At 41.4% G+C, this 144,179-nt stretch overlaps 1 protein-coding gene across 2 annotated transcripts; it reads right to left on the bottom strand.

Moving 5' to 3' along the window:
• Positions 1–41,312: 41,312 nt before the first annotated feature.
• vps9d1 (VPS9 domain containing 1) lies at positions 41,313–128,900 on the bottom strand. Of its 2 annotated transcripts, none has more exons than XM_059993125.1 (15): positions 128,740–128,900; positions 121,800–121,872; positions 120,016–120,108; positions 116,251–116,410; positions 114,824–114,935; positions 93,252–93,314; positions 92,271–92,323; positions 88,898–88,985; positions 88,405–88,490; positions 85,741–86,330; positions 82,462–82,591; positions 74,746–74,951; positions 73,127–73,211; positions 57,716–57,820; positions 41,313–47,313 (listed from the first exon to the last, which is right to left on the bottom strand). In XM_059993125.1, the coding sequence occupies exons 1-15, from the start codon at positions 128,830–128,832 to the stop codon at positions 47,232–47,234; spliced, it is 2,019 nt and encodes a 672-aa protein (XP_059849108.1). In that variant the 5' UTR covers positions 128,833–128,900; the 3' UTR covers positions 41,313–47,231. The 2 variants fall into 2 exon arrangements, with proteins under 2 accessions (XP_059849108.1, XP_059849109.1); XM_059993126.1 differs by lacking the exon at positions 41,313–47,313 and adding an exon at positions 52,805–53,001.
• Between the last annotated feature and the right edge of the window lie 15,279 nt (positions 128,901–144,179).

Below are 144,179 nucleotides of genomic sequence, written 5' to 3'. Positions count from 1 at the left end.
GGCTGAGATCTTCATCAGGATTTGAAAGGAAGGGGGGAGAAGACAGAATAAGAAGATGGGAGAGGGAGGGAAAGGAGTGCAAGCTAGAAGGTGATAGGTGAAGCTAGGTGGGTAGGAAAGCTAAAGGGCTGGATTGGAAGGAATATGGAAAGTGAGAAGGGTGGACCATAGGAAGCGGGGACCCTGAAGGAAGTGATAGACAGCTGAGAAGAGGTAAGAGGCCCAAGAGGGGACTAGAAGAAGAGGAGAAGGGGAAGGAATCTTTTTTACTGGAAGAAGAAATTGATATTCATGCCATCAGGTTGGAGACTACCTAGATGGATTACAACGAGTTTCCCCACCATCCTGATGGTGGCCACGTAACGGGACAAGAGGAGGTCATGGACTGACATTCCGGAATGGAAATGGGAGTCGGAAATACAATGTTTGGTAACTGGGAAGTCCCACTTGTGGCAGATGGAGTGAGGTGCTCAACGAAGCGGTCCCCAGTTTACGCCGAGTCTCTCCAATGCAGTGAATGCCGCTTCGGAAGTACCAGACACAGGGTTCGTAGTTGTGAGGCAACGCGGCAGCGAGGTTGTGCACCCTAAACTGATTACAGACAAGGAGGTGTTTGCTGCCTTGAGTCAAATTAAGATAGACAAATCCTCAGGGCCTGACAAGTTCCCTCTGACCCTATGGGAGGCTATCGCAGAAATTGTACACGCCCCAGTAGAGATATTTAAAACATTATTAGAATAAGCCCTGTTGCTTAATTTTTGTATTCATTGTTTCATTATAAATAAATGTATAACAGAGACAAATTATTTTAGAAAACCTGCTCAGAATTTATTAATATTAATCTTTAAAAGACAATAGATAAATAAATATACATGGCGGCGCTGTCATTTTCACTGCCTATCCAGTGTTCACTCACAAACAACAGAAGAACAAATGTAAGCAGAGCAAAGCCTTTGGCAACTGGCTCAGCTCTTCACCATCCAAATACTGATGTGTACATAGGTCTGTGAGGATTTCAAAACATATCATCCAACGTCATGGAGTCACACTACCATTTAGCTGCCGGCAAACCAGCACGAGACATTCCCTGTGAAAACATCTCACTGCCCTAAGTTCATAAAAAATCACTTGCTGCTTCATTTGGCAGTAGAGATAATTACAATGTATCTGTTTTTTTTTATTATGGGTAGGGTGTTAAGAATCAAGGGTGGCTCTGCACACTATATACCAACAATTTTTTTTTTGTGTGTGCAGTGCTATTGGTTTTTCCATCCCTGAAAAGGTATAGATTTACTATATATTCTTGTGGTAAAATGCTATTGCTAATCTTTTTGTGCAAGGTAGAGAATCGTATACATATATCATTCTGTATACTAAAAAGGGTTCACAGTTTGTATACTTGTAGAACGTTATAACTCATCAGATTGAAGATTTAGTTTAAGTTTAGCTTGTATTAGTCAAAACTACTCTTCTTCAGCACTCTCATCAAACTCATCTGCCTCCCCCTTCAGTTAGGAACTTCTACCTACCAAGCTTTGACATTTTCCCAGAATTTCAATTATTTAGTTGTTAAGTCAAAGGAAGTCCTTGTTCCAAATCTCTTTGGAATCTTCAGCAAATGTAGAACCTATTTTTTCTGTTGGGAAATTAACATGTTACCATGAAACCCAAACTGATTATATATACTTCTGAAAACAGAGTGCAGTCTGTTGCTGCCGACTCGCAAATGTAAGGATTTAATGAATAGCTTCTAAGTAAACTACCGTAAGTTGGGTCCTCTGTCTTCAGTCCCTGAGGAGAACACAAACATTATTTCAGCATCCTTGATTAACTAGGTCAGTCACGATCTGACAGCTGCATCCTACCCCTCCTCAAGTAGGCACCCATTGCCTTCCACCTTACCCATTTAAGTCAAGTCATATCAAATTTATTGTCACTTAACTATATGCATGTATACCGTCAAATGAGACAACGTTTCTCCGGACTAGGGTGTAAAGCACAGCAGTACACATAACACACAATAACTTAGCAAAGTAAGGATAAAATCTACAGATAAATAATGTGCATAAATTAAATATTGTAACGTACAGAACAGATTAACTGGTGACACGTTGCATGCAATGAGGCAGGGAGTTCAGAAGCCTAATGGCCTGAGGGAAGAAACTGTTTCTCATCCTGACTGTACTTGTTGATTTCAGCTTGGCATTTGATTTTCGCCTGTTTCCATTGATCTGCTGAATTTTAAAGTGTACTGTCGCTTAACATGCAACATCACAATTACTGACAGTACTGTCAAAAGCTTGTGAAAACATCTGACCATGTTTGCCTTTCCACCCCTGCTGTGCCTACCATGGTTATTCTGGCTGACATCTATTTGTCTATTTGTCTATTCAGATCTTGCTTGATTTTTGTTTTATATTTGTGACTGGATTGAACTTACTTTTTCTTTCCTATTATGCCTGAAATGGTTATTCTTATTACAAAATCGAAATTTAAACTGATCCGACCATTCTCCTCTGACACACATTAACAAGGCATTTTCACCCACAGAACTGTTGCTCGCTGCATGTTTTATTTTTGTTTTTCACACTATTCCCTATAAACTCTAGAGCTGCACGTGAAAATCCCAGGATATCAGTAGTTTCTGAGATACTCAAGCTACCCCCTCTGGCACCTACAATCATTCTGCGATCAAAGTCACTTAAATCACGTTTCTTCCCCATCCTGATGTTTGGTCTGAACAACAACTGAACCTCTTGACCTTGTCTGCATGGTTTTATGCTTTGAGTTGCTGCCCCATGATTGGTTGATTAGATATTTGCATTAAAGAAGTGGCCACTGAATATATGTTAGCATATACTACCCAGAGATTCAGTTTCTTGTAGGCATTTACAGGAAAATAAAGAAATGCAAACAGAATTTACATAAAACAATACACAAAGCCTGACAAACAACTAATGTGCAAAAGAGGACTGATGCACCATCAATAACTATGAGACCTGGGTTAAGGTAGGCTTTTATTGGCTGGAAGAAAGCACAAGCAGCAAATGACCATCACACAACATCCTGGAGACTGAGGAAGGGGCAGTGCCTCCAATAGCCTTTATACCGGGGTCTGTGGGAGGAGCCACAGGAACAGTCAGCAGGGGGCGTGTCCTGTCAGGTATATGTAGTTGACCACAAGGACAAATTGTGCAAATATAAAAATAAATAATTAAGACTCCTTGAAAATTAATCTGTAGGTTGGGGAAATAGTTCAGAGTTGAGTGAAGTTATCCTTGCCTGTTCAGGAGCCTGATTGTTATCGAGCAATAACAGGCTTCAATGAATACCGGCAATACTCAGGTTATATATCTAACCTGATCTTGACTCTGTGAGTGAAAAACATCCGTTTCCTATGGTAACCTATATAACACAGGTGTATATACACCTGCCATTTTCGTCTAATTGCTCTAAAGCCATCTACAGTACAATCAAACTAATGGAATATATATACTGAAGCCAAACATTAGTAAATAACATGAAACGTTATTATTACTTGGTTGAAAATTGCTTTAAAATGCATGGGGGAATTTGCAATGCAATGACCTGACTTATTTGCACTCATGTCAGGCCAGTTGTAACCCGGGAGATCCTGCAAGTGTATGGGCCGGGTTTATTGTCAGCTTACTCTAAGTCAGAGTGATTTGAGTTCAAACCGCCTTCTGCACTTAACAGTAATCTATGCTGACACATCTATTCAATGTTATGAGTGCTGCACTGTTGGAAGTCCTGTTTTGAAGAGGGGCTATTTAGGTCACGTCTGCCTGGAAGAATTAAACTGCAAAATATTCACGGAATGAGAACGTTTATTTCCCTTTGGGTCTTAGTTAGTATTTTTTTTAATCCCAACATTTAAAGCAGTTATTTATTTCAGTATTGTTGGTGGGATATAACTAAATGGCTATTTTCTTACATTACAGCAGTCGCTGGAGGTAAAGCATGTCCTGAAGATTTAAAGTCTGCTCTGCAGCTGCAAGTCTTTCTGTCTGTGGTTTAAACTCATTTACTTGTAAATTCTGCAGCTTTTTACTAAGTCATTTATCTTTCAGGATTGTACAAGATGGAGTGAATGTTATGATGAAGGATCTCAGCCCAAACCATCAACTGTTTATTCCCCTCCATAGATGCTACCTGACCTGCAGAGTTGCTCCAGCGTATGGAGCATTGCTCTGAAAGGTATGAAGCTGTTACTAAAGTGATAAATTTACAAGTTCAAAACATCCCTGAAGTCCTCCAGTTTCAAAGAATGTCTTACATTCTAAGACAATAAGACAACTGCGCTACTACAAAGTCATTCTTACACTTGGCTTCAGGCTCTATAAGGAGTCAATGTATAGCCAGGGAAGTGATGACCCCCTCCTGTTAGATTGTTGTTAAGTCTGTTTACCAGACCCTGCTAAAGCAGACACCCTGTGCAACACTACCATCACTTCTTATCTGGATGGTGCGAATGTGCACCCATTGCTGTATAATGTTACAGTAATTCTTGCACTACCGTCTTATCTGTGTGAACTTGGAAATCTTGTAATCTATGATTTGTAAATCTTGGACATCTTATTTTTAAGTTAACTTATTTTTTATTCTTTCTTACTTCTCTTCTAATATTTGTATATTTGTTTATCTGTGCACTTGTAATGCTACTGTGACACTGCAATTTCCTTTGGGATCAATAAAGTATCTGTCTACCTTACTCTGAGGGGGTTAACATATCACACGCAGAATAACATTTGCAATAATATTTCATTTTATATGTTGATAATATCCTTAACTGGCTTAATGTAAGAAAATGCAAGAACTTGGATAAGTTTATGTGGTGGTAAAAGTTAGTAGCATTGTAGGCGGCATATCCAAAACCTGAAAAAGAGTCTTAACCCAAAACAGACCGTTTATTCATTTCCATAAACTCTGCCTGTCCTGCTGAGTTCCTCCAGCAGTTTTTGTGTGTGTTGCTTTGGAATTCTAATATTCGCAGAATTTCCCCTGTTTATCTCAAAATCCTTAATGTTTTACAGATGCTCTATCTTTCATGTGTGCAATGGACATTTTACAACTATTTTAACAACCACAGAAGTTTTATAACAGAATAATTAACATCAGCTTTAATCTAAAATTCAGTGCTTAATGTGGAGTTTAATCCAAGATATGTAAGCAATGATTTCCATGAGTTCAAGACGCTATGTGAACAGGAAAAAAAGCAGTGTGACTTTTATCTTGCCACCATAACTTGAAATTATTGCTAATTAAGTTGAGTGTGTGACTTTAAGCCCTTGTACTTCCTCCTTGATGCTATTAATGAGAAGAGAGAATTTCTTGAAAATGGTCCTTGAGGGATTAGGCAAGGAGATGGCCAGTTCACTTCGTCAACTTGAGAAACAGGCTATGACTGGTGTGTGAGAGTATGTTGGTGAAATAAATAAATTCCCAATGAAATGAGAACCATGGACATTCAGTTCATAAAAGGAAATGTCAGTGTGACTGCATTCTCAGTGAAGTAACCATAATTTCCTTCCGCTTGCATCAAACATTCTCTGGATTAAAAAAAAAGTGCTCCATTCTTTTTAACCAACACCATCCCACTAATTATTGTTCAGAGGAATTATTCATAAAAATTGTGCAGAAGATACAGAAGGTCTGCAGAGAGATACGGAAGTGAATGGGCAAGGCTCCGGTAGATGGAGTACAATATTGGTAAATGAAAGGTCATCCACTTTGGAAGGAAAAATGGAAGATAAGATTATTATTATTTAAATAATAAAATGTTACAGCATGCTGCTGTACAGTGGGACTTGGGAGTGCTTGTGCATGAATCACAAAAGGTTGGTTTCCAGGTGCCGCAGGCACTCAAGAAGGCAAATGGAATGTTGGCCTTCAATGCTGAAGGGATTGAATTTAAGAGCAGGGAGGTTATGCTACAACTGTACAGGGTACTGGTGAGGCTGCACCCGGAGTACTGTGTGCAGTTCTGGTCTCCTTACTTGAGGAAGGATATACTGGCTTTGGAGGCAGTGCAGAGAAGGTTTACCATGTTGATTCCGGAGATGAGCAGATTAAAATTATAAAATTATGTTTATATTACATATAAAATTATGAAAGTGATAGATAAGATAGAGGCAGGAAAATTGTTTCCACTGGTAGGTGAGACTATAACTAGGGGACACAACTCCAGATTCAGGGAATAGATTTAGGATGGAGCTGAGGAGTGACTGCTTTTCTCAGAGGGTGGTGTATCTGTGGAATTCTCTGCCCAATGAAGAAGTGGAGGCTACCTCAGTAAATATATTTAAGACAAGGTTGGATAGATTTTTACATTATAGGAGAATTAAGGGTTATGGGGAAAAGGTAGGTAGGTGGAGATGAGTCCATGGCCAGATCAGCCATGATCTTGTTGAACGGAGGAGCAGGCTTGACGGGCCAGATGGCCGACTCCTGCTCCTATTTCTTATATTCTTATGTAACTGCCAAATGATTATTTGGTTATATGAAGAATATTGTGAATTTATTAGCAATAGTTTTGAGTAGCTGCATGGATGTAATTTAGATATTAATCTAGGTAGGCTGGTCAGAGACCCACAGTGGACCCCTACAATTCGTCTACTGGCACAATCGATCGACGAATGACACAATAGCCATGGTTCTGCACACCATCTTTACACATCAGGAGAAGAAGGATGCCATGTGAGAATGTTGTTCTTGGACTACGGTTCTGCATTCAATACCAGGAATTCTGGATCCAAGAACAGCATTCTCATATCCCTCCACACTTGACAAGAAGCACGATCCTGGACTTCCTGTTAGATCGCTGGCAGGTGATAAGAGTGGGCTCCTTCATCTCTGCCCTTCAACACAGGTGCCCCTCAAGGCTGTATCCCAAGCCCCCTCTACTCTCTGTATACCCATGACTGTGTCGCCACCCGCAGCTCCAATCTGTTAATTAAATTTGCTGACAACACTACATTGATTGGCCTTATCTCAAATAATAATGAGGCAGCCGACAGAGAAGAAGTCATCACTCTGACACAGTGGTGTCAATAAAACAACCTCTCCCTCCATATCACAAAAACAAAGGAGCTGGTCAGGGACTCCAGGAGGAAAGAGGAGAGGCTCATCCCTATTGACATCAATGGATCTAGGGTTCAACTGCTTTAAGTTCCTTGGTTTACACATCACCGAGGATCTCACATGGTCTGCACATACTGATTGTGTGGTGAAAAAGTGCCTCTTTCACCTCAGACAGTTGAAGAAGTTTAGCATGAGTCTCAAATCCTAAGGATTTCCTACAGAGGCACAATTGAGAACATCCTGACTGGCTGCATCACTGCTCAGGGCATCTGTAGATGTGAGCTTCCTACTATTCAGGACATTTACAGAGACAGGTGTGTAAAATTGAATTGACTTTCTTTCTTACATCCTTCACATACATGAGGAGTAACAATCTTAATGTTACGTCTCCATCTAAATGTGCAATGTGCAATCATAGTTCATCAGTCTGATGGCCTGGTGGAAGAAGCTGTCCCGGAGCCTGTTAGTCCTGGCTTTTATGCTGTGGTACCGTTTTCCAGATGGCAGCAGCTGGAATAGATTGTGGTTGGGATGACTTGGGTCCCCAATGATCCTATGGGCCCTTTTTACACACCTGTCCTTGTAAATGTCCTGAATCATGGGAAGTTCACAACTACAGATGTGCTGGGCTGTCCACACCACTCTCTGCAGAGTCCTGTGATTAAGGGAGGTACAGTTCCCAAACCAGGCAGTGATGCAGCTAGTTAGGATGCTCTCAATTGGAGGTGAGGGAGCCCACTCTTACAACCTGCTGGAGATCTGACAGGAAGTCCAGGATCCAGCTGCACAAGGCAGAGTGAACACTGAGGTCTCTGATCTTCCTGTTGAGCCTGCATGGAACTATGGTGTTGAATGCTGAACTGTAACCTGAAAACAGCATTCTCACATAAGCATCCTTCTCCAGATGTGTGAGGACGGTATGTAGAGCAGTGGCTATTGCGTCATCTGCCAATCAGTTGTGTCGGTAGGTGAACTGTAGGGGGTCCAGTTTGGGCGGTAGTAGGCTGCAGATGTAATCCTTGACCAGACTCTCAAAGCATTTGCTTATTATTGAGGTGAGTGTGACAGGATGCCAGTCGTTCAGGCATGTTATGTTGGTCTTTTTAGATACAGGGACAACAGTGGATAATTTGAAGCAGGAGAGCACTCTACACTGGGAGAGGGAGAGATTAAAAATGTCTGTAAACACACCTGCTAGTTGTGCTGCACACCTCTGAAGTACTTGCCCTGGGATGCTATCCAGTCCTGCAGCCTTGTGACTGTCAAAAGGGCCCGAAGGGTCATTGGGGACCTGAGTCACCTCAACCACAAACTGTTCCAGCTGCTACCATCCAGAGAACCATACCGCAGCACTAAAACCGAGCCCAACAGGCTCCAGCACAGCTTCTTCCACCAGGCCATCAGACTGACTAATTCACGCTGATACAATTATATTTCTATGCTATATTGACTGTCCTGTTTTACATACTATTTACAGTATTATAAATTACTATAAATTGCATATCGCACATTTAAACGGCGAGGTACTGCAAAGATTTTTACTCCTCATGTATATGAAGGATTTAAGAAATAAAGTCAATTAAATTCAATTTAGATTTAATGTAATCTATCAATTAGCTATTTCATATAAACTCTTAAGTTATTTAAAATATGGGAGAATGTCAATTGACTTGCATTTAGCAATCTGCAGCGAATAGAATTGCAAGATCTTCAGCCTGATGATGGCACAGAGAAGTTAATTCCCCATCCAGAGGAAGATGATTAAGATCATTGCAGACGATGGAATGAAGATCAAAGATCAGGAGTCTCCAATACCTAAGAGATAACATAGCAGAGCACGTTACTCTCCCATTGTGGACAGAGTCTCATAGCACAAATGGAATGAAGTTTGAAAGAGCATTGCTCTGGAAATGTAGAGTTGGCGTTGGAATGCAGGCATATTTAGCAAAGCGATAGAACAGTAACTGTAAACAAACATTAGGAACTAACTGTAAACAAACTGCGCAAATGCAGATATAAATAAATAGCAATAAATAATGAGCATGAAGTAACAATATAACAGACTCCTTAATTGAGTGTAGCTATCCCCTTTTGTTCAAAAGTCTGATAGTTGAGGGGTAATAGCTGTTCTTGAACCTGGTGCTGTAAGTCCTGAGGCACCTGTACCTTCTACCTGATGGCAGCAATGAGAAAAGAGCATGGCCTGGATGGTGAGGATCTTTGATGATGGATGCTGCTTTTCTACAGCTTTTCAAGTAGATGTGCTCTATGGTTGGGAGGGCTTTACCTGTGACATACTGGGCTTAATCCACTACCTTTTGGAAGATTTTCTGCTCAGAGGTGTCGGTATTCCCATATCAGGCCATAATGCATCCAGTCAGCACACGTCTGCCACGCACCTATAGAAGTTTGGAAGGTTTTTGATGACATGCTGAATCTCCGCAAACTCCTGAGGAAGTAGAAGTGCTGTCGTGCTTTGTTTGTAATTATATTTATATGATGGGTCCAGGATAGGTCCTCTGAGATAGTGACATCCAGGAATTTAAATCTACTAACTCTCCCCAACCTCTGATCCTCCGATCAGAACTGACTCATGGACCTCTGGTTTCCCTCTCCCGAAGTCCACAATCAGTTATTTGGTCTTGCTGTCATTGAGAGAGAAGTTGTTGTTATGACACCACTCAGACAAATGTTCAGTCTCCCTCCTGTATGCTGATTCATCACCACCTTTGATACAGCTCACCACAGTGGTGTCATCAGCAAACTTGTAAATGGCATTGGAGCTGTACTTAGCCACACAGTCATGGTGTAAAGTGAGTAGAGCAGAGGGCTAAGTACACTTTCCTGTGGTGCTTCTGTGCTAATGGAGATGTTTTTGCCAATCTGAATTGACTGGGGTCTACAAGATCCAGTTGCACAGGTCCAGGTCTTGGAGTTTACTGATTAGTTTTGAGGGGATGATGGTGTTAAATGTTGAGTTGTAATTGATAATGACCATCCTGATGGATGCATCTTTGCTGTCCAGATTTTCCAGGGTTGAGTGAAGAACCAATGAGATGGCAGCTGCTGTAGATCTATTGGTTCAGTAGGCAAATTGGAGTAGATCAAAGTTGCCATGCAGAAAGGAGCTGATATGCTTCAACACCAGCCTCTCAAAACACTTCATCACTGTGGATGTAAATGCCACTGGGCGATAGTCATTTAAACAGGTTACCACACTCTTTTTGGGCACCGGTATGACTGAAGTCTGCTTGAAGCAATTGGGTACCACACACCGGCAGAGCGTGAAGTTGAAGATATGCATGAAAACACCAGCCAGTTGGTCGGCACAGGTCTTCAGCACTCAGCCAGGTACTCCGTTAGGACCAAGTGCTTTCCTTGGATTCACTCCCTTGAAAGCAGCCTGCACTCTACCTTCAGATACTGAGACCAAAGGATCTTCAGGAGACATGGGGGTGTGCGACGGTTCCTCCCTGTTCTGGTTGTCAAAGCAGCAGAGAAAGCATTGAGCGGTCTTCTGTCCCCTATGTTGCACGATTTAACTTTGTAGGAGGTTATGGCATTCAAACTCTGCCACAGCTATCGAGCATCTCTTGTTGCTTCCATTCTAGTCCGGAACGTTCACTTCACCCCAGAACTGGCTTTCCAGAGATCTGCACCTTTTCTAGCATTCTTGATCTCCAGACTTGAATGCCTCTGACCCAGCTCTCAGCAGGTTCTGGACTTCCTCATTCATCTGATCGGGGAAAACCCCGGAATGATTTTGTGGGAATACACTCTTCAACAGCTGTTTACTAAAGTCTGTAATGAGCTTGCTGAAGTCATTCAGGTCCTCCTTGAAGACAGCCCAGTCCAGTGACTCAAGGCAATCCTGTAAACTTACTCTGTCTCCTGCGACCACCTCTTAGTTGTCTCCCATCTCTGGAGCCTTGCTCTTTAGCTTTGACTGTATACAGGTAGCAGGAGTACAATCAAATGATCCGATTTGTCAAAATGCGGTCTTGGGAGGGAATGAAAGGCATTCCATATCGTAATGTAGCAGAAGTCCAGTGTGTTGTGACCTCTGGTGCAATAGGTTACATGCCGGTGACAATTGGCAAAGGTTTTCTTCAAACAGGCCTGGTTAAAGCCACTGAAATTTAAGCTGAAATGCATTGGGATGGGCCATTACTTGTTTACAGACAGTATCGTGCATGTTCGCGAGTGCTTGCTTATCATCGGCCGCTGCTGGTATGTAAACTGCGGACAGGATCACGGATGAGAACTCTCGAGCCAAGTAGAATGGTCTACATTTAATTGTTAGCTATTCTCATTCAGGGAAACAAGAAATTGGCATGACCCCAACGTCCAGGTAGGAGAAACAGAAGCCTGAAGGCACACACTCAGCGAATCAGAAACAGCTTCATCCCCTCTGCCATGCAACTTCTAAATGGACATTGAATCCTTGGACACTACCACACCTTTTTTTAAATATACAGTATTTCTGTTTTGCACATTTTTAATAATCTATTCAATATATGTAATTGATTTAATTGTTAATTTATTATTATGTTTTATTTTATTTATTATTACTGTATTACTATTTTTCTCTCTCTGCTATATTATGTATTGCATTGAACTGCTGCTGCTAAGTTAACAAATTTCACGTCACATGCCGGTGATAATAAACCTGATTTGATTCTGATTCTGATTCTGATACGCTGCCACCTCTTTCCTGACCAGAATTCGAAGGTCGATCCGTTCTGAAAATTCTGGTTGGATAGCTATGTCCAGACATGTTCGCTGTTAGCCAAGTTTCAATGCAACAAAGAATTGAGAACTGCCTCATCTGCCTCTGATACAGCAGCCTTGCCTTGAGATCGTCAATCTTATTTTTCAAGTGACTGTACATTCTCCAACAAGGGCTCGGAAGAGGAGGACTCCGCCCCTTGCGCTTCAGCCTGGTTTGAATTCCACCTCTTCTGCTGCGTCTTCAACCATGGCCGCGGTGTTGATCCCTAAAGAAGCTGAGCTTAATTAACTGTTCCACTCTTAACCGTCAAACGTGAGGTCTGAAGATCATTGATGTAGTTTCGTAGTCCATTGTTAAGAGGAAATCTACATGTTGCAGATTGCAGTGGAAGTAGTTCAAAAGGAATATAAGGGGAAAACAGAACAAAAAAAAGAGAGCAAAATAGTGAGGTGGTTTTCATGGACCATTCAGAAATCTAATAATGGAGGGGAAATTTATATCTAAAACTTTGAGTGTTGATCCTCAGGCTCCTGTATCTCCATTCTGATGGCAGTAATGAGAAGAGTGCATGTCCTGGATGGATGGTTAATTTGTTGGGAGTTCAAGGGGCATTCTGGTAGGATAGGGAAGTTTGGTGTGAAACTCCTAGATCCACCAGCTTTGTTCATCATTTGCCTTTCTCACTAAATCCTGGCATGACATTCGTACATTTTGACTGCGGTTTGGATGTTGTAGGATGCTAGTCCCCTCCATTGTTCAGGGTCGACCATGGATGTTGCGCCCCAGGCTGTGAAATGTGATATGCAAGCCTGGGCAGTACAATATGGGGAACGAGCTGTTGCCCATGTAGCAGGTTTTCCCTCCCCACGCAGCCGATGAACCCAAAGGAACTGCAGAGACTGATACAGTTTGGCACCAGTGGCATTGCAGGAATTGCCACCCAGCCTTGAACTCAATGTAGGACTGCCTTAGGGACTCCAGCTCCTGATTTTTTTCCTCGGAGTTTACTCCCAAAGCTTTCCCCATGAGTGGGTACAGCTGCAAGGGAGCAGAGGTTTGAGATCAGAGCTTTTCTTTTCCTAGATGAGCTACCAGCCATGGCCAATGAGTCCCATCTGCCTGAAGTGACAGGTTTTAAGGTGCCAGTAACCTGCCTTTGCCCCTTCTCCTGTTGGTAGAAACCATTCCGCTAGGCTTAGTAGCTAAGCCACACATGAAGGCCAGGAGCTGGACTTGATTATCAGAGGCTATTTGAGATGCACACCAGTTTTGGATGCACGCAAGAATTACACCCAAACATCTGGTACACCCAGCATGTACCTCATTTGTTAAGAACCAGTGCATATCCTAAATTGATGAATATTTCAAGAGCATTGAGAATATGATTTGTTCTCATTTAATATGGTTTTGTTCCCACGATGTAATTGAAACACTTAACCTAATCTAGGTACCTATTGAGGTGAAGAGGTTTTCAGTGTTAATACATAATGGAGCCCCAGCTGTGCCACAGGAAGTGCTGATTTTATCTCCTTTTATTTACTTATCTTTCATATTTTCTTAGCAAAATTTTCATCGGATAGAAGTCCACACCTTGCATTTCCAGAGGCAAAGTAGACTTGGTTGCTCTTGGAATAAAGGGATGTGTGGCAGTCATCCCTTAACTATGTGTTGTGATGAATGAATGTTCTCTCGGGCTGCAAGCACTTAAGCCTTTGAATTGCAACCATTTCCAATCCACGCAAGGGAAATTACATTAAAAATATAATTAATGAATGATGCAAACTGCTCTGGAAGAAACTGACAGCAATTAAGACAATGTTGTTACTGAAACAAAATACACTTGCTGAAGTGCAATAGCTGATTTATGCGAGGTAGAATGGCATAAATTACAAGGAAGAGGCAATTCTGCATACTAAAGCAGTGTTAATGCTGCATTGTCATTTACAACTCACTCTACAGGAACCTTGAATTTTTCCCTTTGCTGATGTGTTTCAATTTCAAGTTTTTATTTAATTCCATTTGAATGTCATTAAAGCTGTTCACTGTCAACTTTCCGTTTGGTAAGGTTTCTTTTAACTCCCAACTTTGTTTTTTCTGGAAGTGTTCAACATTCTGTGGCTCCTGCCATTTGATACATCACATATGACAAATACGTCCTGCCCTGCTGCACAGCTCTCTAACCACTGAATTTCACTTTCTGAAGATAATGCCCTGTAAAAAGGCACAATATTCCATCAAGTTTAGTGAGGGAACTATTTTCTATTGTGCATAGATATGGGCATCATTTCATTTTTTTCCATTTCTTCGAACTTCATCTGTCTTGACAGGATTAACTGTGCTATGCAGTTGCTATGGGACAGAAGGAATAAAAGCCAAACTATTTTGGACAAGATTCAGAAATGCTACTTAAAGCTGTATTGGTTACTGTTTGTACTCAGCTGAACTGTAGTGGTGGCTCCAAAAGTATGAGGAAGTTACCATTGTGTAAATATAATGTTGTCCACAGTGAAAGTTAGTCACTGAAGGCTATTTAAGTCTGGCTAATGCACGAATACATAGTGTACAGCACAGGAATGAAGCAAAGCAGAAATCAGGAATGAAGTCTCGAAGCCAAGCTAGACTTCAATAATTGTTTGGTGATATTGCAGCAAAAGTCTGACGAAAATATTAATGCCCATGAAAGAATAAACACATAAACAAATTAGCAGAGCATTTATGTCAATAAAATGATGACACCACAGTCTCTCATTCTTTGACTCATACTAAACCCATGAAGTAAGATGTAGCTGAGGCAACAATAATAAAACATGAATTATTTTAAAACATGAATCAAGGGATACTGGCCTTTGCGTAAAGCAAAGAATTGGAGAAATCAAGCTGAAATTTATCGCTGACTTACATTACTATGATGTTGACAACACAAGTGCCTACTGTGGGACTTGGGGAGGGGGCTCTGTGGATGATAGTGTGCTTGCAGCCCTTTATTCTTCCCAGCAGTAGAGATAGTGGGTTTGGGAGATGCCGTTAAAGAAACTCAGACAATTTGATTTCCAAGTTGTCTGAGACCACACCCAGTCGAATGAAGAGAGATTCCTGCCCATTTGGGAGGGGTAGCTTTTTGAACAGATACTAAAGAGGTCTGGTTCTCTAGAGGATAAACTTTGCACTTCCAGGATCTGCTCTAGTGATTCACTGTCCAATGTTATTTGGGAGTGGGTGATCTCACAACTTTCTCGGTAGAACAGACAAAATACACTCAGTGTCCACGTGTTTTAGGTACATGTGCTTGTTAATGCAAATATCTAATCAGCCAACCATGTGGTAGCAACTCAATGCATAAAAACATGCAGACGTGATCAAGAAGTTCAGTTATTCTTCAGACCACACATAAGAATGGGGAAGAAATGTGATCTAAGTGAATTTTATCATGGAATGGCTGTTGGTGCCAGATGTGGTGGTTTGAGTATTTCAGAAAATGCTGATCTCCTAGGACTTTAGTGCACAACAGTTTCTAGTGCTTTTAGAAACACTAAAAAGCATCCCGTGAGTGGGCAAAAATACTTGTTAGTCAGCAGTGCACACAAAATGTTGGATGAACTCAACAGATCAGACAACAAACATGAAATGAACAAACAGTCGGTGTTTTGGGCTGAGACCCTTCTTCAATGACTGGAAAGGAAGGGAGAGGATGCCTGAATAAAAAGGTAGGGGGAAGGCAAGGGGGATATCTAGAAGGCTTGTTAATGAGAGAGGTCAGAGGAGAATGGCAGATTGGTTCAAGCTGACAGGAAAGCGACAATAACTCAAATAGCCATGCACTACAACAGTGGAGTGCAGAGGACGATGAACATACACCCGGTGGCCACTTTATTAGGTAGTGGAGGTAAGAAAGTGGTCACTGGGTATATTTCTTAATTCTAAAAGAAAGCTAATGTTGATTTTCAGAGAGATTTATTTGTCCTTGCAGATGAATCTTGGAATTATTGAAGGCTGATAAGCAGATTGGGTGGCAGGGTGGAGATATGTCTCTACCAAAGCAGGCATAAGATGCTCCTTCTCTCCATTAGCCTATAGGTCACCTTTGGGCAAGGGTGAGTGCAAATTCCTTTAGCCTCTTGAGGAGGTAGAGTAAATGTTAAAGAACAGCAAATTAAGTAATGATTGAATTCTTTGATGCAATAACAAAGATGGTTTGGAGCAGACATTGCATTTGAGATGAGCCATTTGACAAGGCAGTTCAATCCACTGGCAGGTTTAGTACAAAATGCACTTAGCAAAAGAAAGCAAAGACAATTGTCACAGAGGTTTTAGTATCTGGAGTGCTCTGTTCAGTGGAATTTAAGTGCTAGATCCCTCGGTCTTTATGATTTATCTGTGTTTGATGTGTAAATGTAGACACTGGGATTATGAAGTCTGTCATTGACACCAAAACTTGCTGTATGGCCACAGAGTTGGTAGTAATGGAAAACCACGGTGAGCAGAAAATGGGAACAACCAATAAGGCAAGAGAATGCAGATAAGGTGATGGATTCTGAACAGTGTAGAGGGTTGTTGTGGTAAACTACGTATACCTGTCTGGACACGCCCCTCTGCTGACTGCTCCTGTGGCTCCTCCCACAGACCCCTGTATAAATGCAATTGGGGCACTGCTCCTCCCTCAGTCTTGATGTGGTCGTGCTTTCTTTTCGCTGTTAATAAAAGCCTATTGTTCACTTCCAGTCTCCTAGAGTTATTGATGGTGCATCAGTTGTCTACTAGACGTGGGCTCTGGCCCCTACATTACAGAAGATTCAAGATCCAAGATTGTTTATTGTCATTTCCGGTACACAAGTGTAAAGGAGAATGAAATAATAGTTACTCTGGATCCTATGCAGCCCAAAATACACAATAATGAAAAAACACAATAAATATAAATACATAAGATAATCTAGGTACATAGATTAACTGTATGTCTATAAAGTGAAGCCAGGCACAGGAGTATCTATACATAAGGAAACTCTGACAGGAAATGGGAAAGTAGTGGTATTGAGGGGTATGGTGGGGTAGGTTAGTGGTTGGAGGTTTTGATCATCCTCAGACTTGAGGAAAATAACTGCTTTTGAGTCTGGTAGTCCTGGCATGGACACTACAGAGCCTCTTCCCTAATGGGAGTGGGACAAACATTCCATGAGCAGGGTGGGTGGGATCCTTAATGATGTTGCTGGCTCTTTCCGGACATGTTTTTCTTGATGGTGGGTAGTCTGGTGCCATTGATGCACTGGGCAGTTTTGATTACCGTTGTAGACCCCTCTAGCCTGCTGCAGTGCAGTTTCCGTACCACACAGTGATGCAACTTGCTAGGATGCTCTCCACTGCACATCTGTAGAAAGATGTGAGTATAGATGGGTCCAGCTCTCATCAGCCTCCACAGAAAGTAGGGGAATTGATAAAATTTCCTGGTTGACTAGAATGTGTTCTGGGACCATAAGAGTTTGTGTGAAATGGGCGCTCCCAGGAGTGTGAAACTACTCTCAGTTTTCACTGCTGTGCTGCTGATGTAAAGAGGGGTGTGAGCGGTGTGAGTTCTCCTGAATTTGAGAACCATCTCCTTTGTCTTGTTGACATTGAGGAAGATATTATTTATCTAGAACCAGGCCTCAAGCTCTTCTACCTCCTCTCTGTAGGCCATTCTTGTTGGCGATGAGCTCCGCCTATGCTCTGTTATCAGCAAACACGATAACGTGATTACTTGAGTACTTGGCTGTGCAGTCATGTGTGAGCAGAGAGTACAGCAGTGGACTCAGCACACAGTCCTCATTGTTACCTACAGAATGAAACAATGGGATGAGAGAGAAGACTTAATAGGATGCTGCCAACGCTGGAGAGGGGAGAGGGGAGAAAATGCAAGTGAGGTTATTTGGTATGGGAGGATCAATGAAGGCTGAGGAACTTGGGGATGGAAATGGGAGTATCTAATTCCTTAAACTAGACATAGATGAAATGATTAATGGGATAATGTGGGAAGATTCTTTCACTCAGTGAGCAGTGGGATCTGGAAATCTCATGATAGAAGGAGGAGCATTTAGTAAGTAACAGCTGAATGACTGATTATGAACGTATAACTGCAGTATGGGAGTATCCTGAATAGTTTTCTTTATTTAACATACATGATGGTCAGGTGATCTCTTTCTGTTCTGTAAGTGTCTATGAGTAACTCTGGATGTTCGGTGGTTGAATGGGATTTTCCAACACACTGTAATGAAGGAATATATTGATAAGATGAGGCATTGCAGTAGAGATAGTTGATCACGCATAATCTTACTGAATAGTTCAAGAGGTCATAAGTGCAAATTCTCTTCTTATTTACAGTATGTCACAATGAACTCTGTAAGTTGCTTTTTAACTCATGAATGCTGCTTGACAACTTCAACCTGTTTGGTTTGTAAGTGAAAATTTTTAGGGTTATTTCAGACACAGCTTCCCTTGGAGAATTTTTGTATGTATGTATTTCTGAGATACGAGTTTTCGGCTGTTGATATATTTTTGGCCTTGACTTCGTCCTTTTCTTTTGAAAAAAAATCCTTGTTGAATACAGACTGAAGTTTAATTTCTCAGGCATTTAAAACACCTATGGCTTTGGTCTGAACATGCAGTTCTTCATTTGCATACGTACATAATGCATTCCACACAATTAGAGCATGGGAAATATCACAGCCTTTGCCAATGGTGCTCTTACTAATGAGGCAGGAACTGTTGTGGAAGGTGCTTGATAGTAGGCATGGACTTGCAGAGCCAAGGACCCTATTTCTATGACCAAAACACCTGAGAGTAATAAGCAACCAAACATGGCAACCTGATTCATCCTGTGTTCTCTGGTTTATGATTATGATGACTAACTAAAGGTCAGGGTTGTGAGGACATGCCACGGGGAACAACAAAACAACTACTATGAATATATTAGAAAGAAAATTGGCAGTAACCACCTCAACTAATGTCATTACTGATGTAAGGACTCTCATGAGAAGGATAATAGAAGTGCTTTGTTTTCAGCCTAGCCAATTGCTTCGGAATGAATCTGAAGTTCTTGTTTATGAAACAGGTGTCCTTTAACCCCATAAGCTAATCAAGAGACAATTTACAATGACTAATTAACCTACCCCATGCATCTTTGGACTGTCGGAGGAAACTGGAACCCGGGGACCACCCACACATTCCATGGAGAACACTTATACAGACTCCTAACAGAATGGTGCCGGAATCGGAATGTCCCGAGCTGTAATAATGTTGTGCTAACCGCTATGCTTCAGGGTGCCCTTGTGGGAAAAGACTATTGAAATAAGGAGTGGGCAACTGACTAGTTGTTGCTTTTCTGGAAGAAAAATATAGGTTTTCTCCAAAAGTCCACATTACAATAATTTTAGTTTTGAGAATGTATGAAGAGGTCATAAACACAAGAAGTTCTGCAGATGTTGGACATCTAAAGTAACATGTGAAAGGAATAGGGATTGCAACAACAAGTTTCTGGGGAGGTCAGGAAAAGTTGAATTGAAATGAATTGACTTTACTAATTACATCCTTCATATACATGAGGAGTAAAAATCTTTAAGTTACGTTTTCATTCAAATGTGCAATGTGCAATTGTATTAAGTTATAATAAATATTACATACAACAGGACAGTCAATATAACACAGAAATACAGTTGTGTGCATGAATTAAGCATTCTGATGGCTGGGTGGAAGAAGCTGTTCTGGAGCCTGTTGGTCTGGGCTTTTATGCTGTTATACCGTTTCCCGGATGATAGCAGCAGGAACAGTTTGTGGTTGGGGTGACTCAGATCCCCAATGATCCTTCGGGCCCTTTTTACACACCTGTCTTTGTAAACATCCTGAATAGTGGGAAGTTCACAACTACAGATGCGCTGGGCTGTCTGCACCAGTCTCTGCAGAGTCCTGCGATTGAGGGAGGTACAGTTCCCATACCAGGCAGTGACACAGCCAGTCAGGATGCTTTCAATCGTGCACCTATAGAAAGTTATTAGAATTTGGGGGGCCATACCAAGCTTTTTCAACTGCCTGAGGTGAAAGAGGCACTGCTGTGCCTTTCTTGCCACACAGACAGTGTGTACAGACCATGTGAGGTCCTCGGTGATGTTTATGCTGAGGAATTTAAAGCTGTTCACCCTCTCCATCCCAGATCCATTGATGTCTATAGGGGTTAGCCTGTCTCCATTCCTGCTGTAGTCCACAACCAGCTCCTTTGTTTTTGTGACATTGAGAGAGAGATCGTGTATTAACGCCTTACTTGGTTACCACCCTTACCCAAGCACAGATGTGAACAAACTTGTCACGCTTCTTATGAGATTCTTTATCTCAATCATAAGTTAAAGTGGTTACTGCCAATATTTTTCTGTGCAGTAATGTTAGTAATTGTGTGAGTTGCATTTGGAGGATTATTGTTGTAGAGTAATACCACAGAGAAGCTGGCTTTCTGGCTTGCCTGTCCATGTTAACCACATTTACCCTCATTCATTCCATATTCCTCTCCCCTTTGCTTCTTCAAGTTCCTGTAATTATGTTTCTTACGTATTCCTTCCTCCTTTGAGAGCTTATTACAAATAACAACTACTCTTTGTATGAAAAGTTTACCCCTTATATCTCCTTTAAACCACCTTCCTCTGCAGAAACTATGCCCTCTACTATCCCTTACTGGTTCTTGCCCCTGTCATCCACCTCAAATCCTTATACTGGCAATAATGCCTCTACTTTTTTATTTCATTCGAACGTGTTTGACCTGAAAGGTCATTTGCCTATTTTCTTCCACAAGTTCTGCCTGACCATTGAGTTCCTTCAGAAGCTCATTTATTGTTCCAAATTCCAGTGTCTGTAGTCTTTTATCAACATCCTTGTGAATCTCTTCTGCATCTCCATTATCTTATGCCCTTCCTATAGCTTAGCAAGATCTGCTCATAACACTCCAAATACTGTCCACCCAACATTTTGTACAACTGCAGCACGAAAGGACATCCTGACACATTTCCGTTGAAATTGCCTCTTTCCAATCATAGAGTTTAAGGAAGTGATTCACCCTAGAACACACTATTGACAATTTTTCATAAATTTCTAGTTTTACACATTCTCTAAAAAGTTGGAAATTCATTAAGTGGAGTCAAGAAGTAGAGGTAATGGATGAACTGTATTATTTTCTTTGATCAACAGGATATGACCACTGGTGTCTCCCACAGGTCTCAGCTTTTCAATATATTTACAAAGTTACTAGAAATGGTATATATTCTCAGATAACCAAGTAGCATCGTTTAAAAAAAAATATATATATATAGTACAGCTGGATGTAAAATGTTGCAGAGCAATAGGTGAGTTTGTGGAGTACAGATTGGAGATGTATTAGGTCAACCACATTGAACGCTAGATGCATCATGTTTTCAACATGGCAAGAAGCTAAGGATCATGGAGGAGCAGGGACACCTAAATGCAAGCATGGATTCACTATGTCAGAATCAGAATCAGGTTTATTATCACCAGCATGTGTTGTGAAACTTATTAACTTAGGAGCAGCACTTCAACGCAATACATAACATAGAAGGAAGGAAGGAAGGAAGTGACACACCATCAATAACTCTCTCTGAGACGCGAAGGCGAGATATCGGCTTTAATTGACTGGAAGAAAGAACGAGCAGTAGTTGACCACCATACTACATCCTGGAGACTGAGGGCTGGGCTCAGGTCTGTGGGAGAAGCCACGGTCAGTGGAAGGGGCCACAGGAGCAGTCAGCAGGGGGCGTGTCCAGATAGGTATAGGTAGTTCACCACATTCACCCCCCCCTTTGTTTTAAAAGAGAGTCCCCATGGGGCGAAGTTTCTTACAAGTATATTTACAGGTTAAGTCTATCAGGTGGTCGAATCTGTCGCTGCGATCTACGTAGCACCGGCTGTGATTGCACAGGAGCCGGTGGTGATTGCACCAGAGACGGTGGTTGTGCTGGTTCCGGCCTGACTGGAGGTGTCAGCCCACTAGGCATCAGTGATCCCTCATGCGTGTGCGAGGCGCCTGGTATATGCGTGTGCGAGACGCCTGGTATAGGAGTGTCGTGAGGAGTCAGTGTAGGGCTTGGTGTGCGCGGTGTCACCTCGAGTACAGGGTTCATAGTTACCGTGGAGTGTTCGGGGTAGTGGTCTGCTGCTCCTGCAGGCGCCAGGTCGCGGACGGAGACCGTGTCCTCCCACCCATCAGGTAAGACCACATAAGCATACTGGGGGTTCGCATGTAGAAGATGAACCCTCTCGACCAGCGGGGAGTATTTATTGCTCCTCACATGTTTCTGGAGCAGCACTGGCCCTGGGGATGTCAGCCAAACCGGTAGGGTGGTCCCAGTGGCAGACTTCCTGGGAAAAGAGAATAGGCGTTCATGAGGGGTGGCATTGGCGGACGTACATAACAGGAAGCGGATAGAGTGGAGTGCCTCAGGGAGGATCTCCTGCCGTCGAGAGACCGGCAACCCTTTTGACTTAAGGGCTAAAAGTGTGGCCTTCCACACTGTGGCATTCTCCCTCTCCACCTGTCCATTCCCCTGGGGATTATAGCTTGTGGTCCAACTAGTAGCGATGCCCCTAGCCAGCAGGTACTGGCGCAGCTGTTCACTCATAAAGGAGGACCCTCTATCACTGTGGATATAGCAGGGATATCCGAACAGAGTGAAGAGCTGGCACAGGGCTTTTATGATGGACGTGGCAGTGGTATTGGGGCAGGGGATGGCAAAGGGGAACTGCGAGTACTCATCGATAATGTTGAGAAAGTAGACATTGCAGTCGGTGGAGGGAAGGGGGCCCTTAAAGTCAACACTCAGTCACTCAAAGGGGCGGGTGGCCTTGATAAGTTGCGCCTTTTCAGGATGATAGAAGTGCGGTTTGCACTCAGCGCAGACTTGGCAGTCCCTGGTCATCGTCCTGATGTCCTCCAGGGAGTATGGCAGGTTCTGGGTTTTCACGAAATGGTAAAATCGGGTAACCCCCGGATGGCAAAGATGTGCATGGAGGGTGTATAGCTGGTCGAGCTGTGCGCTAGCACACGCTCCCCGGGATAGGGCATCAGGGGGCTCATTGAGCCTTCCAGGCCGGTACAGGATGTCATGGCTGTAGGTGGAGAGTTCTATTCTCCACCGCAAAATTTTATCATTTTTGATTTTGCCCCGCTGTTGGTTGCTGAACATGAACGCAACTGAGCGCTGGTCGGTCAGCAAGGTGAACCTTTTGCCGGCGAGATAGTGCCTCCAGTGCCTAATAGCTTCCACTATGGCCTGGGCTTCTTTCTCCAACGCGGAGTGCCGAATTTCAGAGCCTTGAAGGGTACGAGAAAAGAATGCTACTGGCCTGCCTGCCTGATTGAGGGTAGCAGCAAGCGCGAAATCGGAGACGTCACTCTCTACTTGGAAGGGAATGGTCTCGTCCACCGCATGCATCGTTGCTTTGGCAATGTCCCCTTTAATGCAGTTGAAGGCCACGCAGGCCTCAGCAGAGAGGGGAAAAGTGGTAGACTTGACCGGGGGCGGGCCTTGTCTGCATAATAGGGGGCCCATTGGGTGTAATAGGAATAAAACCCAGGCACCGTCTGAGGACTTTGAGAGTGGTGGGAAGAGGGAGTTCTAACAGGGGGCGCATATGGTCGGGATCAGGGCCAATGACCCCGTTTTCCACGACATACCCAAGGACAGTGAGTCAGGAGGTTCCGAACACACACTTGTCCCTATTATAAGTAAGGTTCAGAGCTTCGGCCACTTGGAAAAATCGTTGGAGGTTGGCGTTGTGATCCGGCCAGTCATGATCACAGATGGTGATGTTATCCAGATAGGGAAATGTGGCCTTCAGTTGGTACTGGTCCACCTTCCGGTCCATTTCCCTCTGGAAGACAGAGACACCATTTGTGACACCGAATGGGACGCGCAGGAAGTGATAGAGCCTGCCGCCCGCCTCGAAGCTGGTGTAGGGGCAGTCCTCTGGGCGGATGGGGAGCTGGTGATAAGCGGATTTCAGATCTATTGTTGAGTACATCTTGTACTGAGCTACCTGGTTGACCATATCCGCGATGCGGGGTAGGGGGTACGCGTCAAGCTGCGTGAACCTATTGATGGTTTGACTATAGTCCACGACCATCCTATTTTTCTGCCCGGTCCGAACAACAACCACCTGGGCCCTCCAAGGGCTTGTGCTCGGCTCAATGATCCCCTCCCTGAGCAGCCGCTGCACATCCGACTGAATGAAGGCCCTGTCCCCCGCGCTGAACCTCCTGCTTTTAGTTGCCACAGGTTTACAGTCAGGGGTCAGGTTGGCGAACAGCGGTGGGGGAGGGATCTTGAGGGTGGAGAGGCTGCAAGTGGTGTCAGTAGTGCAGCTGTCGGCATGGTGCTGGATGGGATGTGTGGTTCGGTGTGTGTGTGTGGTCAGTAGCGGGGTATATGGCGAAGTCCCAGAAAACTGAGGATTCCTGACAGTGAGTGGTGGGAGGGGCCCGTCATACTCCATTGTCACGCTTTTCAGGTGGCTCTGGAAGTCCAGCCCCAATAGCACAGGTGTGCACAGTTGAGGCATGACCAGTAGCGCAAAGTTCTGATATTCTGTGCCCTGCACCACCAATGTCGCTACACAACCCACCCGGATGTCTATGGAATACGACTCAGAAGCCAAGGTGACCCTTTGGCTTACCGGTCGTGTCACGAGTCCGCAGCGTTGCACTGTGTCCGGGTCAATAAAACTCTCAGTGCTGCCCATGTCAAACAGGCAGCTAGTCCTGTGCCCCTCCACCAGGATGTCCATCATTGACCTTGCAAGCTGGTATGGGGCGCTTTGGTCGAGGGTTATGGAGGCCAGAGTTGAACAGCCATCTTGGTGCCCAGTAAGCACCGGTGGGTAGGGGGCGGGGCATGTTGGCGCCGACAAAGATGGCTGCTGGCATCCCGGCATGCAAGATGGCGGCCCCCATGCCTCACACATAGCGCTGCCCGACCCCGCTCATGGTTTAGACTTACAGACCTTGGCGCATCTGGAGCAGGTCACTTCTCGGGCCGGGCAGCGTTTTTGGGGGTGCTTTTTGAGTCAGTAGAAGTAACACTGCGCGGGCTTGCAACTGGCAGCAGCTGTGGTCGGGTTCGGGAAGTTCATGGAATCGCGACTGGCAGCGGCGTTGGCGAATTCGCTCGCGGGAACCGGCGGCGGCGGGGTCTGAAGTGTCCACGGAACTGGCGGGGGATCGCGCAGCTGGACAGCGTCAGCGTTGTGCAGAGCAGCCTCCAGTGTGTCGGCCGTCTCGATCGCCGATCGTAAGGTAAGATCGGCATTTTCCAGCAGCCGCTGGCGCTATTACAGTGACCTGATCCCTGTAACAAAGGTGTCTCGTACGAGGAGCTCCGCATGCTGTTCTGCTGTGAGAGTTTTGCAGTCGCAAGTTTGCACGAATGTCTGTAGGGCTCGGAAAAACTCGGTGCTCGACTCTGCAGGCCGCTGTTGTTGCGTAGCTAAGCGATGTCTTGCGTAGACGGTGTTCACCGGACGCAGGTACTGTCTTTTGAGGGTGTCCAGAGCCCCTTGGTAGGTCGACAGGTCTCTGATAAGTGAGTAAACTTTCAGGGTGACCCTCGAGAGGAGAATTCTGTGCATAACAGCAGGTTCAGTCGCACGAATCACTCCAAGTATGATTGGAAGCATGCAAGCCAGAGTTCAAAGGCAAGAGCTGCTTCAGGGGCTTGGAGGTCGAAATCCAATTTTTCCGGACGTAAAATACTTTCCATGTTTTGAAACTTCCAGTCAATAAAATTGATGCACCATCAGTAACTCTCTCTGAGATATGAAGGCGAGATATCGGCTTTTATTGACTGGAAGAAAGAACAAGCAGTAGTTGACCACCATACTACATCCTGGAGAATGAGCGCCGGGCTCAGGCCTCAATCACCTTTATACCGAGGTCTGTGGGAGGAGCCACAGGAGCAGTCAGCAGGGGGCGTGTCCAGACAGGTATATGTAGTTCATGGAAGGAAGGAAGGAATGAAAAGATTACAGTATATGTATATTGAATAGATTAAAATCGTGCAAAACCAGAAATAATATATATTAAAAATTAGGTAGTGTTCATGGTTTAACATCAATTTAGGAATTGGATAGCAGAGGGGAGGAAGCTGTTCCTGAATCATTGAGTGTGTGCCTTTAGGCTTCTGTACCTTATACCTGATGGTAACAATGAGAAAAGGGCATGCCCCGGGTGCTGGGGGTCCTTAATAATGGACACTGCCTTTCTGAGACACCGCTCCTTGAAGATGTCCTGGGTATTTTGTAGGCTAGTACCCCAGATGGAACGGAGTAAAATTATGACCCTCTGCGGCTTCTTTTGGTCCAATGCAGTAGCCCCTATACCAGACAGCAATGCAGCCTGCCAGAATGCTCTCCACAGTACATCTATTGAAGTTTTTGAGTGTTTTGGTTGACATACCAAATCTCTTCAAACTCCTAATGACATATACTCACTCTCTTACCTTTTTTATAGCTGCATTGATATGTTGGGACCAGGTTAGGTCCTCAAAGTCTTGACACCCAGAAACTTGAAAATGCTCACTATCTCCACTTCTGATCCCTCAGTGAGCATTGGTATGTGTTTCTTTCTCTTACCCTTCCTGAAGTCCACAATCAGCTCTTTTATCTTGCTGATGCTGAGTGCCAGGTTGTTACTCTGACACCACTCCACTAGTTGGCATATCTCGCTCCTGTACAGCCTCTTATCTCCATCTGAGATTCTACCAACAATGGTTATGTCATCAACAAATTTATAGATGGTATTTGAGCTATGGCTAGCCACACAGTCATGGGTATACAGATAGCAGAGCAGTGGGCAAGGCACACACCCCTGAGGTGCACCAGTGTTGATCATCTGGGAGGTGGAGATATTATCACCAATCTACACAGATTATCGTCTTCCAGATAGGAAGTCAAGGATTCAGTTGCAGAGGGAGGTACAGAGGCCCCGGTTCTGTAACTTATCAATCAGGACTGTGGGAATGACGGTGTTAAATGCTGAACTAGAGTCGATGAACAGCATCCTGACATAGGTGTTTGTATATTCCAAGTAGCCCAAGGCCGTGTGAAGAGCATTAACCTATTGAGGCGATAGGCAAATTGCGGTAGGTCCAGGTCCTTGCTGATGCAGGAGTTCAGTCTAGTCATGACCAACCTCTCAAAGCATTTTATAACTGTAGATGTGAGTGCTACTGGGTAGTAATCATTAAGACAGCCCACATTACTCTTCCTAGGCACTGGTATAATTGTTGCCTTTTTGATGCAAGTGGGAATTTCCGCCCATATCAGTTGGTTGGCACAGGTTTTCAGAGACTTACCAGGTACTCAGTTGGGGCTTTCTGCCTTGCGAGGGTTCACTCCCTTTAAAGACAGACTAACATTGGCCTCTGAGACAGAGATCACAGGGTCACTGGGTGCAGCAGGGATCTTCACAGCTGTAGTTATATTCTCCCTTTCAAAGTGTGCATAGAAGCCGTTGAATTCATCTGGTAGTGAAGCATCACTGCCATTCATGCTATTGGGTTTCGCTTTGTAGGAAGTAATGTCTTGCAAACCCTGCCAGAGTTGTCAACCATTTGATGTTGCCTCCAGCCTTGTTCAGAATTGTCTCATTGCCCTTTAAATAGCCCTCCATAAGTCATACCTTGTTTTCTGGTAAAGACCTGGGTTGCCAGACTTGAATGCCACAGATCTATCCTTCAGCAGATGATGTAGCTCTTGGTTCATCCATGATTTTTGGTTTGGAAATGTACAACAAGTCTTTTAAGGCACAGACTCATCCACACAGGTTTTAATTAATTTGAGAACTCATCCTCAAATACTGCAGCATACTCATCCAGATTTGAAGGTGAATCCCTGAACACAGTCCAGTCCACTGATTCAAAGCAGTCTGGAAGGCACTCCTGTGCTTCCCTTGTCCATACCTCTTGGTTTTCACTACTGGTGCTGCAGTCTTTAGTCTTTGCCTCTAGAAACACAGAAAACCTACAACACAATACAGGCCCTTCAGCCCACAAAGCTGTGCTGAACATGTCCTTACCTTAGAAATTACCTAGGGTTACCCATTTCCCTCTATTTTTCTGAGTTCCATGTATCTGTCCAGGAGTCTCTTAAAAGACCCTATTGTACCTGCCTCCACCACCATCACTGGCAGCCCATTCACAGACTCACCACTCTCTGCGTAAAAAACCTACCCTTGACATGTCCTCTGTACCTACTTCCAAGCACCTTAAAACTATGCCCTCTCGTGCTAGCCATTCCAGCCCTACGAAAAAGCCTCTGACTATCCACAATATCAACGCCTCTCAATCCACAATATCAACGCCTCTCATCATCTTATACACCTCTATCAGGTCACCTCTCATCCTCCGTCGCTCCAAGGGGAAAAGGCCAAGTTCACTCAAGCTATTCTCATAAGGCATGCTCCCCAATCCAGGCAACATCCTTGTAATTCTCCTGTGCACCCTTTCTATGGCTTCCACATCCTTCCTGTAGTGAGGCAAAGAGAACTGAGCACAGTACTCCAAGTGGGGTCTGACCAGGGTCCTGTATAGTTGCTATACTCAAGGAGTAGAAGTACAGCCAGGTGATCAGACTTCCCTAAGTGAGGGCATGGAGTAGCACAGTACGTGTTCTTGATGGTGGTGTAGCAATGGTCCAGTCTGTTGTTTCTCTGGTATTGCAATTGAACTGTTAATGTTTAGTAATTTAGTAATTTTTTCAGACTTGCTTGGTTAAAATCCCTCAAAACTATGATGAAGGTGTTAGGATGCGCAATTACGTGCATGTTGATCCCATTGCTCAAACCATCTAAAGACTGAAGGTAGCACCATAGATGAAAAAATGAATTAAAAAGTAGTTTTTTGGAACTTTGCTATTTCTCAATTTTTGAGGTTGCATTAACTTCAAGAATCCACACCTAATGGAGGATCCATTCTCCTTGAAGGAATACTAGAAAAATAATCAAATTATAAACTACGTAGATCAATTTTGTTTTCCTTTGAGTTTACAAGATTTAGGTGGTAATGTAAGTGAAACGTCTAAGGTAATGAAAGGAGCTGACAGTATGGGTAAAGAGAAACTATTACCAGTGGATACAATCTTAAAGTAAAATAAGATTATTATGAAGCTATCAGAAAATCATTCTACACACAAGTACTGGAAATCAGGATCAGTCTTTCTTGGGTCAACTAAAAGTTCTAAACTGAGAGTTATAAATCTAAAACAGATTATAGAGCTAATATTCTTGTTGGCTATGATCTTTAAAAAAAGCACGTTGAATAAACTCAACAACTGAATGGCCTACTCTGATTCAATTTGACATTTCATAGACTCACCAGGATTTATTGTTGATTAGAAGTTTAGTTATTATGATAGCATAGTGGTTAGCGTGACTTTATTATACCTCGTGACGTGAGAGTTTGGAGTTCAATTCTTATGTCCTCCCGGTGGAGTGTGTGGGTTTTCTCCAGGTGTTCTGGTTCCCTCCCACAGTCCAAAGAAGTACCAGTTAGTAGTTTAATTGATCATTGTAAATGATTAGGCTAGGGTTAATCAAGGGTTGCTAGGCGCTGTGCTAGGCAAAGGGCCAAGAGGGACTATTCTGTGCTGCATCTCAAAGTGTCAATAAATAAATAATCTTTGTTAGTTTGTTTAATGAAGTTGTTTCCTATTGCCTTCATATATACAATCATTTATGTTTTAATTTATTTCCGTTGACATAGCAGCTGTCTCATAAATGTGATTATTATACATTATAAGACATTTAACAACAGACATTATCTAACTTTTAACAGTACAGAACAGTATAAGCCCTTTCGCTCCTGACATTGTATTGACCCTTTAACCTCTTCAAGGTCAATCTAACCATTCCATCCCACATAGACCTCCATTTTGCTTTCATCAATGTGTGTATCTAAGAGTGACTTAAATGTCCCTGTTGTATCTGCCTCTACCACCAACCCTGGAAGTGTGTTCCACACATCTACATTTCACCACTGTGTTCAAAACCCACCTCTGACAGTCATCTTCAAACTTTCCTCCAAACACCTTAAACTGATGCTCCTCAAATTAGCTACTTCCACCCTGAGAAGAAGGTGTTGACTATCGACTTTATCTATACCCCTTATCAACTTGTACATCTCTATTAAGTCATGGGCAATCATTGGCTGCTAGTTGCAGCCAAGACAATGCAGCCAGATAAATCTTCCAGAGAAGAAAAATTGTTTATAAAGAGCAGAGGATAAAAGTAGATCCACAAAGTTTGTAGCTTGGACATCAAGTTGTATGATTATGCTTGGCTTGTATTTTAAGCACAAGACAAAAGTTAAAATGTAACCAAGAATCTTTTTATGACATTAAGTTTCAAAGATTCATGTTAGAGTAAGAAGTTCAGTGAGATGATGTAAGTGTATTGGCAAATTACAATTTTAATTTGTAATGTAAAAGTTTTTTTAGCATCTGGTACTTTATGAAATAGACAGATATCATTAACAATACTTTATAATTAACACATTCATAATGCTCTCCAACAAAGACATAGATTCAGCATCACATAACAAAATAAGTAGGAAATCTGACTGTTTAAGTTTCTAATACTTCCATTCAAAAATAGTAACCATCTCCACAATCTAAGATCTTACAATTAGGATTATACAGTCATATTGGCACCTACAGACATTTGGTGATGTTACTCGGATTTATTCCATTCTTGCAATGGGGAAAGAAAATATTTTTACATTTTGAAGGTGATGAGAATTCCAAATTTGCTTGCAATAACCAAATAACTAATGATCTAATTAAATCAGCGTATGTTGGACTGTGGTATAAATAGTGAAGAGGATGGAATGTCTGTATTAAATTACTTTGTGAATTTAGTTTTCAATTCAGTCTTCTGGACATGATGCAGTGTGGCATGTTTACTACATTCTTGATGACATTTTGAGGGATCCAGCTGGGTGCACTGTCCATCTGCAATGTTCACAGTGTTCACTTGCCATGTTTGCAATTATCATGGGTACTCCACGTTTTCATGGACATCAGATCTGGTCAGCGTCCCAGCTTAATTTAGGTTTCAAGCTAAGACCCTGAGGTAAATAAAACTGTTCAGCTACGTCTAATTTCAGTAATGTCATAAGAACTTAATTTTACCGCAATACACAATTTTAAAACATCAATTTTGTTTATGCTTTTATTCTTGGATGCTTAAGGAAAAAAGACAAATTCACTCTGTATTTGAGGAAAATCACGTGCTAGTCCATACCAGTTTTACTTAAGAAGATGTACACATTTCAATTCAAAGCAAAATGTGAAAAAGTGAAGGATTTTTTGATATAAATTATCTATGAAAAAACACTTTAAGACCATCAGTGCTTACAATGAGCAAAATGCATTTCAGTTGGGATGTTTTTAATGTTATTTAAACAATATTCAGTTTGATCTGTGAACAAGTAACATGTTAAAAGCTGTATGTGGATATGATATTTTTTGTAAACAATTATCAACGATAACCCATTACCATCAGACCGGTCAATGGCCGAGTGGCTGAGGCGTTGGTCTAGTGATCTGAGGCAACGTGTCCAAGGCAACGTGACCAAGGCAATTAACTACACATTGCTCTGCGTCGACCCCGGTGCCAAGCTGTATGGGTCCTAATGCCCTTCCCTTGGACAACATTGGTGGTGTGGAGAGGGGAGACTCGCAGAATGGGCAACTTCCACACAACCTTGCCCAAGCCTCAGTCATCATCAAAGTCAATGACAGCCAAAGAAGATGGATATGATTGGTAGAAGACCTCTCAAAGGTAAAGCAGATACAAATAAGCTTTGAAATCCAAACATCAAAAATAAATATTAATGCATTTTGGTTCAACTCAATGATTTGAAAAGGAATATCTTTAATTTATATATAATTTTAATTTAATACCATTTTGTTTTAATTGTATTCATTCATAGGACCTGGGTATCACTTAGCAGGCCAACATTAGCTTCCTGTTCTAAATGCCCTGAATTCAATGACTTGTTGGTCTTCTTAAGGTACTCACAAAGCTGTGAGTTCTGGCTAATATATAAGTGAAACAGATTGTTTTTATGACATCCTAATAGCTTTGTAATGACTATCACTGAGACCAACTTTTAACTTCCAATGTGTAGAATTTTTTCACATTTAAATTTCACATGGTTTGTTATCGGCTATGGTCATGTGCGAGGAAGTAAACAAGCAGACAGCTATAAATATATTTCTAACTAAGTTAACTTGTACTGAAAAAATTCTATATTTTGCTTTAAGTTTGCATTATTATTATTACACTGCTTACATCTCCAGACCAACAATTAAGAGGCATGCACTAATAATCTAATTATGATGAAGTGATGGAAATATGGCAGGAAGTGGACTCAAAAAATTAAACTGGAGAAGTATTTCTTAGGAAACTTCTGGATCAAATTAAAAATTCCAACCCTCTTGGATGGGGTTTGAGAAGCAAGTGGTCCAGTAGATTATTATCCAGTAATTGTACACTTCTGTCTAACAAAGCTGCACTTCAGGAACATGAAATACCTTCTGAAATTTACAGAATTAAAACTGAAAGGTGAGAGGACATTGACAATCTACCCATTAGTATGGAAAATCTAACAGAGCACAGAACAGGTCAACTATTTACCTGTACTATGTCTATAGTTAAATTTTGTTTCTAGGTTAGTCTATTTTGGTAGAAGAAATAGTCAAGTTAACTTACCCTATTGTTGTTGTAATTGCAACTGCTTGGAAAAGGAGACCGTGCCACGGTCTGCTCTTTATCAGATTACGGTATTGCTTTGCACTGTTGGAACTATATGTTAAATTATGTAATTTTTGTCAGTCTTTTAGCAATTATGGTATAGTCTTCACTGTTGCAACTAAATGTTAACTATAACTATGTGGTTTTGTGTAGGTTTTTGGTTTGTTGGGTGGTAGTGCTGGCCTCTTGACTTGGTGTGTCTGGGTAGTCTTGTTTTGTCTGATGGATTTGGAGCTCCTTTCTGGGGAATGTGCTAAGATGGTAGCACAATATTGATACGCAGCGGCCTCTCCGGACTCTGGATTGGGGATTACCAAACGTTATGTGGTTTTTCTTGTGTGGTCTGTTTGGTCGTGTGCTTTTTTGTAATATCATTCTGGAGAACGTTGTCTCATTTTTTAACTGCATTGCATTTGTGGTTTCTAAATGACAATAAACTGAATCTGAATCTGAGATCCAAATTGTTGCCATCAAAGTATTATAATGGTGTCTCATGAATGGGCAGGTACAGAAAGCTGTTCATTGAATACAGTAAGTCCCCAGGTTAAGAATGTCTGAGTTACTGACAACTTGTACTTATGAACGGACTGCCATAAAGCCTATTATGTTAAAAATGTGAGTTAAATACAACGGTTCATAATAACGAACGCACGCACTACTTTGTGACGCTCAGGAAAACTTTGCGTGGCTTCAGCAGTTCGTCAGCTTGAGGAAGGAGAACACCGTGGGCCATTTTAAGTCAGATCATGTTGCCGTTAACACAGTGTTGTGTTTGTAACTTTGTACATGCCGTAGAACTGACCAGTGAAGACCTTATGGAACTAGAGCAGCAGATGATAGCATTTGAGGAAGAAGTCTGGAACCTAAAAACTCCAGAACCAAAGAAGTTTTTGACAGAAGAGTTAGCTGAAGCCCTTTGCCTCATTGCAGCAGGAATGGCAAAGTTAGAGGAGCAAGATCCTAATACAGAGAGGTTCACTGGAGTTTACTGTACAGTTACTGAGGGCCTCAGCTGCTACGACGAGAAAAAGAAAAGCTCTGTATAAACCTCCCTTGATGACTACTTCAAGAAATTGACTGCAGTTGTGAACACCTCCTCTCCAGCAGCAGAATCAAACCCTGACTCTCTAGCACCAGGTCTATCCTCTCCAACAGCAGGCCCATCATCTTCAACAGTAGCCATCTTTTCATCATCTTCTCCTGCATCATCCAATTATTAATGTTATCATAATGTTACCTCACGAAAGCCCCTTCCAATATGCAAGACATCGATGGAATGAAAGAAAGTGTTAACCTTTAATCATGATCTTTTTTCTTCTTTCTCTATCTAAACCATTTTAAGAACTGTTTCTTTAATGTTTTTTACAGTACACACATACACACACACACACACACACACACACACACACATACAGATTCTCTCTCTCTTTTCAGTACTTTATGTAGTCACTTTTATTATTACTGTATTATTATTAGGTACTGTATTATCATGGTTAAGATGTTTTAGTGTATTTGGAAGTGTTTCTTAAGTGTTTTATATGCATAGAAAAGTAAAATATATTCTATATACTAAGACAAACATTTGACCAACTGACGCTAAATAAGAACAGTATGTGCCTGTTCCGACCTACCTGCAAGTTCGATTTAAAATCAGGTACAGAAGCCTGAAGGCACACACTCAGTGATTCAGGAACAGCTTCTTCCCCTCTGCCATCCAATTCCTAAATGGACATTGAAACCTTGAACACGACTTCACTTTTGTTAATATATATCATTTTTGTTTTTGCACAAATTTTAAGCTATTCTATATCCATATACTGTAATTGATTTTCTTATTTACAAGGGGTGATTGATAAGTTCATGGCCTAAGCTAGAAGGAGTAAATTTTAGAAAACCTAGCACATTTTCTTTTCAACATAGTCCCCCTCCTACATATACACACTTAGTCCAGCGGTCATGGAGCATACAGATCTAGGACCTCCAGAAAGTGTCCACAAATGGGTGATTGATAAGTTCGTGGCCTAAGGTGGAAGGAGAGTTATACAGCTCTCATTACATGCACATACAGTTCAACTCTTTGAGTGATTATGCAGAAAGTTTGAAGTTAATAACTCATCTCCTTCTACCTTAGGCCATGAACTTAACGATCACTCCTGATGAGTTTATTAACTTCAACTGCAGGGAATGAGAGCCAGTCTGTGGAATGCTATGCTCTGAATTCTACTTTCACCTGCTTCAAGCTGTGCTGCATATTGTTTCATGTTGAGATGCCCTTCAACCTACATTCCACTCTTTCCACCGCCATTGTATCAGTGGCATGGCCTGGATGAACTGAGTTCAGACTTGGTCCGGTGCTGTTGAGAAGCATTTGCAAGTTCTCCCTGTGACAGTGTAGCAAGCTTATATCAGATGCGCAGGTTTCCTCTCACAAGGCCATGTGGCACAGGAGGGTAAATTTGTCATTAAAATTAGCCCTAGTTTTGGGAACATGTGATAAAAAGTTACAAGGAAATAGAGCATGGAAACAGGGCAAACACGAGGAAATATGCAGATGCTGGAAGGTCAAGCAACACACACAAACTGCTGATGGAACACAGCAGGCCAGGCAGCATCTATAAGAAGAAGTACAGTTGATGTTTCGGGCCAAGACCCTTCGTCAGGACTAACTGAAAGAAAAGTTAGTAAGAGATTTGAAAGTAGGAGGGGGAGGGGGAAATCTGAAGTGATTGTAGAAGACAGGAGGGGGTGGGATGAAGCTAAGAGCTGGAAAGGTGATTGGCAAAAGGGATACACAGCTGGAGAAGGGAAAGGATCATGGGACGGGAGGCCTAGGGAGAAAGAAAGGGGGAGGGGAGCACCAGAGGGAGATGGAGAACAGGCAAGGTGTGATCGTGAGAGGGGCAGAGAGAGAAAAAAAGGGGAATAATAAATAAACAAACAAATAAATAAGGGTTGGGGTAAGAAAGGGAGGAGGGGCATTAACAGAAGTTAGAGAAATCAATGTTCATGCCATTAGGTTGGAGGCTACACGGACTGGGAGACCGTATCGCTGAACACCTATGCTCTGTCCACCAGAGAAAGCAGGGTCTCCCAGTGGCCATACGTTTTAATTCCACGTCCCATTCCCATTCTGATATGTCTATCCATGGCTTCCTCTACTGTCAAGATGAAGCCACACTCAAGTTGGAGGAACAACACCTTATATCCCATCTGGGTAGCCTCCAACCTGATGGCATGAACATTGATTTCTCTAACTTCTGTTAATGTCCCTCCTGCCCTTCTTACCCAATCCCTTGTTTATTTATTTATTTTATTCATTCATTCATTCATTCATTCTCCCCCCACCCTTTTCTCTCTCTCTGCCCCTCTTACAATCACTCCTTGGCTGTTCTCCATCTCCCTCTGGTGCTCTTCTAAATTCCAGTGAGTACAGCCCCAAAGCTGCCAAATATTCCTCCACTGGACTCTCTCCAATGACAACACATCCTTTTTGAGATATGAGGCCCCAAATTGTTGACAATACTCCAAGTGCAGCCTGACTTGAGTCTGAAGAAGGCTCAGTATTATCTCCTTGCTTTTATATTCGATTCCCCTTGAAATAAATGCCAACATTGTACTTGCCTTCTTTACCACAAACTCAACCTGTAAATGAACTATCTGGGAATCTTGCACGAAGACTCTAAATCCCTTTGCACCTCTGATGTTTGAACCTTCTCCCCATTTAGATAATAGTCTGCATCATTGTTCTTTTTCCCAAAATGCATTATCATACATTTCCCAACATGTATTCTATCTGCCACTTTTTTGCCCATTCTTCCAACTTGTTTAAGTCCTGCTGCAATCACATTGTTTCCTCAGCACTAAATATGCCCCCCACTTATCTTTGTATCATCTGCAAACTTTGCCACAAAGCCATCAATTCCATTAACTAAATCATTGACAAACAATGTGAAAAGTAACAGTCCCAATACTGACCCCTGAGGAACAGCACTAGTAACTGGCAGCCAACAAGAAAAAGCCCTTTCTGTTCTCACTCGCTGCCTCCTGCCTGTCAGTCATTCTGCTGTCCATCTTTCCTGTAACACCATAGAATTTTATCCTGTTAAGCACCTCATCTGTGGCACTTTATAAAATATCTTCTGAAAATCCAAGTAAAAATCCCTGTTTCTCCTTTGTTCACGCTGCATGTTACTTCCTCGAAGAACTCTAACAGATTTGTCAGGCAAGATTTCCCTTTACAGAAACCATGCTGAATTTGACTTATTTTATCATTAGTTTCCAAGTACCTCGAAACCTCATCCTTAATAATAGACTCCAACACTTTCCCAACCGCTCAGGTTAGGCTAACTGGTCTATAATTTCCTCTATTTTGCCTTCCTCCCTTCTTAAAGAGTGGAGGGACATTTGCAATCTTCCAGTCCTCTGGGACCATGACAGAATCAAGTGATTCTTGGAAGATCATGACCAATACATCCGTTATCTCTTCAGCAACCTCTCTCAGAACTCTAGGATGTGCTCCATCTGGCCCAGGTGACTTATCCACCATAAGACCTTTGAGTTTGCCTAGCACTTTTTCCTTTGTAATAGCAATAGAACTCACTCCTGCTCCCTGACACTTACAGACCTGCGGCATACAGGTAGTGTCTGCCACTGGCCATCATGTGGTTAGTTGTGTCTCTTGAACTAGCTAGGTTGCGAGGCCATTTTGGAGGTGAGGACACATCTTTAAACAGATATATTGAATTGAATTGACTTTATTACTTACATCCTTCATATACATGAGTAAAAAATCTTTTTCACGTCTCTGTCCAAATGTGCAATTTATAGTAATTTGTAATAATTAGTATGTACAACAGGACAGTCAATATAGCATAGAAATATAATTGTATCAGCGTGAATTAACCAGTCTGATGGCCTGGTGGAAGAAGCTGTTCCAGAGCCTGTTGGTCCTGGCTTTAATGCTGAAGTACCATTTACCAGATGGTAGCAGCTGGAACAGTTTGTGGTTGGGGTGACTTGGGTCCCCAATGATCCTTCCGGCCTTTTTTACACACCTGTCTCTGTAAATGTCCTGGATAGTGGTAAGTTCACATCTACAGATGCTCTGGGCTCTCCACACCGTTTTCTGTAGAGACCTGTAATTGAGGGAATTACAGTCCCCATTCCAGGCAGTGATGCAGCCAGTCAGAATGCTCTCACTTGTGCCCCTGTAGGAAGTCCTTCAGATTTGGGGACTCATGCCAAACTCCTTCAACTGTCTGAGATGAAAGAGGTGCTTTTTCACCACACAACCAGTACGTACAGACCATGTGAGATCCTCAGTGATGTGAATGCTGAGGAACTTAGAGCTGTTCACCATCTCAGCCCCCGATCCATTTATGTCAATAGGGGTTTGCTTGTCTCCATTCCTCCTGTAATCCACAACCAGCTCCCTTGTTTTTGTGACATTGAGGGAAAGGTTGTTGTCTTGACACCACTGTGTCAGGATGATGACTTCCTCTCTGTTAGGTTGCCTTGTTATTATTTGAGATGGTCAGCAAATTCAATTATGGAGCTGCTAACTTCCCATTCACCTTTGCTACCTTATATGCCATTTGGGAAGGTCTTCCTCTGTGGGACATAACTATACTACGCCTTGTGAACTATTCCCAGAAACTTCAGCTATCTCTGCTCTGCCATCATCTCTGCCAGTATCGTCCTCCAGTTCACCTGGGCAAGCTCCTCTTTCATGCCTCTACAATTTCCCTTATTCCATTGTGATACTGATACATGTGACTTATGCTTCTCCCTCTCAAACTGCAGTATGAATTCAATCACATTATGATCACTGTGTCCGAAAGGTTCCTTTACTTCAAGCTCCCTAGTAAGATCTGGGAGTTATTACACAACCCCCAATCTACGACAGCCTTTCCCTGAGTAGGCTCAAGCACAAGCTGCTCTAAAAAGCTATCCCATAGGCATTCAACAAATTCCCTCTCTTGCGATCGGACACCAACCTGATTTTCCCAATCCTCTTGCATATTGAAGACCCAATTACAATTGTGTCACTACCCTTACTACATGCCTTTTCCAGCTCCCTTTGCAATCTCAACCCCGCATCTTGACCTCTATAGAAGAGTAAAACTGTAAACAAACTGCGCAAATGCAGATATAAATAAATAGTATAAAATAACAAACATGGAATAACAATATAACAGAGTCCTTAAATGAGTATATCTATTCCCTTTTGTTCAAGATGGTTAAGGGGTAGTAACTGTTCTTGAACGTGATGGTGCGAGTCCTGAGGCACTTGTACCTTCTACCTGATGCCAGCAGCGAGAAAAGTGCATGGCCTGGGTGGTGAGGATCTTTGATGATGGATGCTGCTTTTCTACGGCAGTGTTTCATGTAGATGTGCCCAATGGTTGGGAGGGCTTCACCCGTGATGTACTGGGCTGAAACCACTTACCTTTTGTTGGATTTTCCGCTCGAAGGCATTGATGTTCCCATACCAGGTTGCAATGCAGCCAGTCAGCACACTTTCCACCAAGCATCTACAGAAGTTTGTCAAGGTTTTTGATGACATGTCAGATCTCCTACTGCCTGAGGAAGTAGAGGCGCTCTTGTGCTTTCTTCACAATAATATTTATATGATGAGTCAGACAGGCCCTCTGAGATAGTGACACCCAGGAATTTATGTACTGACCCTCTGATGTAGTGGCTCGTGGTCCTCTGGTTTCCCTGTCCTGGTCTACAATCAGTTCCTTGGTCTTATTGACATTGAGTGAGAGGTTGCAGTTATTACACCACTCAGCCAAACGTTCAGTCTCCCTCCTGTATGCTGATTCATCACCTCCTCTGATACAGCCTACAACAGTGGTGTCATCAGCATACATATATGGCATTGGAGCTGTGTTTAGCCACACAGTCATGGGTGTAAAGCAAGTAGAGCAATTTTTGCCAATCTGAACTAACTAGGTCTACAAGTGATCCATTGCACAAGGGGGCATTGAGGCCCAGCTCTGGGAGTTAACTGATTAGTTCTGAGGGGATGGTGGAGTTAAATGCTGAGCTGTAATTGATAAAGAGTATCCAGATGGATGCATCTCTGCTGTCCAGATGTTCCGAGTTGTGTGAAGAGTCAATGAGATAGCATCTGCTGTAGACCTGTTGCACCGGTAGGCATATTGGAGCAGTTTCAAGTTGCCACGCAGACAGGACCTGAATGTTTCCACACCAGCCTCTCAAAGCACTTCACCACTGTGGATCTAAATGCCACTAGGCAACAATCATTTAGACAGGCTACCTTGCACTTCTTGGGCACTGGTTGGATTGAAGCCTGCTTGAAGCAGGTGAGTACCACACATTGCTGAGCGAGAAGATGAAGCTATCTGTGAATACACCAACCAGTTGATTGGCACAGGTCCTCAGTGCTCAGCTAGATACTCCAGCTGGACCCGATGCTTTCCTTGGAAAGGATCCATTTTAAAGATGTGGTAAACTATGAGTATACCTGTCTGGACATGCCCCTCTGTTGACTGCTCCTGTGGCTCCTCCCACAGACCCCTGTATAAAGGCGATTGGAGGCACTACTCCTCCCTCAGTCGCCAAGATATTGTGGCCACGTTTGCAGCTAATAAAAGCCTATCATTTGCCTCCCGTCTCTGAGAGTTATTGATGGTGCATCAAAAGAGATATTATAATCACACCAAGGAGTTGTTTTTTTGAGTTCAGGGGGAGAAAAGCAGAGGTTTATGAGCTGGTTCTCATTAGAGGATCAGAGGTGGAGAGGGTCAGCAACTTTAAATTCCTTGGTGTTCTTATTTCTGAGGACCTGTTCTGGGCCCAGCATGCAAGTGTAATTACGAAGAAAGCACAGCAGCACCCCTACTTCCTTGGGAGTTAGTGAAGATTTGGCTTGACATCTGAAACTCTGACAAATTTCTATAGATGTGTAATGGACAGTATACTGTCTGGTTGCTTCACAGCCTGGTATGAAAACACCAATGCCCTTGAAAGGGAAATCCTAAAAAAAGTAGTGGATCTGGCCCAACCTATAATGGGCAAAGCCCCCTCCCCACCACCAGTGGGGACAGCTACACAAAATGTCATTGAGGGAAACAGCATCCATCATCAGGGACTTACCACCACCCAGGACACGATCGCTTCTCGCTGCTGCCTTCAGGAAAAAGGTACAGGAGCCTCAGGACTTACACTACCAGTTTAGGAACAGTTATTACCCCTCAACCATCAGGATCTTGAACCAAAGGGGATACCTTTACTCAACTTCACTTGCCCCATTATTGAAATGTTCCCACATTTTATGAACTCACTTTCAGGGACTCTCATCTCATTTTCTAGAGAGTTATTGCTTATTTATTTATTATTTCTTTTTTTTTGTATTTACAGTTTGTGTCATTTGCATACTAGTTGAATGCACAAATTGGTGTGGTCTTTCATTCATTTTATTATGGTTATTATTCTGTTGTGGATTTATTGAGTTTCCTCACAAGAAAATGAATTTCAAGGCTGTATATGGTGACATATTTGGACTTTGACAATAAATTTACTTTGAACTTTAACTTTTATAATTACATTATTCTATTTTTCAAGAATAGTGTAGCATTATGAATCAAACTTAAAATTCAAAGAAACTGGGTTAAAATGATTTTTCAGTGAGCAAGATTGATCTTCCCATTACCAAATTTTTATTTTTATTTCTAAAATATAGTTCACAGTAATGCACCTATTCATGTTAATACATTCATAGGAGAAATCACAATTTAAAATTTTTATTTATACAGAAGAATTGCAATTTAGTTCAACTGTGAGCACAACTTAAATAAACTCATTATATTTTTTCCAGGTAAAATTGTACTGGAAGCATTATCATAAAATTCCATCACCAAATAAATTGATCTATATAGCACAAATACACAGTGAGCACAATCACATTTCCCCATCACTGGAAGTTGCATGGAAAACTGAAAGGGAAAACTAACTGTAGTGACGATTGATAAAACAGAAAAATGTATAAACTGTGCCACTGATCTCACCATTTTGTTATAATTACCAAATAGCATTTTTGTACATAACAATAAATTGGATAAAGACTTTCCCTTTTGTAATGCAAACTTTTAAAAATAATCTGCAAGCATATTCCATTTCATTCATAAGTCACAGTTAAAATTCAGTCGCTTTCATTAATAAACTATATATCAAAAATGTAAATACAACATCTGCTGGATTTATTTGAGTGGTCAGATCATATTTAAATTTTTTTACCTCAAAGGCTGCAGTAACTTGGTTATAAACTTGTTCTTTTGAATAATCTAACATTTAACTATTTAAAGAAAAACTTTCCCAAATTACAAATGCACAGCAAGTTCAAGTAACTAACCACCTAATATTTCATACCACCACATAGCTGCACATTTTTATCAAACCCTATCCCTTTCAACATAACTGATCACTTATTAACAATGAGAATGTATTTATTATGATCAAATGTTTCAAACATGAGAAAGCTTTCACTTCATAATATCTATTCACTTTTATCTTGCATTTAGAAGGGATATCTTCCTCAGATAGAAATTAAACATTTGTTTTGTCAAGTATGAGGTAACTCAGAGAACACCTTCATTTTTGTTTGCTCCTTTGGATTTGAAAAGAAAGTAAAACCTTGCCAAAGGAAGCCGGGTATCTACTCAATTGAAGGGTATCCAAAGAAAGTTTTATTGAAATTTCACGTGGTTAAGTCAGAATTTCCTAACAGGATGAATTGGTGCAGCAAAAGATTAAGAGCATTAATTAGTTCAGTACAGGAATCCACTTTTGTCTCGAGTAGAAAGATGAAGGTTTCTTCGGTTGCTTCAGATATCCTATGTGGTCAGAGGCTAGTTGTATCCCTTTGTATCAAGGTATCACAAGGTATACACCTCCTAGCAGACACATTCTACGCAGCTGTAGTATCCTAACAGCAGTAACATTTTCATAGTCTGAGGGACTGGAGTTATGCTCAACACAAGCCAATCCCAGTCAGCAAACAGTGCATCACTAGCTCAGATATTGATTTGCGTGCAGCAGGAAAGAAGCCTAGCCAAAGTACAATGATCTAGAAGAGCATTTTGGCTTTAGGTGCAGCCACTTGGAAGTAGTCCAAGAATAATTATTTTGGGGGTGGGGTTGAGAAATAATGGGAAGCTATCTCAGTAAAACTTGTTTACCTCAGAAGTCTCAGGCAAAGCAATTGTTTAGGATTACTAATACACAAATAAATATCACTGTAAATATTCACAGCTAAAATTAAATATTTTGGACTCCAGCAGAATATCATTCTCTGTTCCAAATATCTAGAGTGCAAATTTTTCTAGTTAGCACTTAAAGGCCATCAACATTTTGCGTTAATTATTTCAATTCATTTCAATACTGTGTATGGGACGATATAGCAGTGCTGTAGTCATTTATTGCCAAATTCTTGGCAGAACAGCAAAAATATTCTTCAAAGCATTTACAAGCTTTTCCTCCGTATTTTTGTTGTTTTTGAATGCGATTGAAAATACAAAGAAAACAATGAATCACTAAAGTGCATTTTTAATATCTAAATCATGCAAGCTATATTTATCAATTCATAATCCACAGTGTAGACTGTCTAGTTCCTGTATAACAGAAAGAACAGAACAGAATCATGAAAGAATAGTACCAGAAATGAAAAATATTTCTATTGCAAAAGAAAGGGTTAGTATCCTTCTCTTTTTAAAAAAAAGAGACTTGGAGAATACTGAATTGCCAAGCTCCAATTCTAATTATAAAAGTTTAAAATTCTGAATGGATTGGATAAAAAAAGGAATCCACTTTTGGCAGAAACAAAAATTAATGGCTATAAGCAAACAATCTCCAATATAGAAATTTCTATATATTTCTCTACTCAGAGAAAATAACTTGCCAATAGGGAAAGTGTTTGAAGCTTGGAAGTTTCCACTCAGAAATTTCAGTAGAGTGAGTGTAAGGAATTTAAAAGAGATACAGAAAGGCTGAATGGCTTGTATCCAGACTATACAATCTCTTCACTTCCTGTTGCTAAGATGCTATTACGAATAACCCTACGGAGAGTTAGAAGTGAAGTCTAAGTTTGTCCTCTTTACTCATTTGCAAAATACAGACGTCACTGACAATGCCAGTATTTATGGTATAGGCTCAGTTGCTGAGGAAGCTGCTGAAAGTCACGTACAACCTAGATGGGTAAGGAATGTAGACAAAGAGACTGCAGATGCTGTAATCTGGAGCTACAAACAATTTGCTCAAGGAACCCAGTGTGTCGAACAGCATCCATGTGAGGAAAATAATTGATGTTTTGAGTTGATATCAGGTTAAAATGTTAAATTCCCTTCTCTGAAGAATGTTAATGTTTTTTTTAAACCTGTTTAATATAATTGAGGCAAGATTTTATTTGTAAAATTCACATCTGCAATTTTCCACATACCATGGTGAGGTTCTTTTACCACTTACTTTTACATTGAGGTAATTAACAGGAGCCAATTAACTTTCTAGCGTGAATGTGGGCAGAAACCAGAGCAGCCAGGGAAGTCTATACAAGACAAGAAGATTGTGCAATTGCACACAGACAGCAGCTGAAATCATGATTGAATCCTGGTTGCTGGAACTGTGTAATCACTGAATCACTAGTGAAAAATCTGTCTGTTACACCAGCAACTCAAAACTGAAACACTCTAACCTGCATTTTTCTTTTACACAAAGCCCTTTAGGAAATATTTTACTTCAATTGCACATGGCAGCCCATTTACAGATCTCTAATAACCTTCCTCAATTTTACCTAAAACTAGTGTATTTAGTGAATCAAACTTGAGGCTTTAATGCAATAGTTAATATCCTCTGGTCTTTTTAGCTAATTATATAAGCACATAGAAAAAAATTAAAATATTATTCCAACCTTTTCACACAATCAAAAGGATACTGAATTTGAATAAAAGGTTGTGGTCAATGAAGACTAAGGAGTGCAAAAAGAACAGTAGCCTCTTTTCTGCAGTATCCTGTAATGCTGGACAAAAAAGCATAATCAGGATCAGTAAATCATAAATACAAGGGCTTTTGCAGATGCTGGAAATCCAGAGTGACACACACAAACTGTCAGAGGCACTCGGCAGGCCAGGCAGCATCTACAGAAGGGAATAAGGAGTCTTTATTCTTTTCCTTCGATGCTGCCTGACCTGCTTAGCTCCTGTAGCATTTTGTGTGTGTTACTATAAACAAGAGGAGAAAGAGGAAACCATTTAGCCCAGCAGCCCACTTCACGATTCATTAGGGTCACATTAATTTTTTCAGTTATCAAAACTATTCAGATTTCCCTCAATTCCTTAATGCTCAGCTTAATTAACCAGCTATGTTTCTTTCACAAATATGATAAAAAAAATATGCACCCAACATTAGTCTTCTGATTTTCTAAATGCGAGATTGTGTAAATAATGGTGTATTTAATTTTGACATCTCACACTTGTAAAATCTGAATGGAGAAGTGGCCAGCTGTCAAGTAGTTACTTCATACAGCATATTATGCCAGTTACTGTAAGCACAGAACACCTATAACATCAGCAGAGGATACAGGAGCATCACCTTATATTCTGTCTGGGTAGCCTCCAACCTGATGGTATGTTTCTCCTTCTGGTTAAAAAAAATCCCTCCCCCTTTTCTTTTATTCTATTCCCCACTCTAGCCTCTTAATTCTTCTTTGCTGTCTATGACCTCCCCCTCCAGTACCCCTCCTCCTTCCCTTTCTCTCATTGTCCACTCTCCCATTCGATTTCTTCCTCTCTGGCCCTTAGCCTTTGACCCTTTCCACCCACCTGGCTTCACCTATTACCTTCTAGCTATCCTCCTTCCCCTCCTCCTACCTTTTCATTCTGGCGTCTTCCCTCTTTGCTTTCCAGTCCTGAAGAAGAATTTCGGTCTGAAATGTCAACTGTTTGTTCATTTCTGTAGCATTTTGTGTATGTTACTTTGGATTTCCAGCATCTGCAGAATTTCTTGTGTTTACTGTAATTTTTGTCTACTTTACAAGGTTCAAAGTAAATTTATTATCAAAGCATGTATGTGCCATACAACCTTGAGATTGATTTGTCTCCTTACAGGCCGGCACAAAACAAAGAAACCTCAAAAGAACCCACCAAAACTGTCAAACATCCAATGCGCAGAGAGAAAAAACAAATCTCGCTAACAACAAAAGCAGACAAATAGCTTCAGAACTGGAGTTTTACGAAAGACACAAAGCCAGGCGTCACTGCAGCTGCTGCAGGCAACAGGCACAGTTCATTCCAAAGCTGAGTAAACATTGCGAAACCATAGACGCGAAGTCAGGCATCACTGCGCAGAGCTGAGCAAGTGTCACGGAGCAGTTAGCAGCACTGGCCCATCCCTTGCCTCCAGCCCTGACACCCTGACCTTTTCAATCTGGCCCAGTGCTTAAATCATCCAAACAACAGGCTGCTCCTAGCTCTCAGACTGCTCTGGAGTCTGTACCTGACCTTTCCAGTTCAGCCTGGTGTTTAAATTGATCAGATGTCGGGACTTTCCTTGCTCTTGGGAACGTCTTGACTCTGCTTGCCATGACAGGATTCGCCTGCACCATCACTACTGCTCATCTCTGCATTGTTAGCATTGATCATTATTAATAAAGATTTGTTAATAAGATTTTTAGTAGCTTCCTTTCTTTTGTTTTTTGCTGCCTGTAAGTAGTGGCTGGGCATCACTAGTGCAATCTTAAACCCATCCCCATAAGCATGTCTAATTTTTGGCATAATAATGCACAAACACACTCAATGATATTTAACAAATATCTCTCCTCTTCTCCTACCTTCACCCCCAAAAAGGCCTCTTTTCTTTCCAGCAGAATAACAATAAATTACTTCCTCACTGGCAATAACCTATATCTTGCCTTGGAATTTACACATGTACAAATGCACAGAAAAATATACAATAAAAATAATATTTAAAAAGTAATCAGAAACTTCAGAATATTTGTTATTTATAGGAACAAAATTTCAAATCTTTGTGACCCTGGTGAATCTTTTCATTCTTAGGTTTTCAGTAAAAGATTTGTACAGCAGCATTAAAAACTCCTATTGTGTTTCTTTTAAATAAACATTAAATACAACATATGAAAATCTATTGATTTAAACCAATATTAACTGAACAAAGTCCTACTGATTTGGTTTAAATATATTAGGATACAAGGAGGAAAAATATCTAGCATCCAAATTATTCCACAGAAAATGCGGAACCTGTATTGAAGGAGAGAGTGTGAACTTGTCCAGCTCTAATGTCTTTTAGGCTGTGGTCCTCTCCAGCTTAGTATGGAAGATTAAATCTTCTACTTGACCTTTGTGCAGTCTTTTATTATTACCTCAACAAGTCACATTTTATAAGAAGAATATTCTGGACAACTTCAAATTGTTAGTCCTAAATATTGAAACATTTTATATATCTATTGAAAACTACATTTAATACAAAACCTGTCTTTTAGTAAATATTTTTGTAACAAGCCATTCTCAGCAAATGTACAGATGAAAAAGACAAGATTCAAGCTTTGGATAAAGATTCCACGTATGAGAGAGCACTCTGCATGGATGTCAAGCAGTACCCTTCTTCACCAATTAAATAGCTAAAAAAGAAAAATAATCTGCATTAGATTTCTTCAAATTGTGATAGAAATCAAGAGTGCAATCAAGAGTTATGTACATTCAAATGCAACACAGTTAAATTTATGGATCAGCTACGCTTCAGTCTCATATTAGAGCCCCTGCAGTATTTTATCAAATACACTCTTCTTTGATGCTTGTTAATTACTTTTCATTACAATTTTATAACTACTTATACATTGAAATAATTACTCTTCCTACAGGACAACCACACACGATACTACATTCTAATCTCCTTCAATATTTTAATTCCGCTGCAACAATTGAAGGTCTAAATAAGAGGACTCTGGCTTGAATCGAATTCTTCCTTTCTCCTGGAAAACTCTGCTTACTAATGCTCCCTCCAAATAAGCGTTCACAAAGAATCTTACGAGCTGGGAGAGCTTTTGCTTATTTTTAATTACATTTACTCACTTCTGGAAAGTGCCAAATCAGCAAGAATCTGTTAAGATATGTGAATATGCATACTGACTTGAACTTTGTGTAGGTCCCATGTGGTAATATTGCACACAATTACATGTCTCACCAAGATGGCAAACTTTGGGTATAATATAAAGGAACTTCTTCAAGTGTAATTAATTAGAAAGATCAATCGGAATTGAACAATGTTCACAAAAGAAATCTTTCTTCATTAATCTTTTGAAGAAGTATTTCCTCTCAAAACTGACAGTGATTAAGGTGCTAGCTGTGCTCAAGAATTCGGTTGCTGTGTGATATGGACTTGGTGCTAGACAGTCCCTGAGGGCAAACTCTGCCCTACTTTACTGTGGTGACTGTCACGCGTTAGTTAGGAACTCACAACCTGAAGCTAGGAGCAGTCCATCTGGGAATAACATAATGAGATACATACTGTAAAATTCTACATGAAAAGTAATTATTAGACATGTATAAATGCAGAAGGCTTTTCAATGCTGAACAAAAACAAGTTTAAATGCAGATTTATTTATCTGGAAAATAAAGAAAATTGGGTCAATGCTGTATTACATATTAGACAGCAAAATTTATCGATGCTTTGAAACAGTCCAGTTTAAACTCAAAATTGCTTAGTTAGAATCATAAAATACAAAATCCATAACTTAACATGTCAGATATCTTTATGCAAAATTTCTTCAGAAAATGTTTTAAGTCTTATATCCAGTAAAACAATGAGATGGCCTATAGAGAGGAGTGGAAGAGCTCAAGGCAAATAATCTCTTCCTCAATGTCAACAAAAGACATGGTTAGCAACATCAGGAGAACTTGTATCACTTATACCCCTCTTTATATCTGTGGCACAGTGGTGGAAGCTGTAAGCACTTTCAAAGTCCTGGGAGTGCAAATCTTGCACACACTCTTTATGGTCTCAGAACATATTCTACACAATCAGGAAATACCACCAATGCCTCTACTTTCTGATGAGGTTGAGAGGAGCTGAAAAATGCACATCTATACTCATACCATTCTATGGATATGCAGCAAAGAGCATCCTGATAGATCTGACTGCATAATTCTTAGATTATACTGTTCAATTGTTATTTCCTTTACAGTTTAACAATTATCTGTTTGTTACATGCATACAAGTTTAATGTGCCTAAGGTGGCTACACAAAGTATAATTCTGGAAAGCTCTGGAAGCTTCTATGTTCTGAATTATTTGAATAAGTGCTTTCTCATTGGTTAACTCTTATTTACAATGTGAATGGAATTTGTTCTCATCTCTGTGGTATAAATAGCTAACACAAAGCAGTGGTATCTTAATCTTTTTAGCATCTTTGTCGTTTTTTAAAATCTTTAAGCCTTCTGCTACTAGATTCTGCTCCTGTTTCCTCAGTGACTTCTAAAGGAACCTTAGATCACGAACGTCACAAACCAACAATCCTAACATGCTGCATCATTGCATGGTACAAAACTGCCCAATGCATCACTGGCACCATCCTACCCACCATAAAGGACATGTATGCAGAAAGGTGCCAGAAAAGGGCCAGTAACATTGCGAAGGAACCTACCCACCCTGCTCATAAATTGTTTGTCTCACTTCCATAGGGAGGAGGCTATGCTTTATCCACACCAAGACCACCAGACTCAAAAACAGCGATTTCCCCACATCAACGCCTCCACCCACTAACTCACCCCACCAACACTACTTTATAATTTCCTGTCAGAATCACCTTATGTACAGACACTCCTGTGCCTAGTGTCACTTTATGGACATACAATTAATCTATGTATTTTGGCTATCTTATATATTTATTGTTCTTTTTAATCTTATTATGTATTTTTTGCAGTGGATGCAGAGTAATAATTATTTTGTTCTCCTTTACACGTGTACTAGAAATGATATTAAGCAATTTTGAATTCTGAATAGGCTCATTTCAATTAACAGGGTGGAAGTTCCTATCACAAGGGATAAAGTATTATAAAACACACAGGCTAATCAAAGCAGATAACAGCACCCGATGGCCTATACCCAGCAATTTTAAAGGAAGTGATGGTAAAAATAGTAGATCCATTGGTTGAAATATTTCAAAACATACAAAATTTTGGGAGTGCACAAAAAGATTGAAAAACAGCAAATGTGAATGTGAATGACAGAATCAAATCAATAACCAAAGAGGAAATAACTATTTTAGAAAGGTTGAACATAATCAAACTGAGATAACATTATGAAATCATATTTGATAAGATGCTTAAATTCTTTGAAAATGTTATATATAGGTTAGAAGATAGAAGGAGATTTGTAGATGATGTAGGTTTAGATTTCCAAAAGCCATTTGACAAGGTAAAGAGGCTGGTGCATAGATCAGGAGCCCAAGGTAAATGAGGATTGAAAACTTACCGCCACATAGAAAACATTGTTTGCAAACTTTGCCACAAAGCCATTGATTCCATCAATGAAATATAACGTGAAAAGAAGTGGTCCTAACACCTACCCCTGGGGAACACCACTAGTCACTGGCAGCCAACCAGAAATGACCCCCTTCATTCTCATTTTTTGCCTCCAGCTTAGTCCTCACCACAACTGAGGCAATAGCTACCCTACTGTCAGTCCTGCCACTGACCCAGTGCACTGAAGAATCGGTGCATTGGATTTACTGTAAATGAGCAAAATTAGTGCAGGCACCTAGTGCAGATAATGGACTACCTTTATTGCCTTCCTGCATAAAGTAGCACAGTAGTCCAACAATACATTTCCTGGCAAAAATCACTGCTTTTGAATTGGCATCTTTTTGTCCAAATGGATAACTGACATAATTTAAAAACTGTTCACTCTAAGCAAGGTGCAGTTTCTAATATCCAAACCAGTGCATGCGACTGATGGTAGCTAGAAACTGCTTGGCAACAGCCTCCTGTTCCAATTAAGCTGCACAGTGTCTCAAAGAAGCAAAGGGAATCGCAGCTATTTCCTTGTTTAGGTTTTGTTCAATAGTTGTCCCAGGAGCTCCCACTACCTATTAAATGCTCCCAATGGCATGTGTCTCAAATAGCCTCTGACAACCAAATCCAGCTGCTGGCTTTCATGTGTGACTTAGCTATTAAGCCCAGTGAAATTGTTTCTACTGACAGAAGAAGGGGCAAAAGCAGCATACAACCAATTACTTCAGGTAGATGGGGCTCATCAGCTGTGGCTGGCAGCTCATCTAGAAGGAAAACTCTGATCTCAAACTTCCACAGCCTTGCAGCTATACCCACTCATAGGGAAGGCTTTGGAAGTAAACCCTGAGGATCCCTGGCCAGATAAGAAAGTCTACAAATGGCAATGTAGTCTTTCCTGTTGATGGTAGTAGAATAATACAATGCCGTTTTCAATACTTTACAAACCAATTAAATATACTTTGGTTCCGCACAGCACAGGCTGACATTTGTCAATCACAATTGTGGATGACACTGCATTTCGTCAGGTATAGAATATTCTCACTCCAACACTAGCATCAACAGTATAAGGAGTGCAGGTTCCTTCCACAGAATCACACAGTTGTACAGAAGGAACACAGGCTCTTTGGCCCAACACGTCCAATACTGACCATTTACATTTATCCCATTTGTTTGCATTAGGACTGTATCCTTCTACACCTTGGATAGTTAAGTGTCTAAACGCTTCTCAACATAGTGAGTGCATCCACTCCACCATCTCCTAAAGCAGCATATTCCAGATTTCAACTTCTCTGAGCCTGGTAACAAAAAAAAATCCCTGAAGACCCCCTTTTAACTACCTCTCACGTTATAACTAGTGTTGCTTTTGGTTGCCTTGCCACAAGAGAAAGATTTTGACCACCTAAGCTTTGCTTGGGCACCCCTGGTCAAAATTTCTGTTACTGTGAATAGCTAAGCCAGTAAAAGATGAGTTAAAGATAACACATTTCTTTAACATTTTAAGCGTGATTACTTTTTTATTTCAATCTTTTACAGTTTCAAGATAACAAAAAAAAGGGCACCCTGCATGGTCAGTACTTAGTAACACCCCCTTTGGCAAGTATCACAGCTTGTAAACGCTTTCTGTAGCCAGCTCTAAATTCTTGTTTGGGGGATTTTCACCCATTCTTCCTTGCAAAAGGCTTCTAGTTCTGTGAGATTCTTGGGCCGTCTTGCATGCACTGCTCTTTTGAGGTCTATCCACACATTTTCGATGACGTTTAGGTCAGGAGACTGTGAGGGCTATGGCAAAACCTTCAGCTTGTGCTTCTTGAGGTAGTCCACTGTGGATTTTAAGGTGTGTTTAGGATCATTATCCTGTTGTAGAAGCCATCCTGTTTTCATCTTCAGCTTTTTTACAGATGGTGTGATGTTTGCTTCCAGAATTTGCTGGTATTTAGTTGAATTCAATCTTCTTTCACAAGTGAAATTTTCCCCGTGCCACTGGCTGCAACACAAGCCAAAAGCATGATCGATCCACCCCCCGTGTTTAACAGTTGGAAAGATGTTCTTTTCATGAAATTCTGCACCCTTTTTTCTCCAAACATACCTTTGCTCATTGCAGCCAAAAAGTTCTATTTTAACTTCATCAGTCCATAGGACTTGTTTCCAAACTGCATCAGGCTTGTTTATGTGTTCCTTTGCAAACTTCTGACACTGAATTTTGTGGTGAGGACGCAGGAAAGATTTTCTTCTGATGACTCTTCCATGAAGGTCATATTTGTACAGGTGTCGCTGCACAGTAGAACAGTGCACCACCACTCCAGAGTCTGCTAAATCTTCCTGAAGATCTTTTGCAGTCAAATGGGGGTTTTGATTTGCCTTTCTAGCAATCCTATGAGCAGTTCCCTTGAAAAGTTTTCTTGCTCTTCCAGACCTCAACTTGACCTCCACCATTCCTGTTAAATGCCATTTCTTAATTACATTACAAACTGAGGAAACGGCTACCTGAAAATGCTTTGCAATCTTCTTATAGCCTTCTCCTGCTTTGTAGGCATCATTTATTTTAATTTTGAGAGTGCTAGGCAGCTGCTTAGAAGAGTCCATGGCTGCTGATTTTTTGGACAAGGTTTGAGGAGTCAGGGTATTTAAGCTTTAAAATTTGCATCACCCGGCCTTTCTTAATGATGACTGTGAACAAGCCATAGCCCGAACAAGCTAATTAAGGTCTGAGACCTTGGTAAAAGTGATCTGAGAGCTCAAATCTGTTGGGGTGCCCAAACTTTTGCACGGTGCTCCTTTCCTTTTTTTTCCACTCTAAAACTGTACAAAACAAAAATAATATGTTGAAAAGAATGTTTCATCTTTAACTTTATGACTTTTGGAGATCAGTTCATCTACTTAACGATTCACAGTAACAGAAATTTTGACCAGGGGTGCCCAAAGTTTTGCAGGCCACTGTATTTATGCCTCTCACAATTTTTAATTGGGTCAAACCTTAGTTTCCTCCATTTCCAGTAAAACAAACTCAGCTCATCCAATCTCTCCTCATAACTAATCCTGCCAGCATCCCAGACAATCATGCAAATCTTGACAATCTCTTCTGCACTACTCCAGCACAATCACAGCTACTTCTTCGAAGAGGAATCTAAATCCTGTTGTACACAACCTGTCTTGTACTAATTACATTCATTCCTGTTCTTGCTAACCTACACTGAATATGTATCCTCTAAAAGGTTAGTACCCTTCATCTTTAGTTGTTCCATGGGCGTAGAACATGTTGGCTTTACATTCTTCTCTGGTCCACATACAGTACTGTGCAAAACTCTTAGGCACTTATATATAGCTAAGACTTTTGCACAGTACTGTATTTGCCAACGTGGAGCAGAGAGTGAGTTTGAAAATTTGGCGGGAGCAAAGGATGCTGGGAAAGGTGAGGAGGGAGAGCCACTGGAGGAGTGTGGGATAGCTGACAGGGAATGAGTGCCAGGGATGATGAGGGGCATGGGTACAGACACAACCAGCTCTGAGATGCCAGGCAAGGTTATTTGATTCCAGAGAATTGGTTTATTGACCATTACAGTTTGCCTCTCTGGTGCTTCACGCTCCTTCTCTGAACCATGACACCCCTCTCCCTTCCCCCTTCCCACTCTCAGTCCACAATAGAGACACATATCAGAATCAGGTTGATCATCACTCACAGCTGTCATGAAATTTGTTCTTTTTAACTGCGGCAGCCGCAAAGTACAATACATAAAATTACTACAGTAATGGGCAAAAGTCTTAGCTATATGTATGTGCCAAGCCTTTTTGTGTAGTACTGTACTGTAACTGCTCTAGTGTTAGGGGGTAAATTATTGGTGATTATCCATTTGTTACTGTACATGGTTCCAGCATTTCATATTTTATACTTGTCCTCATCCTTTTTACTTCCCTCTCCCTCCATAAAAGACAACCGATCAAAACTTTGTTCAAAAGAAGCTAAGGAATAGAAAGGAACTGGAGAAGCAGGCCATTTGTTCCCATGAAATAGTACCACTGTGAGATATGATTATGGCTTATCCTGTATCTCCTCCACCTTTTTGCCTCATTTCAATTTCCTTTAGTACCAGACTTGGACTCAAATGTATTCAGCAACTGAGAATGTGCAGCAAACTGGAAATAGATTAATCCAAAGATTTACTATCATCAGAGTAAGAAAATTTAGCCTCACGCCACTATAACTTGACTAGTTCTTATCTTGGATGCGTGGCCCTGAGCTCTTTCCTAATCTTTCACCGTCGGCTAGCCGTGCATTTTTTGTACACTTTGAAGATGGAATGTTATTTATCTTTAATCATTCTCTACAAATGTCTATCACTGTTGCTTTAAAACATGCATCATTTCAACCAGAGCTGAGGGACCAAAAATGCCTTCGAATTATAATAAGGTAAGATGGAAATGAGGATTGGTCTATAGGGTCTTCTTGATTGTACTCCTTTAGTAAGGGCAGGATACAACTGGTTGATTGAATCTATTAAATAAATATTATATCTGCAGTTTCCTTATAACCATTTAACATTTGATAATACTGGACCAAACAATCAACCTTACTACCTCCATGTTTTTTATCTTTAAAAGACTTGCACGTACAGCACAAAAATGAAGCTTCTGTAACAGAATTCATGCAAAAATACTCATAAAACTAACAGCTAGTTTCAGACATTGTGCCAATGTGAGATGAGATACCTGATATATTTTAGGATTAAAAGCACAATATAAGAGTTCTAAAGTAATTCCAATATAAAAATAGGCACCACGGCAAACAGCTTTAATTAAAATATTTGCATACTGGAATATTTCAATTACTTTTGCACAGAAGTATTTGGCAGTTACCATTTGATAGTGATATTGAATGAAAAAATATATTCATGAAAGTATTTTTTAAAGAAAGCATAAGTATTCTTAATAAAGTGCCCATTGAGTGTAAAGGATAAGCAAGTAATGACTCATGGTTTACAGTATATTGCTGAGCACTGAACAAGGGTTATCAGGAATTTGCCCTCTCTTAATGGTTAGAACACCCAGGGATGAAATAAAGAAACATGCAACTCGTTAATCTGTAAACAAAACTGGACTCTGTAAGAGAATGAAATAGGCAGCCAAGAACTATTTTGGACCAGGAAAGCAAAAATACCTGACATATGGAGAAGATTTGTAACCAGTTCATTATGTAATTTGATTAAAAATAGACCAGCAATACAAATTGAGTGAAATGAATATGATTATAACTGTAATGTTACTCAAAGTTACTATTGTGTGCAGTTCTGGTCAGCTGTTTCCAAGAAGTCAGTTTAAAAGAATGCACAGAGATCTTACAAGGATGTTGCTGCGACTTGAGGACCGGAGTTATAAGAAAAGGTTGAATAGGTTAGGACTTTATTCACTGGAGCGCAGGAATGTGAGGGGAGATCTTATAGAGGGATACAAAATTATTGAAGGTATGGATAGGGTGAATGTACGCAGGTTTTTTTCCCTTAGGTTGGGTGAGACTAGAACTAGAGCTCATAGGTTTATGGTGAAAGATGAAATATTTAAGGGGAATCTGAGGGGGAATTTCTTCACTCAGAGGGTGAAGTGACTATGGAACAAGCTGCTGGCAGAAGTAGTAGATGCAAGGTCACTTGTAACATTTAAGAAAAGTTTGTATATGTACAAAGCTGAGAAAGGTATGGAAGGTTATGGTCTGGGTGCAGTTAGCCAGGACTTGCAGAAGATCAGGCCAGCAAGACCTAAGGCTGAAGGGCCTGTTTTTGTGCTGTAGTACTCCATGAGTCTAAGATGGACAAAATGCTTAGCAAGCCTTTTCTTGGTCAGCCTTCATAAAGTTATGGCTGTGATTGTGTAGATGGCTGTAACAAAACTTTCAGACAAGTGAATATTGTTATCACTAACTGGCCTTGCTAGCATTTTTGGCATGTGGAGAAACATTTTTTTTAAAAAAGGCTGATAGAAATAACGCACACCAGAAACAACTTTTCTGATCTCAGGGTTTCTTCTGGTACTTACAAAATACCAACTTTCCCTGAATTCCATGCGACCTAACCTTCTAGAGCAGCTTACTAAGGCCTATCAAAAGCCTTACTTAGGTCCATATAAACCATGTCTATTGCTGTGCTCCTGTCAACTTCCTTCTCCTCAACAAAAAACTCGAATCAGGTACTAAGCCCAATGCTGGCAACACCTAATTAACCCCTGTCTTTCCAGATGTATATACACATCTTATCCCTTGGAATCCTCACTAATAACTTAACTACTAAAGATATTAAACTTACTTAGGTATAAAATTCACTACCCTCCAGTGTATTGTTACCTCAGCTGGTCAGGTCCTGGAAATTTGTCCACCCTCACATATTGTAAGACATCCAGCACTTCCTCTACTGTAAGGTGGAGTATCCTCAAGCTCTCCCTACTTACTTCCCCTGGTTCTGATGTCTTCATGTTTTATTTTACATAATGAAAATATTTATCAAGGACCTTGCTCAACTCCTACAGCTCCACACAAAGGTGTCCCATTGTGGCCCCTATTCGCTCTCTAATTACTCTTCTCCCCTTCAAATACTTATAAGATCTCTAGGTTTTCATTATGATTCTCTGCCAAAGTTATCTCATGCCCCCTTTTTGCCCTCCCGTTTTCCTTCAAGTACATGTCTACATCGCTTATCCTCCTCCAGATATTCACTTGATTCCAGCTGACCCACAACTATGCAATAATCCTTATCATCCAGAATTCCCTATCCTACCAGCATTGGCTTCACTCTAACAGGAATATGCAGAGCTTGAAGCAGACTAAATCTTATAGTGTAGAAAGCATTGCCATCTAGCATATTTGCATAACTTGGGAAATGGACTTCAAAACTTGAAAATAATGAACATTACCTGCAAACTAATAAGCCATTTCTCAAATATCTTTGTTCCTGCCTTAATCTTTGAAAGGGAAACACCCAGTAATTCCAAGGTTTTCCATCTTAACACTCACATTAAATCTCAGTTTATCCAAAATTCTGCTACCCATCTTATTTAAAAAAAATTATTTAGAGATACTGCATGGCGTTCCTGTCTAATGAGCCACATTGCCCAGTAATCCATCTATTTAACATGAACCTAATCATAGGACAATTTACAATGACCATCCAGCACCCGGAGGAAACACATGCAGTTCTGTGGAGAACATACAAACTCCTTACAGATGGTGCCAGATCTGAACTCCAGAATGCCCCAAGCTGTAATGGCATCACGCTAACCACTGTACTACCATGGCACCCAGATCTTAATCTGTTAGATATGGATTTCAGCTACAGGGGCCAGTGACCAGATATGATTCCCACAAACTAATATATAACTGGAGTTGGATGGGCTGAATGTAGGGATGTGAAAAACCACACTCCGTATTGTTTGTAATTGAGAAAGAGCAGCTGTAATATTTTGCTCAAACATATTGGATTTTTTAAAAACAAGTTTTTAAAAACATTATTGCAGTTCCTCAACCTGGACCTACCCTTCATGAATAAATTCTTCCAATGCTGCACACTCTGATACAAGCTGCATTAAGTTACTCTTCAGCACTACATACGACAAGATGGGCAGCAGATCATCGGCACCGCTATAAGAGATGACAAGTTGGTTAGAATTTGTACTGAACATGAAGCATGTTAATCAGAAAAAAAATCTGAACATTCAGACCAGTTAATTTGAATTAATTTCTAAATATATCCTTGCGTGAACACCACCGTTTAAGTATCATAAACAAGCAATTTGAGTAGTTATAAAAAGTAACTTCCCACACACTGGAAGTTTAACCAGTATGGACTGATTAATTTTCTACGCAAGGACTAAGGCAGGAAGAAGGACTAAGAGAAATACACTCAGTGGCCACTTTATAGGGTACATCATGTGGTACTGAGTGTATGTTCACGGTCTTCTGCTGCTGTAGCCCATCCACTTCAAGGTTCAACATGTTATGCATTCAGAGATGTTCTTGTGCATACCACTGTTGTAAAATGTGGTTATTTGAGATTCTGTCGCTTTCATGTCATCTTGAACCAGTCTGGCCATTTTCCTCTGACCTCTCTCATTAACAAGGTGTTTTTTGCCCAGAGAATTGCCACTTGCTGGTTGGTTTTTGCTTTTTGCACCATCTCTGTAAAATCTGAAGATTGTTGTGTGTGAAAATCCCAGGAGATTAGCAGTTTCTGAGACACTATACACAAATCACCAGCATATCTGGCACGGTCAAAATCACTGAGATCATATTTCTTCCCCACTCTGAAACAAATGAACATGTCTGCATGCTTTTATGCATTGAGTTGCTGACATATGATTGGCTGATTAGATATGTGCATTAACGAGGTGTTCAAGCATACCTAATGAAATGGCCACTGAGTGCAAATGAAAACTGTTGAGATTTGACTCTAGCACTTAGTCTTTAGCTGCAGAAATGTTTATGCATCCACCTTTCCAGCTACAGCAAGGTATTCAGCAGCACTATTTCTTTTACAGGTTGATAGGCTGGGAAATGAGTGGGATCTTTTATCCCATCTACACTAGTACCCCTCTTGTGCTGCCTTGGACTGAACTGATTCTATAATAATGCTCTTGGTTCTTCAGTCTGAATATTCACAATGCATATCTCTCTGTATTTCAAGAACGACATTCCCTGAAGGATACCTGCTGCAGTTTAGGGAACCCCGCACAAATCCAGTTTTCTATGATGCTCTGCACTGCCATGCTGTGGATCTGATAATCCAGCTTCTGCTGGTGGCATTGCAACCAGGTTTGGTGTGGGGCAACTGTGTGTCAGGAGTGATGATGGGTGAGCCAGGGATTGTAGTGCAGCTGCTCAGTGCTGAGATACAAGGCTCTCTGTAGCCAACAACCATCACTGTATGCACTAACATGGAAAAATCTCGGGTTTGTGGTGGACCGTGAAGGGAGCTGGCAGCTTTCATCTCATCTAACAGGCAGTGATAAGGGACACAGTCTGTCAACACATATTCTTGCCTTGTGGAATCAGAGTGATACAGCCCAACTTGTCCATGCTAACCAAGGTACCTTCCTGAGCTGATCTGTTTGGTCTGCATTTGGTACATACCTGCTCTAAACTTTTCTTTCACTCTTAACTCTTCCCTAAGGAGTCTGACAACAGACCCAAAATAACAAGGGGTCTTTTTTGTGGGTGTAAAAAGGAACAGATGTTACAATACTCCCCTTCTGTGATGGTGTTTTTTAAAAAAAAATGGACCAGGTGCCTCCAGTCCTTTGCAACACCCCACACTTACTGTGTCAGCAGGGGCAGCCTGAGCACAATATCTCAATGATGAGTGGCTGTATTGATCACTCTCAGCTCATTCATCACTGATCCTTACCAGCTCTCCCCCACACCAAGATATGGAGGAGACTTGCTAGACGTGTACTAGGTTCCCAGCAGAGCATTTCAAAAACAAGCTTCAATCAGCACAATGCTAATGACCCCTTTCACCTCTGACTGCATTTGCACCCTTTGGGGTTATGTCTGAACACCTCTGAACCATAATCAATATGTCAGAAGCTCATGAGGTATCTGCACAAAGCACTATATGCAAGGCCTTATAGAACTTTTATGAAAATACACGCTTCGATTATTAACAATCTGCTGGAAGAACTCAGTGGGTCAAACAATATCTGTGGGTGCAAAGTGAATTGTCAATGTTTCAAGTTAAAACCTTGTATCAATCCGGCATCTGTAGTCTCCTGTTATTGTGTTATTAGGTTATTGTGGCCCTTCTGGTCTTGAGCAACTTGTTAATGTACACATTTTAGATGATTTCTCCAGAGCACCTTTGCACAAGTTTGACTTCCCGGTGGCCAAGCATTTTAATCCCAATTCCCATTGCTGGTCTATGGCTTCCTCTTTGGCCAAAGTGAGGCCACCCTCAGGGTGGAGAAGCAACAACCTATATTCCGTCTTGGTAGTCTCCAACCTGATGGCAAGAATATCAATTTTTCCTTCCAATGAACAAATCCCCCCTTCCTCTATTCCCCAATCTGACCTTTCAGCTTTTCTCACCAACCTATTACTTCCCCTTGGGTCCCCTCCTCCTTCCTTTTCTCCTATGGTCCACTCTTCTCTCCTATCAAAGTCCTTCTTCTATAGTTTTTGACCTTTCCCACCTACCTGGCTTCACCTATCACCTTCCCGTTAGCCTCCTTCCACTCCCCCAACCTTTTTATTCTGGCATATTATTCCTTCTCAATCTTGAAGAAGGGTCTCAGCCTGACGCTGCTTGACTTGCCGAAATCCTCCAGCATTTAGTGTGTGTTACATATGGACCAAGACATTTGTTGGTTCATTCCATGGATTCATTCAAAAAAGTATTACACATTATAAAACTTTTGCAACAGTTCGGAAAAATATGAAGCTTTTCCTCCCTATGTAACTGGACTCCCGATTTCATCACCCCAGTCAGTACAGATTGGCAACACCTCCTCCGCGATCACCATCAGCACAGTTGTACCACAAGGTTGTGTGCTTAGCCCCTGTTCTACTTGTTTTATATCTACCTTTGTGTGGCGACATTCAGCTCCAATGTTGTATTTAAGATTGCTGTTGACATCACTGTTGTTGCTGGAATAAAAGGTTCTAACAAATCAGCATATTCAATACTGTGCAGAAGTCTTAGGCTGATATACTGTATATAACCAGGGGGCCTAAGACTTTCGCACACCACTGTATTTGTCAACGTGGAGTGGAGAGCAAGCTTGTCAATCTAGTTGGAGCAAAGGGTGTTGGGAATGACAAGGCTGGGGTGCCGTAGGAGGAATGTGGGACAGGTGGTAGAGAGGAGTGTCAGGGGTGGGTGGGTGGCGTGGCTGCATTCACTCCTAACCCTAAGACACCAGGCAAGGTCATTCGATTCCAAACAATTGATCAGTACAGAATGTTTCTCTAGTGCTTCTCCCTTCACCTTTTTTCCAACCATGATTCCTGTCTCCATGTTGCCTTCCCACGCTCAGTCCACAATACAGACACATCAGAATCAGGCTGATCATTCCTCACATATGTCATGAAAGTCATTTTTTTTAAGCGGCATAAGTACAATGCAATATTTAAAACTAGGCACCCTAGATCTTTTATATATCACCCAAATGTATCTATATAAATTTAAAGTCAGTAACTTTAAATTTCTTGGCATTATCGTATCAAAGGATCTCACTTGGAACTAGCACACAATTGCCAGCACAAAGAAGGCACAATAGCACCTTTACTTTCTTAGAAGTTTGCATAGATTTGGCATGTCACCTAAAACTTTGTCAAACATATATACAGTTGCAAGATAAAAGTTTGTGAACGCTTTGCAATTACCTGGTTTTCTGCATTAATTACTCATAAAATGTGGGCTGATCTTCATCTGAGTCAAAATAATAGACAAACATAATCTGCTGAAACTAATAACACAAACAATTGTACTTTTCATGTCTTTATTGAACACAATGTTTAAACATTCACAGTCCAGGCTAGAAAACAATATGTGAACACTTGTATTTAATAACTGGTCGAAGCTTCTTCAGCAGCAATAACCTGCACCATACGTTTCCTGTAGCTGCTGATCAGACTGCACGAAGGTGAGCAGGAATTTTAGACCGTTCCTCCATACAAAACTGTTTCAGTTCTTCAAGGATACCTTGCATGAACAGCTCACTTCAGGTCATGCCACAGCATTTCAATTAGGTTAAGGTCTAGACTCCAACTTGCCCATTCTAAAACATGAATTTTCTTCTTTCTGAACTATCCTGTTGTTGATTTACTCTTGTGTTTTGGATCATTGTCTTGTTGCATCATCCAACTTCTATTGAGCTTCAGGTTAAAGACCGCTACCCTGACATTCTCCTGTAAAATGCCTTGATACAATTTGAATTCATTGTTCCCTCAACCATTCCAAATGTCCAGGCCCTAAGGCAGCAAAGCAACCCCAAACAGTGAAGTTCCTTCCATCATACTTCAGAGTTGAGATGAGGTTTTGGTGTTGGTGTGCAGTGTGCTTTTTCCTCCAAACATATCATTGTGCATTTCTGCCGAAAAGTTCAACTTTAGCCTCATCTGTCCACAGAACATTGTCCCAAAAGCATTGTGGAATATCCAGGAGGTCTTTTGCAAACTTGAGACATGCAGCAATCTTTTTTCTGGAGAGCAATGGTTTCTTCTGTGGTATCCTTCTATACCATTTTTGTTTAGTGTTTTTTCTTATAGAGACTTCAGCAAGTTCTAGAGATTTCCGCAGGTCTTTTGCTGTTACCGTTGGGCTCTTTATCACCTCCTTCAGCATTTCTCGTGGTGCCATTAGTATGACCTTTGCAGGATGCCTACATCTAGGGAGAGTAGCAACAGTACTGAATTTCTTCTATTTGTAGACAATTTCTCTTAATGTGGACTGATGAACACTCAGGTCTTCAGAATTGCTTTTGTAGCCTTTTCCAGTTTCATGCATCTCTACAATTCTTCTTCTAAGGTTCTCTGGAAGTTGTTTTAATCGAGCCATGGTACACATAAACAGATCTTTCTTAAGAGCAGGCTCTTTCAGTAATCCGAATTTGTGTGCTTTTTTTTTAAAAGAGGGCAGGGCACCTCTACAACCCACACCTCCAATCTCATCTCATTGACTGGAACACACGACTCCGAATAGCTTTTGAGGAAGGCTTTACTCCAGCGGTTCACAAACTTTTTTGAATCTAGACTGTGACTGCTTAAATAGCGTACTCAGTATTGACAAGAAGAAGCACAATCGTTTGTGTGTTACTAGTTTAGAGATTGTGTTTGTCTATTATTGCGACTCAGATGAAGATCAGACCACATTTTATGAGTAATTAATGCAGAAAAACAGAGAATTGCAAAGGGTTCACAGATTTTTACTTGCAACTGTAGGTGCATAGTAACTGGTTGCATGCCCAGGAAAGGAAAAGCCTACAGAAAGTGGTGGATACAGCCCACATCAGCATAAGCAAAGCAAATCCCACCACTGAGTGCATTTACAAGGAGCACCGGCACAAGAAAGCAGCGTATATCATTAAGGACTCCCACCATCCAGACCATTCTCACTACTACCATCAGGATTCTGAAAAACACTGGATTCAAAATATGTTCCATGTGCTAATAGCTACCCCCATTCTTGAGATAGATAAGCCTGCTATTCTTTACCTGTTATTTGAACCATAATCTGGGAAATGTGCAAGAAATTATTGGCTGTAAATGTGCAAAACTAATCAGTCCAATTATGAAATGAGTGCCTTGCTAAAAGTCATGCAAAATGAAAAGGTGAATTTAAACGTATCCAAATTAAGGCTCAGAGGCAGCTCAATTGACTTCAATTCATTTATGAAAATTCAGGTTGAAAATACTTGAGAGGTAAAGAACTGCACAATCATTAGACAAACTATTTAAGTACTTTTGCATTAATTAACTTTGTTTTGTTATCTGAAGAAATATTTCAAAACTGAGATGATCGGTAAAAAAATTATTTAACTAACTGTATCTATGCTTCTGATATACCTAAGGAAATAACTTCCAGCTAGAGATGCTTCTTTCTTCCCCCAAAGTTGCCAAAGTTTACTCTCATACGGAAGAGATGGTGAATAAAACTTAAGATCCTTGAGCTCCCGGCATAGAAAATTGGAATATTCTTTTAAAAAAGTAACGGAAGTAGAATAGGATCTTGATGGTAGTAAATAACTGTGACCTAGTGACATCAGCGCCGGACTTCAGAGCGAAGGCTCCCGAGTTCGAATCTAGCCGGCTCCTTTGCATGCTTTCCATCCGTGCTGGGTTGAGCATTGAGCTGGCAACTCGGCCTCGTAAAAACAAGAAAGCCTGCTTAAAAAAAATGCCATCATGACGGCGTCACGACTCCACTCGGAGTTAGGGGCTTTCTTCTTCATTGTAGAAACTCAAAATAGTGCATAGAATTATAGTTAAAAGTTACGGTACACATATGAGAATTATGAAACATTATGAGAGGTTCACCATGGAGAAAGATTACGAGAGAGCAAATTGGCACCAATTCTGGACGAAATCCTCTGTATTTCAGGCACCTCCTATGACTGACAACGAACCAGAATGACTAATCTGATCACTGGCAGCTATTGTCATAATTACTGGCAATTTCAAACGTTATGTCCCTTTGATACTTCTGTTTTGTTTAAATTGATGCCTCCACTGCTGCAGGTGTGAACTTTGAGGAACCATTTAAACTAGATGGCATACAAGTATTATCAGAAGATCAAACTTTGCTGGAACAATTATCTATCATTATCATTTGTATGATTTCCTTCATCTTACTCTTTTGCTAAACTCTCCAGATTGAAGGGAACAGAAAGAAATGCTGCATAAATACTGCCCCTCCAGGAGGATAAGCACATAATGCGTAGGTCAATACATGGAACATAAGTTTTGAAATTCTTTATAACAGCATTCAACATTTTAATGTACAGGAATTGTTACAAAGAAAAAGTTGTTCAGTGTTCTAGACATACACAATCTTTAAACTTTCAAAGGTTTCCTTACTTAGCATGCAGAATGGAGGACTATTGAAGGTTAAATAGGATTTCCCAGTGCAGTAAAACTCTGCCAAGTAATCTAATAGCTACTCACTGCATTTAAAGTATTTAGACTTACAAACACAGATGCTTGATAAGCAAACACTAAAATCGATGAAAACAATAGCTTTGCGTGACAGAGGATGAAGGTTTTACATTTCTATTTAAAGTTGTGGTTAGTTAGTTACTCACGCACACTCCCGTTCTCAGTGTATCTTGCAAGCAGAGGTTTGTTTGTAGCCCGAAGCAAGACTGAATCAGGTTTTATATAGTGAGAAATCAATCTATACATATTACTTAATAGAAACTCAAAACTTCAAAAGCAACATAGTGTAGGAATACACCAGATCTTGGCAAAATCAACAGAACTGTTTCAAGTGCCATAATTAGCTGAAAATACCCAGTTATCCTGCTGGTTGTTTCTAGACAGATTGCTTTGCTAAGTGAAGTATATGCACAAGATATTACACTATAACTAGACGGAGGGCTAATGGGGAGAAATCAGACCGTATTTCTGTTCATCATCAATGAAAAGCAATTCCAGATGAAAACTTATGTCACCACATTGGGAAAGAGCAATTTCAAGGCTAATTATATTGTTGTTATGTTCAAATGGCCTGTTGATCCAGACTGTGTAGGTTTATGACAAATAAAAATAAAGTCAATAATGAGTGAGATGCTAGCACTTGGGAAACCCCATACCAGCAAGAAACAATGATACAAAGGCAGGGGAAAATACAGTTTATAGAAATTAATAGCAAGATTAAATTTACTCCCATCAGCATATACTGGATTTGAATTCATGACTAATTCATAATCATAATTCATAGTGGCTATTTTAATTGAATATGGCATTAAAATGGTATATGGTAGTAGAAATAAATGTGCAGACTACTTCCTAAATGAAGAGAAAATCCACATATCTCTGATGCAAAGGGACTTGCGAGTCCTTGTGCAGAACACCTTGAAGGTTAACTTGAAGACTGAGCTGGCAAATGCTATGTTAGCATTCATTTGAATAGGTCTAGAATACCAGAACAAGGATGTGAAGCTGAAGCTTTATGAGGCACAGGTGAGGCCTCACCTTGAGTATTGTGAACAGTTTTGGGCTCCTCATCTAAGAAAAGATGTGCGAGCACTGGAGAGGGTTCAGAGGAGGTTCACAAGGATAAAAGGTTATCATACGAGGAACTTTTGATGGCTCTGGATCTGTACTCTCTGGAATTTAGAAGAACGAGGGGGGATCTCATTGAAACATTTCAAATGTTGAAAGGCCTAGACAGAATAGATGGGGAATGGATGTCTCCCATTTTGGGGGTGTCTAGGACAGAGTGCACAGCTTCGGGATAGAGAGGTGCCCATTTAAACCAGAGATGAGGAGAAATTTCTTTAGCTAGAGGGTGGTGAATTTGTGGAATTTGTTACCACAGGCAGCTGTGGAGGCCACATCACTGGGTGTATTTAAGGCAGAGATCGATAGGTTCTTGATTGGTCATGGCATCAAAGGTTACGGAGAGTTGGGCTGAGGAGGGGTAAAAAGGATCGGCTATGACTGAATGGCAGAGCAGAATCGATGGCCCAAACAGCTTAATACTGCTCCTATGTCTTATGGTCTGGTGATCTAAAGGAAATTCCAATGAAATTTTGGAGAAGCTTCAAAGGAGGTTGACAAGGATGAAAGGATGAACCATGCTCAGAACTCTACCCTGACCTGCTTCTCGCTATATTCCAGCGGGCACCATCTCTATGCTCAAGGACAGAAGTCTTCATTTGCTTTTCCTTCAGTCCACAAAGCAGGAAGGAACACTTGACTGTTCTTGTTTTACGGCAGTTGGCACCCAGCTTAATGGTGCATTACCGCCACTTTCTGCTCCGGAGTGTGGATCAGATGACAGATTTACATTCTAAATTCCTTCACCCATTCACATACACACACACACATACCCTAATCTATACTTTATCCTTCCTTCTTTGGCCACCCTAGTACCCTATTCCTGCTTATCCATCATATCCTATAAAAAAAACCCTGTATCCCTTAAGAAAGCTAAAAGTACCCTGACCTGTGCCCTCTCACCCATGCCCAGTAACCTTTTTAATGTGAATTCCTGCACCCCCAATTCCCTTAGATTAATTCTCATCATCTCTCTCTGTATCCCATACTTCCTGCAACTCAGAATTACATGTTCTACTGACTCCTCTTCCTGACATTCCTCACACAATCCTGTCTGGTGTTTCCCTATCATTTTCATCAATTGACTGTTAGACAGGGTTCTCCAACAGGCATCCACTGATAGATTATACTTGAGGTTGAAGTACCTATCTGTAGCTCTGGAAGATCTCTGTAGATCCAAGAACAAAGAATATGCCTTTGCAGATGTTGTTCTTTGGGTTTGGCCTGTTCCTCTGGTCCTAATGGGGCTCCTCTCCTACCACCGTCATCAATGCAGCATACATCCATTGAGCAGCAACATTACCCTAGCCTCATCCCCACCGCTCTGACAGAAGAATACTGCTAGTATTGTGGTAAGTTCCCTTTAGGAGTTATCTGTAGAGAATGCACCTGCTGGGCTACATGCTGACAACTGCGAGAAGGCTAAAAAGAACAATATCAGCTTCATTGCACCATTACAGAGGGAGAATCAACAAAGTCCTTGCTGTTTATGGAATTCCAACAAGAGCATTATGATGCTGTTTTAATGCCAAAATTTGGGAGCAATTTCTAGGTGCAGAAGCTGAACATAATTGTTTATTAACAGCAATAATAATCCTAGTTTGATTTTGCACACGATTTTTTACTTGCACTAAATATGCTTACATAAGCACTATTATTGATTGGCGTGTGAGTGCTATTTTCCAGTGGCTGTACTTAACAGAGAAGTTTTCACTGCTGATAATAGAAAGCTTCCTCCTTTCCAAGTGAAATAGGTTTGGATATTTGACAATAACTTTATTCCTGAGCAGTACAGAAGCAGTTAACCATTCAATTCAGGAGCCACTGGAACACTGATCCCAAAAACCTAACCTTCCTTACTGGAAATAGAGATCTAACCCCACTGCATTCAATGGTTGCACTTAATATCAGAAAATGTATACAGTATACAACCTGAAATTCCTATTCTTTGCAGACATCCATGAAACAGAAGAAAATCCCCAAAGAATGAATGCCAGAGAAATGTTAGAACCCCAAATGGGGCTTATGCGGTTTTTGAAACAGATGATCTCAAACTGTTCAGTGAAATACCACAGAAGGAAGGAATACATAAAGGATTACGTTGTTCAAAGCAAAAGCATAGGTGACCAAGCTGAGAGAGGCCAATGATAGCACAATTAGAAGACAGTTTCTATATGTAATTTACAAACTGTACAATTTTCTGAAAATTTTAATGCTCGACAATACTCAGGGACTGTGAAGCTGATATGTTAAGCTTTATGCATGCTCAATCTTTACATTGAGAAATAGACAAACAAGAATTTTCATGCAGCAAAAAAATACAATTAAATAATAGCTTAAACAATAGAAGTTGCACTACTCTTAACCAAAAGATCTTTTCATTCTAATACTGACTCAAACTTTGCAACTGTGTTTTTAATCATTAAATGAGTGGTAGCATAAACTTAATGAGCAGTATCCACACTACTTCAAGCAAAGATTACATGGCTTTTTAAGCAACAGTGATACTAATGATTCAAAACAATAATCTGCTTTTGAGGAATTAAAAGACAAATATTTCATCATATTTAACTCTGGAAATATAGCTGCTTCAACAAAAATACACTAGCAATCTGTCATGCTCTTTCCTGATGTGTTTAAAATGTCAATGACTGCCTACCAAAATCAGAGTCAGGTTTAAAATCACTGGTATATGATGTGAAACTTGTTCTTTTGTGGTAGCAGTGCATTGCAATACACAGTAATAAAAACTACAAATTATAATAACTATATATAAAAATAATTAAATAAGTAGTAGAGAAAGAGGAGAAAAATGGTGAGGTGGTGTTCATGGGTTCATTGCCCATTCAGAAATCTGATAGCAGAGGAGAAGAAGCTGTTCCAGAAATGTTGTGTCGTCAGCAAATTGATAGATGGCATTTGAGCTCTGCCTAATCATACAGCCATGGATGTAGAAAGAGTAGAGCAGTAGGCTAAGCAGTGAAAGCACAGATCCCACCTGTACTTTATTACATTGTTACATGGCTGAATCATTTAATAAGGTAATAAATCCAGCTCACTTCTTCATTTTGTTTGTTTCACTCAGTTATGAGATTTTTATTTTACTGAGCTGCATGTGGTTTTATTTCTTTCAATGTACTTCTTCCAGCTTTGAAGGAACAAGAATACACTGCCCTGGAAATTTAAGGGGAAAGCAATTTAGTCTACTCCACTCCCTTTGTTGGCAGAATCTCAGATGGTGATGAGGAGGCGTACCAAAGAACTGATCGTGGGCTTCTGGAAGGGAAAGTCGGGAAAACACACACGTCTCTTCATCGAAGGGGTCAGCAGTGGAAAAGGGTGAGCAGCTTCAAGTTCCTGGGTATCAACATCTCTGAAGATCTATGCTGGTCCCAACACAGTAATACAATTACAAGAAGGTATGCCACTGCCGTATTTTCTTAGGAGGCTGAGAAGTTTTGGTATCTCACCAGAATTTCTGCAGATGTACCGTGGAGAGTATTCCGACTGGTTGAATCATCGTCTGGTATGGAGGGGACACTATATGATCAGAAAAAGATGCAGACTCAGCCAGCTTCATCAAGCACGCCAGCCTCGCCACCATCAGAGCATACTCAGAAAAGAGTGCCTCAAGAAAGCAGTATCCAACATTAAGGACCCTCACCATCCAGGATAAGCCCTCTTCTGTCTGTTACCATCAGGGAAGAAGTGCAGGAGCTGAAGACACTCTCTCAGCATTTTTGGAACAGTTTCTCCCCCCCGCCATCAGATTTCTGAATTGTCTGTAAACATTACCTCACTGTTTTGATCTCATTCCATGCTTTTTTTAAAATATATTTTTTATTTTTAACAATATTCTTTGACTATACTGCACTGTACTGCTGCTGCAAAGCATCAAATTCAACAACATATGTCAGTGCTAAAAAATCTGATTCTGAAAATACCAAAAACAAAAACATGCCAAAAGTTAAACAGCAGAATTGAGAAAATCAGACTAAAATACCGGAAAAGTATCAACATTTAACTAAAAAAATAACATTAATATTATAAATCATAAAGCTTCATAGCTAAGTAAAGATATCTTTTCCAGGCTTTAATTTTTAATGACCAGGTAAGCTTTGGCATTTACAGCAACCCGGATATAAACTTCAATAAAATCTGAATTCTGCATTAGGCCATTTTCATTTTTGTATAAGATTTCTGTATCTCATTAAGAATTTATTGAACTTGGGATGCGACAATTGGCCTTAAAGGGCTGACTCAACAGGGATTAAAACTGCCTCAGTGCCCTGTCTATACTGGTATCCAGTGACCCCTGGTGGATTAATATTACTCCTTTAGCCAAAGGATCAAACAAAACTCATCGTTACGGTTTAAGCAAGAACCACTTAATTATATGTGAAATACAATGTTTCACATTAGATTTAGCAAATAAAATTTAGTCAATAAGATGTTTTGAGCATCTTAAAAATAGGTTCACAAAACTAGATGTTTAGGAGAATTCCATAGGTTAGGGCCAAATGCTTTGACTCATCTATTATGGTTGGGGGATAGGAGATGGGAAACAGACTATGGGAATGCTTGAAGAAAAAAAATCAGACAATGATCATATACTGATGTGGGTTTAAAAAAATGAATTCTAAATATATCATACATTACCGATATACATTTAGAATTCTATATGCTATGAGAGGAAAATTTGTCCTAATCAGTAATTATCCGAAATGGTAAACAATACACTTGTAGTAAAGAATGCCAACTTTGTGAGCAGTCAAACAAGGATATCACTTAACCGATTATTAAAATACCAGCAGAAAGCCTAACAAAAAAATTCAATTGCATTTAAAAGAAAACCACTTCCTATAGAGAAACTGTTAACAGGACTTCAGTTAAAATTCTAATGAGAAAAACTTCCATTTGTAATAATATAAAAGACTAATTTTTCCTTAAGACAAAGCATAGCAATGAAGTAAATCACGAGAAAAAAAACAGCCTGATATAAGGTGGCAAATATTTTCAAGATTTTGAAAAGGATTACAGAGAAATAATGTCATAATTTTAGCATAGCTTTTTATAAGTAATTGTGAAGAGTTATAACAGGAAAATCGATAACACTTTTAACAGTGAGGAGGATAATCATTAGCACAGGATATCGATTTGATGGCAAGACAGGCAAACAATGGTGGTGGAATTTTATCCTGACAAGTGATAGGTGACGAACTCTGTGAAGAGCAGCTCAGATAAGAGATATACAGGTCCTAGGGCTGAGAAACAGAAGGATCTCAGTGCACGTCTAAGAATCTATGTAGTTGTCTGCACTAGATACGGTGAAGATGAAGGTTGAGTGGTGATGGTACAGCATTATTAATGACACTGGCAGCCAATAGTTGGGGTATATTCCAGTATGCCATCAACAGGAAGGATGTAGATGAGATTAACCAGATTATTTAATGGTAGGAACATTTCAGTCCTGAGGAGAGAATTGATAGACCAGGCTTATTTTCCCTGGAACAGAGGAAGTTGACATTGGAACTGACAGGAACACAAAGTTAAAAAAGGTAAACAAGAGGAAATAATTCCCCCATAAGTGTGTTACCAAAAACCAGAGGGCACTGGTTTAGGGTAAATGTTAAGATGGGATCTGAGAACCAATTTTCCTCCCAGAGGGTGGCTGTAATCTGAAAAATACTTTAGAGTAGAGGCAAGTACTCTCAACTTTTATGAACTGTCGAGATGAACACTCAATTTGCCTGTGCATAGAAGCTCAGAATCCAGTACTGGTAACTGATTTAATATAGATAGGTACGATGCTCTCTATTGATGCAGTGGGCCATTTCTGTTCTGTAAGACTTCATTACTTATAATTCAGCGAGCACATAACTCTCATATAAAGCCCTGCAATATCTGTTTACTTTTTGAAACCCTGCCACAAATCAAGAAACAGCTGAAGAAACCTGAACTCCTCAGCGGTTTGCTTTTAGCTCCTATCATCTGTAATCTAGTGTTGCCACAAAGCACATCTGCAAATATTACATACTTCATTGTCAAACTGTTCACTTGATAGTGCATATCTATGGTGTGAATAAAAGTTCAAATAGTCTGAGTGCTGTACAGACGCCTCTAAGTTTTCTGAAAAAAATGACAAATGCTAGAAATTTGAAACAAAAATGCAATATATTGAAATCACTCAGCAAATCAGGCAGCATCTGTGGGAAGAGAAACCATTAATGATTTGGGTTCCAATAAAGGGATGCATTACTAAAATGTTGCATGTTTCTCTTTCCATAGACTGCCTGATTGTTGAGTTTTTACAACATTTTCTGTATTCATTCTATAAATGATTTATTTCTTATTTATTTATGAAGATCACAAGATAGATATTTGTAATGAGGTTCCATTGACAAATTTGTTCTTTCTGACGTGGAGAGTGGAAAATTTGAGAATGAAGTGATGGGTATTATTCTTGTTTGCACTATTCATAACTAATAGCACAAGATATTCTTTAGATGCTGGAAATCCTGAGCAACATACACAAAATGCTGAAGGAACTCAGTAAGTCAGGCAGCATCAATGGAGGGGAATAAACAGTTGACACTTTGGGCCAAGACCCATCTTCAGGACTGATGATGGATCTTGACTGAAATGTCATCTGTTTATTCCCATCCATAAATACTGCCTGACATGCTGAGTTCTTCCAGCATTTTTGAGTGTTCAATACCATAATTTTAAGGGGCTTGTTGCGGCAGGAAGCAAATCTAATTGAAATTTGCTCACTGCTGTACCCTTTCAGCAGATGTAAGTGACAAGGAGAGCTAGAAAGCTTTCAAAAGAAGATTTTCAGAGAGTTCAGTGGTGGTGAGCATCAAAATGTTTATGTGGCAAACTCAGACTGTAGATTCACACAGGAAGGTCTGATTCAAAAATGGGAAAGATGAGAAAAATATATGGCAAACAAAAACATTTTTATTTCCAGAAAAGCTTTCGGGTCTTTGCAGCAAGAAAACAAAATGTTATTCATATTAAAACTTGAGACAGCTGAGCAGACTGTACAATCCAGATTTGATTGACAAACACTGAGTTATGCAATTAATTATATTTGGAAGATTATCCTAAAGATGGTAGATAGATAGACAAGCACTTCAGTCTACTAATCTGAAAACATATAATACTTACATTGCAGAAGTAACATGGATTGCACCAGCTTCCTTAGAACTGCAGTAATGATCAGCGCATTCACAGATAAGACGGAGAGTTCGCACTACAACAATATGACAGTGATTGTTAAAATTAAATTACTCATAAATTTTCCACCAAATCTGAAAAAAACATTACTGATATATGAAAAAAGAGAAAAAAAAAACCTGGTGCAAACCACGTTTCTTTAAAATTCACTCAGGAAATCTGCAAAACAAAATGTTATGCCTTGCAGCAAGATTTCTTCTTTTTGGAGACTGCTCTTCAAAAAATTATTACATTTATGTATAGTATTTGGAAAAGCAACATTTGTTGCAGAAACAGAAATAATCAATTGAAGCAGTCACTGGATTGTTGTGAATAGTAACTGGCAAAATGTACACTGAACCAATTATATGTAGGTCGGGCGGGTGGGGAGGATGGGTGGGATTGGGACATATGAAATAGGAGATAACCAAACCATAACCACAATGGCAAAACTCTAACTAATCCACAGGCAGTAGAGTCTGCAAAAGGCACAAACTCCTAGCTGGCTATTGTTAAACCTCAAAATTGCCTTAATTTAGAGGCAGCTAACTACATTTAACAACCTGGCTCCCTAAGGTTAGGTAGGCTGTCAATTTCTTGATACATTAAAATTAAAACTGGGTAGGTTAGGAGTGGTTTAGAAAATGTTAAAATTTTAAACTTAATTCATTGTTGGATATTACAGTTCACCCCAAGGAAAGTATTTTAACAACGCTGTTTTCAGAACATCGGGATCTTAGCAAAGGTGGCCAGGCTTGGTTTTAAATAATCAGACTCAAAAATACATGGTCAAATACTTCAGCGGTACTGTACGAGGTTGGAGAAGAATGAACACTAGTTTATATTGCACATTATCATATCTAACATTGGAGCAAGGATAGAAAATTAAATTGCCTGACTCCACAAAGAAGAATATGGAAATGACATTCAATACCAAAAGAACATGCAGAATGGAACTTCAGGATAGTTTGGAATTTTATAACTGAAACATTACAGAGTATCTTTACAAACAAATTAACAGGGAAGAGGAATTAGTGCACAGGGACTGCCCACACAGCATCATAAGAACATAATGCTTTGCAAACGCAACTGGAGTCATTTTAACTTTTCTTTCCTCTCCATCTGAGGCCAAAACCAATTTGATGCTTTTTTAAAATGTTTCCCTCTTCCAAATGTTTTGTACCCTTTACCTACAAATCCCATATTGTAAATTTCATTTTTATTTAATTTCTCTCAAGATGCACATCTGATCCCTGCCATTTCATTACCTCTCATTTTCTACTTAAGGTAAGCTATTTATAGGAGTTCCACAATTTGTGCAAGGTTTCATTATACTCTAATCACTTATAAGCAATTCTAGTTTATACACCTGACATCTTAACCTGGTTTTAGCAAAGATGTTGAATTATCATGCATTTAGTAAGATTCTTATAAGCTGATACTTTGTAACTTTAACAGCAAAGGTAAATACTGTAAGCATACAGTATAGACACAGTTGTAATACTAAATTATTACAATAATTCAAGTCATCTGATCGGAGAATTAGAATGTCAAAATATTTTAATGCTTACCAATACATTCAAGCTTTTTTTGTGGACAATATTCTTTGGTTATTTGTCGTAACTCCTTGACTGCAGCTTCATATGGATAGGAGTCATTTGAAGATGTAGATTCCTTGGGAAAGAGTTTAGCTGCAATACCAATATCGGCTGGACCTGCTGACTTGTACAACTTGATGCTTTTGTCAAGTGCCATTTCCCTTTGTGTATTCACTTTTCTAGAAGAAAAAAAGAATGAAAAAAAAACTTAACCATTCTCCACATCCTTATAGAACATACAGCACGTCTTCTTCGGAACCGGTCTGACCTTCTAAAATGGTTGATAAGTACTTCTCGAAGTAAAGCTATTTTTTCCAAACTCAGACTTTACTTGAATAATTCAGACATTAACTATTGAAACTCTAAGGACTGAAGTCAATCTCTCCCTGGATTTGGTGCGTTTTTTCTAAATAGATGATTTAAGTTTAATGTTTCCCTGCGGATTTTTAGATTTTACTTGTGTAATCTATTTTATTTCTGTATAACTTTATCTATAGAGAACTACAATTGATTTTAACTTGTTTTGGAGGTTTGGAGATTTTATTGAAGGCCTCCCTGTTGGTTGATTTATAGTTTAAGTTTTGCTTTTTTTCTTCTGTAAACAGTTGATAAGTACTCTCTTTAAATTTATAATTTCCCCCTTTCCCCCTCCCTTTTTTATTCTTTTAGTCTTTTATAATTTTTCACGGGTAGGTTAGTTTTAGTTTTCTTTTCTGATTTTTTTTGTATTAAGTTTTATACTTTTTCTGTTGAAGTTGTTCCTATTTGTAATTCTGTTCTCTAGTGCATAAATTAGTTATTATTTGCTATATCATTTATACGGAACTTTTGTTAACGATACGGAACTGAAAGTCATTTTTGGGTTGATTTTTTTTTGTAGAGCTAGCTGCTTTTTTGGGTAACCGTCTAGTTTTGGGTTGCGAGGATGGGGTGGGTTCTCCGGTTCCAACACTACTCACTGTTTCTTTTGTTTTCCTTTGTTATTCAGGACATGTCTCTGTTTTGATTCTACTGATCTATGTTTACATTTTTGCTCCCAGACTGTTACTGTACTGCTTGATTTTTTATATGCCTGCTACCTTCTATGCACTAACAATTGATAATGGTTAATACACTTAAATTTGTGAGCTGGAATGTAAAGGGATTGAATCATCCTGTTAAAAGAAGGAAAGTCTCGCATATTAAACAACTCAAAGCTGACATTGCTTTCCTTCAAGAAACTCATATTCATAGTTTTGATAATCCTCGGCTTTTGTCAAAGTGGGCAGGTCAGCATTTTCATTCATCCTTTGCCGCCAAAGCTAGGGGGGGTTCCATCCTTATTAATTCAAATATTCCTTTTGAACTCCATAATAAGATATCTGATACAAATGCCCTTTTTATTACTGTTTCTGGTAAATTATATAATACTAAAGTTGTACTAGCAAACCTGTATGCTCCCAATTTTGATGATGTTAATTTTTTTGAATGTTTTTTCTCCTCACTACCAGATTTAAACTCATACTCTCTTATACTGGGTGGCGATTTTAATTGTTGGTTAGATCCTAATTTGGATCGATCATCCTCTGTTACTAGATTACCTACTAAATCTGCCTTAGCTATTTACTCTTTTCTTTCTAATTATGGTATCTCAGATATATGGTGTTTCCTTCATCCTACTGAGAGAGATTATTCTTTTTTTTCCACATGTTCATCATACCTTTACTAGAATTGACTATTTTTTACCTGATAACAACTTACTCCATTTGTCTATTCTTGTGATTATCAGAGTATACTGATTTCTGACCATGCCCCAATTACTTTGTCTTTAAATTTTCCTGGTCTCCCTCAGAGGAATAAACACTGGCATTTTGACTCAACTTTATTATCAGATGATGATTTTCTAAAATTTATTAAGGATCAGATAACCTTTTATTTTAACACCAATACGTCATCTGAAATGTCATCCCAGATTGTCTGGGATGCCATGAAAGCATATTTGAGGGGTCAAATAATCTCCTATTCAGCAAATCTTAATAGAAAGTCCTGTTCAGATCGATTAGACCTCATTAATCAGATTAAAGAATTAGATCAACTGTATGCTCAAACTAAGAATCCTGAATTATACAAGAAGCGTGTATAGAACTTCAAACTAAATTTAATCTTCTGTCTACTCAACCTGTTGAACGCCAACTTCTTGAAAGTAAGAGCCGCTTTTATATTCATGGTGACAAATCTGGTAAATTTCTAGTCAATCAGCTGAGGCATTCTAAAGCTAAACAACATATTACAAAGATCTGGAAGGAAAATGGAGACTTTACATCGGATCGCTTAGAAATCAATGACGTATTTAAAAATTTTTACTCTCGACTTTATTCCTCTGAATCTCTGAATGAGAATATTTCTGTTGATCTTTTTTAAAATAATCTGAATATTCCTTCGCGTTCATCTGATTTTAAAGCCAAACTTAATGCGCCTAAATCATCAGAAGAAATATCTTTTGCAATTTCTGCATTGTCTTCAGGGAAATCTCCTGGACCTGATGGGATCCCCGTAGAATTTTATAAATCATTCTCTTCACTTCTTTCTCCTCAGTTACTCTCAGTACTATCTGACTCGTTTAATTACGGTATATTGCCACCCTCATTTAATGAGGCATCTATTATTCTTTTATTAAAAAAGGGTAAAGACCCAACAGAGTGTTCCTCGTATAGGCCGATTTGTTTGTTTAATGTTGATGTTAAAATCTTGGCCAAAGTTTTGGCTTATAGATTAGAAACTGTTATTCCCTCTATTATTTCTGATGATCAAACTGGCTTTATTAAAAACCGTCTTCCTTTTTTTAATATTCGGCATTTATTTAACATTTTATATTCACCTTCAACTGGGATTCCTGAATGTGTTATTTCCCTCGATGCGGAAAAAGCATTTGATTGTATAGAGTGGAACTACCCTTTTGCAGTTTTAGAAAAATTTGATTTCGGTCCAAGTTTTATCTCTTGGATCAAATTGCTGTATCTGTGTCCTACTGCCTCTGTTTTGACTAATTTTCAGAAATCCCAGTTATTTAACCTCAAACGTGGCAACCGTCAAGGATGCCCTTTAAGCCCCTTTCTCTTTGATTTGGCTATAGAACCTTTGGCGATAGCATTTCGAAGCTATCCTGAATTGACCGGGATTTGGAGGGGGGGTGTTGAGCATAAAGTTTCTCTTTATGCTGATGACTTCTTACTTTTTCTTTCAAATCCGTCTACATCCTTACCTCCAATGTTCTCACTTCTTGATCAGTTTAGCCAGTTTTCTGGCTATAAAATTAATTTACACAAGAGTGAACTTTTCCCAATTAATAAAGAAGCACAAGAATTAACATTTCGTGATCTCCCTTTTAAAGTAGTTCATAATCAATTTACTTATCTTGGGAGTACAGTCACAAGGAAGTTTGAAGATCTTTTTCGTGAAAATTTTGCCTATCTTTTATATACTACAAAACAGAGTCTGTCACAATGGTCACCTCTATCTATGACCTTGGTAGGTCGTATTAATGTTGTTAAAATGTATGTTCTCCCTAAATTTTTATATTTATTTCAATCAATCCCAATTTTTATTCCTAAATCTTTTTTTGATTCCTTAGACTCTTATTATTTTGTCATATATGTGGAAGAATAAGCGTTCTAGAATTAATAAAGTTTATCTCCAAAAATCTAAAAAAGAGGGTGGCATGGCCTTACCTAACTTTCATTTATATTATTGGGCAGCCAATATACGTTGTGCTACCCTTTTCGTCTTTTTTTCCATGGCCAACCCGAGTGCCCTAATAGGGTGGCAATGGAGTTGAGTTCCACTAAAGGTTTATCTATTTCTGCACTTCTTGGCTCTGTACTCCCTAGTAGTTTGTCCAGATTAATTGTTAATCCTCTTGTTAGACACACTTTGCGAATATGGGCTCAGTTTAGGAAATTTTATGGTTTCTATGGTTTTTCCTTTTCTAGTCCTATCTTACATAATCACCTTTTTTCACCTACTATGTATGATTCAACATTCCATGATTGGTATAGGAAGGGCATTAGACATTTTGAAGATCTTTTTATTGATAATCACTTCACATCTTTTCAACAGCTCTCTGCTAAGTTCAATCTGCCTAATGCTCATTTTTTTTAGATATCTCCAAATTAGACACTTTATTAATCCTTTAATTCCAAACTTCCCTGAAATGCCTGAGAAAAATGTTATGGATTTATTTCTTTCTATTAATCCACTGGATAAAGGTTTAATATCATTTATTCGTGATAAATTAGCATTCTTATGGCGTGTCCCTGTGGATAAAATTAGAATGGCTTGGGAGCATGATTTAAAAATCTCTTTATCTGATGAGACTTGGGACTCGATTCTCAAATCGGTTAATTCAACCTCTCTTTGTGCTCGCCATTGCCTTTTACAGTTTAAGATTGTTCATAGAGCCCATATGTCTAAATCTAAATTATCTCGATTTTACCCTAATATTAGTCTTCTTTGTGATAAATGCAAAAGGGGCGAGGCCTCTCTTATTCATATGTACTGGTTCTGTCCTAGCTTGGAGAAATTTTGGAAAGATGTCTTCATAACTTTATCTTATATTCTGAATCACCACTTAGAACCTAACCCTTTAATTGCTTTGTTCGGTTTTTTGAGTAAGACAGATTTACATTTGTGTTCGACTAAATGTCGAATATTATCTTTTGCTTCTCTCCTGGCTGGACGTTTAATCCTCCTTAGATGGAGAGATGTTCCCCCGCCCACGCATGCTCAATGGCTTAACGATATTATGGCCTGCTTAGACCTTGAAAAAATTCATTATTCAGTTCTTAATTCGGATACAAAGTTCCATAAGGTCTGGGGACCTTTTATTGCGTACTTTCATAACCTTCGTCTTAACTAAGGTTTTTTTTTGGTCCCTTGCTTTCAGCTCTTTTTTTTTTGGTAGTAGGCATTATTATCTTCTGTTTTTAAGTGTATTTACAGTTTTGGGGGTTTGTGTGTCCTGATTTATATTCTTTATATTGTATTGTGGTTGGTCTGGAGTTTTTTTTGTTGCAGGGCTTGGGGAGGATACTAATTTAACACGTCTTCAATTTGGGTGCTTTCTCAACTACCTTTTTTGTATTATATTATTATTGTATGTTTACTTTTGCACTGTATTAATTTGCTTCATTTTGATTTGGGTTTTTTTTTTCTATCTGTAGCGATGTAGAAAATGCATAAAAAAACTAATAATAAAAAAAGAACATACAGCAGAACAGTAATGGCGCAGGCCCTTCAACTCATCATATCTATGCTGATCATGATAATCTGATCTGCCTGAACATGATCCATCTCTGTCCATTACCTGTAAGTTTATGTACCTATGCAGGAAACTTGTCCCCCACATCTGCCTTACACGTTTTCCATTTCACCTTCAAGCTATGCCCTCTAGTATTTGAAAATTCCATTCTAAGGGAAAAAAAATTGCTCACCATCGGCATTATCTACCCCTCCAATTATATAAGATCTCTCTTTAACTTCCAAAGCTCCAGGTTCCTGTGTTATTTCAGTCCTGATGAAGGGCATCACTCCAAAATGTCAATAGTTTATTCTTTTCCATAAATGCTGCCCAGCCTGCTGAGTTCCTCCAGCATTTTGTGTGTGTTGCTTGGATTTCCAGCATCTGCAGATTTTCTTGTCAGAATGACAATTTATTTAGAATCTAACAGTTTTGAAATAACAGATTGGATATTAAGAGAGGCAGTTGGGTAGGACTGCAATGTTTTAATTTTAGACACCCAATATTCTAAATTTCTCCCATGTTTTTTTTATTTTCTAAGATCCCTAACTGGAAACCCATGTGCAATGACTTTTCCTTTCATCTGCCAGAGCTGGCAGATCCAATCTACAAAACTGTTGGGAGATAGTGGTTAAGGGAAATACAACTTCTCTTTGTCCTCCTGGCTCACAGACAGCTCCATAAAGACTCTTATCTTCTTTCCAAAATTTTCTGCATTTACATTAAGCCTATGGGATCCTAGAATTGTGGAAAACCAAGTAAGCAGTTACATTTGAAAAACAGATTGACACTGCAAACCTCATTTGAAGATTTGAACTTGCTATTGAAAGAGACACAAAACTTGTTGCTTCATGATCATTTTGAGTGTTAATAGAACAAAGAGAAATTGAAACTGACAGTGTTAGAGGTCTACTAAGTGAAGGGAGATACAAAAGAACTTGCCTGGTGGTCAGCTATTTTTTATATTCAGTAAGAAAAATTCCATTCAAATTTGTAGATAAGAATCTGCCAATTAGAAATCCCTTATTCAAATAATGCAGCACTAAGTGAAGCTTCCAGGACTTCCCAGAATCATACAAGAATAGCCACTTGGGGACACATTGAACAACAGCATATATACGCTGTGGCCATTAGGAAACATATTAAACTGTTGCATGCAAGAACTAGTTAAAATATTAGCAGATAAATAGTTAAACTGCAAAGAAAAAAATAGTTAAACAGTCTAATCTAAGAATTACAGAATTAGATCCTGCCTTAGTTTACCTGCCTTCTTTTGAGGTAAAATTCAGTCATGAGCAGTGCTGAGACAGCTTTAACATCTGACTCAACCTTAACACACCCTTTTGCAATTTGACAATCAAGCTGGAGAATTTCATCAATAATCCTTTCAGATGATTGGATCTGAACAGGAGCTTTATGACCTAAAACCGACTCCCTTTAATTTCCCTATAGATGCTACGTGACCTGTTGATTCCACCAGGGAGAGCTCATTTCAGGATTGAATCAAACCCTGGAGATATAAGGCAGCAGTTCTCACTGCGGCATAACTGTACATCAGAAACAGTAACCAATAAGCCTGAAATAGGCAGATTTGATAATAAATTCTAAAGGAAGAACCCCCAAGAGGGCAACATCCTTGTTATAGGGTTTGGAGTTTTACATGCCTCAGTGACAGAGAGCTATGTTGGCTGGAGTCAGGTCTTTATGCTTTGGCTTTTGGTATGGTCACCCATGCTAACCAGGTCGAACTAGTGGTTCACTGGTCCTCCAGGTTCTTGGATTCAGCTCAGGGATAACAAGTGGTCAGCTGAGTGGTCAAACAAAACTGTTATGGAAACAGCAATGAAGAATCCTTCTACATCTGAGTGTGACAGTATTTCTGAGTCTTCATCTGGAACTTGCATGACTGACAGTAGTGAAAACCGAGCTACTGACAGGATGAAGCATCCCTGAGCACTGCCAGAGATGGCAGACCTTCATTGCTGCCGGAAATGCCAGTGGTGTAATGGGCAGCAGGTAGGTCTAAAGGAAGACAGTGAGTTGAAGTTATTTAGAAAGGACTTTTGAAATCTGATGACTAGGCTATTGGGATTCTGGTCATGAATGAGCTGCCAAGAAAACGCACAGCCTTACTCAATGGAATTAATTCAAACTACAAAACACAGTATTTCTAATTTGGCTTCTGTCAAACAGCACATTCTTTGCTGAATAAAAGAGCGAGTATAATTTTTACAGCAATTACTACAACACAAATTTTAACAAGTAATCCATTTTAGTAACCAAATTCAAATCAACTCTAATGCGAAGAATTCGGCAAAGCTATAAATTACATCATTTTAACTTTTAATTACTTACATATTTTCAAATTTAAAATAGATTTGCATTTTTGTGTAAACTTTATATTAATGCAATACCTAAATAGAGCCAAAAGGAACACCCAGATAGGCTGGAACAAAGCCTCCTCGATGCTGGCCAGACACTGGTCTTTCCCTGTTGCAGTGTTGAGAGGTTCAAAAGCCAGAATACACAAGGACAGCAACCTGTCTGTTAGAAAATATGTACAGAAGGATTAAAGTAAAATAGAATCCAATTACCTGAAAAGATAATAACTGACTTACATTTGGCTTTTAGCATTCTCAGTCTTACCATTGGAGGAATGTTGTTTTGTTTTTACTGTGTATTGTACCAGCAGTTTATGGTCGAAATGACAATAAAAGCAACTTGAACTTGAACTTATTACTTAATGAGAATGTATAATGGACCCTATCATCTCTGGAAACTCTGACCATGGTTGTCAACTGACAACTCTCATTGTTATTTTCTGAAATTCCAGAGTCTGAGGTGATTCCTGCAGTTGGAGGGTAGTGGATGTGGTCCCATTAGTTAAGTGGGAGGAAAAACACAGAACTACCAAACTGTTTTCCTGGTAGTTGGGAAAATGATAGAATCTCTAACAAACGTTGCATTATTCAGATGTTTAGAAATTAATTTATTAAAGGGAAATCATCTATTCAAGTTCTTTTGAGGTAAAGGGAAAACCAATGCAATTGGATTTTCAGAAGCTTTTGATGCAGTTCCATGCAGGAAATTGGAAAAAAAGGAGCTGAGCACAGTGTAGTAGTGCAATGCTATTACAACTCAGGGTGTTGGAAATTGGAGTTTAATCCCAGCATCCTCTGTATGGAATCTGTACATCCTCTCTATGGAATGCATAGGTTTTCTCCAGTTTCCTTCCACAGTACAGTGATGTACCGAATAGTAGGTTAATTCTAAACTGACCTGTGATTAAGTTAGGGTTAAATCAGGCATTATCACAGGTTGCTGAGTGCAAGGCTCAAAGGGCCAGAAGGGCCTATTCCTTGCTGTATCTTTAAATAAATAAATAGATAATCCGGGAGATTAAAAATATGAAGTAGGACTGACAGGACTTGCACTGAAAACAGTAAAAATAAAAGGCTCCTTCTTAGGTAGGCCGACTGTATCACATGGCTCAGTGTTTACTAATCATAACCTATATCAGCAAGTTGGGCAAGAAGATTAAGTATAATTTTCCCAAGTTTGAAACTAAGTAGGAATGTGAGTAGTGATGCGGTTTCAAGTGGATATAGAAAGTTAAATGAGTGGGAAACAAGATGACAGTTGGAATAAAATGCAAAAAATGTGAAGTTATCCATTTTGGTAAAAATAATATTGAATGGCGAGGCATTTGGAAATGTTGATGAACGAATCTTAGTGTCCTTGAACATAATTCAGTGACAGCTAACATGTAGGTGCAGCAAGGAACTGGAAAGACATATAGTACAACAGTTCCTTTCTTAATAGGGATCTAGCTGCAAGAGTGAAAATATCTTACTTCAATTATATTGAATCTTGGTCAGTTCACAGCTGGAATATTATATAGAATTTTGACTTTCTTCTGCAGAGTTGTGATCTTAGGAAGATGTGATAATGAACAATAGAGAAAAATATGACTGTGAGAACCACAACAGAATTCAATTTCAATGTATTGGTCAGTTGTGGAATAATTTCAGGAAGTTCTTCACATCAAAAGGAAATCAACATAATTGTAACAGGTATCATTTAAGAAATAATTGTAGGCCAAGGTGAGGGATAAGTAATTTTCATGGATAGGTAGTCCAAATGGTGATATTCTTTCAGCTTGCTGCACAAAATTATGTTTGTCAATTTACAAACCTGAAAGTGCAGTGACACCTAGTGGTTGTACTCTTTCCCTATAATCACATGCTTTAAATCTGCAGTATACCCTTCAATGTTCAGTAAATCTATACTATCAAAAGGGGCTTTTATCAAACACTTGAAACACTGTGAAACACATCATTTGTATTAACAACCATCACAAACTATGGATATGCTGGGATAAACTGTGAGTGTCATCAGGCATCTGGTGCCAACATAGAATGCATAAAATGACAAAAAAATCTGAATTAATTTCTATTATTTATCTAAATATTAACATTTTTCTTTACGAAGAGGACAATCAAAGATATTAGTCAGTTATAGGATTCTAAAATAGAGGGAAAAAAATCAGACCCAACAACCTAATCTCTACATGCTAAGCTGAAAGAAACTTATAAATGGCAAATGATGAATGATTCCTTCTATAGCTTTTGGTATTATTAGTATATAATGTGTGAATCAATTAGAACCTGATTAGAATGCTCAAAGAACTGTGGTAAAGAATAAAAAATGAGAAGGAAGAAGAATTAAAAAAAGGAGCAAATGACCAGGAAGGAAAATGAGAAAACAAAAGTAAAAAGTCATTTGTTCATCAACTTTCTAAACTTTGGGATAAGACAAAATACTTTATAGCTAATCAATCAAGTTGTTTTTTGAATATGCAAAAATTAAGTCCTTGAAAGATGCTTCAACAAAAACTGCAATTTGCTGGCTGATGCATAGCATTTGAGAGAATTACAAGAAAAGATTCCTGCTCTTCCTGAATAATGATATTGAGTTGTTTGAATCGGCATCAACTTTATTTTAGACATAGTAGGCATCTCCTGCATCACTACTGATTAAGTGCTTTCAGCCCTTTAGCAGGGCTTGATCTCAAACTGAGGTCCATTGTCTTCTCAGTTAATGGTAGGGGTTCATTGCATAAAAATAGTTGGAAACCCCTGACCTACAGGAATTGTGCCTGACAAGCAAAGAAGTGGCTGCTGAGATGAAAGTGTAGAAGACATCAAAAGTGACCAGAGAGAATCCTGGCATTAGGAGGTTTCCTTTTGAAGCCTGGCGGAACTTCCCAGCCTCCTAGCAATCTGAATTAGAAATTTAAAACAACTCCTGGGCTTAATCTGTCCCACAAACTAACCAATGATATGCTTGCCCAACAGTGATGCTATTACAGCTCCTCATTTCAGTGTTTGATTAAATCATTCTCGGCACTTAACTTAGATGACTGCTCAAAGTGCAATTAAAAACAAAACAAAGTCATGGTCTTATAATAATGGACCTTCTGGTAGCTGGTTTCAAAAGGGTGAGGGTATTGAAATCAGGGTTGTGGTTTTTTGCAATCCAACTGGAATATATTGTACTGATGTAAACAGAGAAGTAATAACATGATAGTATGAGCAAGCAGCACAGTTCACTCTGACCAACAAATCCCTTCTCCAACGCATGAATTGGAACAAGAAAATATATTGTGAAAGTCATAAAAATATGTACATTACCAATTGAATTATGCACATCAGTCACAATATCCTTTAGGTGGTCTTGCAGTGGAATAGCTTCCATTTGATGATGTTCTGTGTTTGTCATTAGCATCAGGCTGTCCGTGACACTGCTTGGTTGTTGCTCAAACTTCATCACATAGTGTTCCAAATCTTCAAAAGGGCTGTTTTTGTCAATCAACAGATCTGCTCTATCACTCACTGCTGGGTTGAACTGTTGACTTGCATATTTTTGTTGCAGTGCACTCTGACTCCTAATATCTGAGCTTGCATTATTCTGTTCACTTAATACTACTGAGCTGACTGAGGAACTGTGTCTTAGGCCACCAGAACTTATCTTGCCCTGATCTTGAAAATTCCCCAAGCAACATGCACTCTTGGAAGACTTTAACCTGCTTCCCCTGTTGAACGAAGATGCTACATCTGGCGTCAGTGGGCACTGGGCAGGCGATGTGTATAATGTAGAACCTGGACACAGTTCAGTAATGTTGGCCAGGTCTGAGCACTGTGATTTCACAATAGGGTAAAGCTTGCTGTAAATTCGGCACTGTAGCTTCTTCAGTAGTTGTGTGATTGGATATTCTGAGCAGCTGCAGAAGTAAATTTATTGACCAAAAACAGAATTAATTGCCGGTTTTTGTTAAGGAGGACAAAAGAGACATATGCCTAACATAAGTTTAATGCAGGGGTTCCCAACTTGAAGTCCACGGACTCTCAGTTAATAGTAAAAATCCATGGCATAAAAAAGATTGTGAATCATTGGTTTACTGATTAATTATACCTTTCATCACACCTTTCAAAATGTTGCATCCTACGGAACTTTATTCAAAAAAACTATACCCACAGATGAATATTCTCAGATTAATATTGGTAGCTGAAAGTAATTAAATATAACTGCTATTTGAAGATAGAGTTTCTATTCTCTAGAATTCAGAACAGTGAGAGGTAACCTTACTGACATACAAAATTCTTACAATACTTGATAAGGTAAAAGTGGAGCAAATGTTTCCCTTTGCCGGGAAGTTGAGAATCCAGAGTCAGTTTCAAAACAAAGAATAATTTACTTAAGCCTACAATGAAGAGAAATGTCTTCATTTATAGGATGTTTAATCACTTGATAAGACTGTGGAGACTCAGTTATTGATTATATTCAAAACAGAGATCAATAACTTTCTGTATATTAGAGGAATCAAGCAAAATTTGATGTGGCAGAAATGTGGAGCTAAGTGGAAGAACAGACAAGATCTTTTAGAATGGCAAAGCAAGTTCAAGAGTTCGAATACCTTAGCTTACTTCTATTTATTATACGGTCTTATCAAATTTCCTCTCAGTCTTCCAAACTCCCAGGACAACAACTAGTTCCTCATATCTAACATTATATAGCTCTCTCTTTCTTTCCTCAATGTCCCTCTTTCCTGCAGCTATTCCAGAAAAATCTTTTTTCCACCCTATTTGGGACTCTCAAATTTTTTCTGAAGTGCATCAGTGTTGGGCCCATTTCAGTGATATATCACAGGTCAATAATTGGGTAAGAATAACAATATTAAAAGTTAAAAATGAATGTGATTTTGACAGCTAACAAATGGTACAGAGCATATACCTTTCATGCATATACAAGCAATACCTCCCTGAGGTGAAAATTATTAATAACCATGAAGCAAGGATAATTCCCTAAAAATGAGTCCACCGTTGAAGTTGGAGATGTTTACATACTTTAAGAAGTCTTTAAAAATATGAACAGAGCTAACAAGTTAGTCTGTTGCTGTTGTAATCAGTTCTTGGTAATCCTCAGTACAATTACAACACCAGTCACTAGAATTTGCAACTGAATTGCAGCTTCATGGGCAAGCTAACATCAAGGCATCCCACCGCTAGTATGAATACTTTCTAAATGCTCATTGAAAACAGCAGAATAACTTTAGAATGATATAATACCCTTCTGCCTGCACTCTTCCCCTGTAAACATTAAATATGACTGTATTCTATCAGTAGATTATGTACTCCAGTCTCAAACTGTTCTTTGAAATCTTGGACAATCAAACATCTGGTATGTGTGTGTATATATATCTGTGCATGGGTCAGGGCATGCTTGGATGCAGGCATTGAAAAAAGGAAGACTAAATTGTTACCTTCAAATTATCTGAAGGAATGAACCTGCAGCATCAACATTTGTATGTTGTACCTTGTGGCATATCCTTGAGAATATGTTTGAAAACAATGATTTACCACAAATGCCCTATTTTACAAATTAAAAATAATGAAATAAGAAATAACTATATTTTTCTTGGATTTAACCTTTTTTTATAGTCTTCCCTTCAATGATCAATCTAAGAACAAATCAGTTCAAAAGCTTTACTTCTTTTCTTATTGCACAGCTATTTAAACCATAATTCTGCATTGAGGTTGTGTAACTGATGGTGAGAGTTAATTTTTCTTCATAGCTGTAACAGATTCACCGAGCATTTAGAGCATTTCTCTTCGGAAAACTGAAGAACAACCATAGAACTACAAAGCAAGTTGCTAAGACCCTGATTATCCCTGCTTCTAGCAAACTTGCAAATTAAAGAAGTGACTGTCATAATCATGTGTTGATTATTAAGAAAATCATGACTATTGGTCTGTAATACCTGTGCTACTTGTCACAGAGGGGGAAATAAACAATACCTCAGTATTTGGGATACAAGGCCAGCCACCAGTGCAAGGTCATTAGGTTGCAATTTCAGTTGCATTTTCCATTGTTTAGGCCACTCCTATATACAAGAAAAAGGTGAACAATACATTTCAATACATTTGCCAATGTTGTGGATAGTTTAAAACACAACTATTGCTGTTAACATTAACATTATGATCGATTATAAATGGGCAGAAGATCCCTTATATCTAATTAGTATGTAATGTCAACTAAATAATCCAAGTCTTGATTAAAATCAAATACTTAGCTTACTAAGGTCTACAACTCCGCATGTTTAAACAAGATCTACTTGATGTTTATACAGAGATTGCTGAACTGATAAATGTAAAAAATGTTATCTTATAAGAGTGATACCAAACAAGGAGCATTCTTGTGATTTTCATATATTAAATTATTATTTTTGTTTTATCGGTGACATGAATCATCAACACTTATTTATAACAATGCATTTAGCCACTGACTTACGTGGTCCTGCTCGAACTCTAAAATGCTTGCATATACATTTCTCTGCTCCTCCTCCTCAGGAGTCAGTACGGCACTGTTTGAAAATCTCCTTAAAAGCACATTAGAGCATTTGTGTTAATACCCATCTATTTTCTGCTCTACACACAATATCATGATTCTTTGTAAAAGATTATATTCACATTAACTAAGCTAAATGCCTAGCACAGAGGGGAAATCACTTTAATAAAGATTTAAGACAAATGCAACACTGGTGTATAAGCTTTAAGGATCACCAAACCATTAAGTAAGTGTCATCAATGGCAAACGGACAATATGTTACAATTATACTTGTTATGGACATGTTTCTTTAGAATTTTTTCACAAAATGTACTGTGATGTACATTTTCACCAGGAAATCAGAAAACTGGGGTTTGAGCGAAATGGAAAAGTAGCAGTACTGTTACCAAAGAGGTATAAGGATCATTAATGCAAGGTGACTTGAACCAAAATATTTAACCAATTATCAAATCAGTCACCAGAAGTAAAATAAAAGAAGGGAAGAAAGGGTTCAGACAGAGAAAAGAATAAGGAAATTCCCCAAGGTTAAATTGTGTAGTGAGAACCGACACTTGAAAACGTTGGGCTGAAGAGCGCTGAAAGTGAGCCAGCAGTTCTATGGAGAACTGCCAGCCAACTGTGCAACGTCAGCAATTTCTCAGTTTCATGTCTACACATGTAATCAGGTAGATGCTGGAGTTCAGATGCCAACAGATCTGGCCTTCTGCTTTGATTCTGTTCCCAGTACTCTCACAGGTTTGAGCTAGAGGGCTATAGTCACTTCACGAATGAAGCTTGTTTCTTTTTCTTTAAAAAAAAATCCTAATGTTTGTATATGCCATCTTTAATTTTAGTCTGCTCCTAAGTAGAGTTATTTCATTTAAAAATATACTTCTGATAACTTTGTTTTAATTAATCATTAATTAATTAAATAAATTCAACTATTTTTAATCTGGGGCAAGGCCGAGATCCATTGCTTCAGCTCTAGATGCCCAAATGGACCGCACTGCTTGGATACCCGTGACATTGAGATGTGGGGCTTGATTTGACGATGGGGCTGGAAAAAAATGGCATGGCTATAGGAATAGTGCAAAGAACTAATTAAGATCGTACATTTGGCCTGGTAATTTCCAGTACCAGAGAGGTTGCTTAGCAGAATTTCATCCAATGATAGAATGCACAAGCCCCAAGCTTTTTTGGTTAGTTTGGACAGACATGCTGTATATTAGTACAGCAGCATTACAGTGCTGTAAGTGTTTTGAGCAGAATACAGAACAGGACAGCATAGGAACAGGTCCTTCAATCCTTGGTGTTGTGGCAAACTAATTAACTTGCTAATTAAACTAATCCTTTTTGCCTATACAAAGTCCATATCCCTCAATTCTTTGCATATTCATTCTATTTAAGAACTTGTTAAACATCTCTATTGCATTTGTCTCCGCTACAACCTCGAGAACACATTCAGGCACCTACCACTTTTGTATGTAAAAAAAACTCGGCCTGTATCTCCTTTGAACTTACTCCTTCTCACCTCTCAGTTTATGTCCTCTAGTATTAGTCATTTCACCTCTGCTAAAAGGTACCAGTTGTCTACTTTATCTATAAGACCATAAGATACAGAATTAGGCCATTTGGCCCATCGATTCTGCTCCACCATTTCATCATGGCTGATCCAATTTTTCTCTCAGCCCCAATCTTTTACTTTCTCCCCGTATCCCTTCATGCCCTGACCAATCAAGAATCTATCAACCTCTGCCTTAAATATACAGAATGACTTGGCCTCCACAGCTGCCTATGACAACCAATTCCACAGATTCACCACTCTCTGGCTAAAGAAATTCCTTCTCATCTCTGTTCTAAAAGGAGGCCCCTCTATTCTGAGGCTGTGTCCTCTCATAAACCTCTACATCTCCCTTCAGCCTCTCCAGAGAAAATGGCCCAAGTTTGTCCATAGCACCTCATAGCACGAGTCTCTTAATAAAATTCACTTACAGCACAGCTTTAGGATCAAAATAAATTAGATAGCAACTCTCTAGCTTAAACACAAACAAGAGAAAATCTGAAGATGTTGGAAATGCAACCAACAGACACAAAATGCAGGAGGAACTCAGCAGGCCAGGCAGCATTTTTGGAAAAGAGTACATAGTTGACAGTTCATGCCAAGACCCTTCATCCTTCCTAGCTTCCAAGGTTTGCATTACATATGTGGTCACTAGAGGTTGCTGCTTATTTTATACTTTAATAGTATTTAATAGTAGCTTCATCAGTGAACCACCAGCAAAGTTCTGATTTTATACACTGAAATGGTTTTTTGATGAGCATGTATAGCCAGAAATAACAGAGATCATTAACAAAATAACTGGGATTGCTGGAACTCAATGGAAAAAAAGTTAAAACATTTGCTTATGGCAATTAAGCAGAAATTGAGCAGATGGTAGCTGGAAGGAATATTTTACATAGTTGATGTAGCAGAATTAATCATATTAAGCAGTCTCACTTAAATAAAACCAATTAGTAGTTGATGCTCAATACATAGAGATTTGTCAAAATCAGCAGGTTTGGAATAAGGAAATATAGCATCATCTTTGTGGAATCAGACTGCACAGTAGCATAAAGGTACAGTGCCAGCGGCCCAGGTTCAATTCCCACCGCTGTCTGTTAGGAACTGTATGTTCTCCACGTGGATCTCCTCAGCTGCTATGGTTTCCTCCCACATTCCAAAGACGCAAGAGTTAGTCGGTTAATTGGTCTCATGGGTGCAACTGGGCAGCAGCTCATCGGGCCGGAAGGGCCTGTATTTAAATCTCTGTCTTATGGAGGCTGCTAGTTTCTTGATTACAGGGAGAAAGCAGAAGAATGGAGCTGAGAGAGTTAATGGAACGGTGGAGAAGATTCCATAGGCCTAATTCCGCTCATATGTCTTATGGATTCAAGACAGCAATGGGGGGGTGGGGAGATGAGTGGAAGGGTACCAGTAGCAAGAAGAGAAGAAACTTATATAAAGTTTGAGAATGACCACATTATCTTGGATGAGACTCCAGTCTGGTTATGAGATAATTCTGCATTCATGGACGTGCCTCCTTCTATACAGAAGGTTAAGACCACCTTCTGTTGGAAGGAAGTGTCACTATTTCAAACAACAAAGAACTATCCCCACAGTCGTGGCTCGCCGTTCCCCTTTTGGTATGTGGCCTACAACCCAGGCAGAACTGTGATCTTGATTTTCTAGTGGAAAATGAAAAAATGAAGGAGTACAGACATCAGTTGAGCAAGCACAAGTGGAGGGGGGGGGGAGAGAATGGATATAAGCAATTCTATTTAAGGCTTTACTGACTACCTGTTTGCTTCTTCCTGAAGTCTCAGCCTTCGTTCTTCCATCTTTCTCTGCAGCTATACGAATCTTTGTTATGGATATTTACTCATTTTCTATGGGTTTAGAACTGTCAGAAAATTTCTCCAATATATGGATTTACATATAGTAAATAAAAACAAACAATTACCTATTTTCTTCCGTTCAACCCCCTAAAATACCAGTTTACCCATTCAGGATGGAAAATGGTATTTCTTTCATTTTAAAAGTAGAAGTTGAGAAAGGAATGGAATATTTTACATAACTGATCAAATTTGCATTTTTCCAATAAAGTAATTTAGCAGTTTCAAAGAGGGACCAAGACTACAAAAAATCTATGTTTGTGCATTGACAGATTAAATAAAATAGAATTCATTGTACATCACCTAAAGAGTTTTCAATTACATCCAAATGAACATGTACATGAGTTCAATTTGTTAAATAATCATCCTCTTAATAAATAGAATGACAAGATTGTGAATAGTTAACATCAGTGGCCAAGGAAGTGCATGGCAAGAGAACAGATACTACAGTAAGAGATTAAGACTTTTCCAATGTTAAAATGGAGGTATTTTAAAACAGACAGAATTTGATGGCAAAGAGGTAGGTGCACACCCAAAGATCAGTGACGATGAACAGATATTAAACATAAAACACTGTAAATATATTAATGGGCTAATATGATTAAATCTTTGAAAGTTCTTCCTAAATGAAGATTGACATCTTCAAATAATTCTTATTTCATTTAAGTTTTTCAATATAACAGAAACTAATCACAAAATTAAAAAATATATATTAATTATGCTACATTTTCAATTTAATCAAATGCAAAAGTCAATTTCCTAAGAATGAAATTGTAAGTAATATTGTACATAAGAATTATACTATACATCAAACAAAACCAAGACCAATCCAAAATATCTCCAGTAATTGTTTTCCTTGGAGAGAATCAATCCAATGAAAGGATACTGCTGCCTGTCTGGCCTGTCCAATGATCAGGTTTTCCATCATCTGCCGCTGCAGAGATAAAGTCTGAAAAAAGAACAGACTTTGTCAAGAAAACGATTAAACAACATGTTGACGCTATGTTATTCAAACAAAGTTAAAAGTGAAATACAATTGTATCATGAGGACGTCATGAGGCAGCTGCACTCTGCATTCCTTTGTTTGGAGCCTTCAGTTATACTGATTTCTTTACACTTTTATTTCATATTCTGCTCTAAAAATAAACCATTTTTTGAAAAGTCTTGGAATTTTATATCCAAGTTACTGCTACAAATAAACTATTTCAATTTTATTATTCTGACTTTTAGTTTGGGAGTTCAAAAGGATGGAAATCCACTTCTAACAATAGCACAACAGAATGGTCTTTCTTTTGATAATTCTTTGTTTTTAAAACTCGCCTAAAAGCCTTGTAACGCAATGGTTCAATAGTTTTACATAAATTTAGAAAGCCTAATGAATTTCAGTGAAGATTATTTAGTGAGGATAAAAACGGCAGGCAATACTAAAAATCAAAGGACTGAAGCTGAGCAAAAAATACAGACATTTTTACACAGGAAGTTACTTTTTGCAAGATTACAGCAAGGTAGAGAGGAATTTTTTTTAATGATGAATACGTGCTTCAACGCAGTCAAGAGAACACGGAAATAAAGAATTTGATATTTTAAGACTATAGCAGGACTATAGGTAATGAAAGTTATTAATTAATGCAACTCCCTATTTAAATCATTTTAGGACTACTATCGTGACATGCACTATTGTTGATGGAAAAGATGGTTCAACATTATCTCATGAGTGACAGACTCTTAGAAATAAAAAAAAGCTTTGCTAATTACGCTATTTTTTGAAACTAAAATCAGTAAAATACTGTTTCTATCACTACTGTTGAAGGAGCATTTAACTGCAAACACCAACTCCAATTCAGTGCAGATAAATTTCTATGTTAAGGGAAGTAAAAATCAAAGACAGTCCAACACAGTTCCTGCTTACCAGCATTGTAGGTTCTAGTCTTGCTTAAACAGATAAGTCAAGGTTAAAATCTAGGGTCTTAAAGTGTTTAGAGAGATAAACTGATCAAGTCCTTTTCTAACGCTTTACTGTACAGCAAAATAATATCCAAAAATATTGACAGCTCATTGCAATGCTTCACTGGTCATCACCATTGTCCCTATCCACCACTAAGAACAAGAAAGCTCTCAAGTTTCATAGACTAACTTTCATTTCTCCATTCCTGATTTCAAAGAGTAACACAACTATCCATAACAAGATTCAATAAGATTAATCAGTACTGACATCTGACAGCAATCAAAGTCTAAAAAGCTGTTCCATTCAGGATTTATGCATTAAAAATGGTTTTAAACCAACAATCAGCTTGCATCATATTATTGAGTCATGAGTTCAAATTCCAGAGAATATCAAAATGCTACAGATTCATACAATGCAAATCTGAAAAAAGCAAGCAAGCTGATGTAACACTTACCCAAAAGACTGGTATATGTCTAGGGGAAACGGAGTTCCAGCAACTCACCAACCCACCTCCCGTACATGCAGGTGCTGTGAGAATCGAGTATATGCCTCGCGCCCGCCAACAATATCAAACCCACAACAAATACCATTATGAAATACACTTTAATGAGTTTACTAAAATTAAGAGTAGTAGGCAATACTATATATATATAAGGAAAAAAACAAAAGGCGCCAACTTATCAAAGTTCAGTCTGTTTAGTGCACTCGTTGGAGCTCAATCAACGAACCAATCGACCCATCCGATCGCCACGCTGTCGCACCTGGGACCACCCCGGTGGTCTTACGAGCAGTCCAGCGCACGTCCACCTTCCTCGGCATCTTCCTCAGCCTCCCCCTCACACCAAAAACCCGCGAAAACCCCTCCCCCAAGTTCCCAGCATCACAGGACACAATAACATTCCCCATTGATTAACAAATGAATACAATTACCATATCAGCCATTCTAAAGCAAAACAACGGCGAGAAAAACACTTATCCGACAAAGAAGCATTCCTGCTCGTAACAAACCAAAGAAGCCATTTTGAGTAACATACACAGGATATTGTACATTCTCTCCCCACCAGCAAATATCATGCCCTCATGGCATTACTAGAGTTCCCCAAAGCTTCTTGCAACACACAAAACCCAACCCAGGTGCAGAAAGCAGTGACATAACTACCCAGAGCAGTAGAAATTACACTCGGTTCTCCCAGTACCACATATGTCAACCACTCCGGGGGGCGCCTAATCCTCTGAGATCTCCATACCCCTTCTGCCCCACTGGGCTTCCTCGTCACCTGCGAACCCACTGTCTCGGACACCCCAGGTCTACCTGACAGACCCTCACCCCCTTCCTCACGGGGGTCCGCCCTCACCTGAGATCTCTCCGGCTCACGCTCGGGCTCCACCCTCTCTCCCACCAATGTAGGCTGCCCCTCCATCTGACCCTCAAGACCTTCCCTCCTCTCACCCAATTCAGTATGGGAAGGGCCAGGAGCCTCCTCTCCTGGTACTGGAGCACCAGCGAATGGGAACAGGGCCCACTCATCTGAGTCGTCCTCCTCTGAATCTGTAGCCATTCCCGGGTGAGGGACCCGTCCCCGCTCTTCAGCAGTGGGCTCTTCCCGTTCTCCGCGCCCTCGCAGAGTCCTTGTACTAGGCGTAACCTCCCACTCGGGCTCATTATCCACCTGCACCACTTGACCCAGTGGCAGCAGGTGATTCCGATGGAGTACCTTGATAGGCCCTTTCCCATCCTCAGGTTTCACCCGATAAACTGGCAGGTTCGGCATCTGGCTCTCTATTAAATAGGGGCTGGCCGCCCATCGATCTGCCAACTTGTGCTTACCAGGGAGTCCCAAATTCCGTAAAAGGACCTGGTCGCCTGGCAATAATTGGACAAACTTCACCTTTCGATCATACTGCATCTTATTCCTCTGATTTTGTTTGGTAGCCACCGCCTTGGCCAACTCGTACGCCCGCTGTAACTCCTTCTTCATGTCGGACACGTACTTTAGATGGGACTTCCCGGGTAATTCACCCACTCCACCCCCAAAACACACGTCAATGGCAACTTCGCTTCCCGCCCGAACATCAGATAATAGGGCGAATACCCTGTAGCATCATTGCGAGTACAATTGTAACAGTGAACCAATTGTCCAATATGATGACTCCACCTGCTTTTCTGCCCAATCTCCAGCGTCCCGAGCATATCCAACAGGGTTCTGTTGAACCTCTCTGGCTGAGGATCTCCCTGTGGGTGATAAGGGGTAATCCTGGATTTCTCAACCCCAAGCATAGTCAGTAATTCATGGACAAGGCAGCTCTCAAAGTTCCGCCCCTGATCACTATGGATTCACCTGGGAAGGCCGTAATGCACAAAATACTTCTCCCATAACACCTTCACCACTATCGTCGCCTTCTGATCCTTGGTGGGAAATGCCTGAGCATAGCGAGTGTAATGATCGGTGACATTCGCAGTGTTGCTGGTGTCAGGCTCAATCGACAGGAAATCCATACATACCAGGTCCAGAGGTCCCGCACTCTGCAAGTGCGACAGTGGAGCCGCCAACGCTGGCAGGGTCTTCCTCCGGATGCAACGATTGCATCCCCTACAGTATTCTTCGACTTCCCCCCTCATCCGGGGCCAGTAGAACCGGTCTTTGAGTAATCCATAGGTCTTTTCCACCCCCAAGTGTCCAGAATCATCATGTAAGGCCTGGAGTACAGCCTGGCGATACTCCTCCGGCAGGACCAGTTGCCAACAGCGGGGTTGGTCCGGAGGCGCCGTTACCCGGTACAAGATTTTGTTCTTTAACTTCAACCAAGACCACTCCTTCAACAACAGAGGCACACATGGGTGTTTCGCCTTCTCAGCCAACGCCGCATCCCCCTTCTCGACTGCTCTCCACACTGTGCCAATGCCCGGGTCATTTTGCTGAGCAGCTGCCACTTCCCCCGGACTCAGTTCTGGCAACTGTTTAGTCCGCAGTGCGGTCAGGTCACAGTAAACTAGGGGTATGGCGTCATCAAAAACCCCCAAATGGTCCACAGCTCGTTCCAGCCTCCCTCTTCCCTCGGCCTTCACGGTGATAGCAAACTGACACATCACCTTCACTCCAGGGGCAGGGAGACTCTCCCACTCCTTGTCCCTCTCCTGCTCCCTCCGGCTCCCGACGAGACAATGCATCCGCATCGACATTCTTGCTTCCAGGCTGAAATCATATACCGACAAGGCCGCCAGCCACCGATGTCCTGTGGCATCCAGCTTCGCCGAAGTCAAAATATAAGTGAGAGGATTGTTATCCGTTCTCACCTCAAACTTGGCTCCGTACAGGTAATCGCCCAGCTTGTCCACCACAGCCCACTTCAGCGCCAGGAACTCCAACTTGTGCGTGGGATAGTTTCTCTCCGATGGCGACAAGCTTCAGCTGACAAAGGCTACCGGCCTCAATGCTTTGCCATGCTCCTGGTACAGAACAGCCCCGAGACCCTCTCGGCTGGCATCCGTGTGCAGCACATATGGCTTCTGGGGATCGGCAAAAGCCAACACCGGGGCCTGGGTCAGTGCCCTTTTCAAAGATCGGAAAGCCTCTTCACATTGATCATCCCATCTCGAGCCAAAAGGTTCCACCGGGTTCCAGTATCCTCCAGCGTCCTGCCTCTGGTTCCCCGTCCTCTTCTTTCCCACCGGGGGATAGCCACACAACAGTTGAGTCAACGGGTGACACACTTTGGCGTATCCTTTCACAAATCACCGGTAATACCCACAGAACCCCAAAAATGAGCGCAGAACGCCCACTTTCTGGGGTCTCGGCCAGGTGGTCATGGCCTCTATCTTGGTTGGATCAGTAGGCACTCCCTCTCCCGAAATGATATGGCCAATGTAGTTAACCGACGACTTGCAGAACTGGCATTTGTCCAGGAAAAGCTTCAACCCTTCTTCATTAAGCCGGCCCAACACCTTCAACAGCCTCTCCTCATGTTCCTCCAAAGTCGATCCAAACACTAAATCATCTAGGTACACCAGCACCTCTAACAGATTCATATCCCCCACAGTTCTCTCCATGAGCCTCTGGAAGGTGGCTGGGGCTCCCAATATGCCTTGGGGCTTTCGTTCGAACTGAAAGAACCCCAGCGGGCAGATAAAAGCGGTCTTCTCTTTATTGCCCGCACTCATCGGGATCTGGTAATACCCACTTCTTAAATCCAGCACACTGAACCACTTTGCACCGCTCAGGCAGGCCAGCGCATCCTCAACTCTTGGGACAGTATATTGATCAGGGACAGTTCGCCGATTCAACGTCCTGTAGTCAACACATATGCGCACTCGCCCATTCTTCTTCTGTGCCACCACTATTGGGGATGCATAAGGACTTCGGGACTCAGCTATGATTCCGGCCTCCTTCAACTTGCACAAGTGCTGTCGCAAGTCCTCAACATCTGCCGGAGCCAGCCGCCGGGATCTCTCTCGGAACGGGGTGTCCTCCGTCACCTGGATGGTGTGGCGAGTGTTTTTGGAGCAGCCAACATCAAACTCGCCCCGAGAAAAAACAGCTTCAACCTTCAGCATCTTCTCCACTAGCTGGTGTTTCCACTCTGGTGACACAGGGGAATCCCCGAAGTTAAAGGCTTCAGCGGTCAGCTCCCTTCGATGCTCCGATCCCTCCCCGTTAGGGGTCCTCACTGGTGCGCTAGACATTACCGTCACCGGGAACAGATGTGCCAGTGCCATTCCCCTCTCAAAGGTGATTTCTCTTGCCGTGGTATTCCTGACACTTATAGCTATACGCCTCGCATGTACCACCCCGGTCTCTGCACCTCGGGCCTCACCAGTGCCCCCGCCGGAAATCGTGTCTCCCCTTCAAGATTGTCTGGGGCGTCTACTAACAGGGCTTCTCCCGTCGGCACTCCTGGGAATCTGGACATCACTAGTGCTACCTCCCCGGGTCGGATCACCTTGGGCCTCGCCCGCGTACACCACACTGTCCCTCGTTTACACTCCGGGTCCAGCCCTTGGGAGGCAACCCCTTCTTCGAACACTGCTCGAAACACTGGATGCACCGAGAGGGTCTCCAGAAAGTCTCCCCCCTCCCTTTCCCCTTACAAGCTCCCAGGAGCTGTCGCACAACGGGGGAGTTAGTCCCCACCAGGAGGGCAGCATCACCAGGTCAGGACACACCAACACCAACGTCTCAATAGCTTCCGACACTCCCACATCGCCCTCCGAGAACTCCAATCTCACCGATAGGTACCCATTGTACGGGTAGTCACCCTCATTCACACCCCAAATCTGCAGGGCGTCAAATGGGGTTACGGGCAAATGCTTTAGATATTGATTGTAGAAAGACCGGTACAATAAGGTCACCTGCGATCCCGTATCAAGAACGGCTTTTGCGTAAACTCCCTCTATCCGTAGACCCACACTGGCACGGGGTCCTACCAGCCCATCCGGAATATTGGCGTGGGCACCCGGTGGTCTTCCGGCTGATCTCTGGGAACGTGTTCCTCCAGTCCGTTCCCTCACTGAGCCTCTCCTTGTCTCTCACAATCCCACCTAAAGTGTCCCTCCTCTCCACAGCTATAGCACACCCTCGGCCTTCCACAGTCCCGCCTGAAATGCCCCTCTTTCCCACAGTTAAAGCACACGCTGCCTGCCGCCCCTCCTCTCCCAGGAAGGCTCCCGCTCGCAATCCACTGCACTGATCGCCCCTGAGAGTAGGTACCTCCCCTATCCCTCCCCTCCAAAGGGGGTTCCCTACTCCCAGGGGGGGTTGTCATTCCTCCACCCAGCCACCACTTCCTGTATCGCTGAGGATCGCTCCCGTAGGCCCGTGCCCCTTTTCCGCCTCAACGCTCTCTTCCTCTCACACCTCTCTAATCAGTTGCCCGAAGGATGGAGGGGGACCATTCCTATAAGCCTGCCGGATAGTCCACGCCACCTTGTCCTCCTCCAGAGAGCCACTGAATAGCTGACTCATTCTCACGCTAGCCACGTCAGTCGCCTTCACTACCCCCCGGCGCCGCAGCCCCGAGAGCATCCCCTCCATCCTAAATATGTATTCGGAGAGCTTTTCCCCTCTCCATTGTTCCAGGCGTTGGAACTCTGCTAAAAGCAGCCAGGGTTCCCGACAACCCAAACGCTCCCTCCAAAACTTCTATACGTTCCTCCACTGAGGCCCCAGGCTTCTCAACTTTCAACTCCTGGATGGTTTTGGCTGCTAAACCCCTCAAACTTCCCACCAATCGCTGCCTCTTCTCCTCCTCCAAGCCTGGCCACTCCTCTAACATCAAAGGTCTCATAGTCCACCTCCCCGTCCGGAGTAGGCTTGGCTCCAGAGAACACCCCCAGCTTCAGCCGTGGCCTCTCGGCCACCCCCACCAGGGAATTAAGTGCCGCTGCCAGCTCCGAGGCTTCCACCTACCTGGGGAGCGGGGCTTAGTCACGACTCCCTCCTCCCACCACCCTTTACTAGTGCCGGGCACCTCTCTGGGGTCCACCTCTAGCTCTAGCTCCTCCTCCAATATCTCCTCAGCCTCATCCTTGTAGGAGTGGAGCCCCCACAGCCCCTCCTCCCCCGGCACACTGACTGTCACCGTCAGTTCCACCGTCCTGACGTCAGCACTCGTAAGAACCAACACCCAGCTAGACTCTACCTCTTTACCACACCGTCTAGCTACCAATTCTACCTGCCCAATACCCTTCACCAAACTTAAGCCCCGCACTGTCGCGTCTCCCGAAACTCGAAAATCCACTCCGCTCACTATGCATGTGTACTGTACCGGTACATCTTCAAACTGGCACCAACAAAAATTTTTATCTCTGTCCATCTCCGCTCTGCTGCCTGCGCGATTTCACAGCCCCTGACAATCCAATCCGGGACGAGCACCCCACAAATGTAGCACTTACCCAAAAGGCTGGTATATGTCTAGGGCAGGGGTCAGCAACCTTTACCACTGAAAGAGCCACTTGGACCCGTTTCCCACAGAAAAGAAAACACTGGGAGCTGCAAAACCCGTTTGACATTTAAAATGAAATAACACTGCATACAACGTTTTTTTTTTGCCTTTATGCTATGTATAAACAAACTATAATGTGTTGCATTTATGAAATTGATGAACTCCTGCAGAGAAAACGAAATTACATTTCTGCACGCAACAAAAACATTTTGAACTCCGAAAAAAAGACGTTGGGTTGAAGGTTACTTTTAAGTAAAATACTCAATGTCTATTTGAGTCCTTCTTGTATTTATGAAAAACGCCGAACTTAAATTTTCCGCCAGCAGCAAACCAAAAATAACATCAGCCAGCTGTCAGCCTGAAAAATAAAAGGACTATTTCACTGAACAATGAAAAAATATGAATATACGTAAAATAATAGGCAATTAAAATATTTATCATACTTGGTTAATGGGATTTCTGCTCCTGGACCTCAGCGCACAGCGTCTGCACATCAGGGCTGTATGACGTCACCTTCATCTTTACACAGGATCGCAAGCTGTCATCTGTGAGGCGTGCGTGATGTTTTTTAATAAAGTTGGAGAACACCTGCTCACATACATATGTGGATCCAAAGATCGACAGGACTCCAAGCGCATACTTTTTCATGTTTACATAAATGTCGGGCATAGCATTCCATGCTTCGAACACAAGTTTGTCCGGTTTTGGGAGGTTTTCAATATCACTCCATTTGTGATTCTGAGCAAGAACGGCCTTCTGACGGGCAACATCTTCAAGGTCTGCTGTCAAGCGTCTAAACTTGGACACCCATATGTCTTTGTCGGCTATGTCGGCCAGTTCCATCTCAAGATCAGGTTTACTCACACCTGCCAATGCAGTCGTATTCAGTAGGGAAGGATCGATGCTTAAGGGAGTGACCTGGAAGGATAATGTGTTTTTTTCCTCTCTGAACTCAGAAGCGTTTCCCAAACGATGTTTGCATTGCGATGATTGCAGAATGTAAATACTCCGAAATTATCATGTCGTGACCTTGTTTGAACTCTCTCAAATTGGGGAAGTGAGACAAAGTGCCTTTCTGTAAATCTCTGGCAAGCACTGTCAACTTGCGCTCGAATGCCAAAACATCCTCCAACATGTGCAGGGCTGTGCGTCCTTTCCCCTGAAGAGCTGTGTTCAGCGTGTTCAGGTGCACTGTCATGTCTACCATGAAGTGTAGCTTTTCCAGCCACTCTGGCTGTTCCAGCTCAGGAAAGGTGAGCCCTTTGCTGCCCAGGAAAGTTTTCACTTCTTCCAGACACGCGACAAAGCGTTTCAGCACCTCCCCTTTGGACAGCCACCGGACTTTGTTGTGCAGCAGGAGATCAGAATATGCGCTTTCCAGCTCGTCCAGTAACAAACGGAATTGACAGTGATTTAAACTTTTTGCCATTATTTTATTGACAATCTGAATGACAACATCCATTACTTCTGTGCATTCCGGAGGAAATGTTTGAGCGCACAGTGCCTCTTGGTGCAAGATGCAGTGAAAAGTCAGCAGCTTTCTGTCCAGCGACTTCTGCAGTAAAGCCACAAATCCCTTGTGCGTTCCCGTCATATTCGGTGCCCCATCAGTAGCTACTGACACCAGATGGGTGGTCTTTATTCCTTTGGCTCTTAAACAATTCAAGACAGCCTCACAGATGTCCTCCCCCAGTGTTTGGTCTTTTAGAGTTATCAACTCAATCAGTTCTTCCTGTGGCCCGGCAGAGTTTACATACCGGCAGAACAGTGCTATTTGTTCAATATCACCTTTGTCTTTAGACTCGTCACAGGCAATCGAGTAGGCCACAGCTGAATTGATGTCTTTAATTTGCTGTCTTGTGCCATTTTTATGGTTCTGTCTTTGACAGTCTTTGCAGAGAGGGGCATATCCCTGATTTTCTGCACAATTTCACTCTTGTTTTTAAAGTCCGTGAATAGATGTTCTGAAATCTTAATGAAAGATTCTTTTATATATTCACCATCTGTAAACTGCTTCCCGTGCCTGACTATTTCCTGAGCGGCAATATAACTAGCGTATGTCGTTGATTTTCCAGACTTCATCCATTTCTGGAAATGATTTTTGCTCAGATCAACCTTCCGCATCAGTTCCGAAACGGCTTTTTTTCTCTCATCTCCATCCGGATATTTTTGAGCAAAGGCTGCGTGTTTATTCTGGAAATGCCTTGCGACATTTGACTTTTTGTTGTTTCCTAGTTTCTCATTGCATATTAAGCATACCGGTAAACCAGTCTCGTCAACAGTGAAAGCAAATGAATCTGTCCACGTATCATTAAACGTTCTGTTTTCTTCAGTCACTTTTCTTTTTTTAGAATTCTCCATAGTTGGCTTACCTTGGATCGAAAAATTAAAGAAATCGCGCACTGACGGGTGTCAGGTATTGGCAGTGGTGACGTATATTAATAGCGATAAAAACACGTTGTAGCGGTGTGCTCACACAGTCAGTAAACTGCAGTCGAATAACTTTATTCGAACTAAACAGCCTTACTTTTAAGCCTCCCTCAACCCAGCCCCCATGGGCGCGGATGCTGCAAAAGACGCGTACTCACAAACCCCCGTAGGCTATCTCCCTTAGCCTGAATGCTGGCTAATTGTGAGCCGTTTCGGATGTGCCAGGAAATGTGTCGCCACAAAGTCTTATTTAGATTGTACAAGATCACCATAATCTTCAAATTTAGAATTACATTTCAAAAGCTAACAAACTAACATAAAATACATTTTAATTAAATACTGACCAATTATTTCCCAAAGCCACAGGGAGCCGCAGCACAGAGGTGAAAGAGCCACAAGTGGCTCCGGAGCCGCGGGTTGCCGACCCCCGGTCTAGGGGAACCGGAGTTCCAGCAACTCACCAACCCACCTCCCGTACACGCAGGTGCTGTGAGAATCGAGTTTATGCCTCGCGCCTGCCAACAATATCAAACCCACAACAAATACCATTATGAAATACACTTTAAAGAGTTTACTAAAATTAAAAGAGTAGTAGGCAATACAATATATATATATATATGGAAAAAAACAAAAGGCGCCAACTTATCAAAGTTCAGTCTGTTTAGTGCACTCGTTGGAGCTCAATCAACGAACCAATCGACCCATCCGATCGCCACGCTGTCGCACCTGGGACCACCCCGGTGGTCTTACGAGCAGTCCAGTGCACGTCCACCTTCCTCGGCGTCTTCTTCGGCCTCCCCCTCACACCAAAAACCCGCGAAAACCCCTCCCCCAAGTTCCCAGCATCACAGGACACAATAACATTCCCCATTGATTAACAAATGAATACAATTACCATATCAGCCATTCTAAAGTGAAACAACGGCAAGAGAAACACTTATCCGACAAAGAAGCATTCCTGCTCATAACAAACCAAAGAAGCCATTTTGAGTAACATACACAGGACATTGTACACTGATAAAACTGTTCCAGTTGAAAACAAAAACCAAAATTGGCAGACTAGCAAACAGCTAAACAACTAAATTCTTACCAATCTTACTGTACCTGAAAGACTATTTTAACATCTCTCATTGGTCCGAGAAATGTGAAGATGGAGCAGAAACAGACATTTCGGCAGCATTTGTTAAATCAACCAAAAATTCTTCCTTGTCAGTCAAACTAGATAGATGAAGAAGTGCTAAGTACTAAGTAGAAGTTGGTGTATTGTAATGAGATCCTACTCTGTCAACAAACAGGATCATGTGGTTTGCTAATCCTTTTTCAATGCACCAATATCTAAAGGTCTCTTCTGCTAATTGGTAATTTATAGATTCCATGAGTTAAATACCCGTCTTATTAGAACAGCCAAAGAGGAGAACAATATGCCAATTTCTTTAATATACTTTGAAAATACAGTGGATTCTGGTTAATTGGGCTATCGGATAATTGAGGCAACCACTTATTTGGGCCAACACTCAAACAAAAACTAATTGAGAAAAGAACCGGGATTTCCTTTGTTTATTTGGGACATTATGCCACTCAATTGAGGCAAGAAACTGTTGCTGAACTGTTTCTAAATACTGTCAGTCATGTGCTCTTGTGTTGCCATTAGGCACTACACCAAGCTTCGACCGAACAGTATTTAAATGTCACTTGTGTGTGCTTGTCTTCAAAACGCAGTGACTTACGTCACTGATAGCTCGTGAAAGATAAGCAGAAAGACAATTCAGAACTGTTTTGCTCTCTGAGGTTTCAAGCATTTATGCTTAGAGATGTCAGAAACATCTAGGAGTAAAAAAATTATTTTACTACTTCAAGTTAGAAATTACAAAGAATTTAAAGGAATCAACAATCAGCTTAAATGTTAAAATGAAGCTGAAGATTTGGAGAATTCACTTATTGACAGCATTGTATGAGGGCAGTCCATTATCTTCAATAGGTGTCTGCACTAATTTTGTTCATTTACAGTAGAACACAATGCGGATAAATTCCTCCATTGTTAAGTATTAGGAACTAACACTATTTTAATAGTACTGCACTTGCATTGGTAGGTTTCTAATTTGTTTTTTTTAATTTATGTAATTTATTACATGGTTTGTCTTTTTTTAATATAACTTTGTAACCATTTCCATGAACCTTTGGTTAACTAGGGCAGCCACTTAATTGGCCCAAGATGTACTGGTCCTGAAGTGTCCCAATTAACTGGAATCCACTGAATCAGACAAATCCACCCCAAAACCCCCCTCCCAGAATTGGAACAGATAATCCGACATATGTCAACTTTGAGGTTGTAGAAGTACTGAAGTAATTTTAATTCACTTTTATAAATGGTACGTTAACCACTGATCAATATGAAAGTAAATGCAGATGCTGGAAAAATGAAATGAAATCAGAAAATGCATGAAACACTTATAAGATCAGTCAACATTTACAGAAAGAGAAACATTTAACATTTCACATCTGGGACCCTTCATCCCCTTCATCAGAACTGAGAAACAGTGCTGACAGGGCAAGATCAAATGCCAGTTAAGAAGCCATTATGGATCTTTGGTTTCTTTGTCAACACTATACATGGACAAATTATTTCAAATCACTTTCATTGATAAAGTTAAGTCAAGCTATTTTATAACTTCTAACATTTGAATTCCAAAATATATTTAAAAACAAGGCCATGTAATAGTGCAAAATAATGATGTAAATTTAAATGTTAGTTTCTTCATTAAAGCCAGATAATTCCACTTAAATTAAAAAGGCAATAAAAATGGATTAACCACAGAAATATCAAATGAATGAATATACCTGATTATTGCTTTTTTAATAGCAAGAAACATTTCAAAAGCCTTAGACAAATATTAGTGACAGACAAACACAATGCAGATGGAGGTCATGAACTCACTAGGGCATGGCCCTCTTTTGGCAAGTAGCACAGTTGAAGCAAAGACTTTGAACTACCACATCAAAAGAGATGGCACAATCACAACAGATTCAAGAGGTTAATTATTTTTTCAGTCCCAAGGGAGGATAAAGCCATTTTCACACATGCTTCTAAACATAAATTAATTTGATGGCACTGCTCTTCATGTCACAATCCACACAAAGCAATTTACAAAACTCACAGTAGCCACTTTATTAGGTACAGGAGGTAGGTTCATGGTCTTCTGCTGCTGTAGTCCATCCACTTCAAGGTTCGATGTGTTGTGCATTCACACCACTGTTCCAAAGTGTGGTTATTTGAGTTACTGCCATCTTCCTGTCAGCCTGAACCAGTATGATCATTCTCCTCTGACCCCTCTCATTAACAAAGCGATCTCTGGGTTTTTTTGTTATAACACCATTCTTTGCAAACTCAAGAGTCTGTTGTGTATGAAAATCACAGGAGATCAGCAGTTTTAGAAATACAGCACTTTGAAAAAGTGAACAGCCCTCAACCCTTTGTTCACATAAATGAATATTACGACCAGAGATTTTTGATCATTTTAACAGAATTATTATTTGTGAATCACATGTCCCTTTGTTTCACAATAGAGCTCAAAAGAACAGGGAAATTTCTAAACTAAAAACTCAAGTGCCAGCGGTTCAAAAGTATTCATACCCATCTCTTGATCAGTAATTAGTTGAATCGCCTCTTGGAATTATTACATCCAATAATCTTTTTGGATGTCTCTATTAGCTTTGCACAACATGAATGAACAAGATTTGCCCATTCTTCCTTGCAAAACTGCTCAAACTGTGCCTGGTTAATTGGAGAGTGTAGGAAGACAGCAATTTTAAGGTCTTGCTAGAGAATTCAATCAAGTTAAGGTCAGATGAGTTCAGGGCACTCAAGAACATGAAATTTTTTCATTTGAAGCCACTCCATGTTTGCTCTGGCAGTGTGCCTTTGGTCGTTGTCCTGTTGAAAGACAGTTTAACGTTTTGGCAGGGGCCAGCAGTTTTTATCCAGGGTCTTGCTGTGGTTAGAAGCATTCATCTTCCCATCCATCAATCCTGCCCAAATTTTCCAGTCCCTTCTGTTTAAAAGGATCCCCATAGGGTGATACAACTTTCACTATAATTTACAGTAGGGATACAGTGTTACCTGGTAGATGCACAGATTTATACCAAAAGTACTGCAAGAAGTTCTACTTTAGTCTCATCTGACTACAAGATCTTCTTAAACATATTATAGTATCTTTAACACATATTATAGTATCTCCTATATGACGATTTGCAAAGTCTTTCTGGGCAAGGATATGCATTCTTTTAGGGGTACAAATGGCTCAAATCTAATACTGTGCATCAGCAGGGTAACACTATCCCATCTGTAAAGTACGGTGGAGATAGCATCAGGCAATGGGAGTGCTTTTCAACAGCAGGGACTGGAAATCTGGTCAGGTTGAAATACAGAGTGTTTCTGGAAGGAAATCTGCTAGCCTCTGCCAGGAAGTTTGTCCTTCTGCAGGACAACACAAACCACACTACCAGGTTAACCATGGAGTGGCTTCAAATGAAGAAAACTGACATCCTTGCTTAGTCCAACATCTTAACAACCTGATCGAACATCTCTGGTAAGACCTCAAGGTTGCTGTTCACTGCCATTCCCAACCAAACCTGGCACAGTTTGAGCAATTTTGCAAGGAGAAATGGGCAAATCTTGCTCCATCATGTTCTGCAAAGTTAATAGAGACTTATCCAAAAAGAACACTGACTGTAATAGCTGTGAGAGGTGGCTCAACTAAGAATTGAGCAAAAGGGGGATGAATAGTTATGAATTGCTGACTCAGTTTTTGAATTTTAATTTTTCATACCTTATAATTTTTCCTGTTTTTTTTGAAAACAGGAGCATGTGATTCACAAATAAAAATACTCAGTTAAATTGATCAAAATCCCTGATTGGAATACTCATTTTTGTGAACAAATGTTGGGGGCTAAATACTTTTTCAAGACACTGTAGTCAAATAAACCCATCTGGCACCAACAATCATTCCAAAACTAAATCTTTTGACTCTGTTCTATGATTAGTTGATTAGACGTTTGAGGCAGGTGTACAGGTATACCTAATAAAATGGCCACTGAGTGTACAAACATACAGCTACTGAACAGTGGGTCTTTTGGCAACATAAACAGCACATTTCAAAAGCTAGACCAACTCAAGTTCCCAATACTTCATGGTTTACGGTTAACTTACTCCTACAAGTTACCTGAATTCTGTGGACAAGTAAGAATATAATTTATTTTATTTATCAACATGGAAAGCTTGTAGCAACACCAATTTAGTTCTTGTTCCATTTTGGTTAGGGTAAAAAATTCAAACACTCAAATTCTAACCTGGAGATGGAAGATTTTCCTTCCTTTGCCTCTCCAGTTCTCTCCTTATCTTCACACAAACACAAAAGTAGAATGGCATATTAAAATAGCAGAAAACCATCTGCATGCCTCAACAGGACAGCAAGCTCATCTTTTAAGCTTTATTTTGATTTTCAACAGATAGGCTTTTTATAAAGCAAGCACACCATGACAATAGGCAAACTACAAACCGTGTTAAAGTCAACTATCCTGTCACTATAGACCATTTACTTAACATTATGACAGTGATAGATTGGTGAGAATATTTGCACTTAATGTAGAGTTATTTACGGTTATGACAGGCTCAGATAAGGTCCACAAAGGCTACTAATACTAAAGTACACCTTTACAACCTAGATCGGGGGTCGGCAACCCGCGGCTCCGGAGCCACATGTGGCTCTTTTACGTCTGTGCTGCGGCTCCCTGCTACTTTGGGAAATAATTGGTTGTGGCGACCCTTTTCCTGGCACATCCGAACCGACTCACAATTAGATAGCCTACGGGGGTTTGTGAGCACAGAGCTTTGGAGCCTCTGCGCCACGGGGGGCAGGTTGAGGGAGGCTTAAAAGTGAGGCTGAAGATTTCGAATAAGGTTTTTTCCTTCGACTGCAGTTACCGACTCCGTGTCGTAATTTTAGCGCTGCGTGTAGCACACCGCTACATGGTCAGTATTTAATTAAAATGTATTTTATGTTAGTTTGTTAGTTTTTGAAATGTAAATCTAAATTTGAAGATTATGGTGATCTTGTACAATCTAAATAAGATGTTGTGGCGACCCATTTCCTGACACATCCGAACCGGCTCACAATTAGCCAGCGTTCAGGCTAAGGGAGATAGCCTACGGGGGTTTGTGAGTACGTGTCTTTTGCAGCATCCGTGCCCATGGGGGGCGGGTTGAGGGAGGCTTAAAAGCAAGGCTGTTTAGTTCAAATAAAGCTATCTTTGACTGCAGTTTACTGACTGCGTGTAGCAACCGCTACGTGTTTTTATCGCTGGCTGTCCAGAGGGGAGGTGCTGAAACGCTTTGTCGCGTGTCTGGAAGAAGTGAAAACTTTCCTGGGCAGCAAAGGGCTCAACTTTCCTGAGCTGGAACAGCCAGAGTGGCTGGAAAAGCTACACTTCATGGTAGACATGACAGCGCACCTGAACACGCTGAACACAGCTCTTCAACGGGGTAAGGACGTACAGCCCTGCACATGTTGGAGGATGTTTTGGCATTCGAGCGCAAGTTGACGTTGCTTGCCAGAGATTTACAGAAAGGCACATTGTCTCACTTGCCCAATTTGAGAGAGTTCAAACAATGTCACGACATGATAAATTCGGAGTATTTACATTCTGCAATCATCGCAATGCAAACATAGTTTGGGAAACGCTTCTGTGAGTTCAGAGAGGAAAAAAACACATTATCCTTCCCGGTCACTCCCCTAAGCATCGATCCATCCCTACTGAATACGACTGCATTGTCAGGTGTGAGTCAACCTGAACAAGTATGATAAATATTTTAATTGCCTATTATTTTACATATATTCATATGTTTTCATTGTTCAGTGAAATAGTCCTTTTATTTTTCAGGCTGACAGCTGGCTGATGTTATTTTTGATTTGCTGCTGGCGGCAAATTTAAGTTTGGCGTTTTTCATAAATACAAGAAGGACTCAAATAGACGTTGAGTATTTTACTTAAAAGTAACCTTTAACCTAACGTCTTTTTTTCGGAGTTCAAAATGTTTCTGTTGCATGCAGAAATGTAATTTCGTTTTCTCTGCAGGAGTTCATCAATTTCATAAATGCAACACATTATAGTTTGTTTATACATAGCATAAAGGCAAAACAAAACGTTGTATGCAGTGTTATTTCATTTTAAATGTCAAACGGGTTTTGCGGCTCCCAGTGTTTTCTTTTCTGTGGGAAATGGGTCCAAGTGGCTCTTTCAGTGGTAAAGGTTGCTGACCCCTGACCTAGATCAACACTTTGACATTGTGTGGAGGGTTGCACACCTTAAGGACTCTATCAGGCGATACCAACTCAGGGCCACCTATGTTAGAATGGCTGTGGACAAGATGCCAGATGAGATATCAGACCAGCTCAACACCCAAAGGTAACTTTTCTATCAGCAAACCAGCGCCAAGGTCACTGGAAACACAAATCAAAATATTATCACTTCATGCTGAAGGCATGTAAATGGTGACGTGCGAATACCTCTCTAAAAATCTGACAATGATATCACATCGATGTAAGTTGCCCTTCAAGAAATTCATGTTACTGAGATTTCCGCTCCATCTGGAGGTAGGATACTATGGGAGTATAAAAGTTGCATTGTTCGCTGTGTAACCAAAACTATGTAGTCAGCTTTGAGCTTGCTATTTGCTATGCATGTATCCAATTTAGTAGGAGAATGAAATCTTAAGAATGTAGAAGACAATGGTGTGTTAATGAGAGGTAGCTAAGAGATGTAGATTAAACCATGGGTAGAAACAATAGTGGCGGATGTACTTGTGATATGCAACTGTAGACTGATTAGATATGCTAATGCAACTAAACCAGGAGATTGCTTTAAAAAATGCTATGTACAAGGATCAGTGGGCAATCAGTGACTAGCTCAATGACTGTCTCAGCTTTAATTTGCAAATTAAAGTTTAACCCTTCTTGAAGAATCTTCTGCGTCTCCTGATCGTTTGTGGGGCACGAGAAACCACGACAAAATCAGGATATAATAGTGACAGGTGTGTTCTACCAGAAATACAGGGCAGCCATTTATACTAAAAACTCATTCACTTTCGTTTCTGTTACTAGCTCTAATGTCACACCAGGTGACAATATCCACTACACTACTATTCAAACAGGTGACAATCTAACTCTAGTAAATGTCTATAAAACTCCAAATGAGGAATTGCCAAATCCATTGTTACCAAAAGTCAAAACACCCATCAATAGTCTTTGGCGACTTCAACAGTCATCATACAGATTGGGGATACCCAGAAAACAACACAGCCGGAGAAGCAATCAGTTATTGGGCATTCGTAACAACCTTCAACTATTATGCGATCCGATAGTCTTCACAGTTGGATGGCAACACAATTTCACACTAGACCTCTGTTTTGTAGTAACAAATAGTCAACTTGAACCCCTACCAGCTACTCGAGAAAGCCTTGGTAATTTTCTTCATTGTTAGCGCCGACCTGTGCAAATAACAGTTGGATCCCAAATACTCACACATCTCTCTATCCCAAAATCCAGATGGAACTTCAGAAAAGCAAACTGGGAAAAACTTACCACACAAGTCAATAATATGTGTAGAATACCACCCACCACCAATTTCATAGACTCATGCTAAAATGCATGAAAGAGGCAAGACTGAGAGGTCATTGACAAAAATACATTCCTTGTTGGTCTAAAGAAAGCAAAGAACTATTTCAAAATAACAGATGACACAACTATGACTAATGATCTCCTCAAATCGCTCCACAATGCCAGATGTCATAGACAGATGTAAACTGACAAAAAACATGGACTTCACTCACTCCAGCAAATCAGCATGGACCCTCCTCAAAAATCTAGACCGCAACACAGCACCAAAGCAACAAACCAATTATCCAGTCAGTGCAGACACTGTAGTAAAGCACATCAAAGAGAAATGTACACTAATAATAAATTTGAAACACAAGTCAGTCACAAATACCAAAAGTTTTACAATAGCATGTCAGAAAATGATGACACACTTACATTTCCAAGAACACCAGATGAAGTAAAATCCGGCTTGCAATGCACGAAGTCAGCAAAAGCTGCCAGCATCAAAGGTCTCTAACCGGAAATGCCAAAGCACCATGCATCAAATGGCTAACTGGAGCCTTCACTGATGTTGTAATGAAAGGAAAATACCCCGACACCTGGAAACATGCCGAAGTCATTGCAAAAACCAGGAGAGCTGCAGACGATCCACCCAAATTCTCTCCTCTGCTCTATCTACAAACTTCTTGGGCATTTTATTTTATCCAGAATATTACCTCTGATAGATCCTTACATACCGATCCAACAAGCTGGCTTCGGACAACACCCCAATACCAACGAACAAGTTCCTGCACTCACATCTACATCGAATCAGGCTTTGAACTCTAAAAGAAAACCCGGAGCAATTTTTATTGGATTTATCTGCTGCATACGACACTGTTTGGAACCAAGGCTTAATGTTAAAACTAGCCTGAATCATCCCACGTAAAAAGATCCTATGTCTCCTCCACAGAATGACAGGCACCCATACCTTCTTCACCAACCTACTTGCCTAGGAAGTGACACCAGTCACATTATGAAGTTCTACGATGGCATCCCACAAGGGTCTGTTCTGGTTCCAACCTTGTTCAATCTGTACCTCAGTAACCTTTCTGAAACCAAATCTGCTAAATTTGGATATGCTGATGACTGGGCCTCCCAAATGAACGATGTTGAATCCATTGAAAAAGACCTTACCCAAGAAATCAACACCCAATCCAACTACTTCCAAAAGTGGTACCTAAGTATGAATGCCAACAAAACAGTAACTTCCATATTTCATCTGGACAACTGACTAATAACCAAGCATAAACTCAGTAACAAATTAGATGACATACAGCTACCAAATGATCCATACCCAAAGTACTTAGGAATCACAATAGATGGAACCCTCTCATATAAGATCCACCTTCAAAATGTTGCAAAGAAACCAAAATCCAGAACGGCCATGATCAGGAAGATAACTGGAACCAAATGTGGTACTAACAAGTCAGTCCTATGACCATTAAGCCAAGCACGATTTTTCTCATTTGCTAAATATCTCCACCTGGGAGAGAAGTGCTCACATAAACATCATCAATACACAGCTCTATACTTCTATGAGAATAATCTCAGGAACCTGTCCAATGGCTCCCAACATGAGTGGAATAACACCCCCGGAGATCTGTAGAAGAGCAGCTTCAGCGAAATCCTACAGGCATATCCAAAATACGACCAACAACATTCCAGTTCTTAAACTCATCGAAAAAGCTCCCTCCAACTTCCCAAAAGCCTTTCTATAAATGGAAAGACCTCGACTCCAATAACAAAAACACTGAATGGAGTCAATACTGGAACCCCAATCCTCCTCCGGCAGAGATCTGATCAACAATCTCACTTCGCTCCTCCTGAGCTTTACTACGACTACCAGAAAAAACTGGACAGCTACAAATAGACTCAGAGGTCAACATGACAAAACAGCGGTAACACTACAATGAAGGGGTGCCCGACAAACCCCAGATTGCCCTTATGGTGCCTCAATCCAAGACGTCCTCTGCCTGACCCTATCTGATCCGAGACGGCTCAGTTGCAGTTCATTGATGCGACCACGAGTTGGAGGAGTGGCTTGACAAAAAACAATTAGAAGTGTGAAGAGAAAACACCTGCCATACGAAACAACAAATTGAAGTAAAATGTGGGGGTCATAAATTTAAAGCTTCCTGCAAGAAATTCATTTGCATTTTGGGGAAGAACTGTTTTTGTGCTGCAAGTGATGGGATTTCACCGCATATAATGGTAAGTGATTAATGATATCGAAAGGAAGCAGGATAGGTGGTTAGTGGAAATGAACTGGGACTGATGGGATTGTTCTGCAAAGAGCTGCTGTGGACTAAGTGATCTGAATGGCCCCTTTGGTGCTATCGTAACCCAAAGAAATAAATTTCAATTTTATTGAGATGGATGTCTTGGAACATCCTGGTTGAAAAACATTACATAAAGTCAATATTATTGGAACAACCGATAGAAATCTACTCACCAATGATGTTTTCTGCATACCCTGATTAGGATTCAACCGTGCCATCCTTGCCTCGTAAGAAGCTCTTAACTTCTGGTTCTGTCTTGAAGCTTCTTCCAATGGAGTAAGTTCTCTAAGTAGACATAGTTATAAATGGTATTTTAGTTAAGAAAATGAGTTAAATACAGAAAATTAGCAGTCATTGAATTCTTAAAACAAGTTTTAATTATGAAGCAACACACACGAAATGTTGGTGGAACGCAGCAGGCCAGGCGGCATCTATAGGAAGAAGTACAGTCGATGTTTCGGGCCGAGACCCTTCGTCAGGATGTTATAAAGGATATTTTTTCCAGGAAATAAGCAATTTCATACACTTTTAAAGTCTGAAATGTATTCTTTCAAATATAATGTTTTGGCATTGCATAGATTCAGCTAAATCCAACCTTCTAAATTAAGGTAGTATTGTCAATAGAATACATAATCGTTACCAACAATTCTTAAAAATTGGTGCAAATAAAATTACAGCACGTGCTGGACAAGCTGAATTCCTCAGATAACTGAGCTCTGTGCGTGGATGGTAGCCAATCTGTTCAGAATTATATCAAAATCTATCAGAAAAGGGGTAAACTTCTCAGATCTAGAAGCAGCTAGAAGGCTTTGACACTCTTAAACACTTCCAGAGAATGTTTGGACCTTAACGATTTGCTAAATGTTGAAGTACAGTTAACAGCCTCCTTATATACTTTGAAATATTTACTAACAAAAATTAGGATTTGAAATGAACTTCAAGATAATTCTTGAACTACAACACTTTACTGGACTTCAAGAACCAGTTTTCCAAGTTACTCAAATCTGAACGAGACGACGTGTCAGGTGCTGCACTGATTGAGGAATGTAGTTGCGAATCCAAGGACTGAATTGCAGATCACATTAAAACTTACCCTACTTATATACAGCCCGTACACATTTCAGAGTGGTTGGAGACGGGTAGGACAGATTTGCCAGTTGCTATGGGCCTGCAGCTTTTCTGCTGTCTGGCAACTTCACTCATGGCCTTGGTTCTGACTTATGAACTGTCCAGGTTATGAACAGTTTACAGGAGGCCACATTATTGGAATAGAGGCTGTATTTGGACAGTTGTTCGGGGAGTGGGAGAGACAAAATGTTTTTTATTCTATCTAAAGGCAGAGGAAATACCATATGATCCTGGGGCACACAAACTCACTGTCAAACATTGGGTAATATTTAAGAGTCTAATGGCAATATAAACCAGACAACATACTGTATTTTTATTGAATGTATTAATATAGCCTTGACATTTTGACATTCTGTTCTGCTAACTAGAGAATGGGAACATGGATAGTGGAAACAACATAATTCCCATCCTTGACCTACTTTCATTTGAGTAACAATAGCATACATTTGCTCTTTAAATTCATTATTCTAACCTTTTTGTTATTAGTGTTTCCGGAATTTGCTTCTTTTGGAAGACTTCAGGAGGTAAAAGTGATGTAGTAGTGCTTCCCCCATCTGAGGCGACTCTTCGATGACTCGGAGTGTATGAGGGCTTTGTGACCTGGCTTGCTGAAGGCTGCCTTTCCACTTCACCTTTCAGACATAACATCAAACAACAATGAAACACATCAGCCGTTCCCTGCAGGATTATCTTCCTCTTTTTATATATATAAAATAAATAAACCATAACAAAAGCAGAAAATGTGGCAGTATCTTGCTAACAAAATAAATGGAGAAGGTTGAACTGGTAAAACCACTTTTAGTATGATTTTCTAATCCGTGCACATCTAAAACATCTTCTTAGGCAGTCCCTTGGGATTAAGAGCAACTTACTTCTATTCCGGTTTTAGGGGATCTCAGATGACTGAGAAGGCCAGTATGGGAAATGCAGGCACTTCTACATTTGGGGCAGGATGACTGACGTGGTGAGGTGGTGTGCTCCTTATGCAAAGACTCCTTTCTGCTACTGCTGTGCCAAAGTATTTGAGTCAATGAGCTGTGACAGCTGAGCAATGTTCAGCTCTGTTACTGTTGAGATCATGGAGTGGAAGCTACCTGCACGAGGTGTCGTTTAACATCAGACATGGCACATCTTTTAAGGGTTACAGCATCAGGTAGTAGGTATTAAGGCAAACAAAAACCAACCAGTCTTCAACAATAACATTTGTTGAAATGTATAGTAAAAGCTGCAATCAGTTTTGTAATGAAAAGCTGTCTACAGATCACAGTCTGCTGGCTCATCATAGGGGACAGGCTGCTCAGGATACAGTTTGTAACCTGAGATGATCAGCAGACGTTCTCATCTACATCAGCCAAACTCAAGCAATGGAGCTATGTTAATTGGCCTACATCAAACAAGATATCTACTGTTATGTTGAACCTTTCATCCAGAGATCAAGCAAGCTAGTCATACCAGACTGAGTTTTGTCACTTAGCTTATCAAACATTGTCACAAGCATACTTGCTCTATAAATAGTTTGAAAGTTTATACACTCAGAGAGCCAGCCCTTATAACATGAATCTTGGACATCTAGTTCGCTATCATTGTAAAGTTTTTGACCATCCGTCTGAATTAGTTTGTCCATACGAAGGTTTTTAAACACTCAAAGGTGTCTTATCAGTTAAAATTTGTTTCTACTGCCAAGATGTAGCTGAAAGTAACCATTTGTCAGATATAAATTATTGAAGTAAATGATGAAATTGTATTGAATCTCCTACTATTATCATTTGAGAGTATAAAATCTTGATGTACTTTGAGTTTGGGAGACTCTCCCAAGAGGGTCTGCTAGAGAATGCTTGCTTGGAGTGAAGAACAGAGACTTTCAGATCCAACAGTTTCTCCAGTGACAGTCACAGTCACACCACAGGAGGGTAAACCGGCAACCACACAGGTTTCACATAACACTGATCTAGTAATGGGGTCACCACGAAGAGTGGAGACCAGCATCTGTCACATACAGAGTCCTGTTCTCCAGCTCTGGCCACATACCAAACTCCAGCTTTGGACATACATCCAGCCAATATTCCTGTCTCTAGCCGCACAACTGGCCCACGCTCCTGACCCATCTAACTGACCTCACACCATAAATGCCCAAACGGTTTAAGAGATTCTTCATAAGCTTCCATCAGCAGAAGTATCCCCATCACTCATTCAACATCACTTATCGGCTGTCCCAATCTATCATTCACAGAAGCTTTCATCAAACTACACACAAGGCACTGGAGGAACTCAGCAGGACAAGCAGCGTCTATGGAGGAAAATGTACAGTTAATGTCTTGGGTCGAGACCCATCCTCTGGAAGGCTTTCATCTCCCATGTCCAAATTCTATAGCTTCCTGGATGACTTCCATTTCTTCACCTTCCGTCCAAGGTGTGCCCTATCTTACATCAAGCGCAGCTTATTGTTTGTCTTTCCCACTGCTGGCTGACACTAACTGCTCACTCCATCTTAAAATATCATCTTTAAGTTTAAACCTAGCATGACACTTTGCAATCACCGATTAGAGCTCCATTCCCTGCTGCCTGTGCGGAGTTTGTATGGTCTCCTTGGGTCAGCATGGGTTTTCTCCAGGTGCTCGGTTTTCTTCCCTCATAAGTTGTGAGCATACTGTATTTGCACTCCGTCTGCCTGGGACGTTGTAAGCTTAGCTACTTTATCAAAAACTGTAAATAAAGTCAAGCAACACACACAAAATGCTGGTGGAACACAGCAGGCCAGGCAGCATCTAAAGGGAGAAGCACTGTCGACGTTTCAGGCCGAGACCCTTCGTCAGGACTAACTGAAAGGAAAGATACTAAGAGATTTGAAAGTAGTGTGGGGAGGGGGAAATGCGAAATGATGGAAGACTGAAGGGGGTGGGATGAAGTTAAGAGCGGGAAAGGTGATTGGCGAAAGTGATACAGAGCTGGAGAAGGGAAAGGATCACGGGATGGGAGGCCTTTGGAGAAAGAAAGGGGAGGGGGGGGAAGCACCAGAGGGAGATGGAGAACAGGCAGAGTGATGGGCAGAGAGAAAGGAAAAAAAACCAACTAAATATTGTCAGGGATTGTAAGAAGGGGAGGGAGGGTATTAACAGAAGTTAGAGAAGTCAATGTTCATGCCATCAGGTTGGAGGCTACCCAGCCAGTATATAAGGTGTTATTCCTCCAACCTGAGTGTGGCTCCATCTTGACAGTAGAGGAGGCCATGGATAGACATAGCAGAATAGAAATGGGACGTGGAATTAAAATGTGTGGCCACTGGGAGATTCTGCTTTCTCTGGCGGACTGAGCGTAGGTGTTCAGCGAAACGGTCTCCCAGTCTGCGCCGGGTCTCACCAATATATAAAAGGCCACACCGGGAGCACTGGTATATCACACCAGCTGACTCACAGGTGAAGTGTCGCCTCACCTGGAAGGACTGTCTGGGGCCCTGAATGGTGGTAAGGGAGGAAGTGTAAGGACAGGTGTAGCACTTGTTCCGCTTACAAGGATAAGTGCCAGGAGGGAGATCGGTGGGAAGGGATGTGGGGGATGAGTGGACGAGGGAGTCCCGTAGAGAGCGATCCCTGCGGAAAGCAGAAGGGGGGGGGGGGAGAGGGAAAGATGTGCTTGGTAGTGGGATCCCGTTGGAGGTGGCGGAAGTTAAGGAGAATTATACGTTGGACCTGGAGGCTGGTGGGGTGGTAGGTGAGGACAAGGGAACCCTATCCCAAGTGGGGTGGTGGGCGAATGGGGTGAGGGTGAAATGGAAGAGATGCGTTTGAGAGCAGAGTTGATGGTAGGAGAAGGGAAGCCCCTTTGTTTAAAAAAAGGAAGACATCTCCTTCGCCCTGGAATGAAAAGCCTCATCCTGAGAGCAGATTCGGGGAGACGGAGGAATTGTGAGAAGGGGATAGCCTTTTTTCAAGAGACAGGGTGGGAAGAGGAATTGGTCCAGGTAGCTGTGAGAGTCTGTAGGCTTAGAGTAGATATCAGTAGATAAGCCGTCTCCAGAGATGGAGACAGAAAGATTAAGAACGGGGAGGGAGGTGTCAGAAATAGACCAGGTAAATTTGAGGGCAGGGTGAAAGTTGGAGGCAAAGTTAATGAAGTCAACAAGTCAACTTCATTTATGATTTTACTTACCTGGAAAACATTCACAACTCTAGATGAAGCTGTTCTGTTCCTGAAAAACAACTAACTACTCCACCACAAACTATCAAGTACAAGTACTCACCAAGTTTAGCAGCTGTGGTTTTAATCCTTTCTAAGCATTGATCAGCCAACTTCAGCATTTTCTGCACTTCGGGTGTTACCAGCTCCTTCTCATCTGCAATCAACACAGCATTGACTTTAGTAAAAACAGAAAAACCACAACACATAGGAGCAGAATTAGGCCATATAGCTCATCAAGTCTACTCCACCATTCCATCATGACTTATTTATTACCCCTCTCAACCCAATTCCCCTGCTTTCTCCCTGTAACCTTTGACACCCTTATGAATTAAGAACGTAACAACCTCCTCTTTAAATATACCTAATGACTTGGCCTCCACAGGCAACTGTAGCAATGAATTCCACAGATTCACAGATTCTAAAGAAATTCCTCCTCAACTCTGTAATAAAGGGATATCCTTTTACCCTGAGGCGGTGCCCCCCTCAGGTCCTGGACTCCCCTTCTCCTTCTTTTGAATTCCAGCATGGAAAGGCTTAGAGCCATCAAGTGCTCCTCCTATGTTAACCCTTTCACTTCCAGGATCATTCTTGATAACCTCCTCTGGATGGTCGTTAATGCCTGCACATCGTTTCTTAGATAAGGGCATAAAACTGCTCACAATACTCCAAGTGCAGTCAGACCAATCCCTTAATAAAAGCCTCAGCATTACAAACTTGCTTTTATATTCTATTCCTCTTGAAATGAATGTCAACATTGCATTTGCCTTCCTTACCAACAACTCCAAACTCCGGCACAAGGATTCCGAAGTCCCTTTGCACCTCTGATTTCTGAATTTGCTCCCCATTCAGAAAAAAAAGCCTTTATTCCTTCTACCAAAGTGCACGACCATACACTCCCCTACACTGTACTCCATCTGACATCTTTACCCAACACTACCTGCTCCTCCACCTATCTTGTATCGGCAAAGCCATCAAAGCTGAAAATACTCATCAAATAAGGTCGCATTCATGGGAGCAGAAACAGAGTTAAGCATTCAGGTGGAAGATCCTTAGTCAGAATTGGAAAAGAAACAAAAGAAGCTGCAAGGGAGGGTGGGAAGGGGGACGTCTCTATTAGGGTAAGCTGGGATGACCACACGGATAAGGTTATCTGGACAGTGAGTGAATGGAAGAACATTGATAAAAGAATGTGCTGTTTGAAAAATGCAGAGCAGTAACACCTGCCTTGCATTACCAGAGGGAATAAAGCAACACAAGCAAAGGGAAAACAAACAGGCTGAGCCAATATCACAGATGGACGATGGATACAGAAAGAAATCAAGTTACCTGGTTAGAGATTTAATCTTTTAGACTAGAAGGCTGCCCTTTTATGGAGGCCACATCAGAATGGGAATGGGGATTGGAATTAAAATGGGTGGCCCGCTGGATATACTGCTTGTTGCAGATGGAGCAAAGGTGCTCGACAAAGCGATACCCCAATTTACGTAGGGTATCACCAATACAGCAGACAACCTCAACAAATTTGCAGGCAGTGTTGCCTTACCTGAAAGGTCTATTTGGAGCTCTGAATGCAGGTGAGGGGAGAGGTGAATGGGCTTCTTTCATCTTCTTTTCCAGCCCTGAGGAAGGATCTTAGCCCAAAACATTGAGTATTTATAAAAAACATGAGAAATTATGTTTATTGCCTTCTATAGATGCTGCCTGACCTGCTGAATTCCTGCAGATTTTTATATGTGTTACCCTAGAACTTGGTGCTGATCTTAATAGGGAAGCAAAACCTTAACTCAGAAGTATGCAGAAATGTGTACTGTGTATAGAAAATGTGTACAGAGAAGACAACATTACCTTTTATTTGGGCATCTTCTAGTAAAGCTTGTGATATAAAGTGTATACTTTTAAGGTATTCACAATAAGCTTCCTGTCAATAAGAAAAGAAAATGGATCAATAATCCAACCAGAATGGGTAAATGAGGTAAAATAGTGTAGACCCTGGAATTCTGGACAGAAATGAGAAAATGGTGACAGTGTTAATAGTCAGCCAGTATCTGTGGAAAGAGAAACAGAGTTAATATCTCAGTTCAGTCACCTGATGTCAGAAGTAGAAAACATTAAAATTCAGTACCTATAGAAAGTATTCACCCCCTTTGGAAGTTTTCATGTTTAATTGTTTTACAATACTGAATCCCAGTGAATCTAATTTGGCTTTTTTTTATCTAATCTACAGAAAAATACTTTCTCATGTCAAGGTGATCTCAAAAAATTATAAATAAAAACACAAAATAATTGATTGCCGAAGTATTCACCTCTTTTTATAAGGCATACCAAATCATTAGTGGTGCAGCCAATTGGTTTCAGAAATCACATACTTAGTTAAATGGAGATCAATGTGTACAGTCAAGGTGTTTCAACTGACAGTAATAAAAATACAACTGTATCTGGTGAGTCAGTATCCTGGCAAAAACTACACAATGAAGGCAAAAGCACACTCCAAGCAACTCTGTGAAAAGGATATTGAAAAGCACAATTCAGGAGATGGATACAAGAAAATTTCCAAGTTGCTGAATATCCCTTGGAGTACAGTCAAGTCAATCATCAAGAAATGGAAGGAATATGGCACAGCTGTAAATCTGCTGAAAGCAGGCCATCCTCAAAAACTGAGTGACCGTGGAAGAAGGGGAGTAGTGAGGGAGACCACCAAGAAGCCTGTGACAGCTCTGGAGGAGTTACAAGCTTCAATGGCTGAGATGGGAGAGACTGCACATACAGCTGTTGCCCGGGTGCTTCACCAGTAGCAGCTTTTGGGAGCATGGCAAAGAGAAAGCCACTGTTGACAACACTCACAAAAATCTTGGCTAGAATTTACTAGTAGCAATGTAGGAGAGTAAAGTCAGCTGGTAGAAGGTTTAATGGTCTGATGAAACCAAAATTGAGTTTTTTGGCCATCAGACTAAACGCTATGTTTGGTGTAAGCCAAACACCGCACATCATCAAAAACACACCATGCCTACCCTGAAGCATGGTGGCAGCCCTCGAAGGCTTGTGAAAGTAGAGGTAAAATGAATGCAACAAAATACAGGGAAATCCTGGAGGAAAACCTGATGCAGTCTGCAAGAGAACTGTAACTTGAGAGAAGATTCATTTTCCAGCAAGATAATGACCCCAGGCTTAAAGCCAAAGCTACACATGAAATTGACTTAAAAACAACAAAGTTAATGTCCTGGAGTGACTATGTCAGAATTCAGACCTCAATCCAAATGAAAATTTGTGGCTGAACTTGAAAAGGACTGTTCACACAGAATCCCCATGCAATCTGACAAAGCTTGAGCAGTTTTGTGAAGAGTAGGGAAAAATTAGAGCGTCCAGACGTGCAAAGCTGCTACAGACCTATGTACACAGACTCAAGACTGTAATTGCTGCCAAAGGTGCATCTATTAATCACTGACCACTCAGCCAGCTGATCTCTCTCTCTTATATGCTTTCTCATCACCATCTGAAATTCTGCCAACAATAACTGTGCTGTCGGCAAATTAATAGATGTCATTTGAATTCTGCCTAGCCACACAGTCATGGGTGTAGAGAGAGTGGAGCAGTTGGCTCAGCACACATCCTTGTGGTGCACCAGTAGTAATTATCAATGAGGTGGAGACGTTACTTCCAATCCACACAGACTGTGGTCTTCCAGTGAGGAAGGCAAGGATCCAGTTGCAGAGGGAGGTACAGAGGCCCAGGTTTGGAAGCTGCACAGTTTGATGAGAACTGCAGGAAAGATTGTGGTAAACTCTGAGCTGTAGTCAATAAACAGTAGCCTGACGTATTAGTATTATCCAGGTGATCCAAGAACACTTGACAAGCCAATGAGACTGCATCCACTGTAGACCTATTGTGGAGATAGGCAAATTGCAGCGGGTCCAGGTCCTTGCTTAGGCAACAGTTGATTCTCATAATCAATCTCTCAAAGCATTTCATCACAGCAGATGCGAGTGTTACTGGACGATCGTCGTTAAGGTAGCTCCCCCGCTCTTCCTGTGCACTGGTATGATTGTTGCCCTTTTGAAGCAGGTGGAAACTTCAGACTGTAGCAATGAAAGATTAAAAATGTTTTAAAATGCACCTGCCAGTTGGTTGGCACAGGATTTCACAGCCCTACCAGGTACTCCATCGGGGCCTTGTGAAGGATTACCCTGTTGAAAGACGTTCCAAATTCGGCCTCTGAGATAGAGATCACAGGGTCATCTGTGCTGCAGGGATTCTCATAGCTAAAGATTTCCCTTTCAAAACAAATCTCGAATGAGTTACCAGGTGTCCTGTCTTTGCCCTATTATCAGAACAGTTCATCTTTAAACAAGACACTTCCCCCAGTAAAAATGCACTCACTCAATACACATAGACTCAATGACCATTTTCAACTAGGAACAAAATTACCCTGGTTCTTAAATGTATATTTATTTCAATAATAATTCCCCAAATAATCCACATTCAGATTTAATCCATCACGTGCTCATTGAAACATGTGTTGCTTGCATTAACATGGATGCGCTGGGGGCAGCCTGCAAGTGTCACCACACATTCCAGCACCAATTTAGCACAACTACAAAGCTCAGAACAGCACAGAACAAGCCCTCTTCATCCCTCACACACACAGTGTTTCAACTCAGGAAGAGCCTCGGGCCTCCAAGACTCACAGACGAGCCCTGACTTCCCCAATAACATGGTTTGTTACTATGAGTAACATAGCTGTTATATTGATAATCAATAGAGTCATTTGCAAAACTTGTACTGATTGCAGACCACTCTTCCAATTTTTTAAATCATTTATTTCAGTGCACTTAGCAACACTTTTCTCCTTGTTTTTATTATCCCAGGAGTTGAAGGATCAATACATTGTAATATCTTTAGACAAGATTAGATTGTGGCCATCAGACACAAGCAGGACATCTCGGTAACCAAACATTTCCATTACGATTCCCATTCCCGTTCTGATGTGTTGATCCACGGGCTCCTCTTTTCCCAAGATAAGGCCACCCTCAATGTGTAGGAGCAAATCCTTAGATTCTGCCTAGGTGGCCGCCAACATGATGGCATGAATGTTGATTTCTCCTTCCGGTGAACAACTCCCCCCCCCCCCCCAACCAATTCCCCACTCTGACCTTTCTCTTCTTCTCACCTGCCCCCAGCTCACTTCCTCCCTTTGCCTACTCTCCTCTCCTATCATATTCTTTCTTCTCCAGTCCTTGACCTTTCCCACCTACCTGGCTTCACCTATCACCTTGCAGCTCGCCTCCTTTCCTCCCCCCACCTTTTTATTCTGGCATCTTCTGTCTTCCTTCTCAGTCCTGAAGAAGGGTCTCAGCCCGAAATGTTGTCCATGTACTCTTTCTCAAAGATGCTGCCTGACATGCTAAGTTCCTCCAGAATTTTGTGTCTTGCTTCAGATTAGACAGATTGACATTCCACAAATTAGATAATTCATTCACAAATCCAGTGAGTACATCTGGTTTGTGAAGGCTCAAGCTTCCCAGGGCCATGAATTTTCCTCCTAACCCTTTGTTTCCTTTTCCCTAATCCATCTGTCAACCAGATCTATTAGAACTTAAGCTTATCAAGTCTTGCATGTGAGGATTTTAACATTTCATCATCCTTTCTCAACAGCATTCATTCTCCTAATTGATTGTGCCAGGACTAAAAATGAAAAACAATTCATGTGTTTTATCAGTATTTCCGGTATTTGACTTCTCTCTCTCTCTCTCCCCCTCCCTCTCCCTCATTGCTGCTAGTCTTTGGTCTTGGGCAACGTTTAATCGACGTGGTTTGTGGCTTAGACTCTGCAGTTCATATTAAGATGTCTTTCTGGTTTCTTCTGTTTTTTTATTCCTATTTTGTGTTATTTTGATCAGGGCGAACTGGCTCTGTGGCCTGTAGTCAACGAACAACACAGTGCTAACTTGAATTGAACTAAACTAAACTGAACGTTCCTAGACTGTTTCAATGACTCTGTGGTTTGATGTTTTATATCCTGTGTTTTTTATGCTTGCTTTTTGCCGTTGGCAAAATTTTTTCCTTTTTTTGCGCGTTGGATGTTTGATATTTTCTTTGAATGGGTTCCATGGTGTCTCTTTGTTTCTTGGTTGCCTGTGGGAAGACGAATCTCAGAGTTGTATACTGCATACATATTTTAATAATAAGTGCACCTTGAAACTATTTTACCTTTATTTCAAATGGCGAAACATTTGAATTACCCCCAGTGCAAAACTGATGGGCAAGATGTCCAGAGCTGGAGACAAAGCAACCATACTCCCCAAAAGACTTGAGAAAAGAGATTTACAAATGTTTAACACACACAATCATAAAATGCACAAATAATCTCTGCCAGTAATTCAGGTGACAGCACAAATAGTTTTTTTGCCTATTTCCTGAGAATTTGATTACCTCACAGAAAACTTCAGTCTCTAAATTATTTTTAACAATGGCTTTGCTTTACAATACAGTTACTCCATTTTATTGAAATAACTGCCTTAGCAAATTCTTAAACATATTGTAGGATTTACTTCTAAATTAAAACATTTTCTATCTGTTTATTACTTAGGAGACATTTGATTCATAGCTCCGGTAATCAAGGTCTATTCTTTCTTCCTTCCGTCACATCTCCAACCTGCCACATCTTACTAACCATTTATTAGTATATACAGCAGAATTGGTTGCCATCATTTTAGGTTTAAAGTGGGTGGAGTGAGAATGTGAAGAGGGTAAGGGGTATGTGTAGAGGGGGTGGGCGAGGGGTAAGTGTAGCAAAATATGTAGACAGGACAAGAGAGAGGTACGTCATTAGGGAAGTAAGGAGAGGTAGCTAAAATAAGGTGCCAGGCCAGATGTGGAGACCACAAGGAAAAGGGAACCTGCGACCACAAGACAATCTGCTTGGCAAAGTATTTTGAGGATACCTATTTCAAGTGTTTTGAAGTGCGTCAGTATTAATTCTAGGTATTACGCTTTAACCTTTGCTAATTCTGAGTATTTCGCATGCTTAGCTATGCAATAGCCAATCAATTGATGAATTCGAATCGGTAACCATATTTGCAAAGGTAGTACCCTGCTTTTGGGTATAAGTATAACCTTTGTAAACTGACAAAGTGGGAGTTGGCTACCTTACGCCCAAGGTGCGTGGGGTTGCGAACTCCTCTCTGAATAAAAACCGTTTCAGATGTAATTTTGTGTCTCTGGTGTTTATCCTCAACTGAGCAGGTAACAGTTACAGGTTGACAGGAGGAATTTTGTCCATGTAAAACTGTAACTTGTTCAGATTCCTTTTCAGTTTTGATGAGTCTTAAAACAGGTCATTCTAGCAGTAGGTCAGATTTACTGTTGGAAGCTTATCAAACATTATTTCATATACAAGGTACTGTTTTAGATGTTTGCTTCTGATGGATCCCTGCTCATTGAGGTGTTGAGGGGAATCAGTGGGTTGGCTGTTTACCTAAGAAAGCTGTTGAAAGTTCATCAGTGGAAATAAACCTTCCATTTAGCAAATCAGAAGCTAAGGGGTTGGTAGGGTTAAGAATTAGGGGGTTATGGCAAGATTTGTGGGACAATGGGTTTAAGGGGAGGCCCCTTTAAATTGTTTGGGTTTAGGGAAGGGGGTAAAACAGGAAGGGAAGGAATTATTTTGACATGACTTCGAATTGGGCATTCTATGCTTAAGTAATCCTTCTATCTTGTACGAAACCAACATTCTGGGTTGTGTAGATTTTGTCAGCATTATGAAATTGTTCAACAAATATTATTACAGCATATATAATTGAAAGAAATCAAATGCAGGCTTTGCTGCTTTTAGAAATTGACAGTTTTCATTTAAAAACTTTAAGTTATGGGAGTAACTTTAATTTAGTTCACAGTATCGTCTTTCATTATTACAATCTATAGGGCTTTTTGGGGCAACTTGGCTTTCTTTTAATAAAGAACTGGTAAAGATTTTATTTCCCTTTTACCACACTCCAGTCCAGTTGGTGGCAGTAATGCACCTTTAAATTGGACTACCAACGGCCATAAAAGTGAAGAACCTCCTATATTGTTAATCCCTCACGCCTCCAGGGTCCTTAATTCCTTACATTTAATTTCTGACCCACCCACTCCAATTTTATCCTTCCCCATCAGCCTTGTACACGCCACACCCTCTCTACCCTCCACTTCCCCCTTGTTTTCCATCCCTTACAACCTACTCAGAATCAGATTTATTATCACTGACTTAAATGATGTGAAATTTGTTGTCTTGTAGGAGCAGTACAACACAAAGTCATAAAAATTACTACCAGTTACAAAAATAGTGCAATAAAAGGAAAATATGAGACAGTGTTCGTGGACCATTCAGAAACCTGCCGGCAGAGGGTAAAAGCCGTTTATAGATTATTCAGTGCGTCTTCAGACAATCTGTCCCCTCACCTCTTCTCGATCTGCTCTCCCAATGTCTTCCTTACCCCACACTCCCTCCCCCATCTGTCCCTGCACCTCCCTCCTTTATCTCTCCTCGACCCGCCCTCCCAGACACCACCGCCCCTCAATCCTTCCATCCTCCCCTTTATCCCTCCTGTCCTCTCCACCTCAGTCCCCTCTCTCCACCACCTTCCTCCTCTCCCTCCCCACCCTACCTTCTCTCCCTACTGCACCCCTTTCCTCCTCTTCTCTACCCCACTCCCCTCCCCGCCCGTGGAAGCGAGCCCAATTGCTATTCTGGGAGCCCCTCCGGCTCCGGTCGCTGACAATCTGGCCCTTGCCACCTGTGATATTATATTACCTTCTGCCGGCTCTCCGTGTCCAGCTGAATGGCGACCCGCGCCATCTTCATGGCGTTTTGCAGCGCATTCCCTCCTGGATCCGGTAACGCCATGTCGCTCCCACCCGGAACTTTTGTTGCAGGCCACGGCGTCCACGGAATATCTGATGTGAAGGGACCTAATGGACCGTCGGACACAGAATGCCAGGGACACTGCGGGGCGGTGTTGGAGACTGCGTTCGTGCGCCACCCCGTGGCAGCTCGGCAATCTGCAGGCAGAAAACAAACCCACAACCCGGTGGCACTCACTGCTTAATCCATCCGAGTACATGCACGTTGACCGATAATATCGGGATGAAAAGCCGAGTAAGATAAAATCCACAAGCAGAAAGGATTGGAAATACTCAGTTTCTATTCCTTCCCTTTAAGCTAGATGCACGTGCCTAAACTTTGTTATTTTGCTGCAGTTTTGCGCCTCTTTAAAACAATCAAAGTGATCAAAAGAAGCAGCAGAGGGTTGTAAATTCAGTCATCTCTATCTTGGGTACTAGTCTACAAAGTTACCCAGGGCATCTTCAAGGAACGGTGTCTCAGAAGGGCAGCACCATTATTAAGGACCCCCAGCACCCAGGGCATCCCCTCTTCTCACTGTTACCATCAGGTAGGAGGTACAGAATCCTGAAGGCACACACTCAGCAATTCAGGAACAGCTTCTCCCCCTCTGCCATCCGATTCCTAAATGGACATTGAACCCTTGAACACTACCTCATTTTTAAATATATATTACTGTTTTTTTTGCATGATTTTAATCTATCCAGTATACATATACAGTGATCGATTTATTTATTTTCTTCTATATTATGTATTGCATCTAACTGCTCATGCTAGGTTAACAAATTTCCGACATATGCCCGTGATAATAAACCTGATTCTGACAGGAAAAACTTAAGGTAAATATGATGCAGTGCACACAAAATGCTGGAGAAACTTTTGGGTTTGGCAGCACCTATGGAGAGGAATAAACAGTTAACATTTCTCTCCATTCATCAGGAACGTGTTGTGTTCCTTATTGAGGGAGTGTGCAGATAGACACCCTGAAGCCAGCATGCAGGCTATCCAACTGAACTTTATTGATAACACTGCTAGTATGGTATGTGAATTGGGTGCGGCTGGCTAAGTGAGTGGCATAGGACTAACCCATTAGCTGCTACAGCATCTCCCCTTATTACAAAAACTAGTTATGTACTTCTTGTCTATTGAACTGCATTGAAACTGCAGTTGCTGAAATTGCATGATTCAGTTTATTTCATCCATAGAACGTAATTTATACTCCTTACATAACCATAAACAAGAATTGCCAATATTATAACTGTTTCTCATTTTGTTTTCTTCCTTTTTTTCAACAATTCCTCTTTTTTTCTAAGAAGAGTCTCATTTTCTGAAAAGTTTTCAACATTAGAACTCTTTTTAAAAATCACTACATCTACTGGAGGTCAGGTTAGACTACTTGAATGCTCTGGGAAAGTGAAGAGGATTATTCTAACTCTTTAATCACTTGCCATAAGCTATTAAGCTATGGGGTACATCTCTGGGGTGGGACATATAAGCAACTATGTCTGGTATAGGTTCCTGAAAGTGTTGGTGTGGATGGAGATTCTTGAACCAGTGCTTCCACCACAGGGAAGTAGTCCTCATCACAATGATCGGACCGCTGTATTTCTTCTTCTAACTTTCGTGGACTTTGAAGGCACACAAACACATGCCTGTTCCGCTTGATTTCACCTTGTGATAGTCTGATCATAAACAATCGTGATGCATGTTGTCAGACTCTTGTTCCTTTCGTGAATTGGCCTGAAACCCAAATTGCTTCAATTCCTGAGCGATGACAAAGGTTTAGGCCCATGTCTGAGATCATGCATGCTCTTCATTTTCTCATGCTGTGTTGCCTCAAAATTTCCAGTAAGTGAGGTTGGAGAAGGGAAGGAAGAGGGGATAGGCTTATTCTCAGTCTCCAGCTCATTGACAGCTCTGATGGACTGTAGCTTTTCACAAGAGGCATGGAGCGATAAGCTGGCAATGCTTTGTAGAGGCCTTTTGTCTTCAGTAAGAGATTCTCAGCAATCTTCACTGCTCTCTCCTGTTCTCCTTTTGCATTGTGGGCACTGTGGCCTGGTGTTTGATCTCAGTCCCCAGCAAAGGCTTTGAATTCTGAGCAGCTGAATTGTGGACTGTTGTCTGACACAAGTGTCACTTGGTCTTCCATGGTGAGCGAATACAGCTTTCAGGTGCTGTGTAACTGCTGTTGAAGATGTAGAGGACAGCGTGGACACCTCAACATCCCGTGAGTAGTAATCCACAGTGAGAAGATAGTTGTCTCTTTTCAGCTCAAAAATGTCTGTGCCTGCAAATTCCCATGGAAATTCCGGCAAATATTGTGTGTCAGGGAGGTTCAGCATGATTTTTGTGCAGTGTCCTGCATACTTCACATTGCCTTACATAGTCTCCCAGGTGTGTGCTTAGTCCCGGCCTCCATACAGTTTGCCTTGCTCTTAGATGACATTTTTCAAAGCCTTGATGCCCTTGCTGGGTTTGACTCATGATTTTGGCGCGCTCTGGAGCAGGAATAACGAGTCTAGAGCCCTTTAGCATCAAGAATGGTGAGTTTGTCTCTTTCAAGCCAGTAACGTCTGAGTCGATGAGCTCTTTTTGGAACAGATGGCCATCCATGCCCACAGTATTGCATGACCTTGCTGCAGATTGGGCCATTTTTCAACTCAGCGAGAACCTCTTCCAATTCACTCACTGATGCAGGAAAGCCTTCATTCATCTTTGCAGACGTGGAGGTAAGTCTTACAAGTGTTTCAAGCTGAAGTGGCAAACAAATGGCTTGTGGTGTGTTTCCAGTAGGAATTTAGTGCCTATCAAGCTCTTGATGCATATGCTACTGATTTCCATACTGCACTGCAGTTTTGCATGAGCACTCCCCCGGGCCAAAGGAAGAGGCGTCTACTGAGATCTTGGTTGAACGCAAGTGTTGGCAGAGAAATGAGGTCTGCTTTAAGTGAGGGGAACGGCTTCTCCTGTGTTGCGTTCCAGTTTCTGTGAGAGAGGAGGTGACGTTTTGGCCTTGTTTTCTCTGCCAAGTCTGGAAGGACCTTTCCCAGCTGGTGTACCAGGCCAAGGAAGCTGTGGATCTCTGATACACTCGTAGGTTGTTCCGTGTTCCGAACCCCTACCCGTTTGTCTGAATCCGGTTACACTCCCTCTGAGGACAGCTGGCGGCCTAGGAACTTCAGCTCCATCTTTGCAAATTTGCATTTCTTTTTGTTCAGGGTGATTCCAGCCTGCTTCAGTTTCTCCAAGGCAGCTTCCACTCTTTTGTTGTGAGCCACTGAGAGTGAGTATTTCACCCATTTGTCAGACTACTCCTTCCAGTCCCTCCAAAATTTGGTTCATCCTCATTTGAAAGAGTTCAGGGGATGATGAGATGCCAAAAGGCATAGTGTCCGTATGCTGTGATAAAGTTTGTGATCTTCTGTGACTCAGGAGCTAAACAGATCTGCCAGAATCCTAAGTTTCCATCTAGTCTGGTGAAGACCTTTGCTCCACCCAGCCTACCCGATGTATGCGCCACAGAGGGCAGAATAAGCTTCTCCTGCCTCACTGCATTATTCAATGTTGTTAGATCAACACATCTGGTTTGGGAAGAGGAACAATGCCCACACACCATTCAGCAGGTCCATTCACTCCAGTCATGATGTCAAGCACCTCCATTTTCTCAGGTTCAGCTTTGACTTAGTTCATCAATGGGAATTGGAAGCTCCTTGCTGAGGTCAGAGAGTAGGGCATCACTCTTGGCCTCAGCTGGATAAGGAACTCTCTGTTCAGTAACCCCGGGCCTGTGAGCAACTCCGAGTACTTCTCCTGCCACTGAACATTGTTTAGTAAACCCAACCTTGCAATGAGGCTCAGCTTTTCAATAGTGGTGAAAAGAGATCCTGAACAACATAGACAGCTTCATTTAACTGTTACACACAGAAATGCTGGTGGAACACAGCAGGCCAGGCAGCATCTATAGGGAGAAGCGCTGTCGACGTTTTGGGCCGAGACCCTTCGTCAGGACTAACCAAAAGGAAAGAGAGTAAGAGATTTGAAAGTAGTGGGGGGAGGGGGAAATGCAAAATGATAGGAGAAGACTGGAGGGGGTGGGCTGAAGCTAACAGCGGGAAATGTGATTGGCAAAAGTGATACAGAGCTGGAGAAGGGAGAGGATCATGGGACGGGAGGCCTCGGGAGAAAGAAAGGGTGGGGGGGAACACCAGAGGGAGATGGAGAACTGGCAAACAACTAAATAAGAAGAACTCAGCGTCATGGCGTACGTGGAACTCGCTGAGGTGTGAGCGAAAGGGGACAAAGCTGAGGCCCTTACTGAGGACAGAGCGCTCTGCCTCAGAGAGTTGAAGGTCAGAGGGATTGGTAAAGACCCAGCACAGATGAGAGATGGGATCAGAGGGGGGAGGGAGGCTGGTAGTGTCAGTGGAGACGGAAGGGTTGGGGTGGGAGGAAGATGGAGCCTCTGAGTGCCCTGACGCTGAGCTCTTCTACTGCCGGCTCCGTCTCCGAGCTTATTTCTTTGACAAGGACTCTCCTACCCCCAGCGATGACCCCTTCTCCGGTCTTCAACCCTCCTCCTCTTCATGGACACCCCGCTCTCGTCTTCTGCCTGCTCTGGATCTCTTTATTGCTAATTGCCGACGGGACATCACCACACCCTGTTCCAATTCCAACCTCACTCCTTCCGAACGCTCTGCTCTCCGCTCCCTCCGCACCAATCCCAACCTCACTATAAAACCTGCTGATAAGGGGGGAGCTGTTGTTGTCTAGCGTACTGACCTCTACCTGGCCGAGGCACAGCGACAACTCTCTGATACCTCCTTTTATTTACCCCTTGATTATGACCCCACTAAGGAGCACCAGGCCATTGTCTCCTATACCATCACCAACCTTATCAGCTCTGGGGATCTCCCATCCACTGCCACCAACTTCATAGTTCCCACACCCTGCACTTCCCGTTTCTACCTCCTACCCAAGATCCACAAACCTGCCTGTCCAGGTAGACCTATTGTCTCAGCTTGCTCCTGCCCCACTGAACTCATTTCTGCAAACCTTGACACTGTCTTATCCCCCCTTGTTCAATCTCTTCCCACCTATGTTCGTGACACTTCTCATGCTTTGAATTTTTTCAATGATTTTAAGTTCCCTGGCCCCCACCATCTTATTTTCACCATGGATGCCCAGTCCCTATATACCTCCATCCCCCACCGAGATGGTCTCGAAGCTCTTCGGTTTTTTTTGGATTCCAGACCTAACCAATTCCCCTCTACCACCACTCTCCTCCTTCTGGCGGAATTAGTTCCTACTCTCAATAATTTCTCCTTTGGCTCCTCCCACTTCCTCCAAACCAAGGGTGTAGCCATGGGCACCCGCATAGGTCCCAGTTATGCCTGCCTTTTTGTTGGCTTTGTGGAACAGTCCATGTTCCAAGTCTAAACGGGTATCCATCTCCCTCTTTTCCTTCACTACATCGACGACTGCATTGGCGCTGCCTCTTACACGCATGCTGAGCTCGTCGACTTCATTAACTTTGCCTCCAACTTTCACCCTGCTCTCAGATTTACCTGGTCCATTTCCGACATCTCCCTCCCCTTTCTTGATCTTTCTGTCTCCATCTCTGGAGATGGCTTATCTACTGGTATCTACTGTAAGCCTACAGACTCTCACAGCTACCTGGACTATTCCTCTTCCCACTCTGTCTCTTGAAAAAAGGCTATCCCCTTCTCACAATTCCTACGTCTCTGCCATATCTGCTCTCAGGATGAGGCTTTTCATTCCAGGACGAAGGAGATGTCTTCCTTTTTTAAGCAAAGGGGCTTCCCTTCGTTCACCATCAACTCTGCTCTCAAATGCATCTCTTCCATTTCCTGCACATCTGCCCTCACCCCATCTGCCCGCCACCCCACTCTGGATAGGGTTTCCCCTGTCCTTACCTACCACCCCACCAGCCTCCAGGTCCAACGTATAATTCTCCATAACTTCTGCCACCACCAACGGGATCCCACTACCAAGCACATCTTTCCCTACCCCCCTTTCTGCTTTCTGCAGGGATCGCTCCCTACGTGACTCCCTTGTCCACTCATCCCCCCCATCCCTTCCCACTGATCTCCCTCTCGGCACTTATCCTTGTAAGCGGAACAAGTGCTACACCTGCCCTTACACTTCCTCCGTCACCACCATTCAGGGCCCCAGACAGTCCTTCCAGGTGAGATGACACTTCACCTGTGAGTCGGTTGGTGTGGTGTAGTGTGTCCGGTGCTCCCGGTGTGGCCTTCTATATATTGGTGAGACCCGACGCAGACTGGGAGACCATTTCGCTGAACACCTACGCTCGGTCCGCCAGAAAAAGCAGGAGCTCCCAGTGGCCACACATTTTAATTCCACATCCCATTCCCATTCTGATATGTCTATCCATGGCCTCCTCTATTGTCAAAATGAATCCAAACTCAGGTTGGAGGAACAACACCTTATATACCGGCTGGGTAGCCTCCAACCTGATGGCATGAACATTGACTTCTCTAACTTCCGTTAATGCCCCTCCTCCCCTTCTTACTCCATCCCTGACATATTTAGTTGTTTGCCTGTTCTCCATCTCCCTCTGGTGCTCCCCCCCCCCCCCCCACCCTTCTCCCGAGGCCTCCCATCCCATGATCCTTTCCCTTCTCCAGCTCGGTATCACTTTCGCCAATCACCTTTCCAACTCTTAGCTTCATCCCACCCCCTCCGGTCTTCTTCTATCATTTTGCATTTCCCCCTCCCCCCACTACTTTCAAATCTCTTACTATCTTTCCTGTCAGTTAATCCTGACAAAGGGTCTCGGCCCGAAACGTCGACAGCGCTTCTCCCTATAGATGCTGCCTGGCCTGCTGTGTTCCACCAGCATTTGTGTGTGTTGTTGTTTGAATTTTCAGCATCTGCAGATTTCCTTGTGTTTGCTCTTTTAACAGTTGCTCATTTTTATGGATGGAAGTAGTAAACATTCCTTTCACACTAAGCTTATGTTTCCCCGGCTCCATGACCACTTACTTTGTTAGGTTTAGTGTAATACCCATTTTCTTCACCAGCTTTGTGAACAAACATTCAGGGATGGCTGCGACACTGCCCCAGTATCCATTTTGAACATCACTGCCTCATTTTGCAATTGAATAGTACAACGTGATCTAGGTGTTCTTGTACATCAGTCACTGAAAGTAAGCATGCAGGTGCAGCAGGCAGTGAAGAAAGCTAATGACATGTTGGCTTTCATAACAAAGGGAGTTGAGTATAGGAGCAAAGGTCCTTCTGCAGTTGTACAGGGCCCAGGTGAGACCACACCTGGAGTATTGTGTTCAGTTTTGGTCTCCAAATTTGAGGAAGGACATTCTTGCTATTGAGGGAGTGCAGCGTAGGTTCACGAGGTTAATTCCCGGGATGGCGGGACTGTCATATGTTGAAAGATTGAAACGACTGGGCCTGTATACACTGGAATTTAGAAGGATGAGAGGGGATCTGACTGAAACATATAAGATTATTGAGGGATTGGACATGCTAAAGGCAGGAAACATGTTCCCGATGTTGGGGGAGTCCAGAGCCAGAGGCCACAGTTTAAGAATAAGGGGTAGGCCATTTAGAACGGAGTTGAGGAAAAACTTTTTCACGCAGAGAGTTGTGGATCTATGGAATGCTCTGCCTCAGAAGGCAGTGGAGGCCAATTCTCTGAATGTTTTCAAGAAAGAGTTAGATAGAGTTCTTAAAGATAGCGGAGTCAAGGGATATGGGGAGAAGGCAGGAACGGGGTACTGTGGATGATCAGCTGGCTCGAAGGGCCGAGCGGCCTACTCCTGCACCTATTGTCTATTTCCTATTGAACAGCAGTACACCGGCCTTGTTTATTTGATTCTAGAGCCCTATGGGAAGCTCTCCCTTCATCTGAATCATGGTCTTCTTTGACCACTCAAAGAAATGTTTTTGAGTGACACTGGCGTTTATCTTGGCCAGCTCTACAGTATTGTTGGCATTTCACTTCTTTTGCTGGACAGAGCTCTTTGACGTGGAGTGGAGACCTGCCACATCTCCTGCAGCTGGACATTTTACTTGCTGTTTGCTTAGCTTGCCTGTTCAGTTTCTGCTGAGCTCTACTAACAGAATGAGAATCACCGGCATGTGACGTGGAACTTAGCAGCAGCAGCTCAATGCAGTACATAATACAGAGAGAAAGTAATAATAAATAAAATAAAACATCATAATAAATAAACTAACAAGTAAATCAATTGCATATATTGAATAGATTTTGAAAATGTGCAAAAACAGAAGTACTGTTGTTACGTATCCCCTAACTGGATCACTTACCAGCAAAGATAGAGAGGTCCGTTGAAGTCTGATGTCACTATTTTCAAACGTTTTTATTTATAAAGGGGCACAAAAGTAAGGTTAATACAAACATTCAGATAATATACGTAGTCAATACTCAATCTAAAGCGCGGGTATAGTAATAATCATCATTAAGAAATGAGCTCTACTGTTGTCTAGGGGATAATATATTGTCCGTTGGAAATATAAAAGTCTCTCAGAAGTCTGCAGGCTTCAGCCTTTTGGGGAATCGCTGGGTTTCACGTGTTTGAGAGAGAGAGATTAGTGAGAAAAGGAAAACTTGCCCAGGTCTTTATGAAGCAACTCCATTGAATCAGGGGAGCATTGGTTCCCCGTTGTTAGTTCGAAGTCCTTTTCGGTGTTATCAGCCACCCGCACCCCAGGCAAAGGAGAATGGAACACACGTGGCTTTGAATGGCTTCCCACTAACACGGGAGCACTGAGCGATGGTGTGTCCTTCTGGTACGTCGCTGGGGTACTGCCTTCTGCAGTCCCCTTTTATCTTGACTTGCAGAGTTGTAGATGTCCATCAAAGTAGGGTGATGCAATCCCCACCCCCACATTGCCTGAGGGTGTCCATGTCCCTGGTAGCTGTCACGTAGCAGGGACATGCAATTCACGTAGGTGTCTCCAAGAACAATGGTCAAAACCGTTGCATTGTCTCTCATTTCCTGGGTCCGAGACCTGAATTAATAGTGATCTTGCGATCCTCCGGAAGGAGGGGGCTGCTCCCGCCCCTTCGGCCCCTCAGAGCTGTGGTACATTCATAACACTGTATATTAAAAAAAAAGTGAGGTAGTGTCCAAAGCTTCAATGTTCATTTTGGAATCGAATGGCAGAGGGGAAGAAGCTGTTCCGGAATTTGCTGAGTGTGTGCCTTCAGGTTTCTGTATCTCCTACCTGATGGTGACAGTGAGAAAAGGGCATGCCCTGGTTGCTGGAACTTCTTAATAACAGACGCTGCCTTTCTGAGACACCATTCCCTGAAGGTATCCTGGGTACTTTGTAGGCTAGTACCCAAGATGGAGCTGACTAGATTTACAACCTTCTGCAGCTTCTTTCAGTCCTGTGCAGTAGCCCCTCCATACCAGACAGTGATGCAGCCTGTCAGAATGCTCTCCACGGTACATCTATAGAAATTTTTGTGTGTATTTGTTGACATGCTAAATCTCTTCAAACTCCTAATAAAGTATAGCAGCCATCTTGCCTTCTTTATAACTACATCAATATGTTGGGACCAGGTTAGATCCTCAGAGATCTTGACACCAAGGAACTTCAAGCTGCTCACTCTCTCCACTTCTAATCCTTCTATGAGGATTGGTATGTGTTCCTTCGTCTTACCCTTCTTAAAGTCCACAATCAGCTCTTTCGTCTTACTGACGTTGGGTGCCAGGTTGTTGCTGCGGCATCATTCCACTAGTTGGCATATCTCACTCCTATACGCCCTCTCGTCACCATCTGAGATTCTACCAACAATGGTTGTATCATCAGCAAATTTATAGATGGTATTTGAGCTATGGCTAGCCACACAATCACGGGTATAGAGAGAGTAGAACAGTGGGCTAAGCACACATCCCTGAGGTGCACCATTGTTGATCATCAATGAGGAGGAGATTTCACCAATCCGCACAGACTGTGGTCTTCCAGTTAGGAAGCCGAGGATCCAATTGCAGAGGGAGGTACAGAGGCCCAGGTTCTGCAATTTTTCAATCAGGATTGTGGGAATGATGGTATTAAATGCTGAGCTATTGTCAAAGAACAGCATCCTGACATAGGTGTTTGTGTTGTCCAGGTGGTCTAAAGCCATGTGGAGAGCCATTGAGATTGCGTCTGCCATTGAGTTATTGTGGTGATAGGCAAATCGCAATGGGTCCAGGTCCTTGCCGAGGCAGGAGATCAGTCTAGTTATGACCAACCTCTCAAAGCATTTCATCACTGTCGATGTGAGTGCTACTGGGCAACAGTCATTAAGGCATCCCATATTATTCTTCATAGGCACTGGTATAATTGATGCCTATTTGAAGCAAGTGGGAACTTCTGCCCATAGCAGTGTGAGTTTGAAAATGTTCTTGAATACTCCCTCTAATTGGTTGGCACAGGTTATCAGAGCCTTACCAGGTACTCTATCGGGACCCGTCCTGCGAGGGTTCACTAACTTTAAAGACAGTCTAACATCAGCCTCTGAGACAGAGATCACAGGATCATCAGGTGCAGCAGAGATCTTCACAGCTGTAGTGTTCTCCCTTTCAAAGCGTGCTTAGAAGGTGTTGAGCTCATCTGGCAGTGAAGCATTGCTGCCATTCATACTATTGGGTTTCACTTTGTAGGAAGTAATGTCTTTTAGACTCTGCCAGAGTTGCTGTGCATCTGATATCACCTCCAACCTCGTTCAAAGTTGTCACTTCACCTTTGAAATAGCCCTCCACAAATCTTGCCTGGTTTTCTGGTACAGGCCTGGGTTGCCAGTCTTGAATTCCACAGATCTAGCCTTCAGCAGACGACGTACCTCCTGGTTCATTCATGGGTTTTGGTTTGGGAATGTACAGTAAGTCTTTGTTGGCACACACTCATCCTCCCAGGTTTTAATGAAGTTGGTAATAACTGCAGCATACTCATCCAGATTCGAAGATGAATCCCTGAATACAATCCAGTCTTCAAAGCAGTCCTGTAGGCGCTCTTGTGCTTCCCTTGTCCATACCTCCTTGGTCCTCACTGCTGGTGCTGCAGTCTTCAGTCTCTGCCTATACTTGGGGAGTAGAAGTACAGTTAGGTGATCAGACTTTGCAAAGTGAGGGCTTGGAATAGCATAGTAGGCATTCTCGATGGTGGTGTAGTGCTGGTCCAGTTTGGTGTTTCTTCTGGTATTGCAAGTAATCTGTTGCTGGTAGTCGCTTAGTGTTTTTTTTTCCAGACTGGCCTGGTTAAAGTCTCCCAAAATGATGGTGAAGGCTTTAGGGTGTGTTGTTTCGTGCATGTTGATCCCATTGTTCAGATCATCTAAGGCCTGCTCAACATTGGCCTGAGGTGGAATGTAAACTGCTACCAGAATGACCCCAGAGAACTCCCGTGGTAGGTAAAAAGGACAACACTTTACTACTAGATATTCCAGGGCTGGTGAGCAGAATTGGAACGGCACCGATATATTTGTGCACCAAGGAGAGTCGATCGTCAGGCATACTCCTCCACCTCTGCTTTTGAGAGCCTCTACAGATCTATCCTGGCGGTGTATAGTAAACCCGTCAATCTGAATCGCTGCATCTGGTACGGAAGGGGTTAACCAGGATTCCGTGAAACAAAGGACACACGTGGTCCTAATGCTCCTCTGATTCAGCACCCTGGCTCTGAGATCATCGGTTTTACTCACCAGAGACTGCATATTTACCAGCAAGATAGTCGGTATAGGGAGTTCTATCACCTCTTTCATCTCTCGTCTATCACATTTTGCTTTCCTGTGAAATATTGTCTGAATTTGTTTTGTACTCCTTTTTCTGAGCACTTTGGTCCTAATCCACCCTTGATGCAATCTGCTTTGTCACCCATGCAGTGTATCAGTGTGCTGACTTGATGCTCTTCTGAAGTCCGGGTGAGATTGCTAGTAACCTTAAATCTCTCAAAGCATCTGAGTCATCTCTGAAAGTCCCCTGCTTTAGAGAAATCAAAATCAAATGTCTTCAGGGGCTTTATCAGGTGAGCAGATATAGGTACTGCAGGTATTTGCTCCATTTTCCTTTTCGGTTATCTATAATTCTTTTATTTGGACTACAAATATCTTTTTTTACTCTCTCCCTGAGAGTTTGACTGACTTCTCTGCTGAGCCTGTATCTCTGTGCATTTTCCCAGACTAGTGACCCACACTTCTGGGTATAGCCTGAAGGCATTACCTAGTCAACCCTGGCTAGATCTCAGCTCACGGTCAGCAACTAGCATAGGCAGTCCAGGCCGACAAGTCCCTGGACCCCTCCCACATATAAACATGAACAAGAACAGTCTTACTGCAAATTCTTTCTTGTTGGGGGGGGGGGGTCTCACTTGATCTGTAGCAGAAATTCAACGACAATCAACCACTTCTGCCACCATATTGTGTTTGATATTGAGGGATAGTGCAGATATCCCTCTTGGTATCGAACTGACCTTTACTAATAACACTATTTGTACAATATACGAACTCTTCACATGTGTGGGCAGCTAACTGAGTGTTTTAGGATTAATTCATTAACTACCACATCAGAAAGGAAGAGGGTAAAAGCCAGAGATTATTCCCCTCCCCTCAATTCTTCAAGCATTTTGTGTGGTCTGCTCAAGATTTCTAGCATCTGAAAAATCTCCTTGTTTGAAAGTATGAAGCATATACAGCACTTTTCTGTGAGATTTTCTATCATACTTTATTGTTCTTCAGTGCTCCCTAAATTCCATTGGTATGTAGACTTTGCAATGAGAGGGGTGAATGTGTTGGACCTTGTTTACACATGTATCCCCAATGCGTACCGGGCAGAGCCTCGCCCCCACCTCGGATACTCAGACCACATCTCTGTTATGCTAATCCCAGCTTACAGACCGCTCATCAGGCGCGCCAGACCAGTTCAGAAGCAGGTGAAAACCTGGTCAGCAGGAGCCATCTCTGCTCTTCAAGACTGCTTTGAGCACACTGACTGGCACATGTTCAGGGAGGCTACAACCGATGGCGACTCTACCAACTTGGAGGAGTACATGGCACCTGTGACCAGCTACATCAACAGGTGCATCGATGACGTCACTGTCCAAGACCATCACTACATGTGCTAACCAGAAGTCATGGATGACTGCGGAGGTGCGTGTGCTGCTGAGGACCCGTGACTCCGATTTTAGAGCAGGTAATAAGGCAGCTCTAACAACAGCAAGGGCCAAACTGTCCCAGGCCATCAGAGAGGCAAAGCGTGCACACGCCCAGCAAATCCACAGCCACTTCTAGGACAGCAGCGACACGTGGGAGGGCATTCAGGACATCACCAACTACTGACTGTGTGGGTAATGCCTCCCTCCCAGATGCGCTGAACAACTTCTACCCTCGTTTTGAGGCAGAAAATGACGTGGTGGCGAGGAAGTCCACCCCTCCTCCAAATAACCAGGTGCTGTGTCTCACCGTGGCCAATGTGAGGAGAACCCTGTGCAGGGTCAACCCACGGAAGGCTGCTGGACCAGACAATATTCCTGGTAGAGTGCTCAGAGGATGTGCAGAACAGCTGGCAGATGTTCTCACTGACATCTTCAACATCTCCCTGAGCAGCGCCATCGTTCCAACGTGCTTCAAGACCGCCACCATCGTCCACATGTTGAAAACGTCTTCAGTGTTGTGCCTCAATGACTACTGTCCCGTTGCTCTCATGTCCATCATCATGAAGTGTTTCAAGAGGCTCGGCTTGAGGCATATCAAGATCCTGCTGCCCCCATCACTGGACCCCCTGCAGTTCGCGTACCGTCCCAACTGTTCAACAGATGACACAATTGCCACCACCCTCCACCTGGCCCTAACCTACCTGGACAAAAAAGACACATACGTTTGGATGCTGTTTATAGGCTTCAGTTCAGCGTTCAGCACAATCATCCCTCAGAAAATGATTGGAAAGCTGAGCCAAATGGGCCTGAACACCTCCCTTTGCAACTGGATCCTAGACTTCCTGACTGGGAGACCTCAGTCAGTTGGGATTGGAAGCCAAGTCTCCTACACCATCACACTGAACACGGGGGGGGGGGGGGGCCCAGGGCTGCGTGCTCAGTCCACTGCTGTTCACTCTGCTGACCCACGACTGTGCTGCAACACACAGCTCGAACCACGTCATCAAGTTTGCCGATGACACGGCCATGGTGGGTCTTATCAGCAAGAACGACGAGTCAGCATACAGAGAGGAGGTGCAGCGGCTAACGGACTGGTGCAGAGCCAACAACCTGTCTCTAAATGTGAACAAAACAAAAGAGATGGTTGTTGACTTCAGGAGGGCACGGAGTGACCACTCTCCGCTGAACATCGACGGCTCCTCAATAGTGATTGTTAAGAGCAATATATTTCTTGGTGTTCACCTGGTGGAGAATCTCACCTGGTCCCTCAACACCAGCTCCATAGCAAAGAAAGCCCAGCAGCATCTCTACTTTCTGTGAAGGCTGAGGAAAGTCCATCTCCCCCCCCCCCATCCTCATCACATTGTACAGGGGTTGTACTGAGAGCATCCTGAGCAGCTGCATCACTGCCTGGTTTGGAAATTGCACCATCTCGGATCGCAAGACCCTGCAGCGGATAGTGAGGTGAACTGAGAAGATCATCGGGGTCTCTCTTCCCGCCATCATGGACATTTACACTACACGCTGCATCCGCAAAGCAAACAGCATTATGAAGGACCCCATACACTCCTCATACAAACTCTTCTCCCTCCTGCCGTCTGGGAAAAGGCTCCAAAGCATTCGGGCTCTCACGACCAGACTATGTAACAGTTTCTTCCCCCAAGCCATCAGACTCCTCAATCCCCAGAGCCTGGACTGACACCAACTTACTGCCCTCTACTGTGCCGGTTGTCTTGTTTATTATTTATTGTAATGCCTGCACTGTTCTGTGCACTTTCTGCAGTCCTGGGTAGTCTAGTTTGTTTTTCTCTGTGTTGTTTTTACATAGTTCAGTCTAATTTTTGCACTGTTCCATGTAACACCATGGTTCTGAAAAACTTTGTCTCATTTCTACTGTGCACTGTACCAGCAGTTATGGTCGAAATGACAATAAAAAGTGACTTCACTTGACTTGATTATTAAAGTCCATTAGGGTCAAATTAGGAAAGGGTTTTCCAATTTAATCCCCAGTTACTTTTAAAAATCTGAAAGCTACGTATTCTACACAAAACCATACAAAACTGCAGAGAGCTGCTTCCGTAAGAAACCAACCCCTTTCACCCTGGACGTTTTCTTGTCTCCCTCCTCTCACTAGGCAGAAGATATAAACACCTGAGAGTAAGTTCCACCAGGCGGAAGGAGAGCCT

The sequence above is a fragment of the Hypanus sabinus genome, chromosome 17 (genome assembly GCF_030144855.1).
Source record: "Hypanus sabinus isolate sHypSab1 chromosome 17, sHypSab1.hap1, whole genome shotgun sequence".
NCBI lineage: Eukaryota > Metazoa > Chordata > Chondrichthyes > Myliobatiformes > Dasyatidae > Hypanus > Hypanus sabinus.
The sequence above is the reverse complement of the archived record's forward strand: the minus strand, read 5'-3'. Positions and strand labels throughout refer to the sequence as shown.

Coding starts and splice junctions, on each gene's coding strand:
- vps9d1 (XM_059993125.1), bottom strand. CDS start 128,832: ATGGCGTTACCGGATCCAGGAGGGAATGCGCTGCAAAACGCCATGAAG. Junction 88,986..92,270: donor CTTCAGGAAGAAGCAAACAG/GTAGTCAGTAAA, acceptor TGTGCTTTTAAG/GAGATTTTCAAACAGTGCCG. Junction 73,212..74,745: donor AAAAAAGCTTGAATGTATTG/GTAAGCATTAAA, acceptor ATATTGTTGTAG/TGCGAACTCTCCGTCTTATC.